At 35.7% G+C, this 144,179-nt stretch overlaps 4 protein-coding genes across 4 annotated transcripts in view; all 4 read right to left on the bottom strand.

The window, feature by feature from the left end:
• LOC123666015 (esterase FE4-like) overlaps positions 1-8,679 on the bottom strand; it is a 9,239-nt gene extending 560 nt beyond the window's left edge. Inside the window, exons 1-2 of the mRNA XM_045600229.1 lie at positions 8,503-8,679; positions 2,459-3,705 (exon numbers count right to left, since the gene is read on the bottom strand). Coding sequence (XP_045456185.1) covers positions 2,459-3,705; positions 8,503-8,679 — 1,424 coding nt within the window. The remainder of the gene's footprint in view (positions 1-2,458; positions 3,706-8,502) is intronic.
• Positions 8,680-47,434: 38,755 nt separating this feature from the next.
• On the bottom strand, positions 47,435-64,564 carry LOC123666014 (bile salt-activated lipase-like). The gene is made up of 3 exons (XM_045600227.1): positions 64,388-64,564; positions 48,655-49,901; positions 47,435-47,682 (listed from the first exon to the last, which is right to left on the bottom strand). Exons 1-3 carry the CDS (start codon positions 64,562-64,564, stop codon positions 47,493-47,495), a joined length of 1,614 nt encoding a protein of 537 aa, XP_045456183.1. The 3' UTR covers positions 47,435-47,492.
• A 12,057-nt stretch (positions 64,565-76,621) lies between these two features.
• On the bottom strand, positions 76,622-117,062 carry LOC123666273 (signal transducer and activator of transcription 5B-like). Its single transcript, XM_045600439.1, has 20 exons — positions 116,980-117,062; positions 116,548-116,624; positions 111,493-111,642; positions 109,980-110,100; positions 108,593-108,713; positions 107,613-107,722; positions 105,392-105,498; positions 104,208-104,412; positions 99,850-99,932; positions 99,107-99,176; positions 98,423-98,577; positions 96,177-96,300; positions 94,966-95,094; positions 92,769-92,875; positions 91,854-92,015; positions 90,389-90,513; positions 89,193-89,345; positions 88,106-88,235; positions 78,233-78,369; positions 76,622-76,764 (listed from the first exon to the last, which is right to left on the bottom strand). Exons 1-19 carry the CDS (start codon positions 117,028-117,030, stop codon positions 78,234-78,236), a joined length of 2,316 nt encoding a protein of 771 aa, XP_045456395.1. The 5' UTR covers positions 117,031-117,062; the 3' UTR covers positions 76,622-76,764; position 78,233.
• Positions 117,063-123,728: 6,666 nt separating this feature from the next.
• LOC123666013 lies at positions 123,729-128,774 on the bottom strand. Its single transcript, XM_045600226.1, has 3 exons — positions 128,512-128,774; positions 127,331-127,453; positions 123,729-124,949 (listed from the first exon to the last, which is right to left on the bottom strand). Exons 1-3 carry the CDS (start codon positions 128,647-128,649, stop codon positions 123,864-123,866), a joined length of 1,347 nt encoding a protein of 448 aa, XP_045456182.1. The 5' UTR covers positions 128,650-128,774; the 3' UTR covers positions 123,729-123,863.
• Positions 128,775-144,179: the final 15,405 nt, after the last annotated feature.

Raw genomic sequence — 144,179 nt, 5'->3', positions numbered from 1 at the left:
GAAAGTTATGCTGTATAATACAATGTAAGTCGACGAAAAAAGCGTCAAGTAAAAACGCATTATTAGATATAACTCGAAAAGTAGTTGTTAGATCTCAAATAAATTTAAATGGGACCAATTGACACACACCACCTTTCGATTAAAAAAAAATGTTGAAATCGGTCCACCCGCTCAAAAGTTCTGATGTAACATACATAAAAAAAATACAGTCAAATTGAGAACCTCCTCCTTTTTTGGAAGTCGGTTAAAAAATAAGGAATACAGTCAATCTGGTCAACTTTGACAGATCATTACTATATTTTTTTAGCTAACTTTGACAATGTTAAATACGTATGAGACACAAGAGTTCATTTAATATGTGCTCTCAGGTTGGTTTTCATACTCTCAAGTTATTTAACGTCTATAAAAATCATAATTTGTATCAAAAACCGGCAATTTTGTTGTGTGTCAAAGCTATAACCTCTTTATGGGTAACTTTGACACAAATGAGATTTTAAGATAGACATATTAAAGGTTCTTCTTCTTCTTCCTTAGGATTAATGGCTTTTAAAAGTGCCAAATGAGCACAGATGATTTCGACAATGTCACGTGGAAAATATTAAAGGTTGTATTATATTTTTACATACCTTGATAGTAGTAGATAGGCGCCGCGTTGGCGCAACGGTTACAGCCATGGATTATACCTGCTGAGCTGGCGGTTGCGGGTTCAGTCCCCGCACATGACAAACATTTGTATTGGCCATACAGGTGTTTGCCGTGGTCTGGGTGTTTGTGCAGTCCTTGTGGGTCTCCACCGTGCCTCGGAGAGTACGTTAAGCCGTCGGTCCCGGTTGTTATCATGTACACCTGATAGTGATCGTTACTCGTAGTAGGGAATATATCCGCCAACCCGCATTGGGGCAGCGTGGTGGATTAAGCTCTGATCCTTCTCCTACATGAGGAAAGAGGCCTAGGCCCAGCAGTGGGATATTACAGGCTGAAGCGTATACCTTAATAGTAGCGAAATTTCCGAGTTATTTAAAAAGTTTACGACTGAAAAAAATACAAAAATTGCGCGCGGAACTTTTAGCAAAGTTTTTGATATTAATTTCGTTGGAAAGCTTCTTTCACAGAGTTCATTTACGAAGTTTGTTAAGTAAACATTTAATTTTACTCGCTAAATGTGGACCACGTAAATAATTGTGTTTGCTCACAAACGAAAAAAAACCGACTTCAATTACATCGACAAGTAATACAACATAGATCGACGAAAAAATAGTCAAGCAACTACGCGTTATCAAATATTACTCAAAAAGTAGTTATCAGATCTCAATAAAATTTATATGTGACCAGATGATAAATATCAGCTTTCGATTAAATTAAAAATTATCAAAATCGGTACACCTAGTAAAAAGTTATTGCGGATTTTCGAGAGTTTCCCTCGATTTATCTGGAATCCCATCATCAGATCCTGGTTTCCTTATCATGGTTCCAAACCTGGGATATCCCCTTTCCAACAAAAAAAGAATTATCAAAATCGGTACATCCAGTAGAAAGTTATGCGGTATAATACAACGTAGGTCGACGAAAAAAGCGTCAAGTAAAAACGCATTATTATATATAACTCGAAAAGTAGTTGTTAGATCTCAAATAAATTTAAATGGGACCAATTGGCACACACCACCTTTCGATTAAAACAAAATTTGTCGAAATCGGTCTACCCGGTCAAAAGTTCTGAGGTAACATACATAAAAAAAAAAAAAAAAAAAAATACAGTCGAATTGAGAACCTCCTCCTTTTTTGGAAGTCGGTTAAAAACAAAAAATAATTTTGCGATTTGACTGTCAAAGTTACCTTGTCAATTAAAGTTACTCCGAGTGACCGTGACCTTTATTGTGAACTTACGTGAATAAAATAAAAGAACTTAAGGTCTTCAAATCAAGTCACTCTGTATTCATATGTACGCAAATTTCACAATCTATAGTTACTGATACGCTGGTGTAGTGGCGTTTGCATTTTTACCGCACCAATTAGTCGCCGATCCTTGGTTCAAACGCCGAAAGTTCTTACGTAGATCGTTTTCATATTTTATATTCTGAGTTGTTTCTTGTCGAATACATTAAATCAATATGAAGTACGAATGTTGTAAAGCAACCAGAGGTGGAGCCACCGACTGCATATGTGACATGAGTGACTGATCTACTCTAGTTAAATATAGAATATATATTATCTTTACTAACAAACGGAGAGCCAGGTGTCTTGCGAAAACTATTGAACCGATCGGAATAATACTTATAACATAAGATGCAGTGTGTTTCATGCTTCCTATCCCGCGGGTTGTGGGTTCGATTCCCGCCTTAATCTGGGTGTAATATTTGTATATATGTACTTATTTATTTTTTATTTCTATATATTGCAATGAAACCAAAATGCTTTAAATTCAACTTTGCTCACAATTATCGCAATTATAATAACTCACCCATATTTAACAAAGTTGGTCCAGAGCGTTGTAATCTGATCGATAATTCTTTGGTCGTCTTCTGAGGGTGTGTCTTTCTCAAAGTAATCAAAAAGATAACCAATTTCATCAGCATGAGACGCGCCATCTGATGTTATATTTAATTTATTCTTCACGAAATTTCTACCGCCACTGTATGAAAATACATATCGGAAAACAGCCTTAGCACCGTGTTCAATGAATTTCTTCATACTTTTCTCCATCGGGTAGTTAAAATAAATGTCTGAGCTAAAATCAATGATTTCCCATTTTAAGTTTTCGTTAACTTCCTCATCACCGATATAGAAATGACGAACGATGTCCTCCATTTCCCGAAATTCTTCATTGTAGTGGAAGGCTTCATTCAGTGAAGTGTTAAATCCGTTCCAAGTATTGTAGAAACTAGCAGGTTCATTTCCATACATAAATAGATATTCTTGAGTATTAAACCCGGCTAAAACTGGAACGTTGTTGATATTAGGAACATCCATATTGAGAGGGTGACCGGTCACAAAAGCTTCAACGCCTTCGAAATCCTGTTCAATACAGGGACCAAATTCTAATTCTAATTCTGAAGCAGCGTCAATTACTAATCTTGTATCGACACCTTTTAAGAAATTAAGTGCTTCAGAAGAATCGTCTGTTTGAAAACCGAGATGATGAGCTATCTGTAACGGCGCCGTTTCATCTGAACCTCTCATAGTCCACGAGCCTAAAATCGATCCGCTTTGTAAAATCACTTGGTTGTATAACTGCGGCTCACTGAAGTATACGTGGTATTCGACTGACGCTGCTCCAGCGCTCTCACCCATAATAGTAATTTTATTAGCATCACCATCGAACTCAGCAATGTTCTCTTTTATCCAACGCAACGCCAAAACTTGGTCCTTTAGACCTTGGTTTCCTGGGACTTCTGGTGTGTTTAGGCACATGAATCCATATGGACCTAGTCGGTAATTGAGAGTGACTAGTATAACGTTATGTTGGACCAAAAACTTAGGTCCATAGAGGTATCTATTGGAAAAACCATATGCAAATCCACCGCCGTGTATCCAGACGAGTACTGGTAGCCTGTTGCTGCTGCTGGCTAGGTGTGGGACGTATACGTTTAAGTGGAGGCAGTCCAATGTACCAACAATAGTATTATTGAATTCTTCGATTTGTGGACACATCGCTGATTCATCGTAGGCTGAAAAAACGCCTTCGAATGCTGGGTGAGGAACAGCAGCCTGTAACAAATATGTAATTGTTTTAGTCTCATACCACTGTGTAAGTCTTTTAGTTAATTAGTAAAGACCGTTTGGGTGACCCTAACTTTATCCTTGCTAAGAAAATTTTATGCCAATGATGTAAAATGGATTTTGCAAATTTTTGGTGTAGTTTTTTATGTGTTCTCACAAGGAACAAATAACACCAAAATATAGGAAACTTTTCTTAGACAATTCAAGTGACGGTAGTGTCTACATTAAGGTAATAGGACTACCAATATTCTAGGTTATCCTGCTATAGACTTTATTGATTATAATTATCTAGGTGAGAATTTAAAAGATTTTTGGAGATCGTTTTTTGTCAAAGATTTCTGAAATTATCGGACTTCTACGTAAATTTAGACGAGCCGCTCAACTTGTACGACTATTCAGATACACTATGAAAAATATGATATGAAAAATTATGCAATGACTAAAAATGATATCTAAAGTCTTTAAACGAGCAATTCTTGTATATATAAGTTGAATCTCGGAAACGGCTCCAACAATTTTCATGAAAGAAGTTTGGTATGCAGGGGGCTTAGGAGGCGATAAATCGATCTAGCTAAGATTCTTTTTTAACCGACTTCCAAAAAAGGAGGAGGTTTTCAATTCGACAGTATTTTTTTTTTTTTATGTATGTTACATCAGAACTTTTGACTGGGTGGAGCGATTTCGACAAATTTTCTTTTAATCGAAAGATAGTGTGTGCCAATTGGTCCCATTTAAATTTATTTGAGATCTAACAACTACTTTTCGAGCTATATCTAATAATGCGTTTTTACTTGACGCTGTTTTCATCGACCTACGTTGTATTATAATACATAACACACACAAAACTAACATAACCTTCACATAACTTTCTACTGGATATACCGATTTTGATAATTCTTTTTTTGTTGGAAAAGAAATATCCCAAGTTTAGTACCATGATAAGGAAACCAGGATCTGATGATGGGATCACAGAGAAATTAATGGAAATTCTTGAAAATCCACAATAACTTTTTACTGGGTGTACCGATTTTGATAATTCTTTTTTTTGTTGGAAAGGGGATATCCCTGGTGTGGTACCATGATAAGAAAACCAGGATCTGATGATGGGATCCTAGAGAAATCGAGGGAACTTCTTGAAAATCCGCAATAGCTTTTTACTCGGTGTACCGATTTTAAAAATTTTTAATTTAATCGAAAGCTGGTGTTTGTCATGTGGTCACATATAAATTTTATTGAGATCTGATAACTACTTTTTGAGTAATCTTTGATAACGCGCAGTTACTTGACTATTTTTTCGTCGATCTACGTTGTACTACTCGTCGATGTAATTGAAGTCGGTTTTTTTTTCGTTTGCGAGCAAACACAATTATTAGAAACTGTCGTTTGATCCGTGTTTTAAGGATATATGGAAAACTGTTATAATATCATTAAATACGAAGTACATTTCGCCACCATATTAAAGCTATTGCGCTAATGATTTTTTATGAAATAACGAGTGTATATTGTTTATAATAATATTGGCAAAATTGAAAAATATTATTCATATTTCATTACATAAAAATTAACAAAAAACACGATTTAGCAAAAAAAAAAACAGGCTAAGCTCGGTCATCAAATTGATTAAAATGATGTCTAAATGATTTCCGCTAAAATAAGCCTAAAAAAGTTAAAGCCCGGTAACGCGCATGCTAATCCTTCGATTTAGCGCGTGTCTATCGATGTTGCACTTACTACCAGGTAAGCCAACTGTCCGTTTGCCCCCTCTTATGTAATAAAAAAGCCGATAAAATAATGCTATCTAATCTTGTATCAATACGTCAAACGTTTGATATCTGCGTTAATGCTAATAGTAGGAGATCCGAACTGGAATCGAACTTCGCCCATCTACAAGTAGATGAATGAAAATTATTTGATATTTATTTTAGTGTATTAGAAAATAAATCGCGAAAGGGTTGGCTAAAAATTTTCTTTCCAAGCTAACCATATTTAATTTAAAAATAAAAACATTATTTACATGTAAAATACACTTACGAGTTTTAATAATAAATGTAATACCTACCGACAGTATAAAGTCTGTAGATAATGCAAACGTTGGGTTATCTTATTATTTTCCTGGCATAACTACTGGGTGGCAGGTATAAGCAGGCAGATTAATATAATTATATTGTTACTAGTTACTTTCACCTATATGGTTAATAAATAAATCTTACACCATAATGAGCACTGTTTCATTACGAATACGATGACATAGAGTTGTCTACTAAAAATATGGTTTGAATAGTGGTTGGTGAGTATAATATAGCCTGGCCAGGAATTTTCCAGCCAATTCTTTCACAATTTATCTTTAACATTATAAGCTAGATATAAAATTAATTTTATTCACTAAGCAGATGAGAGAAGTTCGGATCTCAGACTATAATAAACCGGTGATAATCTTAAAGAATCATCGAAAATATCTAAACAAAACACTCATACATGAGTACTTTGAATATCTTTGTAAATCTTTGTGTCAGAATACGTGTCAAGATGATAGAATTTGTTGATAAGATTTATAAATAATAATTAAATAAATAAGCCTTCATTTTTTCTCATTTTTAACCGAATTCAAAAAAAGGAGGAGATTACTCAATTCGACCGTACAAATATATGAAAAGGAGATATCCCTAGTTTCCGAAAATCGAGGGAAACTCTCGAAAATCCGCATAACTTTTTACTGGGTGTACCGATTTTGATGATTTTTAATTTAATCGAAAGCCGATGTTTATTATGTGGTCACATTTAAATTTCATCGAGATCTGATTACAACTTTTGGAGTAATCTTTGATAATGCGTATTTACTTGACTATTTTTTCGTCTACCTAGATTGTATTACTTGTCGATATAACTGGTCGGTTTTTCTTCTTTTGCCTGCAAACACTATTATCATGCAAAAACAAAGGTTAAATTTTAGAGTTATATAATTATTATTAGTTTTTATAAATTAATTTTCTTAAATATTTGTTATATTATATTTGTTATTTATATAGTTTTTTATCGTTTTGTTTCTAATTACAATATTTACTTAAGTAGTCGTTCAATTTTTATTTATTTTTTTATGAATACATTTCTATATTTTTATTTTCGATTTTCTATTTCCAAGTTTTTAAATGAGAACCCCTCTGCGGGTAAAGTCCTGATATAGTATTTTACACCAGCGATGCCCTTTTCGTCGTTGTGGGACGCTACGGGGTCACGTTAGCATGCAACCGCGACGCCTCGACGGATCGCTCACGGGCACCCAGAGCGCTCTATACTTTGTGATGTTGGGAAGGATGCTACGGTGACATCAGCGCATCCTCCTCCGCAGCTTTCCAACTTTGTCCATTGTTTTGTATCTTTTGCCTTTGTTTGCCACTCGTCTCCTGCTGTATCTTTGATGTCGTCTTCTTACATTGTATGTGCCGATGTGGAGATCGATTTTATTTTCTTATTCTTTAAACTGTTTTTCTGATATGTTGAAGGGTTGTAGTCAAGAGAAGAATACATTTCTTCCTTCTCCTCCACAGTGACCAGCCGTGTTGGGTTTTTGAATAGTAGAGGGGCCTCTTTTATTTGCTATGAGCTGAATTTATGAGTTATAGTTTTGGTGTAGAGTGTTCGGAATCTTTTTTTGGTCTTAAAAGTCTGTGATTTTATTCTTTTTGAGAGCTTGGTTTTCGAGGGTTGTTCCGTTTTGCTTTGGGAAAATTTCTAGATTATGTTTCTTTTATTGTTTTCTAATGTTTACGCGAATTTTACTCATTTAATGAAACAACTTTTTTCAGATTTTATCGCGGTTTATTAACTTTTGATTCCCGACGTTTCAGATACTTTACAGCAACCATGGTCACGGGAGGACTCATGAGGAGGATTATATTTCTTTGTTTGTAGCTGGCTAGCTGACTCGGCAAATCGGTCAAGCCGTTTCGGAGGAGTTTAACTACAAACACCGCGACACGAGAATTTTATATATTAGATTATTTTATCATATTTATCTAATTATTGCTATTTTGCCTTCTGCTTTACATTTTAATAGTTATGTTTACAGTTATTTTTTCTTCTCTAGGACACACCATTAAAAGATACAAACAAAAGTAGTACAACTGGAAGAAAATGTACAAAGGCGGTCTTATCGCTAAAAGAGCGATTTCTTCCAGACAACCTTTGGGTATACGACAGGGCATAGAAAAGCAGTTAGGAAGTGTACAAATAATTGTTATAAAGATTAGAATAAATTTCAATAGAATATTAAATTATACATATAATATAATCCTCTTTATAATATGTAGCACTATTTTTAATATTTTTCTTGTTTTGTAATAATGTAATTTATTTTCCCGTAGTTGTGAAGGTGACTGTAACTGGCCTAGCAACTTCCCTTTTCTTTCCTATTCGTTTTACTGATTCAATTTCGTTCCGCTCACAAGATATTAATTCCGTTAATAAATGTTGAAATTTTATTTACTAGCTCTTGATAGATTTTTGTTTTTGGAATCGAGGAACGGTGATAAGATTTATTGGACCCTTATTCTATTTTATTTTCAACTTTTATTGCCATCTTCGAAATGGTTTTTTATTTTTCTTAATTATTAATTTAGATAAGTTTCTACATGATTTAATTTTTTTGCGTGTTATTACCGACTTCATCCGCGCTATTTTGACACCATTATGGGTCATCCAAGTCACAAAAAAATCACATAACTTTTTGACCTAACTGTCCTTACCAAAGTAATACACTATTGCTAGGTATAACAAAGTTAGTCTTACCCCGAAAGGGTTGTTCTCGTCGACAATAGCGTACGGTATCCCCAAGAACATGGAGTACTCCCCATCGCTGGCGTTCTGACCTCGTATCAGACCCTGCTTAGTGTTCACGAGGGGATCCAGCCTCAGCTGACCCTGGGTCAGGCCAAAGACTAGGAAAATGATCCAACGTGTCCACATCCTAACGCCTTTAATACCAAAACTAGTCTGAATATCAATCTAAAAGAAGTTATCTGAAAATAGCTATTCTTTAAGATAATTTAATGATAAAGCTGCATTCGTAAATAAATATTTTATGACTAGCAATACCCGTGCGAATTATTCGCACTGAATAAGTAAAATATTTAGCGACCGACAATCATGTTGACGTTGTTTCAAAATTAAAGCCGTCATATATATAATTTTAATAATTAATTAATATAAAAAAACAAAAGCTATATAAATTTTTTAGTTGTTGATGCCGGTAGAGCAAACAATTATCTATAAAATGATATATAATTTATGTGGAGTGTGAGGTTTTTTCTAAAAGGGGAGGCAAACATCTTAACCTTAGCGTATTTAAAATAAATGATATGTACAGTCCGTTGATGCAGTTGGCAGTGACCCTTTCTACTCCAAGTTGTGGGATTCTTCCCGACTCGAATCTGTGTGTAATAGAAATATATCTGTTTCAACATTGTGTGGACACCGTTGTGTTTACGTATTACGTTACGTAGTAACTATTTAGGAATCTGTGGTTGTGTGTTCCTAAGCATTGACGACTCAATGTCAATATCATAAATAATAATATAATAAATGTACTCAATATATATATAATTCTCGTGTCACAATGTTAACTATCATACTCCTTTGAAACGGCTGGACCGACTTCTATGAAATTTCGTGTGCATATCGGGTAGGTCTGAGAATCGGCCAACATCTTTTTTTATACCCCTAAGTTATAGGTGGGGGGGGGAGAAGGAGTTAATGACACGTATGGCAAAACAACGTTTGCGGGGTCAGCTAGTATATATTGTATACTATATATCGATCTAGTTAGGATTCAATTATTAGAAAATATTGTTTTATCCGTGTTATCAGGCAATGAAAAACTGCTACATTATCATAGAATACGAAGGTCAATTTCGCCACCATCTACAAGGCTAATAGCTCAGGTGAGAAGTCGAGCGGTCACTAAATGAGAAGATCCAGGATCGAGTCCAGATCTCTTCAGCCTATTTTTTTCAAGTTCTTTCTTTTGTGAGAAAAACTATTATTGAGTCCTTTATCAAAAAAAAAGTTCATATTTCATGAGTACGTAAATGGTATTTAAATATGATTTCCAAAAATACAATTTACTAAAAAAAAACCGGCCAAGTGGGAGTCGGACTAGCGCACCGAGGGTTTCGTACAAACAAAGTTATTAAAAATATTTTAATTATATGAGGTAACTAAAAATTTATGCTTTTGGCAATTTTTCCTTTATCTGGGCTTTGCTTCGTATCGGACATTGCTTCGTACCAAACTTCAAGATTCTGAGTTCACGAGAAGTACCTTGTACTTTAGTATTTATCGGTTAGTTCTACAAAGTCCTAATAGATGGCGGTTTGGTATCTAAGTTGCACAGATATTCGCCGTATTTCTATTTCTAGATTATAAGATGGCGCGTTTGAATATAGAATTTACATATATTTTAATAAATTATAATTATTGAGCCACAGCAACGCGTGGCTGGATCAGCTAGTACATATATATATATATACGACTGTTATAGCTAATATTTTTTTTATAAATACACATAGAAATTAGACATACTTATATATAAATACATACACACACAGACTTAGATGGAAATTTCACACACCACCCGGGAGCACGACCACTACAAACTGCGTCAATACTTTTCAATTTAAACCAGCTGACTTAACGAACTTCGCACCGTTATAAATTTTTCGTCGACAAAAATTAAATTTTCATTTATACAAACCTTATCTTGAGAGGACAATAGGAGAATTCGGTTGGGCTGGGCGGCGTTTGGCAGGCTTCTTCGAGTCTGTACTCCAAAGATTCCGCAATGCTGCCTGTGTTGACATACAAAGCCGAGACGTGGACACTGACGAAGGGAGTGGTCAATAAGTTTAAAATCGCTCAACGTGCAATGGAACGGGCTATGCTTGGGGTTTCTCTCACAAATAGTATTAGAAATGAGACTATCCGTGAGAGAATGAAAGTAACAGACATGGCCCAAAGAATTAGCAAGTTAGTGAGTACAAAACTCGGCGGGACACAAATATAAAGAACCACACAGACTTAACTCTTTTTTTAATTTTATAACATACACACACGGTCGTCAGTTCTCATGTTAAGCAACTTAATGCTTGTGTTGCAGGTAACAGCCAACTGTTATAATGGTTATAACTAATTGTCTTAAACTCTGCACCTAAAATGTAGGTACGACGTATCAAGATGCAGTATTACGTAGTGTGTTATAGCAATTAAATAGCTATCAACCTTATCATTATGTATTCATTGGAATTCATAGCAAATAATATAAAAACAAATTAAATCAATTAATACACAACGTCATATTATACTGATGTCTTTCTATTTAACTGCAAAGTCAGACTCGATGTTACAACCTAAATATCAAATGTGGATATATGAGTTCTAAGGCCTTAATAAAAATAAAAAGACGACTAAACAATATGAGTAAGATTGCGCTTTTCTAAAACTGCAAGTAAGTGATGATAATAAATTATAGTTTAAAAAAACTAAAAAACAACGCTTTTATAGCTAATCGCTACGCTAATACGCTAACAAAAAATAAAAAGAAAATAATTAAAAACAATCAATCATAATTAATTACTTCAAAATAAAATTATAATAAAATTTAAGTTATTGAGAGAATAATTCAATTCAGAGTAAAAACGTGGGGTGCACTTTATTATATTTTCATAACTTTTACTTTGTTTTTGTAACTCTCCGCACATAGATAGTTCTATGGGCGGATGTGTTTTAATTTAATCGAAAGCTGATGTTTACCATGTCATGTTGATGTTACCATTACAAATTTTATCGAAATCTGATAACTACTTTTTGAGTAATCTTTGATAAAGCGTAGTTACTTGACTATTTTTTCGTCGATCTACGTTGTATTACTCGTCGATGTAATTGAAGTCGGTTCTTTTTTCGTTTGCGAGCAAACACAATTATTAAACAAAATATCGTCTACATTACGACAATATACATAAAGATTCTGGAAAATCACCGTTACCGTTGTGCACCTGGCCGCAGCTCTTCGCAGCCAGGTGTAAACGGGTACGATTTTGATACGTCCTTATCGAACATTTATGATTTGTAATTTTGTATATCAAATCAAAGCTAATATTTTTCTATTTATACTATTTTCTACATATGACTGCTTTATTAAATCTGGCAGCAAATAAGTGTTTCTGGCTGTTGAAAATGGTAAACATTTAAACGCGTATTTATGTAACGGTGCGTACGCGTCGTCGTAACGAGAGATGGCGTTATTTTCGGTTCGAACTATCGTACAACGTTGTGAGCTACCTGTATTATCCACTAAAGGGCAGTAGGAGGGATCTTGGGATCTCGTACCAAGTGATATTATACCATTTGTATTATAGCAGCACCAAGTACAAGTTGACTTCATTTTAATCATATTATCAATGCTTTCACAATTAGAAATCTTCACTTTAATGATCTTAGAGTAGGCCTTAAAAACAAAGCTTAGAGTGACAATACAACTAAAACATTAATACTATGATCCTTTGTGTTTGTTAGTCCGAATCTTTAATCAAAAAAATGTGTACTAAGTTTCGTTCTAATGCAATAATGAGACAGACATTGTTTTAAAAATACGTTAAAGGCTTGAAACGAAAAAAATCAACCAACGAATAAACATTTAATGAAGCAAAACTCTAAATCAATACATAAATGCAAGTGTCTTCAATTCACACCGAAAATCTTCACCTTGTCTTCATTGGCTTTATAGAATAAATCCCAAAACGCCATCCTGGCGTTGAATGGTCGCTTCTTCAATGCCAGTTCCTTGTCAATGTCCAGGTAGTTGTAGGTGTCCAGAGTCATCGGATTCCACTTCACGTAGAGTAATTCTGTTGTGTCTGGAGTTGGGTCTCTGGAATTTAAAAAATACATATTGATGTTCAAGTTAGACAACGTGCGTTTCTGTATTTTTGACTATTAAATTTACCAGTTGATATAATAACTTTAATTTTGAAGTATGTTTCCCAATACCTACCATGATTTGTGGGATTGATAATTTTAACGAACCCTGTTATCCTAACCGCTGCTCGTGGTGCGTGCTGTCGTGTCTAATTCTCAAAGGTTGTCTAGAAGAAATACCTCTCATAGCGATAAGATCGATATATTTGCGCCGCGTTGGCGCAACGGTTACAGCCATGGATTGTACTTGTTACCTAATAACTTCTAAGATCTTACAATTGCAATGCTTAAGAAAAAAATGTTTGATCTGCTGTTTGAGAAATAGTAAGTATTACGATGTTAATGACTTTTTATTGCACGGAATTAAGAAATATAAACATTTCAATGATTGTAATTTTAATTTTGCAGTAAGTATATCAAAAATGATTAATGTAACTAATTCAATGATTCGTTAATCATGTTAAAATTATTTTATTGTACTTCATTAATCTTTAATATGTGCACACCGTAAGGTAGAATATGTTTGGATTATACTAATGTTAACCTTGTACTACTAAAATACCATTTTCTGGCAAACATAGGAAAATTATTATTATTAAAAAGTAAGAAGTACTGTATATCTACTCTAACTAAATGTAGAATATATATTATCTTTACTAACAAATGGGGAGCCGGTTTTCTTGATGGGTTATACTGCGAAAACTATTGAACCGATCGGAATAATACTTATAACATAACATGCAGCGTCTTTCATGCTTTCTGTCCCGCGGGCTGTGGGTTTGATTCCCTAATAATCCTATAAATCTGGGTGTAATATTTGTATTTATATACTTATTTATTTATTATTCCTATATATTGTAATGAAACCAAAATGCTTTAAATTCAACTTTGCTCACAATTATCTCAATTATAATAACTCACCCATATTTAACAAAGTTAGTCCAGAGCGTTGTAATCTGATCGATAATTCTCTGGTCATCTTCCGAGGGCGTGTCTTTCTCAAAGTAATCAAAAAGGTAACCAATTTCATCAGCATGAGACGCGCCATCTGATGTTACATTTATTTTATTCTTCACGAAATTTCTACCGCCACTGTATGAAAATACATATCGGAAAACAGCCTTAGCACCGTGTTCAATGTATTTCTTCATACTTTGCTCCATCGGGTAGTTAAAATAAAAGTCTGAGCCAAAATCAATGATTTCCCATTTTAAGTTTTCGTTATCTTCCTCATCACCTATATAGAAATGACGAAAGATGTCCTCCATTTCCCGAAATTCTTCATCGTAGTGGAAGATTTCATTTAGTAAAGTGTTAAATCCGTTCCAGGTATTAAAGAAACTGGCAGGTTCATTTCCATACATAAATAGACATTCTTGAGTATTAAACCCGGCTAAAACTGGAACGTTGTTGATATTAGGAACATTCATATTGAGAGGGTGACCGGTCACAAAAGCTTCAACGCCTTCGAAATCCTGTTCAATACAGGCACCAAATTCTAATTCTAATTCTGAAACAGCGCCAATTACTAATCTTGTATCGACACCTTTTAAGAAATTAAGTGCTTCAGAAGAATCGTCTGTTTGAAAGCCGAGATGATGAGCTATCTGTAACGGTGCCGTTTCATCTGAACCTCTCACACTCCACGAGCCTAAAATCGATCCGCTTTGTAAAATTACTTGGTTGTACAACTGTGGGTCACTGAAGTATACGTGGTATTCGACTGACACTGCTCCAGCGCTTTCACCCATAATAGTAATTTTATTGGCATCACCACCGAACTCCGCAATGTTCTCTTTTATCCAACGCAACGCCAAAACTTGATCCTTTAGACCTTGGTTTCCTGGGACTTCTGGTGTGTTTAGGCACATGAATCCATATGGACCTAATCGGTAATTGAGAGTGACCAGTATAACGTTATGTTGGACCAAAAACTTAGGTCCATAGAGGTATCTATTAGAAAAGCCATATGCAAATGCACCGCCGTGTATCCAGACGAGTACTGGTAGCCTGTTGCTGCTGCTGGCTAGGTGTGGGACGTATACGTTTAAGTGGAGGCAGTCCAATGTACCAACAATAGTATTATTGAATTCTTCGATTTGTGGACACATCGCTGATTCATCGTAGGCTGAAAAAACGCCTTCGAATGCTGGGTGAGGAACAGCAGCCTGTAACAAATATGTAATTGTTTTAGTCTCATCCCACTGTGTGAGTCTTTTAGTTAATTACTAAAGTTGACTCTATCCTTTTTTAGAAAATTTTATGGAAATGATGCAAAATGGATTTTGCAAATTTTTAGGTGTAGTTTTTGATGTGTTGTCACAAGGAACAAATAACATCACAATGTAGGAAACTTTTCTTAGACAATCCAAGTGACGGTAGTGTCTACATTAAGGTAATAGGACTACCAATATTCTAGGTTATCCTGCTATAGACTTTATTGATTATAATTACCTGGGTGAGGATTTAAAAGATTTTTGGAGATCGTTTTTTGTCTGTAGTGGTGTAATCGTATATAAGATAGTATTCTAATACAATAAAGACAGTCTAATATCGAACGTCATTCGTTTCACTTGCCCCTCGTACCTCCGACACTACATGGCGACCCTGGCAGTGCAAGTGCCCGGCACGCGCTTGTTTTTCTGAGAAACTCTGTGACAAATATGGGGCGCACGCGCATATTTCAATGTAGCCGTATTTAAAAAAAAATAAAAAATAAATAAGCGCGGTCTGTGTGTCTATAAAAAAAAAATGCAATATGGGTAAGACTTATTCAAAAGAGGAAACAATCATCGCGCAGAAGGCCGCTGGAGACGGGAAAAATAGTGCATCTGCTGAAACCAACTACGCCACTGTTAGCACAACGAACATTTTGCTAACAATTATAGTCGTTGTCTTATTAGCAGCAACGGGCTATGCGTTTTGCCGTTATTATAAGAAAATGCACAACGAATGGATGAAGAGGCAAATGAACCTCTGCGACGCAGGGAGGCATCGACTTACTTTACCAAAGTGGCATCACCCAGGGAAGAACAAGTATAAGGTGAGGTGAAAATTTTTTTGACTAAATCGCATAGCGACTTGTGAAAAGTGCGTAAACAAAATAGTGCGTCGTAAGTCGTATCCAAAATGTGCGTGTGCGTCGTAAAATTTGCGAGTGCCTGTTAGTTTAATGTGTGTGTCGTTATTAAAAATAATTAGACGCTTAAGATAATAATTTCATTACATTTTAGTGAAGAGACAATTTAGAGACTTTAATACCTATGTTGTAAGTAATTTACTATTTTAATATCTTTTGATTTAATTACCTATATAAAAAGAAAATGTAAAATGTTTAATTTAAAAAAAAAATGTAAAAGATTTAATCTAAAAATAGCATAAGAATTCGTACTGTGTAGAATGTCAATAAGTTTTATTCATTACGTTTATAAATAATACTTGCATGAATCGGGCTCTACGACTCACCGAACATGATAGCTCTCGATTAATATGGTCATGTTTGGAATAGTTGTTCTGCATTTGTCACCCGTTAATAAAACAATCGGGTCGAAGTTCGATAATGTTATAAATACTTTTATTGTGTGCTTTGTGTTAAATAATTATTTATTGTAGTTACATATACTTATGGCTGAAAATTTTACCCAGATATATAATGAGTTATTGGTAATAAGAAAATATTTGATAAAGAAGGGTCAGAGTAGATATGCTGGTACTATCGCTTCGAATAAATTTAAAGAAGCTGAAATTTTGTATAACAAAGCGCATGTAACGTTATTTAAATTAAAAGAAGAAAAATCAAGCGTAGTTACATCGTTGTTTGCGATTTATGATAAAAGGACCCCGCACAATTTGTATGGAAAATGGCTCTCGGCTAAATTGGCTGAAATTTTGCATAGGGGTAGTTTTCAACATGCTGATTAAAAATCTCAAGGCACAAACCCCCAAGTTTAACCCACGACCCTCTACAACCCCCCCAAACCCCTCAAAATGCACTTTGCAATAATCGACTGCAGTTTTGCGAAGAGATAGGCACCAACATGCTCAACATAATTCTAAACTATACCCCCTCAAAATAAACCCCCGACCACCTACGGCTCGACCCCTCACTCCCACCAACCCCCACACACCCTCCCTTAATTCACTTTGCAATAATTAGCTTAAGTTTTTAAAAGAGATGTATATCAACATGCTGGTCGAAATTCTCAATCGACACCCCCCCCCCCAAATCAACCCCGACCAAAATGACCCCGCACTAACCTCCAACCACCCTAAAATCGAGTAAAGACTCGTGAATGTACCAACTGTAAAGCTATTCACAGAGAATACTGCTATTTTAAAAATAATTTTCTTAGGGTCCGCAGAATACGGTAATTCAGCAGTCCTTTTCAGGATAGTAGACCCGATCTTCATCACTTTTATTTCATCACTTTCATCACCTAAGAAAATTATTTTTAGAATAGCAGTATTCTCCGTGAATAACTTTACAATTGGTACATTCACGAGTCTTTACTCAATTTTAGGGTGGTTGGGGGTTTAAGTGGGGTTGTTGGTCGGGGTTGATTTTAGGGAGGGGGGGGGGGGTGTCGATCGAGAATTTCGACCACCATTTTGATATCCATCTCTTTTAAAAACTTAAGCTAATTCTTGCAAAGTGAATTAAGGGAGGGTGTGTGGGGGTTGGTGGAGTGGGGGTCGATCTGTAGGTAGTCGGGGGTCTATTTTGAGGGGGTATAGTTTAGAATTATGTTAAGCATGTTGGTGCCTATCTCTTCGCAAAACTGCAGTCGATTATTGCAAAGTGCATTTTGGGGGGTTTAGGGGGTTGTAGAGGGTCGTGGGTTGAACTTGGGAGTTTGTGCCCCTTGAGACTTTTGATCAGCATGTTGAAAACTACCCCTATGCAAAATTTCAGCCAATTTAGCCGAGAGCCATTTTTCATACAAATTGTGCGGGGTCCTTTATCAATTATTTTTAGAAATATCCCAGTTGTGTATAAAGAGCTCGAGTGAAACCTTTGAAACCAAAATGGATTTCGATATACGAACTGCTTGTAGTTTGATACCTCTTATGGATGGTAAAAAGGAGACCACGAAACAGTTGATTGATGCCGTGGATATGTATGCGGAAATGTTAGACGTTGCGGGAAAAAAATGTTTAATTAAATTCGTTTTAAAAGGTCGACTTTCCGAAAACGCAAAGTTGCGTTTGTCAGCTGGTTACAATACCGTTGACGGGCTTATTCAGGATTTGAGAAAACATTTATTAGTTAAAAAATCTTTTACCGCTATCCAGTCTGAGCTTTAGCGTACAAATCAGGGTTGGAGGTCTATTGATGAGTGCGGTTCTGAACTAGAAAAACTTTTTACTGACCTTACTATATCTCAGGCCGAAGGCGATGCGAGTACATTCGCTGTATTAAGACCTTTAAACGAAAAGATGGAGATTAAAAATTTTTCAGATGGGCTAAAGGATTCGAGATTGAGTACCATCGTAGCTGCGCGGAACTGCAATAGCCTCAAGGACGCGATACAGGTGGCCAAGGACGAAGATATATCAACTCCGTCAAGTTCAAGCAGGTCAGCTGATGTCTTGCAATTTACACGCAGAGTTCGAGGTAAGTACAGACCTTACTCGATAGCTAAACCACAAAGTCTTCGTGGAACTTTTTACAGTAACAATTACCATCCTCGTGGTTCCGTGAGACCTTTTCAAAATAATAATCGAGGTAGATTTAGCAGTGGTAGGTTTAATAATAACAATCATCGTAACGGTAACTGGCGTGGAGGTAATAGAAATGTTTTCACTGCTCAAGAAAATAAAAATTGTAACACGTCACAACATTCCGATGTTGAAAACACACTAGATGTAAATAAGCAGTTTTTTCGATCTTAAACAGCTTATGTTAACCTTCAATAGAAAATGTAAATTTGTATCATTTTACGTTAGCAATAGGAAATGTTTATTCTTATTAGATACTGGAGCTTCGATATCTGTTATTAAAAGAGATGAGGTACCAAAGTATATTCCTATATCCAATGATAATACCGTAATTAATGGCATAGGAGGACAGATTAGTTCTACAGGACAAGTGTCGCTTATACTCAAAATAAATAATAACGAATTGTTACATAAATTTCATGTATTTGAAAAATTGCCGTTAACAGTTAGTGGAATCATAGGATTAGATTTTCTCTCAAAACATTACTGTAACATTGATCTATCTCGTAATATTTTAACTATTAATTACAATAATAGCTTAGTTAATTTACCTCTTTTAGACAAACCAGACTTTAGCAATAATCTTGTTTTACCACCACGTAGTGAGTCAATTTATTATGTTTATTTAAATAAGGATGTGAAAGTTGATTGTATTGTAAGCGCGAGAGAGATGTATGATGATGTGTTTTTAGCAGGAACTATCGTGAAGCCCAAAGATGGTAGAATACCGGTTAGGATACTAAATATTAGGGAAGAAGAAGTTAGGCTAGATAATTTTATTCTAGAAATTAAGCTTTTAAGTGATTATAACACTTTTCCATTTTCGGAATCAAAATCTAATGTAACTAGAGCCGAGACTTTGCTTTCGTTTCTAAAATTAAACCACTTAAATATTGAAGAAAAGCAAGCGATTGAAGTTATTTGTTCTAAATATTCAGACGTTTTCTTTTTACCGGGAGATAAACTTAATACAACAAATGTATACGAACAATCTATAACACTTAAACCAAACGTTAGTCCAATTTATGTAAAACCATACCGTATACCTCAGTCATTGAAACCAGAAATCGACAAACAAATAAAACAAATGTTAAAAGATGACATAATAGAGGAATCGTCAAGTGAATGGTCCAGTCCAATACTATTAGTACCAAAAAAGTCAGAAGAATCAAGTAAATGGCGTTTGGTAGTAGACTATAGGAAATTAAATGATGTTATTGTGGATGATAAGTTTCCACTACCAAACATCACCGAAATTTTAGATTCGCTTTCAGGTTCTGTATACTACTCGCATTTAGATTTAAACCAAGGCTACTATCAAGTTAGTCTTAGTCCCGATAGCCGTAAATACACCGCATTCAATACTAGCACAGGTCATTATCATTTAAAATGACTACCGATGGGTCTTAAGACTTCATGTAATAATTTCAGTAGAGTAATGTCAATAGCAATGTCTGGTCTGACGTATGAAAAATGTTTTCTTTATATGGACGATTTGGTTGTCTTTGGACGAAACTTGGAAATTCACAATTCTAATTTAATTTCTGTACTTGAAAGGCTAAGAAAAGTCAATTTGAAACTCAACCCAGATAAGTGTCAGTTTTTGAAAAAAGAAATTTTGTATTTAGGACATCTTGTATCTGGTGATGGCATTTTGCCAGACCCTCAAAAGACTAAAGTTTTGCAAAATTACCCTATACCTAAAAATGTTGATGAAGTCAGACGATTTGTCGCCTTTTGCAACTACTATCGAAAGTTTGTACCGTCTTTTGCCGAAATAACATTACCTTTGAATAGATTGTGTAGAAAAAATGTAATTTTTTGTTGGAACGATGAATGTCAGAAATCATTTGAACTCTTGAAACAATTTTTATTGAATCCACCTATACTTCAATATCCAAACTTTTCAGAAACAAACGAATTTATAGTTCAGACTGACGCATCAGGTATAGCTATTGGTGCAGTATTATGTAACCAAAATTTGAGACCCGTGGCTTATGCTAGTAGGCCACTAAATAAAGCTGAGCTGAATTATCCTACAATTCAGAAAGAACTCACTGCTATAGTTTGGGCTGTAAAGTATTTTAGGCCGTATTTGTATGCGAGGAAATTTACAATAATGACTGACCATAAGCCCTTAGTTTATTTGTTTGGAATGAAGGATCCGTCTAATAGAATGTTAAAGTTCCGTTTACTTCTGGAAGAATATGACTTTAAGATAGTTTATCTGAAAGGTAAGGACAATGTAGTCACGGATGCATTGTCCAGGGTATGTATAACGTCTGATGAGCTAAAGAGTATGCATGAGGGAATCATGACATTGAATGTTTTGACTAGGGCACAAAAAAGAAAATTGGATGAGAACAGTAAGAATGTTTCGCCGATTCTTAGTAAAACCACTGACAAAAGGTCTGATCAACCAAGAGTTGTGGAGTTATTAAGAAAACCATGCGATATGGTAGAGATGATTTTAATGGAGAAATATAAGGTAGATAAATATAGGAAAAATTATTTAGTTACTATAGAAGAAGAGTGTTTCGTTTATATTCCTAGCAAGAATACGTTAGGTATAAATCTCAACTTTAGGGCGCAATTCTCGCGAGTCGAATTTGTGACTAAGTTAGAGAAATTTTGTAATAAAACGAACATTAAAGAAATTTTTATAATTAAAAATAAAGAAAATAAATAATGAGCTCAAATTATTAAAAGCATGGACCGGTCCGAGAGTATGTATACTTAGAGGAGTACAAAGAATAGATGACGAAAAAGTTAAGAAATTTATTTTACATGACTTTCATTTGCTCCCCACTAGTGGCCACGCTGGGGTACGCAGAATGACGAATAATATAAAGAGACAATTTTGTAAGCAAGTGTCCCAAATGTCAAAAGACAAAATATTGTAGGCACACAAAACAGCCTATGACAATTACGACAACAGCCTCAGTTGGTTTTCAAAAAATATATTTAGATTTAGTTGGTCCACTGGATAAAGACGAAGATGGTAACTGTTACATTCTCACGATCCAGTGTGAACTAACAAAGTTCATAGAGGCGTATCCAATTAAAAATAAGGAGACGGTGAGTGTGGCGAAAGCCTTTGTACATAATTTTATATTAAGGTTTGGTATACCAGAATCTATAGCAACAGATAGAGGTTCTGAATTTACCTCTTCAACTATGGCAGAAGTCTATAAGTTATTGGAAATAAACAAACTAACGTCAACAGCTTATCACCATCAATCGATTGGGTCTTTAGAAAATGCTCATAAGCATTTAAGTGCATTTTTGAGAACATATTGCAGTAATAGTACCTATTCATGGTCTCACTGGATACCTTTTTGGTGCTTTAGTTTTAATAATACAATTCATAGCGAAACTAAATATGCTCCTTTCGAATTAATTTTTGGAAGATCATGTAACATTCCAAAATCAATATCTCATCATATAGAACCTTTGTATAACCAAGATAATTTTTCTTTAGATTTAAAGTATAGATTAGAAATTGCTCTAAATGATGCAAGAAATAACTTAATACGTAGTAAAGAGACTAGAAAACATGTATATGATAAGAAATGTAACCCAATCACTTATAAAATAAATGACTTAGTTTTAATAAAAAATGAATGTACTAAAAAATTAGATAATATATTTGAAGGTCCCTATAACGTATTAGAAGATATGGGTTCTAATGTTAAAATAAATAAAAATAATAAAGTAGAATTAGTTCATAAAGACAGAACAAAACTGTTTATTAGTTGATAATTTTCTTAGTAATTAATAACGTAATATAACATGTTTATACTATTATACTTAGTTTTGGTTTATTAAACAAAAAAAAATCTAAATGTATGTAATTTGATTTTTTTTTCGATCACCCCCGGAGGTGTAGTGGTGTAATCGTATATAAGATAGTATTCTAATACAATAAAGACAGTCTAATATCGAACGTCATTCGTTTCACTTGCCCCTCGTACCTCCGACACTACATGTCTAAGATTCTTGAAATTATCGGACTTTTACGTAAATTTAGACAAACCGCTCAACTTGTACGACTATTCAGATACACTATGAAAAATATGATATGAAAAATTATGCAATGACTAAAAATGATATCTAAAGTCATTAAACGAGCAATTCTTGTGTATATAAATTGAATCTCGGAAACGGCTCCAACAATTTTCATGAAAGAAGTTTGGTATGCAGGGGACTTAGGAGGCGATAAATCGATCTAGCTAGGATTCTTTTCTAGAAACTGTCGTTAGATCCGTGTTTTAAGGCTATGAAAAACTGCTATGATATCATTAAAATACGAAGTACATTTCGCTACCATATTAAAGCTATTGCGCTAATGATTTTTTATTGAAATAACGAGTGTATATTGTTTATTATAATATTGGCAAAATCGAAAAATATTATTCATATTTCATTACATAAAAATTTCCAAATAACACGATTTACTAAAAAAAAACAGGCTAAGATCGGTCATCAAATTGATCAAAATGATGTCTAAATGATTTCCGCTAAAATAAGCTTAAAAAAGTTAAAGCCCGGTAACGCGCATGCTAATCCTTCGATTTAGCGCGTGTCTATCGATGTTGCGCTTACCACCAGGTAAGCCAACTGTCCGTTTGCCCCCTCTTATGTAATAAAAAAAACCGATAAAATAATGCTATCTAATCTTGTATCAATACGTCAAACGTTTGATATCTGCGTTAATGTTAATATAGTAGGAGATCCGAACTGGAATCGAACTTCACCCATCTATAAGTAGATGAATGAAAATTATTTGATATTTATTTTAGTGTATTAGAAAATAAATCGCGAAAGGGTTGACTAAAAATTTTCTTTCCAGGCTAACTATATTTAATTTAAAAATGAAAACATTATTTACGTGTAAAATACACTCACGAGTTTTAATAATAAATGTAATACCTACCGACAGTATAAAGTCTGTAGATAATGCAAACGTTGGGTTATCTTATTATTTTCCTGGCATAACTACTGGGTGGCAGGTATAAGCAGGCAGATTAATATAATTATATTGTTACTAGCTACTTTCACCTATATGGTTAATAAATAAATCTTACATCAAAATGAGCGCTGTTTCATTGCAAATACGATGACATAGAGTTGTCTACTAAAAATATGGTTTGAATAGTGGTTGGTGAGTATAATATAGCCTGGCCAGGACTTTTCCAGCCAACCTTTTCACAATGTATCTTTAACATTGTAAACTAGATATAAAATTAATTTTATTCTATATATTATACTATTGAGAGAAGTTCTGGTCTCAAACTATAATAAACCGCGATAATCTTAACGAATCATCGAAAATATCGAAACAAAACACTCATACATGAGTACTTTGAATATCTTTATAAATCTTTGTGTCAGAATACGTGTCAAGATGATAGAATTTGTTGATAAGATTTATAAATAATAAATAAATAAATAAGCCTTCAATTTTTTCTCATTTTTTTAACTGACTTCAAAAAAAGGAGGAGGTTACATAATTCGAACGTATATATATATATATATATATATATATATATATATATATATATATATATATATATATATATATATATATTATGTATGTTCGGGGATAAATCCGTCGTTTATGAACCGATTTTGATAATTCTTTTTTTGTTGAAAAGGAGATAAGGATATATAGTTTGGTACCATGATAAGGAAACCAGAATCTGATGATGGGATCCTAGAGAAATCGAGGGAAACTCTCGATAATCCGCATAACTTTTTACTGGATGTAGCGATTTTGATGATTTTTATTTTAATCGAAAGCCGATGTTTATCATGTGGTCACATTTAAATTTCATTGAGATCTGATTACAACTTTTGGAGTAATATTTGATAATGCGTATTTACTTGACTATTTTTTAACCGACTTCGAAAAAAGGACTCAATTCGACTGTATTTTTTTTTAATGTATGTTACATCAGAACTTTTGACTGGGTGGAGCGATTTCGACAAATTTTCTTTTAATCGAAAGGTGGTGTGTGCCAATTGGTCCCATTTAAATTTATTTGAGATCTATCAACTACTTTTCGAGCTATATCTAATAATTCGTTTTTACTTGACGCTTTTTTCGTCGACCTACGTTGTATTATACCACATAACTTTCTACTGGATGTACCGATTTTGATAATTATTTTTTTGTTGGAAAGGAGATATACCAAGTTTAGTACTAGTTTAGTTTTTTATTTTTCTTAAGATTTTTCCTGCTGTGCCCTTACCTTATTATTAATTTAGATAAGTTTCTACATTATTCAATTTTTTTGCGTGTTATTACCGACTTCATCCGCGCTATTTTAACATCATTATGGGTCATCCAAGCTAATAAATAAATAATAATTTAAGTAACTCTTATGTTGTTATTTGTATAAAACTAATGGCCTTCATCGCAAGTAAATTTCTGGTAGACTTAATCGCAGGGGGCAAAGCATAACTTCTAGGATTGGTTTTATCTTTAGTAATAAACTGCAATCTATGACTAGAAATACATAAGTATGTGACGCATAATGTAAGATCAAATACTTGACGACGCGTTGACGCAGAAGTCACAGCAGTAACGGTCGTGAGTTCGATCCCCACACATGACAAATATTTGTCTTGGTCATATATATGAAGTAAAAATAAGTGAGACTCGAAGAAGGAGGGGGGGGGGGCTATATTAAATTATCAGATGTATTTATTACTAACAAATTTTAACTAACAAATTTTCATCAGCAATTATAATTCAACTAGCCTTCGATTAAAACAAGAATCATCAAAATCGGTATACCCAGTAAAAAGTTATGCGCTGTAAGTACTTATTAGATCGCAATAAAATTTAAATGGGACCACATGAGACGCGCCACCTTTCGAGTAAAAAAGTCATCAAAATCGATCCAGCCAGTCACAAGTTCTGAGATAACAAACATAAAAATATACAATCGAATTGAGAACCTCGTCCTTATTTGGAAGTCGGTTACAAATAAACTTGATTTTCTGCATACATTAAGAAGTTTAATAATTGTGTGTGCTCGCAAACGAAAAAAAGCCGACATCAATTACATCGACAAATAATAAAAAATAAGTAGACGAAAAGTTAGTTGCGTAAATACGATACCAAAGATTACTCAAAAAATAGCTATCGGATCTCGATCAAATTTAAACGAAAATAAAAAAAGCATTATCTTTCTATTAAACCAAGATTCATCAAAATCGGTATACTCAGTGAAAAGTTGTGCGGTATAATACAACGTGAGTCGACGAAAAATCGTCAAGTAAATGCGCATTATTAAAAATTACCTACTTGTTTTACTTTACTTGCAATTAAGCGGACCATATGCACATGTGCACATGACACACTACCTTTTGATTAAAACAAAAATCATCGAAATCGGTGCACCCAGTCAAAATTTCTCAGGTAACATACATTTAAAAAAAAAAACAGTCGAATTGAGAACCTCCTTTTTTGGAAGTCAAAAATAATGGACGACTCCTAATCTATATTTGTCCACTAAATAAACGAATACAAATTTTGAAATCAAAAACATATGTATTTTGGTCCTAAATATTCTTTCCTAAGTAATAACAGTAGTGGTAGCTATAAGAATGTTAGTCTTACCCCGAAGGGGTTGTCCTCGTCGACAATAGCGTACGGTATCCCCAAGAACATGGAGTAGTCCCCATCGCTGGCGCTCTGACCTCGTATCAGACCCTGCTTAGTGTTCACGAGGGGATCCAACCTCAGCTGACCCTGGGTCAGGCCAAAGACTAGGAAAATGATCCAACGTGTCCACATCCTAACGCCTTTAATACCAAAACTAGTCTGAATATCAACCTGAAAGAAGTAATCTGAAAATAGCTTTCTTTAAGATAATTTAATGATAAAGCTGCGAATAATTCGCACTGAATATGTAAAAAATTTAGCGACCGACAATCATGTTGACGTTGTTTCAAAATTAAAGCCGTTATATATATAATTTTAGGTCACTAAATGAGAAGATCCAGGATCGAGTCCAGATCTCGTGCATCCTATATTTTTTTCAAGTCCTTTCTTTTGTGAGAAAAACTATCATTCAGAGTCCTTTATCAACGCATCTAATTCGTATCTAAGTATATTTAAAAAAAAACAGTTCATATTTCATTAGTACTCAAACTATATCTATAATATATACAGAGTGGGGATGACAATACGACAAAAATTGATAACACAGGTAATACTAGTTTATAGGTGTATTTCAAAACCATCAAAAAAGTTCTAACGTCAAAATCAAAAAAATGATTTTTTCAAACAAACTAAATAAGAATAATTGTGTTTGCTCACAAACGAAAAAAAACCGACTTCAATTACATCGACGAGTAATACAACGAGTTAAAAAGAAACACGACCGAAATTAAAATTTCTTTAAAAAAACTGTGCGTATTAAAATAAACTTAAGCTCATAGTCAATTGCGTACAAAATCCCATGAGCATATTCGAAAACAAAGATGCATCTATAGTACTTATAGCCATCTCTTTTTATCCTACGCGTAAGCGTATCTGCGTATTGTAATGATTAATATTAGTAACCTGTTACGTTATTAGGCAAAACGCTTGTGCGCCGGTCGTTGTGTCAAGTTTTTGATAAAACTGCGTACGCAAACAAACTGCGTACGTAAAATAATCGTTACATTCGTATCGGCGAAACTACGTATATGGTTATTAGCTTCTTAACTAGTTACTGAAACCAATTACGTTAAATAACGCCCACCGCTATCTAAAATAATTATCTTCTTATAATTTAATTCATTAATTTTGACATGATGTCGCCTTTAGTGGCCATATTTTTTAATTTACCGTAAAACATGGCAACTTTGCCCTTGAGCGTTGACTTTGCCCAGTTCGGTATTTTTTGAAAAACTCGACACAGAGCTAATTTGTCTGTAGTTTGAAGTATTTTTATGTCTGTGATAGAAACTTAATTATATTTCTGGCAACATTATGTGACGTAATATCACCGATGTCACTTCAGTTGCCTGTAAGAACTTGTACAAGTTGGTAGTGGTGTTTTTTCGTGGGCAAAAACCATTACAAAAACTTTGCCAAAAAGTAATAGTTGCAGTTACAGCAGGTAAATAATTTTTTTACCACCGTTAGTATATATGAAATGATTAATATACACTAAAATTATACACAATAAATCTTATGAAATCGTAAAATACGTTGGTGGGTAAAGCCACATGCACGATTTCGAAGCATTGTTGACGACATTGCCCACCAAATTTTTTCACGTAGGGTTGTCTCCTGTAACTAATTTTTAAAGAACGTGGAACAAAACGTACCCACCTTGTAGCAAATTTAAATTGGTACCATTAGAAAGGACTTTTAAAATATATATTTTTGTTGTATGGGAGCAATTTTGCGGGAAAAAAGATATTCGATTTTGAAAATACCAATAACCCTTAGTAAAATCCCCACGCAGATTTGTCGTTTGTGCGATTTTATCCGTTAGGTACTTCGAACTATTATGCGCTAGCATCGGTGTGTCCTTATAAGCATTTTATCATATGTGCGTGCACGCATCGAAACCCAAAAGACGTTGCTTTCACCATCAGTGAGGTGTACGATAGAATCTACAGCTCGAGCCCGATCATCCACTCCCTGCGCATGGAAGGATTCACCGGCTCCCGAACCCCAGCAGAACAGGACCGGACCCTGTACCTGACTTTCACTCAGGAGAAGAAGGCGTTGATGAGTCGGGGATACGGTACCGGGGAGGGGTCGAGAATTATGACAATCCACGAGGCGCAGGGACAGACGAGTGAAAAAGTCATCGTTGTCCAGACGAGGGCAGAGAGGCTCCGAATCCATGACAGTGTCTCGCAAGCGGTGGTTGCGATGACTAGATACACAAACACCTGTGTCTATTACACCGACGACAAGGATGACGCGATCGGTCACTTCGTCAAAAGGGCGGTGGAGGCAAACCGAAAATAGATCCTCGAGCACAGTCTCAAAATGGCGATATATAGTGATGCTTGCGTTATTGAGGATGTGCTCGCGAAGCTGGCAGCGGGTGCGGTTTAAGAAAAGTGAGTGGAGACGTTGACAATGCGATGAAGCGACATTAATAATATATTATATAGAAGCAGCATGTAGAAGTAATTAGAAGTAAAAATGTACAGAGCATGTAAGTGTATTATGTGGAATGAATAAATAATGATGTAATGTATAGTATATATAAAAAAAAAAAAAACAAAAAAAAACTATAGTTCGTATATACTTATTCTTAACCAATACGTATATGTACACTATCAGTTCTGGACTCACCATCGAATTATACATACGTCTTAGTTCAAGTAAGTTGAATTCTGCAGTGTTGACACACATACGCCAAACGGTTTCATAAATAAAATATAAATAAAAAAAGGCATGGCACTTAAGAGCCCATGGATGTTCATGTATTGTATAAAAAAAGCATTTAGTATGTATATAGCCACAATCATCGAATGAGTAGTACAGTAGAGCCGTTTTACACATAAGTGTGGGTGAACCAAATAGCGTGTAGTCGCCGACGCCGCGCCGCGCCGCCTCGATAGTTAGTACCTGTTTGGAACTGTCTTTGAGCGCGCGCATTTGTCATCTTAGTATCGACGGATGGATTGACGGCTCGATTGACAGATGGTTCGACGGATGGATCGACGGATCGATCGACGGATGGATCGACGAATCGATCGAAGGATGGATCGACGGATCGATCAACGGATTGATTGACGGTTCGATCGACGGATGGATCGACGGATCGATCGACGGATGGATCGACGGATGGATGGATGGATGGATCGGCGGATGGATGGATGGATGGATGGATCGACAGATCGATCGACCTGTAAGGGGATAAAGCGGGGGTCGGAAGTTTGTATGTTTTATAACATGTCTTATGTTTTTGAAGTAAGAGACTTGAAATTTAAAATATATGCTCTATAGATGGTGAGGAGTTGTCCAAATAATGAATCGTAATCTAAATATATATAAAAGAGAAAGGTCACTAACTCACTCATCACGAGAACTCAAAAACCGCTGGATGGTCTATCTATCCAAGTTAGACAAAGATAAAATTTGACAGGGAGGTAGATTATAGTTAGCAGACGTCCGCTAAGAACGGATTTTACGATATTCCACCTCTAAGGGGGTTTAATTGGGTTTGATAGTTTGTATGAAAAATATGCAGCCTGAAAATAAAACTAAAAATGTTGTGTATACAAAGGTTTTATAAAAATAACTATTAAATTATACTAAATTGTGCCCTTTAAAAAGTTACTCAGTTTGATAAGCATTTCAAGTGACTGAAATAAAAAAATAATTTGCGTTAAACATCTTAATAGTAATGCATATCTGCATAACCACGCAGACGTAATCGCGGACAACAGTTATTGTATTAGAAAACAAAGTCTCCAAAAGTGTATGTGATCGATTCGCTCAAAATCTACTGAACGGATTTTCATGCGGTTTCACCATCGGAGAGAGGGCTCCACCATTGGCAAGAGGAAGATTTACGGAACGGCTAAGCCGATTTTGATGAGAGTTTCACTGGAAGTTTCGGGAAAACTTTGTTACACACTAATTTCAACGCGGGCGAAGCCGCGGGCACAGCTAGTATATATATATATATATATATATATAATACATGTAATCTATAATAATATATATAAAAGCGAAAGGTCACTCACTCATCACGAAATCTCCGAAACTATAACACCTACAAACTTGAAATTTGGCAAGTAGGTTCCTTATAAGACGTAAGCATCCGCTAAGAACGGATTTTACGAAACTCGCCCCCTAAGGGGGTAAAATGGGGGATGGAAGTTTGTATGAAAGTGCTATGTTTTTGAAGTAAGAGACTTGAAATTTGAAATGTAAGCTCTATAGATGGTGAAAAGGTGTCCAAATAACATATCTTTAGAAATCAACCCCCTTTTGGGGTTAAAACGGGGGATGGTACGCTGACTCACTCATCACGAAACCTCCGAAACTATAACAGCTACAAACTTGAAATTTGGCAGGTAGTTTCCTTATGAGGTGTAAACATCTGCTAAGAACTAATTTTACGAAAATCGACCCCTAAGGGGATAGGGGGGGTCGGAAGTTTGAATGAAAGTCTTATGTTTTTGAAGTAAGCGACTTGAAATTTAAAATATATGCTCTATAGATGGTGAGGAGGTGTCCAAATAATGCATCGTAATCTATATATATAAAAGAGAAAGGTCAGTGATTCACACATCACGAGAACTCAAAAACCGTTGTATGGTCTATCCATCAAGGTTGGACAAAGATAAAGTTTGGCAGGGATGTATATATTATATAGTTAGCAGACGTCCGCTAAGAACGGATTTTACGATATTCCATCGCTAAGGGGGTTTAATTGGGGTTGATAGTTTGTATGAAACATATACAGCCTATACAGGTGAGATGTGGTGAGAGGTTTTATAAAAATAACTATTAAATTATACTAAATTGTGCCTTTTAAAAAGTTACTCAGTTTGATAAGCATTTCAAGTGACTGAAATAAAAAAATAATTTGCGTTAAACATCTTAATAGTAATACATATCTTCATAACCACGAGGACGTAATCGCGGGCAACAGTTAGTTATAAGTCCCCAAAAGTGTATGTAATCGATTCGCTCAAAATTTACTGAACGGATTTTCATGCGGTTTCAACATTGTAGAGAGGGCTCCACCATTGGCAAGAGGAAGGTTTACGGAACGGCTAAGCCGATTTTGATGTGATGTGAGAGTTTCACTGGAAGTTTGCCGGCAAAACTTTGTGACACACTAATTTCAACGCGGGCGAAGCCGCGGGCACCGCTAGTCTATAATAATATATATAAAAGCGAAAGGTCACTCACTCATCACGAAATCTCCGAAACTATAACACCTACAAACTTGAAATTTGGCAAGTAGGTTCCTTATAAGACGTAGGCATCCGCTAAGAACGGATTTTACGAAACTCGACCCCTAAGGGGGTAAAACGGGGGTTGGAAGTTTGTATGAAAGTCCTATGTTTTTGAAGTAAGAGACTTGAAATTTAAAATGTAAGCTCTATAGATGGTGAAAAGGTGTCCAAATAATATATCTTTAGAAATTAACTCCCTTTTGGGGTTAAAACGGGGGATGGTAGGCTGACTCACTTATCGCGAAATCTCCGCAACTATAATAGCTACAAACTTGAAATTTGGCAGGTAGGCTCTTTATAGGACATAACCATCCGGTAAGAACGGATTTTACGAAACTCGGCCCCTAAGGGGGTAAAACAGGGGTTGGAATTTTGTATGAAAGTCCTATATTTTTGAAGTAAGAGACTTGAAATTTAAAATGTATGCTCTATAGATGGTGAGAAGGTGTCCAAATAATGTATCCTTAGAAATCAACTCCCTTTTGGGGTTAAAACGGGGGATGGTACGCTGACTCACTCATCGCGAAATCTCCGAAACTATAATAGCTACAAACTTGAAATTTGGCAGGAAGACTCCTTATAGAGCGTAGACATCCGCTAAGAATGGATTTTACAAAATTCAACCCCTAAGGGGGTAAAATTGGGGTTGGAAGTTTGTATAAAAGTCCTATGTTTTTGATGTAAGAGACATGAAATTTAAAATGTATGCTCTATATATAGTGGGAAGGTGTCCAAATAATGTATCTTTAGAAATCAACTCCTTTTTGGGGTTAAAACGGGGGATGGTAGGTTGACTCACTCATCACGAAATCTCCGAAACTATAATAGCCAAAACTTGAAATTTGGCAGACAGACTCCTTATAAGACGTAAACATCCGTTAAGAACGGATTTTACGAAACTCGACCCCTAAAGGGGTAAAACGGGGGTTGGAAGTTTATATGAAAGTCCTATGTTTTTAAAGTAAGAGACTTGAAATTTAAAATGTGTCCTCTATAGATAGTGAGGAGGTGTCCAAATAACGTATCTTTAGAAATCAACTCCCTTTTGGGGTTAAAACGGGGGATGGTAGGTTGACTCACTCATCACGAAATCTCCGAAACTATAATAGCCACAAACTTGAAGTTTGGCAGGTAGGTTCCTTATAGAGTGTAAACATCTGTTAAGATCGGCTTTTACGAAACTTGACCCTTAAGGGGATAAAACGGGGGTTGGAAGTTTATATGAAAGTCCGATGTTTTTGAGTAAGAGACTTGAAATTTAAAATGTATGCTCAATGGATGGTGAGGAGGTGTCCAAATAATGTATCGTAATCTATATATAAAAGAGAAAGGTCACTGACTCACTCATCACGAGAACTCAAAAACCGCTGGGACCATCCAGCGGTTTTTAATCCATCCAGGATGGACAAAGATGAAATTTGGCAGGGAGGTAGATTATAGTAAGTAGACGTCCGCTAAGAACGGATTTTGCGATATTCCACCGCTAAGAGGGTTTAATTGGGGTTGATAGTTTGTACGAAACATAAACAGCAGCTATAAGTTCGCCTGATAGGTTATTTATACTGCAGCCTGAAAATAAAGCTAAAAATGTGGTGTATAGAGAGGTTTTATAAAAATAACTATTAAATTATACTAAATTGTGCCTTTTAAAAAGTTACTCAGTGTGATAAGCATTTCAAGTGCAACATCTTAATAGTAATGCATATCTTCATAACCACGCGAACGTAGTCGCGGGCAACAGTTAGTATAGTATAAAACAAAGTCCCCAAAAGTGTATGTGATCGATTCCCTTAAAATCTACTGAACCGATTTTCATGCGGTTTCACCAATGGAGAGAGGGCTTCAAGAGGAAGGTTTACGGAACGGCTAAGCAGATTTTGATGAGAGTTTTTCAGAAACACTGAATTCAACGCGGGCGAAGCCGCGGGCACCGCTAGTATATTATATATATATATATATATATATATACATATATATAATTCTCGTGTCACAATGTCAGCTATCATACTCCTTTGAAAAGGCTGGACCAAGAAATTTCGTGTGCATATCGGGTAGGTCTGAGAATCGGCCCACATCTATTTTCATACCCTTAAGTTATAGGGGGGGGGGGTTTAAGATGTAAATAACTTATATAGCAAAACAACGTTTGCGTGGTCAGCTAGTATATATTGTATACTATTTATCGATCTAGTTAGGATTCAATTATTAGAAGACGTTGTTTTACCCGTGTTTTCAGGTAATGAAAAACTGCTACATTATAATTAGAATACGAAGTTAAATTTCGCCACCATCTCCAAGGCTAATAGCTCAAGTGAGAAGTCGAGCGGTCACTAAATGAGAAGATCCAGGATCGAGTCCAGATCTCGTGAATCCTATTTTTTTCAAGTCCTTTCTTTTGTGAGAAAAACTATTATTCAGAGTCCTTTATCAACGCATCTAATTCGTATCTAAGTATATTTAAAAAAAAACAGTTCATATTTTATTAGTACGTAAATGGTATTTAAATATGATTCCCAAAAATACGATTTACTAAAAAAAAACGGCCAAGTGCGAATTGGACTAGCACACCGAGGGTTCCGTGTACAAAGAAAATAATTAAAATATTTCTATTATGTGATGTAACTAAAAATGTATGCTTTTCGCAATTTTTCCTTTATCCTAGTTTTGCTTCGTATCGGACGTTGCTTCGTACCAAACTTCAAGATTCTGAATTCACGGGAAGTACCTTGTACTTTAGTATTTATCGGTTAGTTCTATAAAATCCTAATAGATGGCGGTTTGGCATCTAAGTTGCACAGATATCCGGTAGAGGGCGCCGTTTCTATTTCTAGATTATAAGATGGCGCGTTTGAATATAGAATTTATATATATTTTCATAAATTATAATTATTGAGCCACAGCAACGTGTGGCTGGATCAGCTAGTACACACACATATATACATACATATATATATATATATATATATATATATATATATATATATATATATATATATATATATATATGATGAAAATTTATATATATATATATATATATATATAAATTTTCATATATGCAAACCTTATCTCGAGAGGACAATAGGAGAATTCGGTTGTGCTGGGCGGCGTTTGGCAGGCTTCTTCGAGTCTGCACTCCGAAGATTCCGCAATGCTGCCTGTTTTGACATACGAAGCCGAGACGTGGACACTCACGAAGGGACTAGTCAACAAGCTTAAAGTCGCTCAACGTGCAATGGAACGGGCTATACTTGGGGTTTCTCTCACAAATAGTATTAGAAATGAGGCTATCCGTGAGAGAATGAAAGTAACAGACGTGGCCCACAGAATTAGCAGGCTAGTGAGTACAAAACACGGCAGGACACAAATATAAAGAACCACACAGATTAAACTCTTTTTTTTAATCTCATAATATACACACACGGTCGTCAGTTCCCATGTTACCCACGGTTCGCTTAAACCGAAAATAAAATCATCATATCAAAAATTTCGATCTAGCGGGTACATCGTTCCATGGGTTAATTGACTAAAGCGCCGACACGATCCGTTGGGGACGCAGGTTCGATCCCCGCTGGAACGGTCAATTTTTGATATGATATTCAAAAATGTTTAGAATACCTAATGTGTGGGTAACACAAAAATAAAATCGTAGATATAAAAAGATAAGTTTAAATCTTCGAAATAGAGAACATTTGACTTTTTCAGAGTTATGAAGACTTTTTAGGAATAAATATTTCTACCAGGAATAAATATTTCTACCATAATATATTTCCAATTTTATTACAAAAGCGACTTTTAATTTTTATAACAATATGGTGTATATATTGTTACATTAATAAAGACACTATAAAGTATCGACAACGTATCGTTCGTTATCAATGGCCTCAAAGATGTCCTCGATAGGAAAGTAGGAAGAAAAACACCATTTATTAGTAGGTACGAATTCCGAAAAATAATTGGTCTAAGATCCCACTGCAAATTAGTGCATGCATCGACGTTTTGCTAAAAACCAAATTATTATTTATATTTATGATTAGGAGAATATAAATTGACCAGGTTGCCTATCAAAATGTGGCGGCTAGTATTTTAAATTAAATTTTTGTTGATTGATTTTTGTTAAAAAATTCCGTTTACTTGTTTTTCAAACAAAATATCGTCACATTACGGCAATATACATAAAGATTCTGGAAAATCACCGTTGCCGTTGTGCACCTGAGTGCCTAGTCTTCCCTAATATTACAATGTACTCTGTGACCTAGTGCGAGTTTTATTCACAGAGACATGTCAGAAACGTGTTTATACGTGAAAATTATTTTGTATGGGAATTTAAACAGTGCAGCCTAGACGATAATAAAATTGTGTTTGCTCGCAAATGAAAAAAAAACCGACTTCAATTACATCGACGAGTAATAAAACGTAGATCAACAAAAAAATAGTCAAGTAACTACGCGTTATCAAAGATTACTCAAAAAGTAGTTATAAGATCTCGATAAAATTTATATGTGACCACATGATAAACATCAGCTTTCGATTAAATTAAAAATTATTAAAATCGGTACACCCAGTAAAAAGTTATTGCGGATTTTCAAGGAGTTCCCTCGATTTCTCTGGGATCCCATCATCAGATCCTGGTTTCCTTATCATGATACTAAACTGGGGATATTTTCATTCCACCAAAAAAAGAATTATCAAAATCGGTACACCCAGTAAAAAGTTATTGCGGATTTTCGAGTTTCCCTCGATTTCTCTGGGATTCCATCATCAGATCCTGGTTTCCTTATCATGGTACCAAACTAGGGATATCCTCTTTCGAACAAAAAAAGAATTATCAAAATCGGTACATCCAAGTAGTCATAAGATCTCGATAAAATTTATATGTGACCACATGATAAACATCAGCTTTCGATTAAATCAAAAATTATCAAAATCGGTATACCCAGTAAAAAGTTATTGCGGATTTTCGAGTTTCCCTCGATTTCTCTGGGATCCCATCATCAGATCCTGGTTTCCTTATCATGGTACCAAACTAGGGATATCCTATTTCGAACAAAAAAAAAATTATCAAAATCGGTACATCCAGTAGAAAGTTATGCGGTATAATACAACGTAGGTCGACGAAAAAGGCGTCCAGTAAAAACGCATTATTAGATATAACTCGAAAAGTAGTTGTTAGATCTCAAATAAATTTAAATGGGACCAATTGACACACACCACCTTTCGATTAAAACAAAATTGTCGAAATCGGTCCACCCAGACAAAAGTTCTGATGTAACATACATAAAAAAAAATAAAAAAAATACAGTCGAATTGAGAACCTCTTCCATTTTTTTTTTTTTTTTAGTTATGTGATATATCCACAGGCTTATTATGCCCGTGCTTTTGTTATTCCATATATTGTTATTATTATTATTTTTTTTAACATGCATCGGTACTTCACCGCAACTTAGAATCTAGAAGCCTTAATAACTAGTCTTAAAATTTCAAATTTCTAAAAGTCGACGCGAGTCCACTGACCAAGACTATTCTACATATTGCTTATTTTATATTCTTATATACTAATTATTTTTATTATATTTACACTTATTTGCTAACTAAAATATATGTACACTTATTTTCTAACTACAATATATGTACACTTATTTGCTACTTACAATGTACACTTAACCTATGTTATTGTTAGTAGTTAGGTACTTTTTTTTTGTGGTTAGGAATCGTTTTGTCCATTTAAATTTAATTTTTTTTTTAATTTTTTTTTATTAATATATTATATGACTAATCCTATCTTATTAAGTAAATATATAAAGCTTTATCATTACAATTACATTATCCTATTCCTATACTATTACATTCAATTTTATTATTTATATTACTTACTTTACACTTTTATCTACGCATAATTTATACTTACAATACAATAATGTCCTCACACCTCTACATTTTTCAACATTTTGAGCACATTCTCAATGACGGCAGCATCTCTATGGTGAATGGCCATCTTGAGACTATGCTCAAGGATTTTCTTGTCCGTCATCTCCGCTGCCCTCGCCACAAAGCGACCAATTGCGTCGTCACGGTCGTCGGTGTAATAGACACAGGTGTTGGTGTGTCTAGTCACCGCGACTACAGCGTGCGAAACGCTGTCGTGGATCTTGAGCCTCCTTGTATTTGTCTGGAGGACGATGACGTCCTCATAGGTCTGGCCCTGCGCCTCATGAATGGTTAAGACGCGCGATCCCTCACCGGACCCGTATCCCTGGTCAGTCAGCAATCTCTTCTCCTCTTGCGTAAATAACAGGTACAGGGTTCGGTCCCTTCCTACAGGAATGCGCGCGCCTGTGAGACTCTCCACTCGCAAAGATCGGATCTTTGTGCTTGAGCTGTACACGGACTTGTAAACCTCACTGATGGCAAAGGCGACATCTTTGGGGTTACGATGCGTGCACGACAACTCGCACGAAATAGTCGTTATAAGGGTTGGTCTACAATACCGCATTTCGAACAGGTTATCCCTGTCGATGTACGGCAGTTGGTTTATGTCTCCGATGAGGACTACCTTCTCAGCTCCCGATAGTCGGGCGGCCATTACTATGGCTCCGAAATGGTTCATGAGGGCTTCGTCCACCGTTAGGCGGTTGATTTTTAAACCCTCACGGAAGCCATTTACCAGAACGGAGGCCATAGTACGTACCCTTTGCTTGACCTTGTTGCCATAGCGGTGCACCAGTTTTTCTTTTAGATCTTTAGCCGCCTCGACTGTGGTCGTAATCACGACTTCCGTGTTCCTCCTCCATTTTTGGAAGTCGGTTAAAAAATAGTATACGATATAATCGATACAGAGTCATCTAGCGGTAAACGCGAGAACTAGGTTGAAATCCCGAATTTCCCATACAAAAAGAAGTTAAAGTTTACGCCCGTTACTGCGAGACGGATTATACATAATTGTGTTTGCTCGCAAAGGAAAAAAAACCGACTTCAATTACATCGACAAGTAATACAACGTAGATCGACGTAAAAATAGTCAAGCAACTACGCGTTATCAAAGATTACTCAAAAAGTAGTTATCAGATCTCGATAAAATTTATATGTAACCACATGATAAACATCAGCTTTCGATTAAATTAAAAAATATCAAAATCGGTACTCCCAGTAAAAAGTTATTACGGATTTTCGAGAGTTTCCCTCGATTTCTCTGGGATCCTATCATCAGATCCTGGTTTCCTTATCGCGGTACTAAACTAGGGATATATCCTTTCCAACAAAAAAAGAATTATCAAAATCGGTACATCCAGTAGAAAGTTATGCGGTATAATACAACGTAGGTCGACGAAAAAAGCGTCAAGTAAAAACGCATTATTAGATATAACTCAAAAAGTAGTTGTTAGATCTCAAATAAATTTAAATGGGACCAATTGGCACACACCACCTTTCGATTAAAACAAAATTTGTCGAAATCGGTCCACACGGTCAAAAGTTCTGATGTAACATACATAAAAAAAAAAAAAAAAAAATACAGTCGAATTGAGAACCTCCTCCTTTTTTGGAAGTCGGTTAAAAACTCGCACTAGGCACTCTGGCCGCACCTCTTCGCAGCCAGGTGTAAACGGGTACGATATCGATACGCCCATAACGAACATTTATGATTTGTAATTTTGTATATCGAATTAAAGCTAAAAAATTTCTATTTATTATTACATATGACTGCCTAATTAAATCTGGCCACAAATAAGTGTTTCTGGCTGTTGAAAATGGTAAACATTTAAACGCGTATTTATGTAACGGTGCGTACGCGTCGTTGTCGTAACGAGAGATGGCGTTATTATCGGTTCGAACTATCGTACAACGTTGTGAGCTACCTGTATTATCCACTAGAGGGCAGTAGGAGGGATCTTGGGATCTCGTACCAAGTGATATTGTACCATTTGTACTATAACAGCACCGAGTCCAAGTTGACTTCATTTTAATCATATTATCAATGCTTTTAAAATAAGAAATCTTCACTTTACTGATCTTAGAGTAGGCCTTAAAAACAAAGCTTAGAGTGAGCAATACAACTAAAACTATATCCTATATATATATATATATATATATATATATATATATACTGCCGCGGGCACAGCTATATATATATATATATATATATATATAGCTGTGCCCGCGGCTTCGCCCGCGTTGAAATCAGTGTTTAAAAAAGTTTTACCGGCAAATTTCCATTGAAACTTTCATCAAAATCGGCTTAGTCATTGCGTAAACCTTCCTCTCGAAGCACTCTCTCCATTGGTGAAACCGCATGAAAATCCGTTCAGTAGATTTTGAGGGAATCGACCACATACGCTTTTTGGGGACTTTGTTTTATAATACACTAACTGTTGCCCGCGACTACGTTCGCGTGGTTATGAAGATATGCATTACTATTAAGATGTTTAACGCAAACTATTTTTTTATTTCAGTCACTCGAAATGCTTATCACACTGAGTAACTTTTTGAAAGGCACAATTTAGTATAATTTAATAGTTATTTTTATAAAACCTCTCTATACACCACATTTTTAGCTTTATTTTCAGGTTGCAGTATAAATAACCTATCAGGCGAACTTATAGCTGCTGTTTATGTTTCATACAAACTATCATCCCCACTTAAACCCTCTTAGCGGTGAAATATCGCAAAATCCGTTCTTAGCGGATGCCTACTTACTACAATCTACCTACCTACCAAATTTCATCTTTGTCCATCCTGGATGGATTAAAAACCACTGGATGGTCACAGCGGTTTTTGAGTTCTCGTGATGAGTGAGTCAGTGACCTTTCTCTTTTATATACATAGATTACGATACATTATTTGGACACCTCCTCACCATCTATAGAGCATACATTTTAAATTTTAAGTCTCTTACTCAAAAACATAGGACTTTCATATAAACTTCCAACCCCCGTTTTATCCCCTTGAGGGTCAAGTTTCGTAAAAGCTGGTTACACCCTATAAGGAACCTACCTGCCAAACTTTAAGTTTGTGGCTATTATAGTTTCGAAGATTTCATGATGAGTGAGTCAATCTACCATACCCCATATTAACCCCAAAAGGGAGTTGATTTCTAAAGATACGTTATTTGGACACTTACCCACTATCTATAGAGCACACATTTTAAATTTCAAGTTTATTACTTCAAAAACATAGGACTTTCGTATAAACTTGCAACCCCCGTTTTACCCCTTTAGGGATCGAGTTTCGTAAAATCCGTTCTTAACGAATGTTTACGTCTTATAAGGAGCCAACTTGCCAAATTTCAAGTTTGTGGCTATTATAGTTTCGGAGATTTCGTGATGAGTGAGTCAAAATACCATCCCCCGTTTTAACCCCAAAAGGGATTTGATTTCTAAAGATACATTATTTGGACACCTTCTCACCATCTATAGAGCGTACATTTTAAATTTCAAGCTTCTTACTTCAAAAACATAAAACTTTCTTACAAACGTCCAACTCCCGTTTTACCCCCTTAGGGGTCGAGTTTCGTAAAATCCGTTCTTAGCGGATGTATTGTATTGTATTGTATTGTAGTGGGCTCGGTTTTCCGCATTTAGACACAGAGGTGGTCCATTATGCGTGAAAAGTGGGATGACTAGTTCAGCCAGCCCAGCTCCTTCCAGAAGCTCAGAAGCCTCCTGGGGCGTTCACAGGCTTCTCGGAGCGTTCTTATTCCCTTAAGGATGGTAGCCCGGTGTGTGGCCACTCCCTCGCATTCCAGGATTACGTGGGCGGCTGTTTCTTCAGCAGCCAGACAGCCCCTGCAAAGAGGGCTGTCTGTTGCATTCATGATGAATAGTTGGTGATTAAGTGCCATATGGCCGGTAATCGTGCCAACAACTATTCGGATGTCTAAACGGTTAAGACTGAGCAGTCGGCACGCTAGTTGCGGTGATACCTCTGTGAGTATCAATTTAGACTGCCTACAGCCGGTTTGGTTTGCCCAAAGGGCATTGTGATTTGCACGTGTACGTTGCCTTACCCACGAGCGCAGTTGTCCAAAAGGTAGCGGCATTAAGATAGTTGGGCCGGCAACCTTTGTATTGGACCCCTGTCTTGCAAGCTCGTCGGCAGCGTCGTTACCGTGTGATCCACTATGTCCTTTTATCCACTGTAGTATTACCTCATTATGTGAGGCTAATACTTCCAGGGTTTGATGACATTCGTATATAAGACTAGAGTTGATCAAGTTGCTCTCTAGTGCTTTAAGTACAGCCATGCTGTCCGACAGAATACGGATTTTGTAATCCCTAATGCCTTTTGACAGGACGGCGGTGGCTGCATGGGTTATCGCAACACATTCACATTGAAAGATGGAACTGTGTTGGCCCAGCGTTAGTGATAAATTGATATTAAGGTCTTGTGAGTACACTCCAGCACCGGTACCAGACCCCATTTTGGAGCCGTCCGTGTAGATGCGGACCTCACGTATGCCGGACTGGTCTCTTACAGCCTCAAATGGTTGTATATGGTATTTCCTTTCAAAAATATGTTGTTTGGGAATCCTATCACATGGAGCAGCAAGTAGTGGCTCATAGCTCACAAGGTTGCTCCAAAGTTTGTTGTGTGGACCCTCCTGGTTGCACCACAGGCCCAAGTGTTTCAGCCTGATAGCTGACATAGCCGCCTCCTGTTGTATAAACAGATCAAGCGGTGCCAGGTCAAGCATAACCTCAAGAGCTGCTGTGGGAGCGGTACGCATGCAGCCAGTGATTGCAGAGCACGCTATTCTCTGAAACCGCTGGAGCTTATTTTTAACGGTTATAAGTTCTGTTCTCTGCCACCAGATAACCGCACCGTAGGTAATAATAGGCCTGACAATGGTTTTGTAAAGCCATAGAGTAATTTTAGGTGATATACCCCAGCTTTTGCCGAGGAGCCGTTTGCATTGGCAGAGGATTATGCTGGCTTTGTTGATTTTTGAGTCTAGATGCCTGTTCCAAAGAAGTTTACTATCCAGGATTACTCCAAGATATTTGACCTCCTTGGTTAGGGCAAGACTGGTGCCAAATAATTTAGGGAGTTTGAGGTTCCCTAAATTCCGTTTGTTAGTGAACATCACTAGTTCCGTCTTTGCGGGGTTCACTGTTAGTTCGTGGTCTACACACCACTGTTCAACGACTTTTAGTGCGGCCCTCATTTGGTCGCAGACTGTCCTCTCAGATGGTCCACTGACGAGTACAGTTAAGTCGTCTGCATAGCCAACTGTGAGAAATCTGCGGTCATTGAGCAAGGTGATCAGTTCGTCGATCACTATGTTCCACAGAAGTGGGGAAAGGACCCCCCCCTGCGGACACCCCCTCGCTACAACGCCTCTGGTTGTTTCATTCACAGTGAATTGGATGGCCCTGTACCTGAGCATGCTGTCAATCCACCCGGCAATTGTGTTATTGACCCCACGCTTAGTCAGGGCCCGGCTTATGCTGGTGAACTTAGTTTTATCAAAGGCCCCTTCAATATCGATAAAGGCGCCTAGGGTTGATATTTTGTGGTGGAGATTGCCCTCTATATAGGATATAACCTTATGTAGGGCAGAGTCCGTTGATTTGCCCATTGAATAGGCGTGCTGGTTGGGATTCAGAGGTTGCTCAACCAGAGTTGTGCTCCTCAGCTCCCGATCTATTAGCCTTTCCAGAACTTTCAATAGAAAGGAGGTAAGGCTAATAGGTCTAAATGATTTTGGTTGCGAGTAGTCTCCTTTGCCGGGTTTGGGTATGAAGACTACCTTAACCTCCCTCCATAACTTTGGAGTGTAGCAGTATGCTAAGCAACTCCTATATATAGAGACGAGGTGGTCGATTAGCTTCCTATCACTCCATCTTAGCAGACCTGGAAACACCTTATCCAGCCCTGCCGACTTATATGGAAGGAAACTGTTGATGGCCCAGATTACTTTGTCATGTGTGACAATTTTCTTGGCGGTGATCCAGTCCACCATTACAGGTGTCTTCTTTGGCTCTTCCTCCCATGCCACATTACTTTCGATTTGGCATCCTGGGAAGTGTGTAGTTATTAACAGTTCTGAGGTTTCCAGATCCGTTTTGGTATATGTTCCATCCGGTTTCTTCAGGCATCCCAGGCTGTGCACCGGCTCGCTGCACACTATATTCTTAACTCTGTTCGCCTGATTGTTCGTTTCAATGTTGGTACAAAAGCGCCTCCAGCACTCCTTCTTCCTCATTCTGATGCGCCTTTTGTAGTGATATTGGGCTTGCTTGTAGGCGTCCCAATGGTGTTCGAGACGAGTATTCTTTGCTCTGTTGAACAACTTCCTCACCCTGCGTCGTAGCTTCTCGAGCTCCGGTCCCCACCAGTGCCCCCTACGAAACTGTCGCGCGCTGGGCGATGAAAGTGGGCATGTTTGTTCGAAGCTGGTGATTAGGCAGTCGGTTAGCTGGTTGATATGGTTATCTATGTCTTCCGTGCCTTCATGGTTATCGGGTAGTACGACGCCTTTGAGTTTCTCCGCTGTCAGAAGCTCATACCTGCCGCGGTCCATCTTCCGAGGGTTACGGCGGGGTTTAGGTGCCGTCAGCGTGATTTCTAGGTTGTATTTGATCCACCGGTGATCGGAGCACGACACGTCGTCAGACACATGCCAATCTGAAATATATTCGGACACATGCTCTGTCGCCAGAGTTAGATCAATGATGGTTTGGGATCTCGAAGTTACAAAAGTTGGTTCAGATCCTTTATTTATAATGTTAAGGTTAGTTGCGATTAAAAAAGAAACAAAGTCCTCACCTCGCTGGTTGTTGTCCTTGCTGCCCCATAGCGCATGGTGCGCATTGGAGTCAGCGGATATAATGAGCTCCAGACCCTGGCGCTCGCAGTGCTCAGCAAGCGCGGCTAGCTCTGGGGTGGGGATGTCAGCATCACCCGGCAGGTAGGCAGATGCTATCACCACATCAGGTAAGCCTGAAGAGGGTTCTTTTTGGAGCCTGACGGTTGTAAGATCTCTGCTACAGAACTCGGTTATTAAGGTGATGTTCACGTCCTTGTGTGCATAGATACAAGTGCGTGGGTGGTGTACGTTATTATTTAGAAGTAACTTACCTCCAATGTTGCTTAGACCGCAGATCCTCCCCTTCCTAATCCACGGCTCTTGGATCAGGGCCACGGTCTTCGTTTTGCCCTCCAGCAATCTGCGTAAGTTGGCCGTCGCAGTCTGGCTATGCTGGAGGTTAGCTTGGGTGATTGTTAGTAGGCATTTAGGAGGAGCTGGCACCGCCATCATCGCTGGATTCCAGGATGGCGTCGTCAGGATCCCCTGGCTCGTCCTTGGAGAGATCACCCAGGTCTATTTGGGGACCCTCCTCGGACGAGCCGGTGTCGACGACAGGCTCCTTACTGGAGCCCGGCTGTCCCTCCACCATTTTGTTGTCTGCACTGCCTGGGTCACTAAGGACCTTCTCGTCCGCTCCGAGATTCGGCAGTGCGGTAGTGCGGTCATCGTGGAAGCGAGCGTAGATGTTACCAAACTTGTAGTAAACTCTACGCTCGCTTCCCCTCAGCTTTTCCGCGTCATCCTCTGGGATGCCAAGGAGGAGATACATGGATTTCTTCTCCTCCGTTGGCACCGCATTATAGAGCGCCCAGTTGGAGACGCGGAACTGCGGGTTCTGGCACATGATCCGCAGGCGGATCTTATCCAGAGTATCCTCCGGGTCCACCTGCGGGATCAAGAGCCCCACTTTGACACGCCGCGGGATTTCAGACTGCCTTTTGACAACCAGCCTGGTTCCCGCGCGTGGTGATGTGATCCTCCCTATGGAGCGACGAAGCCACTGAAGGGCAAAATCGTCCCTGCACCACATCTTAAGGGTGCCCTCACTATGGAAGGCTTTCCCCCTAAACTGCGGTGCAGCAACGGGTGTTGCGGAAGTGCTGGGCGAGAATATTTCTTCGTCCATCACCCCCTGCAACCGCCTCTCAATGGCCTCAGCCTGCTCCTTCGAGAGGTCATGGTAAGGCTCCATCATGATTGCGACACAGTAGTCATTAGACTTTAACGCGTCCGCGTATCTGATGGAGTCGGTGGTGTGGGTAGGTTTACGACGTTTGCCACTACCCTGAGGTGTAAGGGAGTCATCCGGTCGGTCCCGCTTCGCGGGTTTTGGCCGACTCGGATGCTCCCCGTGGCTAACCTTCGTCGTATTCTTGTTGCGGCGTCTGGCTCGCTTGGTTCTGGAGGCGCTGGCAGCAGCAGTTGCCACAACTTCAGAGGGTGCCCCCACAGGTGCAGCTGGCCCGGCTACGCCAGGGACCTGCGCAACACTGACAGGGGCAGCGTGGGTCCTTTCGGTCCCTTCGGCAGCTTCAAGCGGCCTACTCCCGTCGTCAGTCGGGCGTCGCGTTCGCCGCGCCTCCGCACGGACTGCAGCCCGCTTCCCCTTGCGAGCCGACACCTGGTCATGTTTTTTGACCTCTCTCCTCTTAACGGCCACCAGGTTCCAACAAGATTCTTCCTGCCAGGGTTGGGTGGCTGTCGGCATTGCTGCCTTCAGAGAAGTGAGGTCCATGGTACTAGTACCCGCTTCACTACTCAGGTGCTGCACCTGAGGTGCAGCCGGTAATTGGGTTGGCGCAACACTCAGGTTGTGAGCCCGAGGTGCAGCCGGTTTATCAGTTGGCGCAACACTCAGGTTAGAAACCTGAGGTGCAGCCGGTTGGTTGGTGGTAGGCGCTCCAGCAGGGTTGTTCGCCCCCGGTGCGGCCTTGGTGTTAGATTTTTTGAATTTATTTTTGTTTGCCATAATAGTGTTAGAAAAATTCATCCTGAGAGTGCTTCCACCCTCCTTCGAGCCCTCAAGTGGGGACGCTGTCAGCGCCAGAAGTCACCTCAGGATATAGAGCCCCACCCCGCCAGGAAGCAGGCCGAGCTGGGCGAGATGATTTTCACCGTCCCACCCGTCGTCCACCCCCAACGGGACAGAGCTCTCGCCTGACGGCCCTCTGACGGGACGTCGCAGCCGATTGACCGGAGGTGGCTAGTCTCCAGCCTCCCGTGTCAGGAGAAATCCAGACCAAAGTGGAGTGTTGCCTAGGAGACGTACAACAGCCGACGCTCTTTCGGCTCAGCCACCAGGATTCCTTCATCCCCCCTTACGGGTCCCCGCGCACGGCACAAACACGCAGGTGGTCAATTAAGGCCAACCCTCGCTTACTGTTGCGAGGGAAGGTCCGCAGGAACTTGACCACACCATCCCTGCAGAAGTGTTATGTTTGAACCTTGTTGTGGGTGTCTATTGAGTGTAGAAGGTGTGTAGGTGCATGTTTAGTATGTACGCTCTTGCGCGTGTGGGGGCCTGAGGGAGTGTATCTGTGTAGTATGAATGTGGTGTTCTAGGTGAGTATTTTATGTGTGTGTGTGTGTTACGGGAGTGCCCGCGCCAGCACTGCCCACGGTTGCTTGCGCAGGCACTCTCGGCTTGTTATTCATTTAGCACCACCCAGGGGGCACGTGTAGGGGCAAGTGGTTAGGTAGTACCTACGGACGCGAATAACTTTACCCCCCAAGCGGATGATTCTTAGCGGATGTTTACGCTCTATAAGAAATCTACCTGCCAAATTTCAAGTTTCTAGGTGTTATAGTTTCGGAGATTTCGTGATGAGTGGGTCAACCTACCATCCCCCGTTTTAACACAAAAGGGAGTTAATGTCTAAATATACATTATTTGAACACCTTATCATCATTTATAGAGCATACATTTTAAATATCAAGCATCTTACTTCAAAAACATAGAACTTTCATAGAAACTTCCAACAACCGTTTTACCCCCTTAGGGGTCGAGTTTCGTAAAATCCGTTCTTAACGGATGTCTACGCTCTATAAGAAACCTACCTGCCAAATTTCAAGTTTCTAGGTGTTATTGTTTCGGAGATTTCGTGATGAATGACCTTTCGCTTTTATATATATTATAGATTATATATAATGTCTAAATACTATGATCCTTTGAGTTTGTTAGTCCGAATCTTTAATCAAGCAAATGTGTACTAAGTTTCGTTCTAATGCCATAATAAGACAGACATTGTTTTAAAAATACGTTAAAGGCTTGAAACGAAAAAAATCAACCAACGAATAAGCATTTAATGAAGCAAAATTCTAAATCAATACATAAATGCAAGTGTCTTCACTCCACACCGAAAATCTTCACCTTGTCTTCATTGGCTTTATAGAATAAATTCCAAAACGCCATCCTGGCGTTGAATGGTCGCTTCTTCAAGGCCAGTTCCTTGTCAATGTCCAGATAGTTGTAGGTATCCAGGGTCATCGGATTCCACTTCACGTAGAGTAATTCTGTTGTGTCTGGAGTTGGGTCTCTGGAATTTAAAAAATACATATTGATGTTCAAGTTAGACAACGTGCGTTTCTGTGTTTTTGACTATTAAATTTACCAATTACCAGTTGATATAATAACTTTAATTTTGAAGTATGTTTCCCAATACCTACCATGATTTGTGGGATTGATAATTTTAACGAACCCTGTTATCCTAACTGCTACTCCTGCGTGCTGTCGTGTCTAATTCTCAAAGGTTGTCTAGAAGAAATACCTCTCATAGCGATAAGATCGATATATTTGCGCCGCGTTGGCGCAACGGTTACAGCCATGGATTGTACTTGTTACCTAATAAATAACTTCTAAGATCTTACAATTGCAATGCTTAAGAAAAAAATGTTTGATCTGCTGTTTGAGAAATAGTAAGTATTACGATGTTAATGACTTTTTATTGCACGGAATTAAGAAATATAAACATTTCAATGATTGTAATTTTAATTTTGCAGTAAGTATATCAAAAATGATTAATGTAACTAATTCAATGATTCGTTAATCATGTTAAAATTATTTTATTGTACTTCATTAATCTTTAATATGTGCACACCGTAAGGTAGAATATGTTTGGATTATACTAATGTTAACCTTGTATTACTAAAATACCATTTTCTGGCAAACATAGGAAAATTATTATTATTAAAAAGTAAGAAGTACTGTATATCTACTCTAACTAAATGTGGAATATATACATATTATCTTTACTAACAAATGGGGAGCCGGTTTTCTTGATGGGTTATACTGCGAAAACTATTGAACCGATCGGAATAATACTTATAACATAAAATGCAGCTTCTTTCATGCTTTCTATCCCGCGGGCTGTAGGTTTGATTCCCGCCTAAATCTGGGTGTAATAGTTGTATTTATGTACTTATTTATTTTTTATTTCTATATATTGCAATGAAACCAAAATGCTTTAAATTCAACTTTGCTCACAATTATCTCAATTATAATAACTCACCCATATTTAACAAAGTTAGTCCAGAGCGTTGTAATCTGATCGATAATTCTCTGGTCGTCTTCCGAGGGCGTGTCTTTCTTAAAGTAATCAAAAAGGTAACCAATTTCATCAGCATGAGCCGCGCCATCTGATGTTACATTTAAACTATTCTTCATGAGATTTCTACCGCCACTGTATGAAAATACATATCGGAAAACAGCCTTAGCACCATGTTCAATGTATTTCTTCATACTTTGCTCCATCGGGTAGTTAAAATAAAAGTCTGAGCCAAAATCAATGATTTCCCATTTTAAGTTTTCGTTATCTTCCTCATCACCGATATAGAAATGACGAAAGATGTCCTCCATTTCCCGAAATTCTTCATCGTAGTGGAAGATTTCATTCAGTAAAGTGTTAAATCCGTTCCAGGTAATAAAGAAACTGGCAGGTTCATTTCCATACATAAATAGACATTCTTGAGTATTAAACCCGGCTAAAACTGGAACGTTGTTGATATTAGGAACATCCATATTGAGAGGGTGACCGGTCACAAAAGCTTCAACGCCTTCGAAATCCTGTTCAATACAGGCACCAAATTCTAATTCTAATTCTGAAACAGCGCCAATTACTAATCTTGTATCGACACCTTTTAAGAAATTAAGTGCTTCAGAAGAATCGTCTGTTTGAAAACCGAGATGATGAGCTATCTGTAACGGTGCCGTTTCATCTGGTGCTCTCACACTCCACGAGCCTAAAATCGATCCGCTTTGTAAAATTATTTGGTTGTACAACTGCGGGTCACTGAAGTATACGTGGTATTCGACTGATACTGCTCCAGCGCTTTCACCCATAATAGTAATTTTATTGGCATCACCACCGAACTCCGCAATGTTCTCTTTTATCCAACGCAACGCCAAAACTTGATCCTTTAGACCTTGGTTTCCTGGGACTTCTGGTGTGTTTAGGCACATGAATCCATATGGACCTAGTCGGTAATTGAGAGTGACCAGTATAACGTTATGTTGGACCAAAAACTTAGGTCCATAGACGTATCTATTAGAAAAGCCATGTGCAAATGCACCGCCGTGTATCCAGACGAGTACTGGTAGCCTGTTGCTGCTGCTGGCTACGTGTGGAACGTATATGTTTAAGTGGAGGCAGTCCAATGTACCAACAATAGTATTATTGTATTCTTCGACTTGTGGACACATCGCTGATTCATCGTAGGCTGAAAAAACGCCTTCGAATGCTGGGTGAGGAACAGCAGCCTGTAACAAATATGTAATTGTTTTAGTCTCATCCCACTGTGTGAGTCTTTTAGTTAATTACTAAAGTTGACTCTATCCTTTTTACCCGACTGCCAAGGAAGGGTTATGTTTTTCGCGCGTATCTTGTATGTATGTATATTTGTATGTAATATTCTTTACTACCTCATATTTACAGAACCACTGAACGGATTTACATAATTGAGGTATCGTTTGGTTTGTCTTAGCTGCCCAAGTGTTCTTAGATAGGTGACATTAAAAAAAATCAAACATGGCGGCTGCACGAAGCCATTGTAGTTAATGAAAAAAAATTTTTTTTCTTGAATACTACAATATGGGTATCAAATTGAAGGGCACAATACAAAGATTTTAAAAAGGTATATCATGATTATTGTTACCGTAATACTAATAATAAAATACAATATTAAAGTTTAAGAAATGTGGACTTTGCTCTTTCCCACGCCTATACCATGCCAAACTCGCCTCCTAGGCGACGATCAACTTCGGGGTGTAGCCTTTCTAATAAAATACAATGGTTAAAAAAAACATACAATTAAAATTACAAATAAAAATTAATAAATGTCACACCAATTTACAATTACATTAATAAAATCAATAACAAATACATAATACCAAATACAAACAAATAATTTTAATAATAATTTCATTATATTAAAACTAATAGTTGTTGACTTAAGCAGTCACCTATTTGCTAAAGGTCAGGCTTACGTTGCTTTGAGCAAAGTGAGATCTTTCTCCGGGCTTGCTATCAGTTCTCTTGATCCTAAAAAATTACTTAATCAACCACATGATGTAAACTGTTTTAATGAATTGAACCGATCACGTAATTTGTCTGACTAAAAAGACATAAATAAAATAATAATTAAAAAAAAAAAACCAAAAAACCCGCCTGCGTGAAGAACGAGAAAGAGAATGATTTGACTTATCCTTCAATTTCATGCTTCCGACTGTATATTATCTACGACGTTGCATAAAGTTTCGAAGGACTACCGTGTTAATATATTTTAAATGTACAGCACAAAATGTTTGATATTGTTTCTATTTATTTCGCTGACTTTGTGTGCATATTGAATTTTTATCTTGTTCCAGCTTTTTCAATTGATTTTCTATTAGTTGTTCTTCACGCAGGTGGGTTTTTTGTTTTTTTTTAATTATTATTTTTTAGAAAATGTTATGGCAATGATGCAAAATGGATTTTGCAAATTTTTAGGTGTAGTTTTTGATGTGTTCTCACAAGGAACAAATGATGTAGGAAACTTTTCTTAGACAATCCATGTGACGGTAGTGTCTACATTAAGGTAGGACTACCAATATTCTATGCTATTCTGCTATAGACTTTATTGATTATAATTACCTGGATGAGAATATAAAAGATTTTTTGAGATCGTTTTTTGTCAAAGATTTCTGAAATTATCGGACTTTTACGTAAATTTGACGAGCCGCTCAACTTGTACGACTATTCAGATACACTATGAAAAATATGATATGAAAAATTATGCAATGACTAAAAATGATATCTAAAGTCTTTAAACGAGCAATTCTCGTGTATTTAAGTTGAATCTCGAAAACGGCTCCAACAATTTTCACGAAAGAAGTTTGGTATGCAGGGGGCTTAGGAGGCGATAAATCGATCTAGCTAAGATTATTTTTTAGAAACTGTCGTTTGATCCGTGTTTTAAGGATATATGGAAAACTGCTATAATATCATTAAAATACGAAGTACATTTCGCTACCGTATTAAAGCTATTGCGCTTGTAGTGTGTTAGCTCATTATAGCGTATTATATTATATTAGCGTATATACATATATGCTAAATCTAAGTATAAATTACGTGAGTAACATATTAATAAAGTAGTCTTACTAAAGCATTCGACATGGTTAATTTCCATCTCCCATTACAACCTTTATATGGCGACCGTGCCAGGATCCCTCTATGCCGTGTGTCGCATGTGTGAAAATGAAAATTTATATTATTGAACATTGGACTTTAGTTGTGAGTAGTTATGGAGTTAAATTATTTTTTAATATTTTCTTCTGCGAATGTGCCAATCCAAGGTTGAAAAATTAGATGTGTTCATCACTCAAATTCTGCTGGAGGTGTGATTTCTGCGAACGAGATCTTAAAATATCATTTATCGACAATAAGCGTCGTGCTGATAGTGATATGTACAATTTTATTTCTGGGAATTTGCTATTTTTTATACAAACAATACAAGAATTGCCACCAATCCTGGATTTGAGCGCAGATTTCACGAGATATTATCCGACGTTTCCTGAACAGAAGCAGAGCTCCGCAGAGTGAGATGTACGAGTGCAGCATCCGAGGCAATGATCCCAATAACACCAAATAATACCAGTACCAAGGGTTTGTAAATGAAGAGTGTTATGCGCGCATTCCTATGCACATTATATAACCACAAGTATATAGATTTAACTATGTTTACATTATTTTTATTATGCGGCAATATTTAGATTTTATGATTATTATTATTATATTTTATTGTTAGTGTTATTAAGACTTACGTTTAGGTCAAATATTTAATATGATATGACTGAATCTGATCTTAATCAATTGTATGTATACACAGTTAAAAGATATTAAGACGTATCTTATTAAAATAGGCCCAAGTAGAAGAAAAGATGAAATTGTTATTAAAAAAAATCTTCTTCTTCTTCTTCTTCTTCTAAAAATGGTTTTCAATAGTGCCAAATGAGCACAGATGATTTCGCCAATGTCACGTAGAATGGAATTAAAAAAATTAAAGAGGCCGATAATTTGGTCCATAGATTTAATTCAAATTTGGAATTATTAAATAAGTTGTCTGATAAATTTAAGGTCGATGAATGTTTAAGAATAGAGAAATTAAGTATATGTTTTTTTGAATTGTATGAATCTATCATAGATTTATGTAGTAGCTTGTCTTCCGAAAAAATAAACAAAAATATGGCTAAGTTTGATCTTAAGATTGCTACGAATTTATTACCGATTGCATCTGATGATGAGGTTAGTATCAAACAACTTATAGAATATTACACGCTAGAACTCGACGAATACTCAAAGAAAAATTTAATTCATTTTGTACTAAAAAATCGACTCTCACAAAAGGCAAAATTAAAATTAGAAATTAGTTATAATAATATTGAAAGTCTAATTCGGGCAATAAAATGTAATTTATTACCTAAAAAGTCCGCACCCTCTATCCAAGCTAAGTTAAATCAGTTTAAACAAAATAATTTGTCAATTGAAGAATATGGTAGGCAAATAACAAATATGTTTGTAGACTTGACGATATCTCAGTCGAAGGGAAAGAATCTGACTTTAAAGTTTTAAGACCGAGAAATAAAAAACAAGCTATTAAAATATTTGCTGACGGACTGAGAAACCGTCGTCTCGGAACTATTGTTACAGCTAGAAATTACTCGTCCTTGAACGACGCGGTGCAGGCGGCCCTAGACGAAGACTCCTCATCAGTTCGCTCCGGAGACGTTTTGATTATGCGTCATCAAAATTATAATCAATATTACAATTACAGAGGTCGTAGGAATTTTAACACAGGACAATTTAGAGGTCACCGTGGTCACGGCACGTACTTTCAACATCATTCCCAAAATCCATCTTTTAGAGGTCGAAACGCGGAACGAGGCTGGAGACGCGGCAATTTTCGAGGAACTTCAAGGCCAAATAATAATAAAAGTAAGTGGTATTATAATAATTACAATAAAAAGAATCAAGGGTCGAGCAGACAGCAAACCATGCATATTTTGACAAATTCGAATGATAAAAATTCTAATCCTGACAACCCTAATAATTTTTTTCGTGACTAAAAATATCATATTATCATCTAATAGTACTTGTTATGTAACTATAAATTCATCAAACAATTATTATTATAACTTATTACTTGACACTGGCTCCTCAATTTCAGCTGTTAATAATTATAAACATATCATTGCTCAGAACATTCCAATCCATAAAGAGAATCTTGTAGTCAGCGGTCTGGGAGGTAAAATCAACGCTATCGGATATGTTTGTCTAGATCTTTTGATTGGGTATTAAATTATAAATCATCAATTTTATATTTTTAATTCATTGCCATGTAGGCTAGTGGCGTACTTGGACATGATTTCTTTAATAAATATTACGCGATCTTGAACTTTAATACTTGTTCATTAACATTGTGGAATCAAGGTATTAAGATAAATTTACCTATAAACATGGGAAATAATTTGTTAAATATACCAGCGCGATCTGAATCTATACACTTTATTCACACTAATATGATTGAAGAATGTGTCTGATCTCTCCATCTGAAATTCAAAGTGGAATTTTTGTCGCTAGTACCTTAGTTAAACCGAGAGACGGACAAACACCTATACGTATCTTAAATACAACTGAACAAGATTTATAATTGAAAATCAATGATTTTAAACCCATTATTTTCTTAGCTAGTGATTCTCATATTTGATCTTTTGAAAAAACACCTAATAATTCTGAACGAGTTAAAAAGTTATTGTCAATCTTAAAACTAGATCACTTAAACAAAGAGGAGAAAAGTAGCATTTTATCCTTATGTGCTAAATACAATGATATTTTTTATATTCAAGGTGATAAATTAAACACAACGAAATTATATAAGCATTCTATTATTTTAAAACCTAATACAGTACCAGTGTATTCCAAGCCTTATCGACTTCCTCGTTCACAAAAGGAAGAAGTTAAAAAACAAATAGATAATTTATTAAAAGAAGGCATTATAGAGCCATGTAATAGTGAATGGAGTAGCCCTGTTCTTTAAGTACCCAAACGTTCTAACGGAGATAAAAAATGGCGTTTGGTAAATAGACTATCGAAAACTCAATAATTGTATTGTAGATGACAAGTTTCCACTCCCAAATATTAACGAAATTTTAGATTCACTCTCGGGGTGCATTTATTTTTCACATTTGGACTTAAATCAAGGGTTTTACAATATTGAGTTAGAAGAAAATAGTAGGAAATATACCGCATTCTCTTCTGGTCAATATCAAATGACTAGACTTCCTATGGGGCTCAAAACTAGCCCTAGTTCCTTTTCACGCATGATGACCATGGCAATGGCGGGACTCACATATGATAAATGCCTTTGCTATCTTGACGATCTAATAATTATGGGAAGAAATTTAGAAGATCATAATAAAAATTTAATTGAAGTCTTTGAATGGATTCGGAACTTTAATTTAAAATTAAACCCGTCTAAGTGCGATTTTCTTAAAAAGCAACTAGTTTATTTAGGGCACGTTGTTTCTAGTGAAGGTGTCCTACCCGATCCTGAAAAGATTAGTGTTATTAAAAATTACCCGGTTCCACATACTGTTGATGAGACTAGGAGGTTTGTAGCTTTGGCAAATTTTTATCGAAAATTCATACCAAAATTTGCAGAAATTGCATATCCTTTAAACGTGTTGTGTCGTAAAAATATTAAATTTAATTGGGACAAAAATTGTCAAAAATCGTTTGAAACTTTAAAATATCATATAATATCGCCTCGAATATTACAATATCCCGATTTTTCCGAGAAAAATCAATTTATAATCCAAACAGATGCCTCAGGCTATGCAGTTGGAGCTATTTTATCGAATTCAGATAATCGCCCTGTTGCTTTTGCCAGTAGAACCCTTAATAAAGCCGAAAAAAATCATCCGACCATTGAAAAGGAGTTATTAGCGGTGGTTTGGGCTGTTAAGTATTTTAGACCTTATTTGTACGGCCGAAGTTTCAAAATTATTAAAGATCACAAACCTTTAATTTTAGTATGAAAGATCCATCCAGTAGATTACTTAAATTTAGACTCGTGCTTGAAGAGTATGACTATGTTATTGAATATGTGACAGGCAAAGATAATGCAGCTGCAGATGCATTATCTCGTGCGACTGTGACTTCGAAAGAATTGAAAGAGATGAATGAAAGTATATTTGTGATGACGCGTGCTCAAAGACGAAGAATGAATGATATGAAAGCATTGAATTTAAATTCCCAAATAGATACTACGAATAGCGGCAACACTTGGCCTAATCAACCACGTGTCGTCGATATTCATAAAGAACCCAAAGATTCAGTACAATTATGCTTTATTGACATAACTTGAATATACTAAGGAATAAGAATAAAATATATTATGAAAATAGTATTTTTTCGTACGATAGCGCTCACTTTAATTTATTTATAAATCCAGTTTCTCAAGCACAAATTTCGCGAGCCGGATTTGCGAGAGAGCTGAGTAAGTTTTGTAAAAAAATGTCGATCGACGAAATATACATATTAAAAAATAAAAATAACTATATATTTGTATAAAAGCTAGTGACCGAAATAAAAAACAAAAGTTTATGTAATTTAAAAGATGTTGAGCGTATTGAAAATATTGACGATAGGAAAGTAATATTAAACGATTTTCATCTGTTGCCCACAAGTGGCCACGCGGACATCAGAAGAATGATAAATAATATTAAAAAATATTACTTTTGGCCTGGGGTTGAAAAAGATGTAACGAATTTCGTTAGTAAATGTTTTAAATGTCAAAAGCAAAAATATACAATTTCGCTGAAAGAGCCCATGTCAATTACTTCTACTGCAAATACTGCATTCGAAATAGTATTTTTAGATTTAGTAGGACCACTTGATAGAGATAGCAATACACACACACACACACACACACACACACACTTCAGCCTATCGCAGTCCACTGCTGGACATAGGCCTCCCCAAGTTCGCGCCACATATCCCGGTCTTCCGCAATCCTCATCCAGCCTACACCGGCAATCTTACGTAGATCGTCGGTCCAACGGGCCGGAGGACGTCCCACACTGCGTTTGCCAAGACAATAGCAATAATTACATGTATATTCTCACATTACAATGCGAGTTGTCAAAATATGTATGCGCAATGCCTCTCACGACAAAATCATCACTCGAGGTCGCCCGAGCCTTTGTTACAGATTTTATTCTTAGGTACGGTATACCGAAAGAGATAGCAACATACAGAGGTACAGAATTCATGGCGGATACTTTTAAAGAGGTCTGTAAACTTTTGAATATTTCTAAATTGAATTCCACAGCATATCATCACCAAAGTATTGGCGCACTATAAAATAGTCGCCAAAAGTCTAAATTCATTTTTAAGAATCAATACAGAACAAAGACCAGAAACATGGAGTTATTGGTTGCCGTTCTGGTGTTTTGCATATAATACAACTGTCCACACCTCTACCCAGTTTACGTCGTATGAACTAGTTTTTGGGAAAAAATGCAGCTTGCCAAGTAATCTTACAAAAATATTGAACCCTTATATAATCATGATAATTATCCCCTCGAACTTAAATACAGGTTACAAGTATCGCAAACGGAGGCACGTAACAATTTAATTAACAGTAAGATTAGTAGGAAAAAGCAATATAGATACTTATACAAATACTTTCCATAACAACCGAATGACATAATCCTTATTAAAAATGAGACTGGTAATAAATTAAAAACTCTATACTCAGGACCCTACAATGTAATTAGAGATTTATCACCAAATGTAGATAGAGGTCGAAATAAACGGAAAATTAGACATCATTCATAAAAATCGAGCTGTCTTATTATGAATAACAAAGAAACAATACTCGATATATGTTTGTATAACTTAAGTATAATTGTGACTCACTTATTTATTATTGCATGATATAATTAATATTGACTTGACACTGTTTTTTTGTATTATTGTTTGATAATATTAAATGATTAAAATGTGTCTTTAATAATTGTGTTTGCTTGCAAACGAAAAAAAAAACCGACTTCAATTACATCGACAAGTAATACAACGTAGATCGACGAAAACATAGTCAAGCAACTACGTGTTATCAAAGATTACTCAAAAAGTAATTATCAGATCTCGATAAAATTTATATTTGACCACATGATAAACATCAGCTTTCGATTAAATTAAAAATTATCAAAATCGGTACACCCAATATAAAGTTATTACGGATTTTCGAGAGTTTCCCTTGATTTCTCTGGGATTCCATCATCAGATCCTGGTTTCCTTATCATGGTACCAAACTAAGGATATCTCTTTTCCAACAAAAAAAAGAATTATCAAAATTGGTACATCCAGTAGAAAGTTATGCGGTATAATACAACGTAGATCGACGAAAAAAGCGTCAAGTAAAAACGCATTATTAGATATAACTCGAAAAGTAGTTGTTAGATCTCAAATAAATTTAAATGGGACCAATTGGCACACACCACCTTTCGATTAAAACAAAATTTGTCGAAATCGGTCCACCCAGTCAAAAGTTCTGATGTAACATACATAAAAAAAAAATACAGTCGAATTGAGAACCTCCTCCTTTTTTGGAAGTCGGTTAATAAAGTATAAAGAAATAATTGTGTTTGCTCGCAAACGAAAAAAACCCGACTTCAATTACATCGACGAGTAATACAACGTAAATCGACAATAAAATAGTCAAGTATCTACGCATTATCAAAGATTACTCAAAAAGTATTTATCAGATCTCAATAAAATTTATATGTGACCATATGACAAACATCAGCTTTCGATTAAATTAAAAATTAATAAAATCGGTACACCCAGTAAAAAGTTATTGCGGATTTTCAAGAGTTTCCATCGATTTCTCTGGGATTCCATCATCAGATCCTGATTTCCTTATCATTGTACTAAACTAGGGATATCTTCTTTCCAACACAAAAAGAATTATCAAAATCGGTACACCCAGTAAAAAGTTATTACGGATTTTCAAGAGTTTCCCTCGATTTCTTTGGGATACCATCATCAGATCCTGGTTTCCTTATCATGGTACTAAGCTTAAGGATATCTCCTTTCCAACAAAAAAAGAATTATCAAAATCGGAAGATCCAGTAGAAAGTTATGCGGTATAATACAACGTAGGTCGACGAAAAAAACGTCAAGTAATAACGCATTATTAGATATAACTCGAAAAGTAGTTGTTAGATCTCAAATAAATTTAAACGGGACCAATTGACTCACACCACCTTTCGATTAAAAAAAATTGTCGAAATCGGTCCACACGGTCAAAAGTTCTGATGTAACATACATAAAAATAAAATAAAATACAGTCGAATTGAGAACCTTCTCCTTTTTTGGAAGTCGGTTAAAAAAAAAAGAAAACTATTCTGACGTAAAATAGATTAAGCATATATGTATTGTTGTAACCTATTATAATTATAGTAAATATGACATTTATTCAGTTTTCATTTTAAAATGATATTGTAAACAATATGTAATATGTTATGTTAGCATATTTTTAACATATTTTATATCCAGGATACTCGTATGTTAGATTAGTTTTTAAGAAAACCAAAAAAAAATTGTACTGTTAATTTTTTTTTTGCTTCCGATGGGAGGTGTAGTGTATTAGCTCATTATAGCGTATTATATTATATTAGCATATTATAATGTTTTTTTGTTTATTTAGCATTACATATAATGTTTTATTTTATAATTATTCTTGTATATTATGAACAGTAAAACAATTGAAGTTGCTCTGAAAAGAAGAGTTTTTTATTTTAGCATATAAACTAATTTTACAAAATATTATTTATTATTAAATTATTTACAAACTAACCTGAAAAGAGAAACAACATTTAAAGCTATTGCTTCACCAGTTCTTAATAATAACTATTATTTAAATATTTACAATTACAATATAATTCTCACAATCGCTTAATATGAAAAAAACAGCTCCATAGCAACCAATTCGCAGTTCAAATATCCATCAAAGAACAATTACAAATTATACTAATAACTTAAATGAAGTGTCACGCACTTTGTTTACATACATATATCCTAAATCTAAGTAAAAATTACGTGAGTAATATATTAATAAAGTAGTCTTACTAAAGAATTCGACATGGTTTGATTTCCATCTCCCATTACAACCTTTATAATGATTTTTTATTGAAATAACGAGTGAATATTGTTTATTGTAATATTGGCAAAATAATTATTATTCATATTTCATTACATAAAAATTTCCAAAAACACGATTTACTAAAAAAAACGGGCTAAGCTCGGTCATCAAATTGATTAAAATGATGTCTAAATGATTTCCGCTAAAATAAGCCTAAAAAAGTTAAAGCCCGGTAACGTGCATGCTAATCCTTTGATGTAGCGGGTGTCTATCGATGTTGCACTTACTACCAGATAAGCCAACTGTCCGTTTGCCGCCTCTTATGTAATAAAAAAAGCCTATAAAATAATGCTATCTAATCTTCTATCAATACGTCAAACGTTTGATATCTGCGTTAATGCTAATAGTAGGAGATCCGAACTGGAATCGAACTTCGCCCATCTACAAGTAGATGAATGAAAATTATATGATATTTATTTTAGTGTATTAGAAAATAAATCGCGAAAGGGTTGACTAAAAATTTTCTTTCCAAGCTAACCATATTTAATTTAAAAATGAAAACATTATTTACATGTAAAATACACTTACGAGTTTTAATAATAAATTTAATACCTACCGACAGTATAATATCTGTAGATAATGCAAACGTTGGGTTATCTTATTATTTTCCTGGCATAACTACTGGGTGGCAGGTATAAGCAGGCAGATTAATATAATTATATTGTTACTAGCTACTTTCACCTATATGGTTAATAAATAAATCTTACACAACAATGAGCGCTGTTTCATTGCGAATACGATGACATAGAGTTGTCTACTGAAAATATGGTTTGAATGGTGGTTGGTGGGTATAAGCTAGCTATATTTTCCAGACAATCCTTTCACAATTTGTCTTTAACATTGTAAGCTAGATATAAAATTAATTTTATCCATTAAGCAGATGAGAGAAGTTCGGATCTCAGACTATAATAAACCGGCGATAATCTTAACGAACTATCGAAAATATGTAAACAAAACACTCATACGTGAGCACTTTGAATATCTCTGTAAATCTTCGTGTCAGAATATTTGTCAAGATAATTTGTTAATAAGATTGATGATGTGCCCTATCTTATGATTAGTTTAGATGAGTTTCTACATAACGAATTTTTTTTTGCCTCTTATTACCGACTTCATCCGCGTTATTTTGGAATTTTGGCGCATTATGGTTCATCCAAGTTAATGAATATATTTATTCATTAACTTGGACCCGTAATTACAATTTAACTAATTCTTAAAAAGAAGGAGGAAAAAAAATTAAAGGAGAAAGTTACTAATTCGACGGTCATATATATATTATGTGTATATATACATATATATGGTCGGGGTATATATATAGAGAAGTAGATATCTTAAGTGTGGTACCATGATAAGGAAAATAGGATCTGATGATGGGATCCTAGAAACATCGAGAGAAACACTCGAAAATCCGCATAACTTTTAACTCGATGTAACGATTTTGATGATTTTTGATTTAATCGAAAGCCGATGTTTATCATGTGGTCACATTTAAATTTCATTAAGATCTGAATACAACTTTTGGAGTAATCTTTGATAATGCGTATTTACTTGACTATTTTTTCGTCAACCTACGTTGTATTACTCGTCGATGTAATTGAAGTCGGTTTTTTTTTCGTTTTCCAGCAAACACAATTATTATAAAACTAAAGGCCTTCATCGCAAGTTGGTGTAGTTTCTCTCACGCGTAAATTTCTGGTAGACTTAATCGCAGGAGCCAAAGTATAGCTTCTAGGATTGCTTTAACCTTAACTATTTTTTTTTTTTACAAGTGATATACATCCACGGGCTTATGAACCCATGTCCTTTTTTATTCTAAAAACATGCAATTTTTATTTTTATTTTTTCCTATTTCAAGGTAGGCGTTACTCAGCAACATCGCTGTTTTAATGTCTCCAAAAGAAACGTGAGTCCACCGACCGGTTCTTAATCTAATGTATGGTACAATTTTTTTTTTGTATTATTATTATTTCCTTATAATACTATACTTATATCTAGCTTAATCTTACATTATTTACATGCGTAATCGTTTTCTTAAAAATATATTTTTTAATATTATCTATATTACCACCAACTTACTCCTCCCAAGCAAAGCAACCTATTCGAATTTTATTTTGACATCTCGAAAATACTCTCAACGACGGCGGTGTCTCTATTATGAATCGCCATCTTGAGACTATGCTCGAGGATGTCTTTTTCCGTAGCCTCCGCCGCCCTCCCGACGAAACGACAGATCGCGTCATCTCTGTGTAGTCGGTGTAGTAGACACAGGCCTTGGTGTGTCTAGTCACCGCGACTATCACGTGCGAAACCTTAACTATTAAACTACAACATGTTGGGACTAGAAATACATATGTGACGCATAATGTAACATCAAACACTTGGCGATGCGTTAGCGCAGAGGTCACAGCACTACCGGCCGCGGCGGGTTCGATCCTCGCACATGACAATTATTTGTCTTTGTCATATAGATGTTAGTCGTTGTCTGGACCTTATCGTTTGTACATTGTGTGTTTCCGGACCCCCGACACAGGAGGAAATCCTCCTGGCGTCCGTTGAATATAAAGCGTTTATTTATGTATTTTATTTAGCCTGCTGGATACCGTTATGGGCCAGTTAGCTTGAATAAAAACGGGTAAAACTGAATTCTGAATGGGTAACATACATTACCGATGTAATAAATGATGAAGTAAAAATAAGTGAGACTCGAAGTAGGAGGAGGAGTCCGGAAAAACATCACCAAATATCACAAGGAGAGGCGATATTAAAATATCACGTATTGATTTTTCGATGAACATATACAGGAACATATAAGACAGGGAGGTGTAATATCACCGAAATTGTTTACCACTACGCTGGAGGATGTCTATTAGACCTTAGATTGGAGGGAACGAGGCATCAACGTCAACGGCGAATGGATCTATCGCCTTCGTTTCGCCGACGATATCGTCATCTTTGCGGAGACGTTGGATGAGTTAGGCCAAATGATGGCCGGCCTAGACGAGTCCTCCCGAAGTGGCGCTCTCTGTATGAACTTGGACAAAACGAAAGTTATGTTAAACAACCATCAGTCATACCGAGACCAGTATCGATCGATGGTACCTTTCTCGAAGTTTTTCAGGATTATATTTACCTAGGCCATACTATCCAACAAGGCCACAACAATTTCGAGAACGAAACCGATAGGAGAATTCGGTTGGGCTGAGCGGCATTTGGCAAGCTTCGTCGAGTCTTCACTTCGAAGATTCCGCGATGCTTGAAGACAAAAGTCTTCGAGCAATGCGTCCTGCCTGTGTTAAAATACGGATCCGAAACGTGAACACTGACGAAGGAACTGGTCCACAAGTTTAAAGTCGCTCAACGTGCAATGGAACGTGCTATGCTTGGAGTTTCTCTCAAAGATATGATTAGAAATGAGACTATCTGCGAGAGAACGAAAGTAACCGATATAGCCCACAGAATTAGCAAGTTGAAGTGGTGGTGGGATGGTTATCTGTGTCGCAGGACCGATGGCCGTTGGAGCAGACGGGTCCTGAAGTGGAGAGTGCGTCTTGGAAAACGCAGTGTGGGAAGTGCTCCGGCCCGTTGAACCGACGATCTACGTAAGATTGCCGGTGTAGGCTGGATGAGGATTGCGGAAAACTGGGATGTCTGGCGCGAACTTGAGGAGGCCTATCTCCAGCACTGGACTGCAATACGCTGAACTGACTGACTGACTGAACACGCGATATCTAAGCTAATAAAACAACTAACAAACTGTCATCAGCAATTATATTTCAATCATAATCTTTCGATTCAAACAAGAATCATAAAAATCGGTATACCCAGTAAAAAGTTACGCGCTATATGCACTTGTTAGATCGCAATGAAATTTGACTCTTTTTCACCTTTCATTTAAAAATATCATCAAACCGATCCAGCCAGATAAAAATTCTAAAGTAAAAAACATAAAAATATACAATCGATTGAGAACCTCGTCCTTACTTGGAAGTTTGTTAAAAATACACTTGACTTTTGCATATGAGACTAGTAGTCTAAAACCTCTCCACGAAAAATCGTCAAGTAAATGCGCATTATTAAAAATTACTTGTTAGATCGCAATTAAATTTAAATGGGACCACATGACACACCACCTTTTGATTAAAACAAAAATCATCAAAATCGGTCCACCTAGTCAAAAGTTCTGAGGTATATACATAAAAAAATATAGTCGAATGAACCTCCTTTTTTGGAAGTCAAAAATAATGGACGACTCCTAATCTATATTTGTCAAAATTTTGAAATTAAAAAAACCACATAACTTTTGGTCCTAACTGTTCTTACCTATACCTTATAATGCATGCATGATAAACAAAGGCACGGGCATTTTGAGCCCGTGGATCAAAATTTATAAATAAAAAAAAAAAAAAAAAAAAAAAAAACTGTTCTTACCTAAGTAACCCTAACATACTACTAATACAGAAATAAGAACAGTATTGCTAGGTATAACAAAGTTAGTCTTACCCCGAAAGGGTTGTCCTCGTCGACAATAGCGTACGGTATCCCCAAGAACATGGAATAGTCCCCATCGCTGGCGCTCTGACCTCGTATCAGACCCTGCTTAGTGTTCACGAGGGGATCCAGCCTCAGCTGACCCTGGGTCAGGCCAAAGACTAGGAAAATGATCCAACGTGTCCACATCCTAACGCCTTTAATACCAAAACTAGTCTGAATATCAATCTAAAAGAAGTTATCTGAAAATAGCTATTCTTTAAGATAATTTAATGATAAAGCTGCATTCGTAAATAAATATTTTATGACTAGCAATACCCGTGCGAATTATTCGCACTGAATAAGTAAAATATTTAGCGACCGACAATCATGTTGACGTTGTTTCAAAATTAAAGCCGTCATATATATAATTTTAATAATTAATTAATATAAAAAAACAAAAGCTATATAAATTTTTTAGTTGTTGATGCCGGTAGAGCAAACAATTATCTATAAAATGATATATAATTTATGTGGAGTGTGAGGTTTTTTCTAAAAGGGGAGGCAAACATCTTAACCTTAGCGTATTTAAAATAAATGATATGTACAGTCCGTTGATGCAGTTGGCAGTGACCCTTTCTACTCCAAGTTGTGGGATTCTTCCCGACTCGAATCTGTGTGTAATAGAAATATATCTGTTTCAACATTGTGTGGACACCGTTGTGTTTACGTATTACGTTACGTAGTAACTATTTAGGAATCTGTGGTTGTGTGTTCCTAAGCATTGACGACTCAATGTCAATATCATAATAATAAAATAATAATTAAAAATAAACAAAAAACCCGCCTGCGTGAAGAATAACTAATAGAAAATCAACTGAAAAAGCTGGAACAAGATAAAAATTCAATATGCACACAAAGTCAGCGAAATAAATAGAAACAATATCAAACATTTTGCGCTGTACATTTAAAATATATTAATACGGTAGTCCTTCGAAACTTTATGCAACGTCGTACATAACATACTGTCGGAGACATGCACAAAGAGCCATTCATGCCTCCGACTGCATATTATCTGGCGTGGAAAAGAGCAAATTTCCACATTTTTTAAACTTTAATATTCTATTTCTGTATTAGTATTACGGTAATAATAATCATGATATACCTTTTTAAAATTCTTGTATTGTGCCCTTCAATTTGATACCCATATTGTAGTATTCGAGAAAAATAATTTTTTTTTCCTTAAATACAATGGCTTCGCGCAGCCGCCATGTTTGATTTTTTTTAATGTCACCTATCTAAGAACACTTGGGCAGCTAAGACGAACCTAACGATACCTCAATTATGTAAATCCGTTCAGTGGTTCTGGAAATATGAGGTAGTGAAGAATATTACATACATACATACAAGATACGCGCGAAAAACATAACCCTTCCTTGGCAGTCGGGTAATAATAAATGTACTCAATCTAATATATAAAATTCTCGTGTCATGGTGTTAAACATTTAACTCCTCCGAAACGGCTCGACCGATTTTAATAAAATTTTGTGGGCATATCGGATAGGTCTGAGAATCGGCCAACATTTATTTTAATATATTTAAATATATATAATTCTCGTGTCACAATGTTAACTATCATACTCCTTTGAAACGGCTGGACCGACTTTTATGAAATTTCGTGTGCATATCGAGTAGGTCTGAGAATCGGCCAACATCTCGGGGGGGGGGGGGGGGGGGGGTAAGGAGTTAATAACACATATGGCAAAACAACGTTTGCGGGGTCAGCTAGTATATATTGTATACTATATATCGATCTAGTTAGGATTCAATTATTAGATAATTGTGTTTGCTCGCAAACGAAAAAAAAACCGACTTCAATTACATCGACGAGTAATACAACGTAGATCGACGAAAAAATAGTCAAGTAACTACGCGTTATCAAAGATTACTCAAAAAGTAGTTATCGGATCTCGATAAAATTTATATGTGACCACATGATAAACATCAGCTTTTGATTAAATCAAAAATTATCAAAATCGGTATACCCAGTAAAAAGTTATTGCGGATTTTCGAGAGTTTCCCTCGATTTCTCTGGGATCCCATCATCAGATCTTGGTTTTCTTATCATGGTACTAAACTAGGGATATCCTCTTTCCAACAAAAAAAGAATTATCAAAATCGGTACATCTAGTAGAAAGTTATGCGGTATAATACAACGTAGGTCGACAAAAAAAGCGTCAAGTAAAAACGCATTATTAGGTATAACTCGAAAAGTAGTTGTTAGATCTCAAATAAATTTAAATGAGACCAATTGACACACACCACCTTTCGATTAAAACAAAATTTCTCGAAACCGGTCCACCCGGTCAAAGTTCTGATGTAACATATTTAAATAATTGTGTTTGCTCGCAAACGAAAAAAAAACCGACTTCAATTACATCGACAAGTAACACAACGTAGATCGACGAAAAAATAGTCAAGCAACTACGCGTTATTAAAGATTACTCAAAAAGTAGTTATCAGATCTCAATAAAATTTATATGTGACCACATGATAAACATCAGCTTTCGATTAAATTAAAAATTATCAAAATCGGTACACCCAGTAAAAAGTTATTACGGATTTTCGAGAGTTTCCCTCGATTCCTCTGGGATCCCATCATCAGATCCTAGTTTCCTTATCACGGTACCAAACTAGGGATATCTCCTTTCTAACAAAAAAAGAATTATCAAAATCGGTACATCCAGTAGAAAGTTATGCGGTATAATACAACGTAGGTCGACGAAAAAAGCGTCAAGTAAAAACACATTATTAGATATAACTCGAAAAGTAGTTGTTAGATCTCAAATAAATTTAAATGGGACCAATCGGCACACACCACCTTTCGATTAAAACAAAATTTGTCGAAATCGGTCCACACGGGCAAAAGTTCTGATGTAACATACATAAAAAAAAAAAAAAAATAATACAGTCGAATTGAGAACCTCCTCCTTTTTTGGAAGTCGGTTAAAAAAATACAGTCGAATTGAGAACCTCCTCCTTTTTTGGAAGTCGGTTAATAAAATACCAGCAATTTAAATTCTTCAAACAATATTCTTTCAAAATCACCGATACTTTATGTTCAAATTTAGATTTAGACGTTAATATGTATATCCTTAATTTTATCAATAAAATTCCAAATATGAAATTTTTGTTTTCTACTTTTCTCATGTTTGTTTGAGGGTTTTCTGTCGATAAATCTGAATCACTATTGTTAACTTATGAGATTTCTAATTCAATTTCTTCTTCTTGTAATTCTTTTTGTGCGTTTTCATGTGATTCTTCTTTTTTCTTTTTCAAACTTCTTTTAAATTGTTGTGAAATTGATTTGGTATCTATTATTATTTTTGGTTTTTATAATTATAAAAAAAAAATCGTCACAAAATAAGTGGCCCGTTTTGACATTTGACAAATATGTACCCTTGCACGTAACTTGGTATGAAACTGTAAGAAACAATAAAATAATTATTAATACCATAATGTTTTTAAAAAAAAATACGTAAATTTTTTAGGTGCGTTAAATAATATGATAGAATATAATGGCAGTATACATTTCGCGCTTACTTTATAGTTAGCATGCAATTTCTAATTATCTCAAAAACAGTTAGGTACGTTCTAAGTCTATTTTTTTAATAATAGTGCTGTAACTAAGTAATTACTGAGTTTCACCAGCTTCGTTCGATTTTAATCGTAATTAAATATTGTGTAGTGATCTTTACTGAGGTCACCAACCCGCCTGCCCAGCGTGGTGACTATGGGCAAAACACATGAGTTCACATTATTTTTGCCGTAAACTTATGGAAGCCTATGTCCAGCAGTGGACTGTATAGTCTGTAATGATGAATGATAATGATGATCTTTACTGATAAAATAAGACGTTGGCGCTCAAAGCCGTAAGTAAATTTTTGATTTGGCTAATAAACCGCGAAAAACCGTTTTTTTATCATTTCATTAATTTAACTCAATCTTTAGATAGACACTATGCCATATACTGAAGTCGAAGAGAATTATTATCTATTGAAATATTATACTGTACGTATCGTATGTAGGTATATGGTAGGTGTGTACTGCTGGTTTCCTATCTAAATAAATAAATAAATTATACATATTTAAAATTCAAAACTTTTGTTTAATGTATACTTACAATTTCTATATCGCCATTGCCACGACGATAGATGGCGTTATTTGATTCGTTTAATTTCCATTTGATATGCTAATAATCTTTTTCTTAGACTAGTAAACCTTTTTTTCGCCTTTTTTCGTGCATCTGAGCAGAGACACACTTTTTGTTATCGAACTCACGTTCTTCTATCTGCTGTAGTTACGGAAATATTGTTTGTACAGTTTTTTTTTTTTACGTCACTAGGTCGGCAAACAAGCGTACGGCTCACCTGATGGTAAGCGATTACCGTAGCTTATAGACACCTGCAACACCAGAAGCATCGCAAGCGCGTTGCCGACCCAATCCCCCCCAGGAGCTCTGGTCATCTTACTCACCAACAGGAACACAATACTGCTTGAAAACAGTATTATTTAATTTATTAAGTATCAATATTTGTTAAGTGTGGAGTACACATTGTCAGTAATAAGCACTGTTAGTGTTCAATCCTATTTTTCGTGCTTTGTGAACGTACCATTTATTTTTCAGTACATATTCGGTGAATACTGATGTAACTAGAGTTATATCCCTTTGAAACTAAAAATGTCATAGGCTGTTGAAATTCAGGTAAATTATGTGAATAGATGAGTGATAATTTAAGATAATAAATCTTTTTCATGTTTGAGGAACAATAGGATAATTAATCTACAGTTTACACAGACAAGTTATAGGTGTAACGTAATTTACCTAGACGAGTATCATGTATCACATAATGTTTACGATTCGAAAATTGATTGCGAGACTCCACAGTAACAGACAGACATACATTCATACATAAATAAATTGCAAATTGAATAAGTTTTAAAAATACACTTAGACACGAGTTGATAGTTTCGCTGCAATTGCGAAGGATCATCTTACTTGGGATTCGTTCGTATACCCTTCTCCGGCTACTGTATAGGCAGGAGGAAATAAAAGAAAATATTCAACAATCAATATTTATTATCATATTATTACATTACACATCGATAAGACAACGAAACGAAGCTTACACACAGGCGTAATCATTAATTTTCGTACACATATTCAAAATTATAAAACACGGCGTAAAACTGTAACATCCAATATAAATGAAGCACAATTCAAAATATTAAACATTAGACGATCAAAATTTTTTAAGACTTAAATTATTGCTTTTTTCGCCATCTTGTTCTAAAATGATTAAAAAATATAAATGCAGATAGAACTCAAAATTAATATAGTACGATTTTTTAAAAGTTGCCATAATTCTTAAAGAATACATTAAAAATAGTTACGGTGGAGAATTGGTTAAATATACAAAATTAAGTAAATAGTTGTCAAATCACGTTTATTACTTTTTTTATTTTTATAATTTTGTTATTTCATATTTTGTGAAAATTTCTTAACTATCTATGTATTAACAGTACTGTTCCAAACGTATGATGAAAGACATTAAAAGGTAGCCTTATTAATTTTAAGCGTTTTTTTATGACATTTAGGTAAGTTAGGTAACATTTTAAAAAATTGTAATCATAATAATTGGCAACTTCTAAATAGTCGTACTGCTGTCAATATCATTGCCCACTTAGGCTCCTGATAGTGCTCTATCAATAACCCTTTACATTGTACTATTAATTAAAAAATGTTGACAAAATTGTATCTATGTCCTTTATAAAAAACAATAAAAATAAAATAAACTCGATACAAGTAATCAACAAGAATAAAATCTACAAATGTAAGACGAGCGAAACATTATATTTTTTTTCATTTATATTTATTCTGTGCTAAAAACTTTTTATTTTCATTGTGCATCATTTGAAACTACATAAATGTTTTCTTAAATTTTACTTATTTTAAAGAACATTAAACTAAATTTTTAATTCCAAACATTAAAACTAGACACAATTTGGAAAATATTTAAAATGCTTATAAACTTGACAAGTGGTATAAATTTTAGGTTCTTAGTTTCGAACATTAAATTTATACCAGTATAACTAATTTTTATTTCATTTTAACCAACGTTAAAATTCAATAAAAATTTGCATTTACTAATAAATGTATTTACATTTGTAAAGTAATGATGACTATAATAAATGAAAAATATTTTCCAAAAAATAAAATATTCTAAAAATTTCAAGTGCACAATAATCATAAGAGTAAAATCCTAAAAAACATTAAATTTTAAACTTCATCGGACATAGGGTAAGGCATAGTAAGGCCACGTTTATCACAAATATTTTTTGTTGAAAAACAATTTTTTTTATTCATACATAAAAAAATACAATTTTGGAGCTGGCAAAAGCGCTTTTAATTTTTTTTTATATTTTGATATATTTTTTTTATAGAATTATTATAATTATTAAGCTGTTGCGACTGCCAGTTTTTTTAATCGCCATATTGACGGCGGAAAGTTTAAAAAAATATATGCTTTATACATATAAACCAAAGAAAACTGATAGCACTGGATTCGTTTTGTAGCGTATTATAAAATATTTTAACGAAATATTAAACGCTAAAGCCAGTACTTAGAACTAAGTTAAGAAGCCTCTTAATAACGGTACTTTTTAAAGGCGTACATTATACTCGTAAAATCACGTGATCGGTTAGAAGAAAAACAGAAGTTCCTATATACGACTATCCGTAATCGAATTACTATCACTTAAAACCTATTATATATTGCGAAAACGAGTCGTTTTTTACTACGAACCGTTTCTTGTATATAGGCACTGGCGTGAATAATAATCAATTTATTTCTGATTTCGTTAACTGAAAATAAAGCTATGTCAAAATTATATCCTTATAAAAGAAAATTAAACATTGGTAAATTATATGGACGGGGTGTCCGCACTATTTAATTAAGACATCGCAAGAAATCACTATGGTATATATTTCCATTTTTAATATATATTTTTTATATATCTATGGCACCTGAACATAACATAAATTGGTGAATTTTATTTGAAATAAATTCGTACATTAAAAAGAAAACAATACTCATTTAAGTATGCAAAATATATTTATCGACTGTATATACATTCTTTACAATGTATTTTAAAGCAAAGCTTCTAAATCTCACTAGACAAAGTTTTATCAATAATAAAACTGACCATTGTAAACATATGAAACCGCTAAATTTTCCACGTAAGTAATGTATGTTAGAAGCTTCGCTGTTGCATACAAAATCTCATAATATACGTATATTTAAAGATTCATAACTAAAAACTACGTAAACATGTTAGCATTCAATTAAAATGCTAAAGGTACAACGATATTGCTTACAAGTTTGTTACCCGTCCTTATCTCTTAAGAGCCATTTCACAAAAATCGGTAACAATCCGCGAAATTGTAATATTTTGACGTCGTTAATCTCAGTGTTGGATGCAATAATGTAATTTATATTCTTGAAATATAATAGAGCAACCTTTGTTGTAGTCCATAGTCAGATCAGAATTTTGATTTATATTATGTGTATAAAATTATTAACCTTTTCATCAGCCTCCTCCCTGGGTAAACGGTCGCAATGTATACTTTGAAGTCCTACTTTTCAATAACCTCTACGTTGAAACCATTTTAAAAAAATATCATAATATGTGGAATATAATTTTGTTGTCCACTATCATAGATTTTTATTCCATTTGTATCTCTATTAAACGATAAAAAAAATTTAAAGTTACGAATATTTTCCAAATAAGTACAATTTTAAAAGCGATATTTCTCTTAGAAAACTAAGAAATTTTAACGAACTATCTTCATCAAAGTAAACTTACATCATTAAGGAATACAAAAAAAATAATTAAAAGATGTAATTATTTTTAATACATTTTATATTAAATAATAATAATTGTGTTTGCTCGCAAACGAAAAAAAAAACCGACTTCAATTACATCGACAAGTAATACAACGTAGATCGACGAAAAAATAGTCAAGCAACTACGCGTTATTAAAGATTACTCAAAAAGTAGTTATCAGATCTCGATAAAATTTATATGTGACCACATGATAAACATCAGCTTTCGATTAAATTAAAAATTATCAAAATCGGTACACCCACTAAAAAGTTATTACGGATTTTCGAGAGTTTCCCTCGATTCCTCTGGGATCCCATCATCAGATCCTAGTTTCCTTATTACGGTACCAAACTAGGGATATCCCCTTTCCAACAAAAAAAGAATTATCAAAATCGGTACATCCAGTAGAAAGTTATGCGGTATAATACAACGTAGGTCGACGAAAAAAGCGTCAAGTAAAAACACATTATTAGATATAACTCGAAAAGTAGTTGTTAGATCTCAAATAAATTTAAATGGGACCAATTGGCACACACCACCTTTCGATTAAAACAAAATTTGTCGAAATCGGTCCACACGGGCAAAAGTTCTGATGTAACATACATAAAAAAAAAAAAAAAAAAAAATACAGTCGAATTGAGAACCTCCTCCTTTTTTGGAAGTCGGTTAAAAAGATAGTATATATTGCCACGCATCAAGCCCGGTAAATCAGTCGAGCGCTAGCGCTCTTAGAGGTAAGGTCCACGCCAAATTCTGCGCAGCCGTCTCTTTCGCTCACACGCGCCAAGCGCCTGTTTTTATAGCGGATAAAACGCATTTGATACTTTCATAATAAAATATAAATAAAATAAACATATTACGAAAATGACTGTAAAATAATATAATGATAATTTCTGTAAACAAATGGATAATTTAATTTTCTTTTCTCACACTATCAACACAAATAGGCATTTCAATCTGTTTGTCTTGTTATTTGTTAATTAATATGTTTGTCGGTGTCGATGTCATTAAATGCTTTTTTATTCATATCGTAAATATTAGATTCATTCGTAAACTGAAAAAACTAAATCAATTTAAAAAAATTGTTTCATAAAATTGATTTTTTAAATTTTATTTTAAATTTATTGACTGTTGTTATATAACATACTTGAAATTTTTAACAAATTAATTATGTAAAAAACATTTTATACCATAGTTATAATTTTTATTATACATCAGAAAATGATCACGATGGTCTTTTGGTTGTCACACTATACGTACTAGCACAAAGATCGAGCGGGTCGTACGACTCGCGCGATGCGACCAAATTTACCTCAACTTGCAGAGCGTAAAATTGTGAAATGGCTCTTAACGATTTCGGTTTTATTAAAAAACCGTTAACTTCGAACGGGACATGAAAACGAATAGTTTTTGGATATCCATTAATTACGTGAACTTTTTTTCGATCGGTTTAAGACTTCCCCCACGTGAGATTGACGCTAAAAATATTTTAAGCAAAACTTATTTTTATTATTCGGGAAAATAAATTGTTCAGGTATAATATAGTTAATTTATTTAAATTAAATAAAATTCAAAGCAAAAACTAAATTATTTTAATTGCCATGAGATTTATTTTACCGGGCAAAATGATAACTCGAAATATTTTTGTGACACTTTTCGTTGATCTGAGATTTTCGATTATGCCCCTCGGTTTGAATGAGATTTGTTGATATTTTATTGGACCCCTCTCCCCCCATTCTGAGCTCACGTAATTAACGGATGTCCCCTATAATGACCTAGTTTTATGGCATAAAGATTGTCAAACCATATTTATCTGACAAATTTGAAGTTAAAACGAAATGTCAAAGCGCCTTTGATAATTAATTGTATTTGAGGACAGAGGCGGCCCGATGACATTTTTTGGTAGGGGTTCACAAAAGATAAACGAAAAACTAGGCCTACGTAAATGGTAATATTTATTTTATTTGTACAGGAAATTCATTCCGTCCATGCACTTCGCGCTTGAACGTCGCTCCAGATTAGGGTAATTTCTCATACGAAATGTTTTGTTACACGCGTCGGCCGATGTTTCTCTTTCGCACTCATTGAATATTATGCTAGGATTTCTACCAAGCTTCGTTTCATAGGAGCGTAATCGCTGGCGCTCCGACAATAGGGAAAGAATTATTGACAAAAGCTAATATTATATTTAAATTTGCACATATCGTACCATAGACAAAATAAGAATTATCTACGAGTATCAATGTCATTTAGGACTGAGAAGACATTATGGTGTAATTGGTGCGGTCGAGATATCAATCTCAGTAAGATTTTACAGAGCAACGCATACCTTACTATAAATATTCGGTCGCTATACTTAGAAATCGAGTTGTTTTGCGTACTAACAGTTAAATTTCGAACATGTTCTAAATTTAAATACTTTTTAGCAAAACCAACCGTTTTCTATATTCAGCTATATCAACCGGTTTCGTTTACTATACACAAACATTGTCAGACTTTCGAAATAAATAATCCTTACTTCAACTATGGTAAGATTGTTAATAGATTGATGAAATAATTTTATTAGCTTTTCTCAAATATATCAAAAAGTATAGAGATAAGGGGCCATCTCGCATTGACATTATACTGAACATGTCTTCACATGAAAGAGGTAAGTAGTTCAATAGAAGATAAAAATACTATAAAACTCCTTAGAGTTTTGATGTTAAATTTAAAAAAAAAATATGCATAGGTAAGAATATTATTCTTAGACTGCAATAAAATTTGAAATATAAACTGCCAGTAATAAATGAATTATTTATTTAAACATTTAAGTTATTGATTTAGAAATTTTATAATATAGTATTAGGTAGTTGATTTTTTTTTCCTGCAAGACGAAATCTATATATACAAAAGGGAAAGATCACTGACTCACTCATCACGAGAACTCTGGAACCATAAGGCTTAGAGACTTGAAATTTGGTAGGAATATTCCTTTCGCCGAGCAGAGGTCAGCTAAGAACGAATTTTTATCAAGTTTTGTAAGCATCTGTAATCTGGTCCAACTTGGGATATAGGATAGTTCTTATCTCAATTGGACCCGATAAGTGGCGCTGCTATCGGTATGTAACTCCGAAATAACTGAACAAATTTTCATCAAATTTTGTAAGTATCTATAATTTGTTCCAACTTGGGAGATAGGGTAGTTTTTATCTCAATCGGACCCGGTAGGTGGCGCTGCTATCGGTATGTAACTCCGAAACTACTGAACCAATTATTATCAAATTTTGTAAGCATCTGTAATTTGGTCCAACTTGGGAGATAGGGTAGTTTTTGTCTCAATTGGACCGTCTAGGTGGAGCTGCTATCGGTATGTAAGCTATCAAATTTGGTAGCTATTTTCCCGTCAGGACAAAGTCTGCTGGGTCAGGTAGTAAAATATATAAGAAAGTATACAACGCAGTGTTTCTGCAAAACAAGAATATATTGTAGTACATTATTTTATATTAATGTTAATATAATTGTACTACTTTCTTGTTATTGTTTGACGCTTCAGCCTGTAATATCCCATTTACTGTACTATCAGGCATCGATGATAACAACCGGGACCGACAGCTTAACGTGGTCTCCGAGGCACGGTGGGGAGACCCACCAGGACTGCACTGTTTTGTGTTATTGTTTATTGTTAAAAAAAAAATCACATTTTTCCTTACTTCATCATTTTTAAGTGCCTCATTTAATTTGCACAGGTAGTTTTGTAATCAATGATGGGTTTACAAAACTCTACTATCTATGCTTTTACCCATATATGTATAATGGTACATTATTTGCCATTTTCATACAGAATGGCAAAAAAAAATGATTTCTGAATATTATATTTAATCCATTTGGCAGAATAAATATGGTTTAACCGATCTTTTGTTACTTTTCAAACATAAAATAGAAAATGAAATTTTAATTACAAAATAGATATTCATTTTCTTATAAAAACTGTACAGATTCAAAATGTAAAAATCATTTCGTTTAAATGTAGTTTGGCGAACAAAAGTTGAGTTAATAGGAATAAATAGGACTTACAATACAATGACTCTTCCTTTCATCGGTTGAAAATTGAATAATTTACCTAAGAGTTATGCCACTAAGATGGTATGGAAAAGGAATCAAATAAATTTAAATTTAAAATATTGTATATTCTGTACTGCACTACTTTTTGTACCTTTGCAATTAGGTAGACTTAATTTATAGCTGATAATTAAATTTTAAAATTCTGTTATTCTTTTGGACTCAACGTTTGTAAGTCAAACTGTAGGTTAAAACATTTTATCGAATTTCGTCAATATGTATTTTTTTTTTTATAATTTTGTCATGAGAAAGTAAGTAAATTTGTAAAATAAGCGATTCTATGGCACACGTAATGAAAAATTTACCTTACAACAATTGACTGGACTTACTCTTATATCTACTGGTTAGAATACCACCCGGACCTGAAATAGTACAAAATAAAAATTTTAAACAAACAAAAATGTGTGTTTGCAATTCACACACGGCAGAAGTGAAACTTCTGAAAAGTCGTAGCAATGTAGGCCGTTGAGATTTGTTCTATGGACGATGATCACGGTCTCGTGGAAAAGGTCGTAAGCGCCACACAAACTCGTCGCTTACGTGTTTTCAGAAGTAGCATATTCTATCTCATTTTCTCCTGTACATTTATGTATTTCTCTCTCTATCGTGACACATTTTCGTTTCATCGTGTTTTAAATGACAACGATTCTAAAATTTAACTTCATAAAGAAAATAATCAGCAAATGTTTTAAATTTCTACTGTTAGTTAAAACTGTCCTGTGTAAAGCTTGTTCAAATTGTCAATCTTCAATAAAATACTTTTGGCTCATTCGCTCGAACTCAAATACATTTTTAAGCTTGTGATAGATAACTCTTGATACGTTATAGTTTGTATTTGTGTTAACCTCAGTATATTGAGGTGGGCACAACAAGATATAACTTCCTTAAAATCTGGAACACTTTGTCTGGGGAAGTACCCAGACCTTACAGAAGACCAAGATAAATAACACTGTTCTCACTATTTGTAGTGTTGTGTTCCTGTCTGAGTAAGGTATAACGATACTTCTGATGTTGCAGGCGTCTATAAACTTTGGTAATCGCCTACCATTGGTATTATCTATCTATGTGTATAAAGATATCGTGTCAATGTTTGGTCCGAGCTAATCTCCGAACTACTGGGCCGATTTTAATGAAATTATGCACAGATATATAACTTTTCCAATTTAAAATACAGGCTATATTTCATTTATATCGTGAATATAATAATAATTATATATATAACACTGTACGAAGTTCGGTCAGCTAGTATCATATAAAAATTAAATTTTATATGGCTGAAAAATCTGTAGTGTGTACGGTGTCATCTGACATCAAAATTTAACGCTTACAAATGAGGTAAAACCCGTAACATTCTTTGAAAGAGATTGCTTCTTTGCGGTAAGGCTGCCTTATTGTATATTATTGTGAATTATTGTTAATGTGCTGTGCAATAAAGTACAGTAATAACAATACAACAACGTGTCAGCGGAGCTGTCACAGAGCTGGCTGTTGCACTGACGGCCGCGGGTGCGATCCCATTTATTGTAAACATTTGAAAAGTCACCAACCCGCCTGCCCAGCGTGATGACTATGGGCAACACACATGATTTCACGCCATTTTTAGGCCTACGTCCAGCAGAGGACTGCGATAGGCTGAAGTGATGATGATGATGATGATGATGATGATGAGTGATTTGAAAGGGCAATACAAATAATTGCCTTCGTTTAGACGTTTGTGCTTGTGTGTTTTTGGACCCTCGGAACAGGAGTTAATAAGAGGCTGTTGGGTCTGAGGCGTTTATAGAATGATATGAATGGACCTTATCCATGGTTGTGATTTTATATCCTTACCTTACTTCATGGCAGCGTTCCCTCCGTAGAAGTCGAAGTCATCGAAGCCATCTGGCTCGAAGGCCCGAATCTGCTCGAAAAGCTCGCTGTCCATAAAGCTACTCTCTGTCTGAGCTGGTGTCGCGGCACTGAAGTAGCTGTTGTTTTGTGTTGTTTCACGTTGTTTTTGTTGTTTTTGAGATTTTATGTTGTTATTATAAAATTTGTATGTGGTTGTAATCGTGTATTATTGTAGTGGAAAATTTGTAATTTGGTGATGAACATAAGTTATAGTTTGGTTAATTTTTAATTATATTTCGGTTTATGGGTAAGAAGTTTTTTTTTCGTGTAAGATATTTTTAATGGTCATAAAATATTGACATGTCGTTATTTGTATCAAATCAAAATGTATGATAGCAAAGATTTCATCAAATTGAATATTCAATTTTTCATAGTCGAAGAGATTGTATGGTGATTTAGTTTTTGCGAAAATTATAATGGAATGTGTCATATTGCAATTTTTTTTTTTGTTTATTTATTGTTAAATGTTTTGTGTACACATATTGTTAATTTTGTGTGTTTGTGTTGTCGGCAGCCAGCAGCGTTATCGGGAAAGGAAGAGAAAATGCAACACATTAGTCAACATTACAGACGGTCGTAAAAAGAACAGATAGAAAAAAAAACTAAAACTCGCATAAATGTCACCACAGACAATAAAAGTCAAAAAATTAAAATAGACAATAATTTTTTTTAGTTAAAAAAATAAAACTATCAAAATATTAGAATACGACCCGTCTGTGTTGCATTTTCGCGAGGACTATTAAAAAAAAATGGATTTTTCTAAATTTGAAAAATTGATAAACCAGATAAAATAAAAAATCCAGTTTTTTTTTTAATTAATAAAAAGATATATCGTATCTCACATATATTTGTAATATAAACACACAGAAACATACAACGAACATACATTGTCATGTATAGCATAATAATAATTCAAAATAAATCTGATATTATCGACCTCATGAAATGTCAAAACCAAAACTAAAAACTTACTTGGTGAATTTTAGAACATCGTCATTTTTATTCGTCAATTTTAGTCCGTAACGATCGTTAAATCTTACACCTTTGTAGTTTACCGTCATATATCTAACTCTTTAGATTTGTCAACAATAAAAGGTATTATAACAGAAATATTAGGACTTATCACTACATAGTATAATATAAAATCGCTTCCCGCTGCCTGTATGCTTAGATCTTAAAAACTACGCAATGGATTTTGATGCGATTTTCTTTAGTAAATAGTGATTCCAGAGGAAGGTTTATATGTATATATGCACAATATAGTAGAGGAACACTGATAGTTTTAGAGGTTTCTAACGTGATGTCGTAAATAAACAAAAATTTTTTTGCGCTTACATTGCATTTAGGGCGGGTCGCTAGTTAATAATAAAACTCTGCAACAATGATAAATGTTTTATCAACTACTGGAAAAAAATCGTGTTCAAATAACCTAAAAACGACATCACTGGATCAGTGGGTTGCCAAACTTGTCAAAATTTACTGATACTGATCTATGATATGACATGACAAACTTAAATATGACAAATGTATAATGATATGACAAACGTAATAGCAGACTTGCTCAATATCCTTGTCGCGATTAAAGTATCGAAGCTAATCAGATTTAGCTAAACTAAGCAGATTGTTTGTGGCGGAGGTCCTTGCCGAGACCTACTCATACGTCTCGGTGAGAACCCCACGTTGGACGGGGTTGGGCAAGAAGCATTAATGTGGAGGTGGGGGGGAGGACCTGGCGGAGCAGCCGTATGGCACACGCGTAACGGCTGCCTTGCGCCCGGTCCTTGAGCGGTGGATGCGCCGTAAGCGCAAGCCCCTCACCTTCCGTCTGACGCAAGTTCTCACCGGGCACGGCTGCTGTGAATACTTGTGTCGGATGGCTCAAAGGGAGCCGACGACTGGATGTCACGATTGTGTCGCGGCTGTGGACTCGACCCAGCACACCCTTTAGGAGTGCCCGAAATGGGCGACGCTGCGTTGCGATCTAACGACAGTCCTTGCAGGGGACTTGTCACTGCCGAGCGTCATGACCGCGATACTTGGCGAAGGTGAGTCCTAGAAGGAGATGGTCTCCTTCTGCGAGACAGTAATGTCCCAGAAGGAGAACAACGAGCGGATGCGAGAGGAGGCCGCCAACGAGGCCTCCGTCCGCAGGCGACGAACGGGGTTGCGTAGGAGGCGCTACTTAATGCGCCTCCAGTAACGCCCCTGTGCCCGTGTCGGGCCGGGATGGGAACCGAGGTGGGGATCGTTCAGAAGTGAGCCGGACAGTCCCCGTGGAGGAGAAGTCTGGCCTTTTCGCCAAGGCCAGCCTGTCGCTCGAGGGATCCTATTGCCTGCAGATCCGGGACCCTCCAATTAAAGCGGCTGAAGGCTCCCGCAGGGGTTTCGGCCGGTATTGCACCCCCAAGTGCTGAAGCCGACATACGGTCTAGGAATGCCTACCAGGGCATTCGTTAATGGGTTCCCCGGCGATACCAAAAAAAAACGCAGGTTGTTTGACATTAAATACACGCAATTATACAAACTGTAATTTTGATTAAAGAGACAATAACGTGAAAGTTCCTTTTATAATTTAGCACTTAATTGCGTTTTATCAACATTTAGAACAAATTCTTACAAAATCATAATATATATATGATAACTTTGATAATATTTATATATTATCAATATTAAATGAAATATACTAATTAAAATTAACTATATAACGATACAATCGTTTCATTAATGAAATATAACATCAGCTGATTTGATAGAAACAAGCGGGAGACGTAAATTTAAACCATATGAACTACATACAATTTACAGATTATAATTAGACAGAAAAACAGTCAAAAATATAAGTACAAATTCACTTGTAAAGCTGTCTCGTGCCTAAGTCACTGCTTATGTATCACTAATTTATTGTATATAGCTTATAAATGGTCTGTACACTTACTACACTTGGGTCAATTTAATGCCCCTCATCTGTATAGCTTAGAAATTCGAAATAAATGACAGTCTTAATTTTTTTTTTTTTTTTGTAAGTTATGACATTTCATGATACGATCAAAGATTGCGCTTTTTGAGCCTTTTCAACTTTTTTTGTTTACTTATTCTACCTTATCCTAAGAGTTTACTAGTCACATCCAAAACTTGTCGTCCAGATTACCAAACAATATTATGCTTCCGTTTCCGCTTACACCAATTTCATTTCTTTTTTTTTTATATTTTTTTTCATCGTTTTTATTACAACCTTAAATATTTAAGTTTTTAACAAAAACTACTATATAAAGATAAAAGTAAACTTAAGACGAGTTTATTTAATCCTTTTTTTCTCAACGAATCAGATTAAAAATTTCGAAAGTGATTCTTTTTAGCGTTTTTTACAAAGTTGATATGTCAACATAATTATCACAAAATTCACAATGATTTTAATTGATAAAACCGTTTTGTATACATATTTTTCAACAAGCTTGTAATATTTCGTCATACATATTCCATGCATTTGTAAAAAGATAATATGGCAGCGCCTTGATAAAATTTAAAATTTAGGTGACGCCATCAGCTGTTTCTATTACATTATTATTGACAGTACATAATTATGTGTATTTTGACATTTTTGTTATTATATTAATTAAGTGTAACCCATAGTGACAGAATAACAGAGCTAGTGCACAACTTAATTAGTAAATTACCAAAACTGTCAAAGTCAATCCTTGAGTAGATGGACGTTCGTCAAATTGCAAATAAAAACAAATATTAGGTAAAAAAATACAATAATATAAATTTTTACTATCATTAAAAGTAGAGGAGAAAAATGTTATTTATAATTACTTAGCCTATTATGTTAAAATCAGCCAATAACATAACTTATTTCAACGCTTTTCTTAAGAATATATATTTTATTATTTTGACGATAAATTTAACAATATAAATAAAATTTTACCGTTATTTAATATTTTAAAAATGCATTGTGGACCCTAGAATCAGTTAAAATACAAAAATTAATATAACAAACCTCCATACTTTGTTCATATACGGTTATTTTAAAAAAAGAAAATTAAAAAAAAAATCTCAAAATCATTTTCATTCATTCATTTTGCATTGCAAATAAGAACTCTTTACAGAACGACTACTTTAGTAAATTTCACTTAACGTTGTCTTTCGCTTTACATATATATAAAGTGTTCGACTGTTAACCGCGGTCCTTCAAATGGTGTTGTAGGTGTTGTAGATCACGTTCCACGAAAATAATATAAAAAAGTGCGTGCGTACAAAGTACACGTGTCAAAGGTGAAACTTCTTTGGAAAACTAATTTTTAAGTCTCGTTTATATTTATACAAATTTAAAGTTTTAAATTTCCGTTCCATCGCCATCGAATTTTACCCTCATTTTACCCCCAAAGAAGTGTCACTTCAAAAACTAGCCCTTATATCAATTTATTGTACGGCTCATCTGATGGTAAGCGATTACCGTAGCTTGTAGACGCCTGCAACACCAGTATCCGTTGCCGACCCACCGACTCTGTCTAGAAGCTTTGGTCACCTTACTCACCACAGGAACACAACACTGCTTGAAAGCAGTATTATTTAACTGAGGTACGGTGTGTAATATCTCGACTGTGGAAGTATCCACAGTCGGGCAGCTCCAGATTTTGAGCGGGATATCTTTGCTTTGTATCAATATACGACCTGCTCTTGCAAGGCAGTTCTGAATAAAACGTCCCTCCATTACAAATTACAGCCTTTCCCACGCGTTTATTTGACGTAAGTATTAAGACGCAACAGTGGAACACCTTATATACACATACAGATTTAAAATTTGTTAGTAAGCACGTATACATTTGACGTATAAAGGAAAATTTTACACGTTCTATGTTCAAAATATCAATGGTTTTGATTCAGTAAGTCGCGTTCCAAATTTAACTGTTCTTACACAAAATGATAAATATTTGAAGTATAGAAAAATCAAGTTTAAATTAAACGGTTGAAATGTAAACTTAAATTTGAATTGTTTTTTATATTTATAATTTTCAAGAAAAGTTCTAATTTCCTATAAGTATAGTTGTATAATTTTTTTTTAAATGATATATTCGTATATTTTCCTATTTTTAATTGGTCATTAAAGTTTCAAAATTCGTTATGTTAACTGTATACTTATGTTCTTTTTTTAAAATTAGTATATTCGGACGTCCATATTTATTTCCTATTATTGTTATTGTGTATCAGTATTATCAATAGTATAAAACATAGTCGCTTCCCGCTATCTGTATGCTTATCTGTAAATCTTTAAAACTACGCAACGGAGTTGGATGCGGTTTTCTTTAATAAATAGAGTGATTCAAGAGGAAGGTTTATATATGCAATACATACATAATATAGTAGAGGAACACTGATAGTTTTTGCAACCGTGCGAAGCCGGGGCGGGTCGCTAGTTGTGTAATAAACGGATAAATCCTTTTTTAAATATAATATTTTCCTATATGACAGTATGAAATTTTAAATTCGTTGGAAACCCTGATATATTCGATAATTGTAAAAATAATATATTCCGATAATTGTATACGGGTTAAAATCGATAAATTGACATTTATAATTACATTCCAAACACCTAAAGCCACGTTTTATGATATGACTTAAATGTTACAATTTATAGATTTAATATGAAACGAACAACCCAAATTGCAAATAATACTGATTGAGAAAAGAAATTGTTTTCTAATCTTTTTACGCGAATTTTCAACTTTTTCGAATTTTCTCGCGGTTTCGGATTTCGTTTCGGATATTATTTTATTAATAGTTTTTGTCAGTGATGTCGCTCCAAGCGAGTGACAATGAGGGGTCACTGAAAATCAGCGTCTCACCATTGATGCAATGGTGTGGCGAGTGCTGAGTATTGTTATGATTTTTATTATTGTGAACAATAAAATATTTTTCTTTCTTTCTTTCTTTCTAAATGGACGTTTTAATAAACCGCGACGAAATCCGAAAGTTTTTTCATTGTAAAATAACAATTGACCCTTCAATATGCCTAATACTGGCTTCGATAAAATTCCTATTAATGCTTTAACTCCTATCTATCTTTGATGATAACATTTTTATCAAATGCATTTTTTTAGTAAACGTATAATATTATAATAATAATAAAATAAAAACGCCAATAATGAAATGCGCAAGTAAGTACACGAGTTAAGGCGGTCTCTATATCCAAAAACAATTCGTCAACAGACCTTTAACTTCCAACTTGTAGTCGTATGCAAAACGAATCGTTTTATGAATATAGGAACCGACTTGAAGTTTTTTTTTTTTTTTTTTTAATAAAGGACAACCTACACGTACCTAATTTTACAACAACCACAAACAATTATTATATTTTTAACATCAACAGACAAAATTACAAATTACCGAATTTTAACATTAGCCTCAAAAAGCGAAGCGAAGAAGGACTTTGTGTTCAAATGTACAGCGTACATAACGTACATGTGTATACATGGCCAGCATTGTTAGACTGTGTGTACAATAGAGCACAAGGTCCGTACAAGGCTTAAAATTTAAAAAAAAAAAATTCGCGCCGAGTCGCTTATAGTTGTAGAATATTTGTGCCGCAACTAATAAAAAGAAATATTTTAATTAGTTTCAACTAGAAATATATGTATATCCAGTAATAACAAAAATTACGATTCAGATGACGTCAATAAATTCAAAATCACATTAAAAATATTTTTGTCGTGGTAATTTATAAGCCTCAGACACACAAAAAAAAAGTTAAGACAGACATTTAAAAATAAATCGTCATAGTCGTAGAATAATGTGTTTAAAATAAATACGAAATTCAATTTTACAATATATATATAAAGAAAAAGATTAATACCATATCAAATGGTAAATAAACGAATCAAATAACGCCATCTATCGGAACCCTATTGAGTTCCGTTAACAAAATCATCAAATATCCGTACCATACGACTATGACGAAACGATTAAAAATACAATTTAATTGAGATACTCAAATTATTAACAATATTAATACAGCTAATTACAATTTTAGCAATCAGAAGATGTGAAGTCAAAGTACGTATAATTCCTTTCCCCCCTTTTTCTCACGTTTTCCCAATTTTATACCCCTTTATCACCAACGTATACCGCTATTTAGATACGACTGTTTATAATAACTGTAAGTGATTTTAAAGCTTAGTAATAACATATAAAAATAAGTTCAATTTAAGTAATATTTTTATATTGTATTACAGAAATAATAATTATAAAAAATAATTTACGATAAAAAAAAGTCAAAATTCTGAGTTTTACGAGAAATAAAACTTCGGTTTTTAAAAATGGGGCGGACAAAAACAATACCCGGATATAAATCTCACATTTTGTTCGAATTAAAAAAATACATAATGTCGTATTCACTCCTTACTCTAAATTCTCGTATTTCTATCTACTTCAAGTCTAAATTACCTAATACTATCTTAAAAAAAAAATACTTTTTCCACTTTCACTATGATTGGGACAGTTTTAAATCAATTTTTAAAAAACACACACACACAGACACACATCAGCCTATCACAGTCCACTGCTGGACATAGGCATCCAAAAGTTCGCGCCAAAAATGGCATGAACTCATGTGTTTTGCCCATAGTCACCACGCTGGGCTGGCGGGTTGGTGACCGCAGTACTGGCTTTGTCGCACCGAAGACGCTGCTGCCCGTCTTCAACCTGTGTGTTTCAAAGCCAGCAGTTGGGATGGTTATCCCGCCATCGGTCGGCTATTTTTAAAAGAATTAGACGTCAATGGAATTTACAATAAATTTCCCTACCTACCCCCAGTATCCCTAATAATAAATTCTTAGATTCTAAAATACTATTTCAATACCTAAAGTATTCTCAAAAAAAAAATGAAGATCATGAAAATAACTTAAAATATACTAAAAATCAAGAAACTTAACTAAAATATTGCTGGTTAAAATTATAATTGTATAAAATTACTGAGATTTTTTTTTCAATCAAGGAAGCACGAAATTACATATCCAATAAAAAATACAAAAAATAAAAAATTAAAAAAAAATGGATGTGACTGTAAACAATATTAAACATAAAAATGAAAAAAAAAACTTAATTAAAAATAAATGTGTATAAAACACTCCTTCACTTTAGTTTTCAGAACTCAATCATGTACCTAGAAGGAAAGAGGTAGAAAACAATTACTGCAAAAGAAAAAAACAAAAAGTGTCAGAAAGAAAATATTTAGCCTTATAATATCTATATAATATCTGTGAATATTTTTATGCGAGTTTTATATATACTATATGATTATATAAGTGTATGAAGGACCAGAGGGAAAAATGGGTCAAATCAGGTTTTTTTTTTTTGAAAAATCTGTTATATTTCTTGAGTAAACTATCAAGCGGCACTAGTATTTTCTTGAATCAACTGATTTCAAAGTAGTGGCAAAGAGACTTTTTCCCTATTTACATTGATAGTGTGTTTAAATAATAACTCAGCCTGTAACATACCACTGCTGGGCATTGGCCTTTAAACTGAGGTAGGGCACAGCGGGAATTTCCTGCTCAAAATATGGAGCAGCCCGACTGGGGTAGTACCTCCACCTTACAGAAGATCACAGCTAAATAATACTGTTTTCAAGCAGTATTGTGTTCCCGTTTGGTGAGTAAGGTAACCAGAGCTCCTGGGTTGGGCTCATTGGGGATTGGGTCGGCAACGCGCTTGCGATGCTTCTGGTGTTGCAGGTGCCTATAAGCTACGGTAATCGCTTACCATCAGGTGAGCCGTACGCTTGTTTGCCGACCGAGTGACATAAAAAAAAAAATAAAAAAAAATAGGCCTCTTGCTCCATGTAGGAGAAGGATCAAAGTTCAATTCCCCACGCTGCTGTACTGCGGGTATATTCCCTGCAGTGAGTGGTATTTATGATAACAACCGGAAACGACAACTTGGTATGTTCTCCAAGGCATGGCGGAGAGACATCCAAATCGGAAACAAACATTTGTACAAATACTGTATATCCATAAAATATCCATCCCGAGCGGGAGCCGAACCCGCAAACCGCCGGTGTTTAGGCGTCACCACGCACCACTACACCAGTACGGCTGTTGTAGTTGAGTAGACTTAATAGTTAAATATTGATCTTTTTAACACAGAACAGTAAATTATATTCATAAATAAACAAATATATGCCACAGAAATAATAATGGCGAACTATTTTGTTGTTAAATATGTTTATTATTTTTTTATTATAACTTTTTTTTGTTGTTTACTTTATATTTACAAAAATGTTGAACCTTAAAATGGCTCTCCTGAAAATTTTCATTAAAGTGACTTGACCCTCTTTCCCTCTGGCCTTATTGGTTATATTAAAGGGGTGACGAGAAGGTAATAAAATAATAATTAAAAAAATATTATTCGTTGATAGACAATTCTACATATATACGAGAATAACTTATTTATAGGATATTAGTATTCGCCATTGTGAATTTTATTATTGTAATTTATCGATTGTGATGAAACGGGCCCAAGTGGCTTGTTCTACCTTCAGCTAATGAAACAGTAACTTTTGTACTAAGTAAACTTTATCAATATACCTACAGTATAAAGAAAACTACACTGATTATCTGTTTGTATGTCTGTGTGATTCAGAATTGTACAATTAATCATTTCCACTACTAATATATACCTAAATACTTTACACCTCAAAAAAATAGCGAATGATAATTTTTGATAAAATTTTTGATGTTACGTAATAAACCGGTCCATTTTGGATGTTAATAACTTAATATATATATATATATGTATGTATATGCAAGGGTTGGCTACCTGCTGTGCACGCTGGGCGTGTTCCGGTGCGAGTCGGGCGAGTGCGCGTAGGCGGGCGACGAGGACATGTAGGGCGGCAGCGTCGTCACCAGCACCGGCTTCACGTAGCCGTTCTTGAGCATCTCGTTCTCTGCGCCCACCAGGTATCGTTACTACTGCGAGCTCGCACACACGCACGCAAGCACACACGCACGCACGCACGCACGCACGCACACACGCACGCACGCACGCACGCACGCACGCAAGCACGCATGCACTCACATGCAACACGCACAATTTCAATTTCTGTGCGCCCATCAATTTATACTGACAGATAAATACTACATGTTCTTACAAGAAAAGTTCGAAAAACCATTTTGAATATAGAAACAAGGCTAAATATTATTTTTAACTAAATTTTTTTACAGACTTTATTTATATATTTTTAACCTGTTTATTTCAATTTTTATTATATGTTTAATTGTAATTCGTTGCGTTTTTGGGATTTGCATTTATATTTAACTAGCTTCTGCACGCGACATCGTCCGCGTGGACTCCGTTTCTATTGATCTTAGCAGAGGATATAATTATATCCTTCCTCAATAAATGAGCTGTTTAATAGTGAACGAATCTTTCAAATTCAACCAATAGTTCCTGAGATAAGCGCGTAAAAACAAACAAACAAACTTTATAATATAATATGGACTAGCTTTGCCACGCAGTTTTATCCTCGTTAATTTTAAGATGAAACATACTAGGTAATCATATTTTGGAACCGTTACTGTTCAACCCGGGCGACATACAGAGTTAATTTGATTTTACATTATCTCCTAAATTATATGTCTAAATTAAAAGCACTAACAGACTACTTTGTATGTTCATAAAATTGTCTCGTCAATAAAGTTATTTTCATTCGTAAGTATTCATATGTCTGCCTAATAATAATGCGATAACCTTTTCATTTTTCGTGACCATCAATTTGTTGTAGTTACTTGAAAACTATTATATTTGCTATAGTATTAGTTGAAATCAAATTTAAATTAATTACGGTCGAATGTCGATCACTGGGCGACCACTGTAATGAATAAATAAGATAAGTTCCACTGACCAGGCTTAGTGTAGTACTTGGAGAAAACGTCATCCTTCGCCACGTTGGGGTAGAGGAACTGCAGCTGTGCCAGATCTAGGATACGATCTGCCAGGGAGCGCAGCATCAAGTCCCTGGAGGTGAAGGGCTGCAGGCTGAACACTTCGTTGCCCTCTGCGGAATATATGTTTATAAGTGACTGGGCTTGGGTTGAGTTTCCAATAATAGCTCTTTGTCTTTTAGGGTTCTGTACCCAAATTCTGTTACGCAATTGCTACAATTGGCGCTCAAGTGAACAGTTCTAAATGGACAGCCCATAACATACTGAGGTATTTTGTGTAATATTTTAAGACCCCTCACTGGCCTACCTTTCACCCCATCTAAAGTGTATGTGAAATTTACACATGGCAAAAGTGACACTTCTGAAAAGTCATAGGAATAATAATAATAAATTCTTTTTATTGTACACCACAAAGAAACATTACAAAAAAAAGTGATACATGCAAAGAAAGATGTACAAAGTCGGTCTTATCGCAAAGCAGATTTCTTCCAGATAAACTTTGGGCACAGGACACGATATAGTAGTGACGGATAGGAAGTGTACAATATTCTTAAGGATAAATAAAAATAATATATGATAGATTCATTAAATCATACGCATACACATATACAAATATCCATACATAAATAATCAAGATAGTATAATATACATGTCAAATAGATATTGATATAAAATATGTATGTTTAAATTCTGAATATTATTATATGTTAAGGGACATATAATCCTTTTTTAGACGTTGCTTAAAACAGGCTGGAGTAGAAGCACGTCTTATCGAACAACCTTTGGGCATAGGACATAGCGTAGAAAAAGAGAAGCGGTAGGCAAGTGTACAAACAGTTGATAAAGAATTGGCATATAGTTGACAAGCAATATGATATTAGGAGAAGTAAATATACATACATATACATATAAACATACATATATACATACATATATAGGAAGGTAGGTCATTGCTATGTTCTATCAACTATGACCACGGTCTCGTGAAAAATGTCGTAAGCGCCACGCAAAACGCGTCTCTTACACGTTTTGAGCAGTAATGTATTCAGTCTGATTCTCTCATATTGTGTTTTGTTTCTTTATCGTAACGAATTTTCGTTTTATCGAGTTTCAAATCACAACGATTGTAAAGAAGTTTAGCTATAAAAATACTCACCTCCAACCCAAGCGATGGTGATGCCACCGAGCTCAGAATCAGAAAATCTCAGGAGGAAAGTTCCCGGGGGACACTTGGACAACATCTCTTCGGCTTGTTTCTTCTGGATGAAACCCATGATCAGACTGCGGAAGATATAATACAGATATATATAATGAGAGAAAAATATATATTTAAATCAATTGCTGTTTGTTAGTCTCACTAAAACTCAAGAAAACTCGTACTTAATAAATAAATTTCGACTGTCCCTACGTATAATATCGTAATAGAAAAAAAGCACTTTACATTTTTTCATCATTATCATCATCATTACAGCCTATACAGTCCACTGCTGGACATAGGCCTCCACAAGTTTACGCCAAAAATAACGTGAACTCATGTGTTTTGCCCATAGTCACCACGCTGGGCAGGCGGGTTGGTGAGCGCAGTACTGGCTTTGTCGCACCGAAGACGCTGCTGCCCGTCTTCGGCCTGTGTATTTCAAAGCCAGCAGTTGGATGGTTATCCCGCCATCGGTCGGCTTCTTAAGTTCCGAGGTGATAGTGGAACTGTGTTATCCTTTAGTCGCCTCTTACGACACCGTAGCCACACAGCACATACATTTTTTTACATTTTTTACGCTGAATGATTTGTTGAGTATCGATATTGAGTATAAATTCATGAAAAATGTTATTTTATGTGTATTTTATAGCATTTTCTCTTTTCTCTTTGCAAAATATACATAAAAAGTAGTTTTTTCATGCAATAAAAAATAGAAAATTTTCAGTTTCGATACTGTACGTAGGGACAGTCGAAATAATCCATACTTGATAATTTTACCGATTACATATGTCATGTTACGGGACATACATTAATTATGTGAGCTATTTTTCGATCAGCTTAGACCCCTTCCCCCTTAGGTGAGATTTGCTTGGACCCTCCCCCTTACCTTACGTGAGATTGACGCTGATAAGAGAGTGACGGAAAAAATAAGCTATTTTTCGATTAGTTTAGACCGCTCCCCCTTCTTAGGTGAGATTTAGTAAGATTTGCTTGGACCCCCCCCCCCCTCCCCATACGTGAGATTGACGCTGAATATAATATAGATAGCTAATTTATTTAAATAAAATTAAAGCAAAAACTAAATGATTCTAATAGCCATGAAATTTACTTTAGCGGGCAAAATGAAAACTCAAAATATTTTTTTTTTTTTTGTAATATTTGTAATATTTTATATTTTTTTAAGGTGATGTGATATTTTCAATGATCGGATCCCTCGGTATAAATGAGATTTGGTGAGGATTTCATTGGACCCCTCCCCCCATTCTGAGCTGACGTAATTAATGTATGTCCCCTTACTTGTCAATTGTATTTTAAGCATTTTTAAACTTTCCATCGAGACATTGTTCTAGTAACCAAATTTGAAAAGGAGGAGGTTCTCAAATAGACTGTACTTATTCGTGTTAATAATCCAAGTAAAACTCACCGGTCGCACCACAGAGTCCTCAAATAGTCCCTAGTCACCTTGACCACCATGTAGAACCATTCCCAGAAGGTGAAGCTCCTCTCCGGCAGGGCGTCCTTGCAGAATTGCGTCCAGCTCACCGTCATGCTGTTCAGCTCCATGTTGCTCAGTGGCAGGCTGCTCCTGGGGGGTGAGGGGGGTCACTTGCGAAGTGTACGGTATAGCGTGGGATAGATGAGATTTTTTTAACAGACTTCAAATAAGGAGGCTCTTAATTCGACTATTTTTTTAATGTCAGCTTTTTTAAATATGTTATTTCATAGCTTTTTCGTGGTGAATAATCGAAAGCTAGTGCTGGTCATGTGGTTCCGTTTAAATTTGATTAAGACCTGACGAGTATTTTCGAGTTATATCTAATAATACGTATTTACTTGACTATTTTGTCGTCTACCTACGTTGTATTATTTGCCGATGTAATTGGAGTCCCTTTTATTCACTTTGAACAACTACATGGGCAAACAAACGCACGGCTCACCTGCTGATATGCGGTTACTGTAACTTATAGTTGCCTAATAATTCACATTGAACGATTAACTGGATTTTCTGTTCAGATTTACATTTCCTTTCGAAAGTGGTTTAATTATTTTACATCTGATTCTTATTATATCACTGAAAAGATACCACATATATTGATAACATATATTGACGCGTTGGTGCAGCGGTCAAAGTGCTGGCTTATAGCGATTGCGCTGGGGGTCGCGGGTTCGAGCCCCGCACATGGCATACATTTGTATTTGCCATACAGATGTTTGCCTTAGTCTGGGCGTTTGTGCTTGTGTATTGTGTTCCAGGCCCCCAACACAAGATTAAATCTCATCGGGGGCCGTTGATTGTGAGGCTATTTATTTATTTATAGCGAACAAGTTCACAAGTTACCTGAATATCTTCTCGGCAAGGAATCGTAGATTATCTTCGGAAAGATCGCCTCCGGTTGCGGAGCAGAATTTGATGCGTAAAGTCTCAGCCAATTGTCCCCAAGATACCTGAAAAAAAAAATAAAGCTTATGTGTCATCAGACTTCAAATTTAATACCATTAATACTTGGTATAATGTGTTTGCGAGCAAACGAAAAAAGTACTTGTGAATACGCAATTAAAAGTTCTAAGATAACATACATAAAACAAATATATATATATATATATATATATATATATATATATATAATACGCATAACGTTGTTTCTCCGCGATGCAAGCCTAAACTACTTAGGCGGTTTTAATAAAATTTGCACACCGTGTGCAGTTTGATCCAACTTGAAAAATATGACCGACCGATTTTAATAAAATTTGGCACAGATATGTAACTTTTCCAACTTAAAATACAGGCTATATTTTATTTCGATATATATTATATTCAAGAAAAAAAAAAATAAGGCGCTGGGAATTCGCGAGGTCGGCTAGTATAATCGAAATGAAAACCTCCTATTTTGGAAATCGGGTAAAAATATGATGTGTCTGCTCGAAATCTAAAATAACTTCTCAAATAGGTTTCAAAAGCACCTTCGAATCGTTATTTTACAAACTAAAATTTTAATTATTGCTCAAAGTGTGTCCATTAGTGTTACCATCGATTCGGAATGCAGATTCTGTAGAAAAGAATTGGAGAGAAACTCCGTGGTTTTACTCTTTAAAAAAACTGTTGAGATACAGCGTCACTAAATCCAAAAATATTTATCATTAGTATAATCCTGCACCGCAGCTGCTACATTCTATAATGTCATAACGTGATGCTTTATAGCCTACACAGGTCTTTAATAGAATTTCGGAATCCAGTTTTAAATACTCTAACGGATATGAAAACATTTCGTAATTTAGTTTCGGTAAGTCCTGTTACGGAGATCCATTAAAACAATCAAACGTTAACATATACATATCAGACCACAGTAAACATCTGTATGGCCAGTACAAATGTTTGTCATGTGCGGGGATCGAATCCGCAACCGCTAACGCAACGGGCACAAACCAGTGCCGTCACCGTTACGCCAACGCGGCGTCATTAACGTCACGTCAACATCTACACATATATAATTATTTCAGTACACAACTACATGCAAACTTGCGTAAAACAATTTTTCTCACATTTTTGTTATACTTTTAAAGTAGCATACGTCACTTATATCGAATTAATCTTTCGACAATTAAAGGATTAAAAATTACAATAAAAATACTGATTATTTTTCACAAGGAGTCACGGTCGCACGGAGTCAGTCATTAATCATGTGAGACTCGAAAGGAGAGGGGATGTATCGGAAATAAATTACGAAATATCACAATGTGGGTCTCCTGTCGGTCCCGGTTATTATCATATACACCTGAAGCAATATCCGCCATCCCGGAGTTATGTAGCGTGACGGAATAAACTCCGATCCTTCTCCTACAAAGGAGAAAGAAGCATATGACCAGCAGTGGGATGTTACAAGCTAAATTGTATTATTATTTTTTTTATTTAGGTATATGTATAGTCACCTTGCTCAGAGACACTGGAGACAAAAGGAACAAGGGATGTGTCCCTGTGGACCCCTCGATTTCACACCAGAAGAAAGAGAGGAAGACAAAGGAAGCGATGGTCAGACGAGATCAGAAGGGTTGCAGGCCCATTATGGCAGAGGGCTGCTTTGTCCCGAGAGAAGTGGAAGAAGTTGGAGGAGACCTTTGTGTCCCAAAGACACGCAGATATACGTTAGCATGTACCCTTTTTGTAATATTGTCGATCAACATAAATTGTAAGAAACATTGTTAACTATATCTATAATATAAAAATGAGTCGCTGAATGTGTTGCTAAGCGCAAAACTCGAGAACGGTTGGACCGATTTCGCTAATTCTTTTTTTAAAATATTCCTTGAAGTACGAGGATGGTTCTTACGGAGAGAAAAATTCAAAAAAAAAATTAAAATTTTCTGAAAAAGTCTAAAAACAACACTTTTCTATACTCCCATAAAAAAGATTTGTGATGATACTTAAAAGTCAATTTGAACTTTAATACCATACGATAAAGTTTGTGTTAGGCGATACGAAGTTCGCCGGGTCAGCTAGTCCGCAATAAAGGTTTAACAATAATAATAATAATAGTTACCTTATCGGGCACCGCGAAGGGGACCCTGCCTGGCGGGCTGAACGCGTTATCCCACGTGACGGTAGCCCAGCCGTGGGGCTCCTGGTTGCCGTGTACAATCACTACCACGGGCAGCGACAGGGTCCACACCTGGAAACCAACACTGTCCTTAGCTACCTGTCTTTAGCATAAGTATAAAAACTGCTTTTATCTATCTACATGTCACACACGCAGGTGCAAATTTAGGAGATCCAAGGCTATAGCGTAACGGACTGAGGTAGGGCACAGCAGGAATTTCCTGTTCAAAATCAGGAGCAGCCCGACTGGGGTAGTACCTCGACCTTACAGAAGATCACAGCTAAATAATACTGTTTTCAAGCAGTATTGTGTTCCTGTTGGTGAGTAAGGTGACCAGAGCTCCTGGGGGGATTGGGGATTGGGTCGGCAACGCGCTTGCGATGCTTCTGGTGTTGCAGGCGTCTATAAGCTACGATAATCGCTTACCATCAGGTGAGCCGTACGCTTGTTTGCCGACCTAGTGACATAAAAAAAATAGAAAATAAGAGCGGCCCCCACAGTAGATATCTCTACTATCTATATAGTAAACAACTTATTCTCTGACATTTTTTTCCGCTGTTTTATCTTCACCTGTAGCACTTTGTACAAACATGATTATAGTGTTCTTAAATATATATTTAAAAACATCGGCGATAAAAAGTTATTCATTTTATTTTTGAAGATAGCTGGGAACTCCAGCGACAAGCGTACTGTTCACCTGATGCTGAGCGATTACCGTAGCCTATAGACGCCTGCATCATCAGTAGCATCTCAAACGCGTTTTCGACTCTACCCCGACCCTGTCCTACCCTATCTACCCTACTTACAAGAACACAACACTAGTTAAAAGCAGTATTATTTAGCTGTGATCTGTGAGGTGGAGTTTCTTCCCCAGTCGGGCTGCTCAAGATTTTAAGCAGGATATATTTTGCTAGGCCGAAGACGGGCAGCAGCGTCATCGGTGCGACAAAGCCAGCCCTGCGGTCACCAACCCGGCTGCCCAGCGTGGTGACTATGGGCAACACACATGAGTTCACGTTATTTTTGGCGTAAACTTGTGGAGGCCTATGTCCAGCAGTGGACTGTATAGGCTGTAATGATGATGATGATATTTTGCTATGCCATAGTTGGCCATTTTCTTTTCCATCTTCCTATCTTTCTTTCTTCTGACTCACCTGGAAAACCAACTCTCCTCCACCAACATTGAACTCGGATTGGAAGAGCAGGGTTAACTTCTCGTCCATGACACTCTCAGTGCCCTTCTTCTCAGCGCGTTTTATTTTTCTCAGTTGCATATTTCTGTTGACAAAATAATAATAATTACTAAGTAAACAGCTAAATAAACATCGTTTTTATGAACTTATTCTTTGAATAGTAAATGTTATAATCAAATTCGTATGATCAATAATTCAGCCTGTGACATTCAAATGTTGGGTTAAGGCCTTTCTTTCCAAGTAGGAAGGCCCCACTGTGGGTTAGCAAATATATTTTCCTCCTTTTGAGTTACAATCGTTATCAAGTGAGTTGTCATACATTGGATAACAATATTAGACTTTCTTACACCTAAATGAATGTTTGTCTGTATGTCCTTTATATAATCGTAAATTATGCATTTGATCATGATATTCAGCAAAGTGTTGTGTATGAGCCCACAAAGGTTTCTGAGTTGGAACGACCAAAAGAAAAAAAAGCGTAGCAAATTGCGCAGGTACAGCTAGTATTTAATATTCTGTAAAATTGTGAACCTTACATTAACTTTTAAATATTGTTTAAGAAGTGTTAGAAGTTCTCTGTTATAGGTAAATATACAAATTTATTATTAGTTCAAATAATATTCTCAATTTCAATTATATTAAGGTTTTTTTAAATGTGAAATGTATATATTAAATAACCTGTTTTGAGTTCTGATGCTGAGATGCCGTTATCTAAGTAGTTCAGATAAAAGGTAAACTTCAATTTTAAATAAATTTCTTTGTCCCACCTCAATTGTAAAAGTATTTAATTTACCTATTTATTTGTAATCAACAAAATACGTTTTTTAAGCGCTGAAGTAACCAGAACTAAACCATATTTTTAATAAAAAAAAAACTTGTGCGTCTTGGGATGGTCGACAGAAGCGATAAGTTAAACGCTGCGGGTTAGTGAGAGGAGGAGCGGGTCTTTTTTTATGTGGGGAAAATCCATGATGGATACCCTGCAGCGCGGGGGTACCAGAGGGGTTATGTCAGACTCCAGCTGACTAAAGACCACCACGTGTGAGCAGTCGTCCGCCTGGGTGGGGCGAGGTGGGGTCGCGCTAGCATTCGCCACGCTACCGCAGCCGTGCGCGAGAGAGAGAGAGAGGAGCGGCCCCGCAGGGAGCGCGACAGAGACAGACGGCGGTACCGGAAGCTGACGCTGAGCTGGCGGCTGGTGGGCTGGTACTCCATGCAGCCGCTGTTGTTGAGGATGTCGCCGCACTCCGCCGGCCCGCTGCGGGTGAGAGAGAGAGGAGCGGCCCCGCAGGGAGCGCGACAGAGACAGACGGCGGTACCGGAAGCTGACGCTGAGCTGGCGGCTGGTGGGCTGGTACTCCATGCAGCCGCTGTTGTTGAGGATGTCGCCGCACTCCGCCGGCCCGCTGCGGGTGAGAGAGAGAGGAGCGGCCCCGCAGGGAGCGCGACAGAGACAGACGGCGGTACCGGAAGCTGACGCTGAGCTGGCGGCTGGTGGGCTGGTACTCCATGCAGCCGCTGTTGTTGAGGATGTCGCCGCACTCCGCCGGCCCACTGCGGGTGAGAGAGAGAGGAGCGGCCCCGCAGGGAGCGCGACAGAGACAGACGGCGGTACCGGAAGCTGACGCTGAGCTGGCGGCTGGTGGGCTGGTACTCCATGCAGCCGCTGTTGTTGAGGATGTCGCCGCACTCCGCCGGCCCGCTGCGGGTGAGAGAGAGAGGAGCGGCCCCGCAGGGAGCGCGACAGAGACAGACGGCGGTACCGGAAGCTGACGCTGAGCTGGCGGCTGGTGGGCTGGTACTCCATGCAGCCGCTGTTGTTGAGGATGTCGCCGCACTCCGCCGGCCCGCTGCGGGTGAGAGAGAGAGGAGCGGCCCCGCAGGGAGCGCGACAGAGACAGACGGCGGTACCGGAAGCTGACGCTGAGCTGGCGGCTGGTGGGCTGGTACTCCATGCAGCCGCTGTTGTTGAGGATGTCGCCGCACTCCGCCGGCCCGCTGCGGGTGAGAGAGAGAGGAGCGGCCCCGCAGGGAGCGCGACAGAGACAGACGGCGGTACCGGAAGCTGACGCTGAGCTGGCGGCTGGTGGGCTGGTACTCCATGCAGCCGCTGTTGTTGAGGATGTCGCCGCACTCCGCCGGCCCGCTGCGGGTGAGAGAGAGAGGAGCGGCCCCGCAGGGAGCGCGACAGAGACAGACGGCGGTACCGGAAGCTGACGCTGAGCTGGCGGCTGGTGGGCTGGTACTCCATGCAGCCGCTGTTGTTGAGGATGTCGCCGCACTCCGCCGGCGCCTTGCCGCGCCCGCTCGCCGCCTCGCTCTTCAGCAGCTGCTGCGCCTGCTGCTCCGAGATGATCACCACCTGCACAGCACTCACTGTCACCACCAAACACTAGCGCGCCCTTACACTAACTAACCGCTTATTACTACCAACTATTTCATACATTATATTCACGATTAAGATAAATGGATTTAGCGGCGCTGTATTTACTGTAGGATTCCAATAACTTCATAATTAAACACATTTTTATAAAGAGTAACTGCGTAGTATCTTGCTGGTTCATCTCTTCACAATCTACATTCCGAATCGGTGGTCGCTTCTCTTTTACTACAGTAAATACTTAACTAAAACAAATATAATGTTATTTTCTAAAATGACATTTCCAAAACACTTTTAAAACCTACTTAAATAAATCAATTTTTAACTGACTCCAAAAAATGAGTAGGATATTAGTTAGACTGTAATTTTTTATGTGTCACCTCAAACTTTTATAGTAAGAGGACCGGTTTTGGAAATTCTTTTTTAACCAAAAGGTGTTGCTTGTGTGTTGTTGTGCTTGTGTTAGCAAAACAAACCGTTTTCTAAATAGAGAAACCGGTCGATAACGTACCGTCACTCTGGGCGGAGTCATGTGCACGTTGAGTTGCCCACCCACCAGAAGACGAACCGTAGCCGTGAACCTGTAACATATATATGTCGGTACTTGCATTCATTACATATATATATATACACACACAATAACACACTCTTCCTAAGGTCTGGGTATAATACACTTATTTATCCATACAAATAAATAAAATTGGATTAACCGCAGCTCAAGCGACTTAACCCACTATTTTACTGTCAAAACCGGACCCTGTTTCCGGACTTCAATACATATTCAGTACTTGTCATTGGCAAAATCATCGGCGAAAAGCTGATGGAGCCATAGTCTTTAAAGAAGAAGAAGAATAAAATAAGGAGTGTCTGTTTGTAATACTAAAATAACCGCTTTTTGCTAAATGCATATGGATGAATACACAGTACATAATTATAAAAAAATAACATTTTTTACAATTTTTGTCTGTCTGGCGGTTTATTCCGGCTAATCTCTGGAAAACAATAATAATTAAATTCCACGCGGACGAAGTCGCGAGCACAGCTAGTTTATACGTAAATTTGTAAAAAAGGTAAAACTTACGAAATCTAACTCTCGTTCTATCTTCACTAACTTACATCTCCCTCTCAACTTCTGTTCGCCTCACCCGATCACACTTTTTGTAGCGATCTCGTTTCGCATTCACCAGCTTACTCCTTAAGTCAAGCATGCGTAAAAAAGTTTTACTTCAAAAGTACAGTTAACTGTTTGCTCACCGAGTATTCGTTTTCATAACTTGCGGAGGCTGCTTCTCAATTACGAACGTAGATGTCACCAGCGTCGACAATAAGCTTGTTATCTGGAACAAGGAATTACTTCTCCAATTAGCTATTTACTAAATTTCGTCTTAACCACCTAACTTGGCACCAGGAGTCCCAATAACGAGTCAAGTATCATTTTGTAATGGTAATAACACTTAAAAAATTAAATCTCGTCAAAAATATAACACGAGAACCATGTTCGATACTGAATAATGCGTTGTTCTCGACTTCACCGCAAAAAACCGAATTCAATTACATCGTTACATAATACAACGTAGGTAGACAAAAATTGTCAAGTAAATACACATTATTAGAAATAATTAATAAATAAATACTCTTTATTGTACACCACAAAGAAACATTACAACAAAAGTGATACATGAAAAGAAAGATGTACAAAGGCGATCTTATCGCTAAGAGCGATTTCTTCCAGACAACCTTTGGGCATAGGACATAGCGAAGAAAAAGAGAAGCGGTAGGGAAGTGTACAAACAGTTGATAAAGAATTGGTATATAGTTAACAAGCAGTATGATATTAACAGAAGTAAATATACATATACACATACATATACACACAATATACATACACATACATATATACAAATAAATATATACAAATTAATATATATATATATATATACTACATAAACAAATACTACATAATATATATATTTATGGAGCTGATAATGATAATTATGAAGTATTTAGTGACAAAAAATGCGCCTTTAGATATTTTTTAAAACAGGCAAGAGATTGAGCTTTTCTTATAGAGAGAGGAAGAGAGTTCCAAAGTTGTACAGCTTTAACAGAAAAGGAGTTTGAATAAAAGGAAGTAGTATGAGAAGGAGTTTTGAGTGTTAAGGTTGAAGATGACCTGAGGGAACGTTCATGAGTGTCACAGAGAAACTCAAAGCGATTTTTTAGATAACGCGGTGTATCTGGATGGAAAAGTACACAATATAGTAAAGAAAGGATGTGAGTATTCCTGCGAAGGCGGATAGGGAGCCACTTGAGTTGATTACGAAAATCGGAGACATGGTCATATTTGCGAAGACCAAATATGAACCGTATGCAGAGATTCTGGAGGCGCTCAAGCTTATTTAACTGCTCCTCTTTAAGGTCTAGGTAACAAATATCAGCATAGTCAAGAATCGGTAGTAGGAGTGACTGTGCTAACGCAATTTTGGTAGGCATAGGAAGAAAATATTGAAGCCGGCGGAGGGATCTGATAGCTGCGAATAATTTGCGACTTAACTCACTCAGTTGATGCGTCCACGAGAGGTGACTGTCAAAAATTATACCGAGGTTTTTTACTTTATCGCTGTAATTAATAACAGTGTTATTAAAAATGACGGGAGGTATAAGTGACCAGTCAATTCGAGACACTAGTTTTGAACTACCGATGATAATGACTTGACACTTAGAAGGATTGACGTTTAAACCGTATGATTTACTCCAACTATGAATGTTGTCCAATTCATTATTCAACTCAATTATAGAGGTCGGTAAGTCCACTAATTTTGCATGAGAGTAAATTTGGAGATCGTCTGCATACAGGTGATAGGGAGAAGTTATATGAGGACCGAGAGAGTTTATGAAGATCGAAAAAAGAAGAGGAGACAACACGCCACCTTGTGGAACGCCGGCAATTACGTTTAACCAGTCTGAAAATGAATTTTCGACACGCAGACGCTGCCGCCGTCCGCACAAGTAACTATGAAACCAGCCAATTGCCGATGGAGATATGCCAAGAGAACACAAGATAGCCAGTAGAATATCAAAATCGACAGTATTAAACGCATTGCTAAAGTCTAGCAGGGTCAATACCGTGAGATTCTGTCCGTCCATAGCTAATCGCCTAATAATAATAATAATAATTTTAGAAATAATTCGAAAAATATTCGTCAGATCTCAATCAAATTTTAATCAGACTGGACTACAAGCACCACGTATTAAAAAGAGACTCATCACAATCGGTACAACCAGTAAGAAATTATGAGGTAACACAGATTTAAAAAAAAAACCGTTGAATTGAGAATTACTAATTGTCAATTATTTGAAATGCTGTCAAGTTAGGAGGTGGGAGGACCCACTGGAAGGAATTGGAGGAGGCCTATGCCAAAAGGCACTCCGAACTTAACTTCTTGTAACCCTATGTTCAGGAATAAAAGGGCTATTAATTCATTCAATTATTTTGAAGTAGATTAAAAAGTATTAAGATCTATTAGTTATCTATACGAGACTTGGTGTCCAAGTTAGGCCTGAATATATTGGAAGTCGGCTTGTTGAATCAGATCTTGTCTGAACCAACTTCCCAATGTGCCAAATGTATACTAGAGTTTGTAATTAGTAGTATTAAGTTAAGATCTAGTAATAATTTAGTATTATAATTTAGTTTATTTAAAAATGTTAAAATTGTTAGTTTTATAATAGATAAGTTTAGTATAGGACTGTCATGTACATATGTATAAAAGTCCCTAATAAAGATAATAAAAAAAAAAAAATATTAGTTATCTATATAGTATATCTATTAGTTATCAAGTTCTGTGTTCTCAACTATTTTTACCTACAAACCAAATATACCATAGTAGTAATGATTGTGTTTGCAGGCAAACGAAGAAAAACCGACTTCAATTATATCGACAAGTAATACAATGTAGGTAGACGAAAAAATAGTTAAGTAAATACGCATTATTAAGGTTACTCCAAAAGTTGTAATCGGATCTCGATGAAATTTAAATGTGACCACATGATAAACATCGGCTTTCGATTAAATTAAAAATCATTAAAATCGGTACACCCAGTAAAAAGTTATGCGGATTTTCGAGAGTTTCCCTCGATTTCTCTGGGATCCCATCATCAGATCCTGGTTTCCTTATCATGGTACCAAACTAGGGATATCTCCTTTCCAACAAAAAAAGAATTATCAACATCGGTTCATAAGCGACGGAGTTATCCCCGAACATACATAAAACTACATAGTATAAAACAAAGTCGCTTTCTCTGTCCCTGCACATGTATGTACGCTTAGATCTTTAAAACTGCGCAACGGATTTTGATGCGGTTTTTTTTAATAGAGATTGATTCAAGAGGAAGGTTTATATGTATAATAACATCCATTAAATAGTAGAGAAATACTGTTATTTTTGAGTTTTCTAATGTTATGTCGTAAATAATAATTTTTTTTTCGCTTAAATTGCAAACGCAAGCTGAACCCTACGAGATTTATAAAAAATGTACTAAGTATTGTACACATTGAAAAGGTCTACAGAAAACTCCGCGATGGTATATACCTATCTCTTATGGATATCCCACAATAACATTTTTTTGTCATTTACTTTTTACGACAAATAATGGCTAATTTTCGAAGCGATTTTAACCAATACAGCATTAATCCTTATCCAATTAAATACCTTAAATATATTTTTTATTTAATATAGATCTATATGGCCCTTTACAGCATATGATTTAAATGAATATTTTCGAAGATATTACAGATTTAAAAATCGCGGTACGTAGCGTTTGCGGCGGTTCCGGCCGGCTTTTACTCTAAGTTAACGCGTGCGGGCCACGGGCAGTAATGAATAAATCAAAACTACTGGATCGATTTTAATCATTTTTTCAGTGAATGACATAGGCTATAATTATATTTTATACCCGTGCGAAGCCGGAGCGGGTCGCTAGTAAAATATATATATATATATATATATATTATACGGTCGAATTGAGTAACCTCCTCCTTTTTTTGAAGTCGGTTAAAAATTTCAGTACAAAAAGAAAATGGACTAACTTGCAAATATAGCATTACTTATACAAAAGATAATACCCTCCGGAGCCCTGGCTAACTTACACAGGACCACAACACTACTTGTTTAACTGTGATCTGTAGGGTACTTACAGTTGGGATGCTCTGGATTTCAAGCAAGACGTTTCCCATTATGCCCTAATACTAGAGGTTGAAATTGTAAAGATGGGTTGGGAGGGTTACATTTGTAGGATACACACAGCTCTACACCAAAAACTGTTGTCGTGGTAGGACTTAGTTGGCCCTGTGGCGCAACGGATAACGCGTCTGACTACGTGGTAGGACTTTGAGAGTTTTTTTTAAAGATTTTTCTAATGTCTGCTGTTTTCATAAATGCCTGATAGCGATATTTACTCATAGTAAAGACCATATCCGCCAAACCACAGTGGAGCAGCGTGGTGAATTAATTTCCAATCCTTCTCCTACATGAAGAAAGAGGCCTATACCCAGCAGTGGGTCGTTACAGGCTTAATGCGTATGCCCTACATCTAAGGTAGTGAATACCGACCTGCTTGCTCATGTCATCCAGCATCTCGGCGAGGTGAGGCTGCCTCAGCTCGGCCAGCGTTTTGCCGTTGATGCGACTCACGTTGCCCACTTGTTGGCGCGTGCTCCAGATGAGATCAGCCAGCATCTCGCACCACTCTTGGATCGTGTTTAGATTAGACTGCATCGGTACCCCGTTGCCACTCAGCTGTTGTTCTCGCTTCCATCTAGGAGAAAAATGTGAAAAATTTATGATTTATTGACTATTCATTTATGTTGAATTATCTTAAGCTTTTTCTTTCGGTCGTATATCCTTCGGACATGCAATAACTCGAGAACCACTTTACTGATTTCCTTCATCTTTTTATAGATAAGTTTTCTAATACTCTGTAGATTTGTAGAGGGTACTTACGAAATGAAAATTTAAGAAAATTGCGCGAAAAAAATTGGAAAGTTACAAGACAATTTTAGTTTACGTTGAAAGCACGGTTCATGGCGCACTAAATTAAACCCTTTGTTTTATATAATTAGATCGACAAACAAGCGTACGGCTCAGCTGATGGTCGCTTACCATATTACCGTAGCTTATAAACGTCTACAACACCAAAAGCATCGCAAACGCGATGCCAACCCCATCCACAATTCCCCCAGGAGTTCTGGTCACCTTACTCACTCAGCATTAACTGAGGAAGGGCACAGCAGGAATTTCCTGCTCAAAATCTGGAGCAGCCCGACTGGGGTAGTAATACTGTTTTCAAGCAGTATCGTTTCCTGTTGGTTCCTGGGAATTGGGGATTGCGTCGGCAACGTGCTTGCGATACTTCTGGTGTTGCAGGCGTCTATAAGCTACGGTAATCGCTTACCATCAGGCGAGCCGTACGCTTGTTGGCCGACCTAGTGATACTGCTTAAAAACACTATTATTTAGCTGTGATCTTCTGTAAGGTCGAGGTACTACCCCAGTCGGGCTGCTACATATTTTGAACAAGTAATTTCCTGCTGTACCTAACTTCCGTTAATTACTACCTACCAACCCTTATTTATTTACTTTATTAATTAATAAAAGTTGTCTGGACGCGATTTCTTAGACAACCTATCAGATGTATTATCTTTCATGTGTACTGGTTCATTATCGCTAAACACATGAAGGTATAAATTCCTTAAGGCCGATTTTGTACTAAGTAGAAAGACTAGTAACATAACTAACTTGATCAGCTCCTCATCTAACACTTGGCTCTGAAGCTGGCGAAGGTTGGTGATGTTCTCCTTCATGTGGTCGACCAGCTCCATCTGCGACTGGTTTATCTGCGCCACCTGGAATATTTATTTCATAATAAATATATATTTATGTTTTACTTTAAATTCGACTGCCTAAAGACAATAAATACTTTTTTGTTAAGGCAAAATTCTTTATGGTATCTGTAAAAAAAAATTCTAACATTGTGTGTATATCAAATAGTTTTTAGAAATCAGCAATTATATCGGATTACAGGTAATAGATGTTATCAATTGAATACTTTTAGGCCTATTTTATTGATTTCTGATTTCGAGTTTTGTGCTTAGCGGCAAATATCTTGATTCATTTATATTCATAACAGCTGACATGGCGAACCAAAATATTTGTTTTTAAATTTGCAATAATAAGGTGGACAAAGTTACATATCTGAGGAAAACTTCATTTAAATCGATCCAGTAGTTTCAAAGATTAGCCTGGATAAACATTGTGACAAGATTATAAAGGTAGATAAATAAGGTTTATGATATATTCTATGCTAAGGTGATGTATTCTAATTTCTATAACAATTATTTGTACACTTCCTAACCGCTTTTCTATGCGCTGTCCTATACCCAAAGGTTGTCTGGAAGAAATCGCTCTTTTAGCGATAAGACCGCCTTTGTACATCTTCCTCTAATTGTACTGCTTTTATTTGTATCTTTTAATATTGTGCAATAAAGAATATTATTATTATTATTATGTTTATGCGATCAAACTCTACTTTTAGTGGCAGTTAAATTATTATATTTGTACCGTGTGGCTACGGTACTAAAGAATATGGCCATCCCCTCTCTTCCCGTGGGTGTCGTAAGAGGCGACTGAGGGATAACACGGTTCCGCTACCACCTTGGAACTTAAGAAGCCGACCGGTGGCGGGATAACCATCCAACTGCTGGCTTTGAAATACACAGGCCGAAGACGGGCAGTAACGTCTTCGGTGTGACAAAGCCAGCCCTGCGGTCACCAACCCGCCTGCCCAGCGTGGTGACTATGGGCAACACACATGAGTTCACGCATTTTTGGCGCGAACTTGTGGAGGCCTATGTCCAGCAGTGGACTGTATAGGCTGTAATGATTGAATTAATTATATTTGTAAACTAGCCGAGATGTCTTGGGGGCAAACAAAAGCAAGCAATTTGTTTCTTAACATTATTCTTGTTATATTTTACAGATAATAATAGTAACAACTTCTCTTGGGACCAATTTTTTTTGCTTTAATGCCCAAATAAAGACATTCTTTATGCAAATCTCTAGAGGCCTTTGAGGGACAATGCACAGTTTGAAAGACCATACTGAGCCTTTCAACCAAAAATTTTGGACATAAGATTAAATTTGGGCGGTTTATGATTGTTATAAGACATTGGATCATAGTATAAATGCATTAAGCGTGTAATTGAGGTAGATATTTTTTTTAGCGAAATTTCGACTTTGCAACTCTCGACTCTCGACTCTCGACTTGCTTGAATAGTATTACTGTTACAAATGAAAAGGACTTAGTGAATTTTTTGGACGACGAACACAACAGCACTTAATAGCGGTATTGTTTAGTTGGATTTTCGTAAGGACGGGGTATTTACATATTGAAGTTGTGCGAACAATTAATAATAAATCAAGTAAAAAAACTAAAAAAAAGGCTCATATTTAAATATTTTGAAAATAATAGAATAAAACTTTTCCTTTAAAACTTTAGATATCAATATATAACGTCTTTACACAACTTATATGATATAAGTTTGTCACGAGGTTTTGTAACTCGATTAATTTCGTGACTCGTTAAATACAATACGATAAGTTTGAAAATTTTTTAAAATTAAAATCAATTAGATCAAAATTATATGTAACGACTTGTTTATCGACATAAGTAAATATTATAATAAATAATAAAAAACTTAGTCCACAGTCTTTAAGAGTTCGCCATACTGGATTTAGGGATTTTATTTAATACCAATATAGGAGGAGTGAATTAAAAATAATCAGTCCTACATCTTGGATGTGCCGCCATGTTGGATTTAGAATGACGTCACACAGCTAACTATGCATTGTCATCACAACTAAGCGTGTATACGATATTCAGTTCAATCGTTTGAAAATATACGTTTCGAAATTGAGTTGCAAGATTATAAACGAAAGCTTTTAATAAATAAATACTCACCAGTGCATTAAGCTTCCTTTCCATTTCATCGATCTGTACTCTAAGACACGCCTCTAGTTCCCGACGCTCCGCTGTCATTGGGCCCGACTGTTGCAGGTAGTTAATGTGACCTGCACGGGACAGAACCTTATGTACCTCTGTTCATAGCCACAGTGGGCAAGATGGGGCATTTAACCCACCCTGACACGAAGCTAATAATCGACATTTTAGATTTTAATAAGGAAATTGTAATTAGATTTAGCTAAAACCTCCGTAACGACTTACTGACTTTTTACATTTATTTGTGTTGCTCCATATTTACAAAACTCTGGGTAGGTCTCGGTTCTACAAACTTTTCGAATATAAACGTTAGCACAGCGGTCACAGCGCTGGATTGTGGCTGTTGCGCTAGCGATCGCGGGTTCAATTCCCGCACATGGCATACATTTGTATTGGCCATACAGGTGTTTGGGGTGGTCTGGGCGTTTGTGCTCGTGTATTGTTTTCCGGACCCCCGATACAGGAATAAAATCTTATTCAATTCGTTGAGTGGGGGGCGTTTGTGTTATTATTTATGATATGCGAGTAATGTTACGTATAGATCGTTGCTTTAGCGCCATGGCCGTCTCTTGAACCTCTCTTTTTTATATATATAAATATCCTTTATGGTAACAATAGTGTTATAACGATAATATGCGACCACTTTTAACATAAAAAAAAAAAAACAAAAAGAAGATTAGGTTAGGAAGTAAGAAAAAGGTTAGGATTAACGTTCCCAAATGTATGTTACCTCGTCACATTTTACTGGGCGTACAAAAACTTAAATGGGAAGATCACACGACAAGCGCAAGCTTTGGAATAAGGAATCATCAAAATCGGTACATACAGTAAAATATTTTGGAAACGCACATAAAAATACAAAAAAAAAACTCCTTATTTTGAGTCGATTAATGGTCATATATGTTGCAGTAAAATTTAATAGTATAAAAATATGATCTAACCTTTGTTCTTAAGACATTCGTGGTACTGCAGAGAGAAAGACTCTATATTGGCCTGGAGGCCGCGTATTTCCTCAGCGGCCATGTTGACTTTCTGCCGGACCGTCTGCAGTCCTGTTATTAACTGAAACAATATAAGTAATAAAACTTTAGAATCGATCGATTCCTGTCCACTGCTGGGTTTGGTGGATATAATCCCTGCTACGAGTAACGATCGCTATCAGGTATTTATGATAACAACCAGGACCGACAGCTTTACTCACTCTCTGGGGCACAGTGGGGAGATGTTTAAGGGCCTATACCGAGACTTGACAAATATTTAAGCAAATACAATCTGCCCCGAGTGGGAATCGAGCCCGCGACCACTGGCGATTTGGGCGACTTCAAGCGCCGAGACACGGAAATGATTGTAGATCGATATAAATAAATAAATATCTTTAACATACACACACAGTCCTCTGTTCCTAAGATTGGCAATTAGACTCCTGTGTTCTAAACAACTGCTGACTGATTTACACTTTTTTTTTAATATTTATCTTCACACAACAACAACAATTTTCTTCATTTTTCATTCTGCAACTTAAAAACATTAAGATGTCCGTAAGTGTGTGTTAGTAGATTTATTTTTATACTAGCTGTGCTTTGCGGTTTCACTAACGTAATTTCCGATCCCGTGGAAATATCGGGATAAAAGTTCATCTATTAGTTTCATTACAATCCCTTCATTAGTCTTCGCGGGAAACGCTAACAAACATACATTCATCCATCCTCTAAGAGCTAAATAATACTCTCAAATAGTGTTTTGTTCCTGTGGTGAGTAAGGTATAATAATATTATTATGTGTTACTACATAGGTAAATGTTATAATAAAATATAAAAAACTTAGTCCACCATCTTTAGACGTTGGCCATACTGGATTTACGACTTTTATTGAATACCAATATAGTACGAGTGCATTAAATATTAACATCTAGTCTTACATCTTGGATGTGCCGCCATGTTGGATTTAGAATGACGTCACACAGCTAACTCTTAAATAGTGTTTTGTTCCTATGGTGAGTAAGGTAGCTAGACCTGGGAAAGGAGGTAGGGTCGACAACGCGCTTTCAATGCTTCTTCTATTGCGCTTTATTTTTATTTTATTTAAAGATCTGCCGTTAGAACCAGATGTCGCTATGCACCATATTTTTACTATGTTACACAGTACATACATTATATAAACTAAATAACTGACATTTATAAAGAAACCATCGAATAGTCGTCATAGGCTGTAATAAATACTAATCGCTTACCGTCATATAGGAATTAAGCTTTTGCCATCCTAGTCGTATATAAAAAGGCCTCGCAGACTTTCGATTATAACATAAGTAGGTTCTATAGATATACAAACCTCGCTATATTTCCGCTCCGTCTGCGGCTGTATATACGACGTCCCCATCGCGTTCTGGATGACCTCCATCTCGAGAGCCAAGCAACGCCGCATGTAGGTGTATAGCTCGTGCGGAGCGTGACTGAACACAAGAATACGCTTAGAGTTACATTAACGCTAACTTGATCGTGGATTTGACACTAAAGGCCTGTTTTCGGCGGGGATATCCACAAGGACAGACATCCAAGCCGGAAATAAATATTTGTACAAATACAAATATTAATCCCGAGCGGGAATCAAACCCGCAAGCCGTCGGTTTTTTAAGTGAGTAATCGCACCACTACACTGGAGCAGTTGTTGTTGATTAATATATGCGAACAAAAATACCTATAATGATTAATGTAATAATTATGGTAAAAAAGAATAATTAATCAAAAACTTTAACTGTCGGATACCGTCATCCGTCAAATAGCGTTATCCACAACCTGTGAAACATAAGGGCCTGTAAAACAGTATCCATCAGATAAGATTATGATATATAATTCGTTTTTACCATCGAATTCCAATACATTTGTGAGATATTCCTATTTACTGTTAGTTTATTCGTAACTTATGTGCAGGACAAACTATCCACAATCAGTAAAACCAGACTTTATAATCAGATGATAAACATCGGCTTTCGATTAAATTAAAAATCATCAAAATCGTTACACCCAGTAAAAAGTTATGCGGCTTTTCGAGAGTTTCCCTCGATTTCTCTGGAATCCCATCATCAGATCCTGGTTTCCTTATCATGGTACCAAACTAAGGATATCTCCTTTCCAACGAAACAAGAATTATCAAAATCGGTTCATAAATGACAGAGTTATCCCCGAACATACACAAAAGAGATATATATATATATATATATATATATATATATATATATATATATATATATATCTCTTTCTCCTCCTTTTTTTGAAGTCGGTTAAAAATTACATTAAAGCTTATTTGAGAATAGTTTTAAAAAATTTAAAATTAAAACTTACAAATACAATACTGGCAAACTTCCCTAAGGACTTTCGAGTTTAGTCGATTGTGTCTAGAAACACCAGACACAAACACGGACAACAAACGCGTACAAGCACAAGACAATACAATGAACTTGACAATATTGACGCACTACTGTCTCGTACCGCCGTCAGAGAAAAACTGAGCATCAGGTTATGAGGTATGAACACAATTGTTTGTTAAGCGTTTTGACCAAAGCTAAGTGCAATAGACCCTTCATTGTCATTCTTTCTCTTTCCCTCTTATGATTTCAGCTATATTTTGTCTCGCTCATGCCGTTTCATTGTATAGCTCAGGTTTACAATGGCAAACAGTTGACCATACATTATTTAAAACAACTTGAAAAACTTTTGCATTGTTTTATTTATAACGATTTGGCGCTAAAATCATTATTAATAATTATTAATCGTTATTATTATCATTAATAAATCAGCATGTGACGAATCATAAATGAAAAGCTTACCTAGACGTAGGTACTTACCTATATTGCATGCGGAATTGCTTAGCGGCTTCTAGAAGCTTCATCTTCGTTACGAACATATCTGGGGACAGCATCAGCTCTGCATGGGTGGTGATCTCCTGGACCAGTTCCTCGACGAAATAACGCTGTTGCTCCTCTGGCTCTGGAGTCCTGGGAAAGGAGAGAGGAACATAACTTGATGATACCCACCGCTCTGCTTAGTTGATTTTTTTATACAACTAGATCAGCGAATAAGCGAATGGCTCACCTGATGTTAGGCGGTTACTGTAAGCCTGCAACAACAGAAGTATCGCAAGCGCGTTGCCTACCCTACCCCTTACGCGCGTCATGAGCTCTGGTCGCTTTATATATAGGCTATGTTAACCGCATAAGGTGAGCCGAACGCTTGTATGCCCACTTAGTCGTATAATAATTGTTTGTGTTTGCTGGCAAACGAAAAAAAACCGACTTCAATTACATCGACAAGTAATACAACGTAGGTAGACGAAAAAATAGTCAAGTAAATACGCATTATCAAAGATTACAACAACTACTAACAACAGCTCAACACTACCTACTATCTTTTATAATGGTATTAGTCTGCCTTACTGTGCCACCGTAAGGGACCTTGGTATACAACTCGATCGGACTTTGTCGTGGTCAGAACAATTAAAAGAAGTCAGAAGAAAAACCTTCGCTGCGCTGAGCTCCCTACGGCGCCTCAAGTCTTTTTTACCAATTCCTACCAAAATTATGTTGGCGAATTCTCTCCTCCTATCGATTCTCAACTATGCAGATGTAAGCTATATTAATCTAACAGAGGACCAACTTAATAGGCTTGAGCGTCTTCAAAATTTTGCTATACGGTTTATATTCTGCCTTCGCAAATATGACCATGTTTCTGAATTTCGTTCCAAGCTCAAGTGGCTTCCAATACGTTCTCGCCGAAACCTGCATACTTTATCTCTTCTGTACTGTGCGTTGTTTGATCCTAAGGCTCCGTCTTATTTAAAAGATAAGTTCGAATTTCTCGGGGACCCTTCTTCCCTAAGATCTTCGAGAAGACTAATGTTAAAAATGCCTGTTCATAAAACAACATTTTTCAGTCAGTCTTTCACCATTCGGGCAATTAAACTATGGAATGATTTACCATTATGTATCAAAGAAGCCAAATCACTCCCATCGTTCAAAAGATTAGTTAAAATACATTACCTTAATACTGAGAGCGATTCCAATTAAATTTATTTATTTATTAATTTTTATTATTTTTTATTTATTTATGGCGAAATTGATTGTAACTGCTATGAGATACTGTTGTTATATTTATTAGTTTATTTTATTATATTAATCAAATGTATATATATATGTATTGCTTGTAAGTATTGATGTGTACATATTTGTATGTAAGTTTATTACAATATAACTGCACCACCTACCCGATCCTCAAATAAATAGTATTCAATCCTATTTCGGGTTGTCTGGAAGAAATGGCTAACTAGCCATAAGACCGCCTCTTGTACTACACATTCTTAAGTTGTCTGTATTATTATTATTTTGTATTTGCATATTGTGGTGTACAATAAAGAGTAAATAAATAAATAAATAAATAAAAATTACTACAAAAGTTGTAATCAGATCTCGATGAAATTTAAATGTGACTACAAGATAAATATCGGCTTTCGATTAAATTAAAAATTATATAAATCGGTACACCCAGTAAAAAGTTATGCGGATTTTCAAGGGTTTCCCCTTGATTTCTCTGGGCTCCCATCATTAGATCCTGGTTTTCTTATCATGGTACCACACCTGGGATATCTACTTTCCAACAAAAAAAGAATTATCAAAATCGGTTCATAAGCGACGAAGTTATCCCCGAACATACATTAGAATATATATACGGACGAAGTGAGTAACCTCGTCCTTTTTTGGAGTCGGTTAAAAAATAAAAATTAAAATGATTGTGTTTGCTCGCAAACGAAAAAAAAACCGACTTCAATTACATCGACAAGTAATACAACGCAGATCGACGAAAAAATAGTCAAGCAACTACGCGTTATCAAAGATTACTCAAAAAGTAGTTATCAGATCTCGATAAAATTTATATGTGACCACGTCATTATAAATACCAGCTTTCGATTGAATTAAAAATTATCAAACTCGGTACACCCAGTAAAAAGTTATTGCGGATTTTCGAGAGTTTCCCTCGATTTCTCTAGGATCCCATCATCAGATCCTGGTTTCCTTATCACGGTACTAAACTTAGGATATCCCCTTTCCAACAAAAAAAGAATTATCAAAATCGGTACATCCAGTAGAAAGTTATGCGGTATAATACAACGTAGGTCGACGAAAAAAGCGTCAAGTAAAAACGCATTATTAGATATAACTCGAAAAGTAGTTGTTAGATCTCAAATAAATTTAAATGGGACCAATTGGCACACACCACCTTTCGATTAAAACAAAATTTGTCGAAATCGGTCTACCCGGTCAAAAGTTCTGATGTAACATACATAAAAAAAAATAAAAATACAGTCGAATTGAGAAGTCCTCCTCCTCCTTTTTTGGAAGTCGGGTAAAAATAATACTATACGGCTGTCATTCCGTTCACTTTTCTCACCTAAACTTTTTTGTTAATGAGCTTTTTGTGTGTATGACTCGCTTCCGGGCCCGCGGATTGGAATAGATTTAGGTGATTAATATTTCGAAAGGTTTTCATCACATTTCATTTACACATAACTAATTTTAATTATTTATTGACTTAAAAAAAAATACAATTAATTAATATTAAAACGAATATAGCTCTTGTTTCCGTTTACCTAGTTGCGTCATGTTATCGATAATTTGTCTGTTGACAGATAAGAGTTTATGTAGATATCACTATCAGTGATAAGAATCGCTATGTACTTTTTTTAAAGTTGTAATATTGTTGTTTTCTTTTACGTGATTTCAAAGGTGCAATAAAGCTTTAAGAGAATATCAATTAATACAATTATAACAGGTGTCAGATTAACTCATATTAGTTGTTTCTATAACAATAAGAGTGGTCGATTCAACCTGAAACATACTACGGGTGGCCTAGACCTCTTTCTTTGTGTAGGAATAGGGTCGGAACTTAATCCACCACGCTGCTCCACTGCGCTTGGCGGATATATTCCCTACTATGGGGAACGATCGCTATTAGGTGTACATGATAACAACCGGGACCGACGGCTTAACGTGCTCTCCGAGGCACGGTGGGGAGACCCACAAGGACTGCACAAACACCCAGACCACGGCAAACACCTGTACGGCCAATACAAATGTTTGTCATATACGGGGATCGAACCCGCAACCGCCAGTGCAACAGGCACAATCCATAGTTGTGAACGTTGCGCCAACGCGGCGTCTTCTTATGGAAGGGTAATCACCGCAATGTATATGCACGCATAACTTATAGCGACTTGGACATGAAATTGGATATTTTGAAGTGATAACTTCTTATGGAAGGCTAAACCGCTTCGTCACGTAACGTCTTACGGCGCCAGTCTGTCTGGCTTCCCTTTCTCTCACGCATAGGGCAGCGGTAAATAGGCTCCCTCTCACTCTAACCCATAGGGTTTAAGTTATTGCTCCTGTCGGGCGTCCCGAGACGCACACGTTTTAATTTATGCATAGTTATTGTTCGTCTAACAATTGTTGCTTTGTTATAAATAAAAAAAATCGACTTCAATTAACATCGACTAGAAATAAAAGAGAACAAAGTAGTCGAATGGACAAGACACAAAAAATAAGCATTGTTAGGGATAGCTCAATAGTTACTGTCAGTTCTCGACCAAATCGTACCACATGATAAGCACAAGTTATCGATTAAAAGTATCATCAAAATCTGTACACCCAATAAAAAGCTATGACTTAACAAACATCATTATATATAATAAAACTAATTTGATAAAATGTGCGTGCCGATAAAACTTAAAAAGGAGTACCGGCACGTTAAACGGACTTATAGAGTGTGATAGCCCTTTAAGAAAGTTCCCGTTTTAACCTAAAGAGCGTGGTTTTAAAGATATAAGGGCTTTTCAAACCCTTCAACATGGAAATTAAGTTTAGTGTTGCCATCTGTTATCGAGTATTTGAACTTCATTCAGATCAACGATTATTTGGATTGCATTTCGAAAGGCGCTGCGAGCAACTGCAGCATGTGTAGTAATGGCGCGAAATTTAAAATTCCATTTCAATAAAGTCTTAAATTACATTTGTTACTATAATCAAGTTATTAAATTTTATGTATTCATACAGCAGTAGCTAACTTATATTTTGGAGTTAAAGCGACATAATTTTAGTTATTCAAATTAATTCTGAAAATATTTTTAAATTTAAGTTTTTAAATTTCACATTTTCACATTCTGCAGAACTTATTTTTACGGCGTACGATAATGTCGAGAACATTCTAGAAAGGTGGAATAGAAGGTGTGAGAAAAAAAATATTCTCAAACTTTCTCGAATATCCTAGAGCCTAGCTCTCTGAACATATAAGAGCCCGATGTCGCCCGCCAGAGTTAGTTCGATTTGAACAGCGTTACGTGAAGCAAAAACTTTGTAGGTACCTCTTTTTAGAAAAATTGCGCGGACGGAGGAGTATGACATTTCGTACACTAATCGAGTTTATATAGAAAAGGAGTGCAGAATGCTAATATTTTTTTTTAAGGTTCTTTATTTTCATTATTTGTTTTTTTTTTTTTTTAATTTAAATTATTAAATATGGTCGAATATCGACCTCTGGGCGACCACAAGTATAATTAATACGCTAAAGTGTTTGCCTCCCTTTTTAAAATAAACCACACAATTACTCCATAGATAACCGCTTGCTATACCGGCATCAACAACTAAAAATTATTTTTGCTTTAGTTTTTGTATATTAATTAATTATTAAAATTTTATATATGACGGCGTTAATTTTGACACCATGTCGACATGATTGACGGTCGGTAAATTTTTTACTTATTATTCGCACGGTTACTGCTAGTTTTATTATAAATCCATAAGATATAGTTTGTAAACAGTTATTTATATGAAATGTTATGATGTAACACTCACCATATTCTGGTTTCGATCCAGCTCGCAAGGCAATGGCGAACCTCGATGGGGAAATGTTCCCCGTAAACAGCGCGCACCTGTTAAATAACATTAATAGAGTATTCATGTGATTTCTATAGGAAATGTTAAATACAGTCCACAAATATGGTTTTTTTATGAATAAAGCGCATTTAATAATTAATGAAATGTCTTTTTTCCTTAATATAGTTGTTTGTTATCAAAAAAAAAGTTACTACTTCGACTTCAATTAACATTTAAATAAAATATGAATATTGTTCATTAACGTGGGTAGTATAAAATAGTCAACTAAACACGCATTAGTAGAAACAACTAAACAAGTACTCGTCAGGTCACTCAGGTCTCACTTAGACTTTAAATGGGACCACGTGACAAGCACCAACTTTCGAAGCAAGAGTCTTTCATAAAGCTTACCTTTTGAAGGCTCTCAGGCGGTAACTGCTGTGCTCTTGACCACAGCGACATTTTTTATCTACAAAAAAAATTGGTTATAGGTATAATTAAAATAAATCGTTACAAAACAAACAAAAAAAGCGTGTGTACTTATGTACGCACGTAACAGTTATACTTCATTGGCTAGCTAACTTCACGTTGCTAACGTCTTCGTTGATTAACTAACTTCAGGGTGCCGGTTTTTTTTTTTTTTTTTCGTGAAGGCGTGCGCGCTCATTGTAAAAAGCCCATTGTAAAAATTTACTCTCATCAAAAGAAGTATAACTTCAAAAAAGGAATAAAACTTACATTTTTTATACCCTGGGTTTATATCTTTCACTTTAATATCTGTAACAAAATAAAATATTTAGAATATAATTTAGTATTTTCAAGTTAGCAATCTTGAGTAGAAACATCTGGTAGACATTGATCAAAAGGTTAAAGTTTTGAAACAACTTGTGAAAACTACTTTCTAATCTAAATTTTTGTCAGTAAATTAAACTTTATAATTGTGTTTGCTCACAAATGAAAAAAAAAAACCGACTTCAATTACATATTTAGTATACAGTGCTTTGAAAGCTTGTTTGAATAGTTGTTTTTGATTTTGTCCGCTCCGACGCACGACTGGAGTTTACTCTTTCAGATTGACTGTCTAAATAGGAGGCATAAAAAAAGGCTTACTAGTCTAAGAAAAAGATTAATACCATATCAAATGGTAAATAAACGAATCAAATAACGGCATCTATCGGAACCCTATTGAGTTCCGTTAGATGGCGTTAACAAAAACGTAACGAGGTCATTCGTTCAGTAGATTTTACTCCTCATATTATTTTTATACCGGAGGCCTTTTATGAAAATCTATTCTTAAGGAGTCCAAAAAAACAATTAAGTATATTAAAAGATTTATAAAATTATTACTCGCGTTATAAATGATTACTCGAAAAGTAGTAATTAGATCTCGATCAAAGTTAAATGAGACTACATGACAAGCTTAAGCTTTCGATTCAAGTAAGAATCATCAAAAATCGGTTAGCCCAGTAAAAAGTTATGCGGTTACAACGTAGGTCGACGAAATAATAGTCAAGTAAATACGCATTACGTCAAAAGTTCTGAGGTAAAAATTAAAAAATTAAAAAAATAAAAATTAAGAACATCCTCCAAAAGTATCCAAGTATTAGATTGAACTTATTTATAGTTTAATTCAGTATTCTATACTATTAAAACAAAAACTTAATATTTCTTTTATTAGTAATACTTTGGTTTTTGATTTGCAAGTTAAGATTTTTTTTATGTATAATACAAAATATGTATACAATCAAAAATCAATCAATTTTTTGCTCAACGTGCAATGGAACGGGCTATGCTTGGGGTCTCTCTCAAAGACAGGATTAAAAATGAGACTATCCGCGAGAGAACGAAAGTAACCGACATAGCCCACAGAATTAGCAAGTTGAAGTGTCAGTGGGCTGGTCATCTGTGTCGCAGGACCGATGGCCGTTGGAGTAGACGGGTCCTAGAGTGGAGACCGCGTCTTGGCAAACGCAGTGTGGGACGTCCTCCGGCCCGTTGGACCGACGATCTACGTAAGATTGCCGGTGTAGGCTGGATGAGGATTGCGGAAGACCGGGATGTGTGGCGCGAACTTGGGGAGGCCTATGTCCAGCAGTGGACTGCGATAGGCTGAAGTGATAGTGAGTGATGTATACAATCGAATTGATAACCTTCTCTTTTTTTGGAAGTTGATTATAATGAATTTATTTATACTTTTTTTCAGTATATATATTTTTTTCAGTATTCTCTGCTATTTAAACAAAAAAATAATATTTATTTTATTAATATACGTTAATTGGTATTGTTTTTTGCATGTAAGTTAAGAATTTTTTTGTCAAATTTAATAAGATAATTAATAGTTATACTTTTAATGGCCTATTTTCCATGGTTGTGGCTATAGCTATTTGAAGGATCGCTTCAGCCTGTAATATCCCACAGCTGGGCATAGGCCTTTTTCCCCGTGTAGGAGAAGGATCAGAGCTTAATCCACCACACTGCTCCAGTATAATTATCGTGTGCCTGCTTAGACACTGCTCCAATGCGGGTTGACCGATACATTCCCTACTATGTGTAACAATCTCTAATACATGATAACATCCTGACTAAGTACTGCAACTTATTATGAATAACTAAGTATGCGCTATTTTTACCCAAAAGAATTTGTATTCCACGACCAAACATACATTTTCATAAACGGTCTTTCATTACTAAGCTTAAGAATCACTGATTGATATATTAAAATAAGTAAAATGTAATGACTATTTATCACACACCTCTTTACAGTTATAATTTTTATATTCTTTGTATGTAACATTTTATAAATGTAAAAAAATAAAATAATAATAATTACACTTTTTTGTACACCAAGCGAAAAATAAAATAATTGTGTTTTCAGGCAAATGAAGAAAAACCGACTTCAATTATATTGACAAGTAATACAATGTAGGTAGACGAAAAAATAGTCAAGTAAATATGCATTATCAAGGTTACTCCAAAAGTTGTAATCAGATCTCGATGAAATTTAAATTTGACCACATGATAAACATTGGCTTTCGATTAAATCAAAAATCATTAAAATCGGTACACCCAGTATAAAATTATGCAGATTTTTGAGTTTTCCTAGATATCTCTGGGATCGCATCATCAGATCCTGGTTTCCTTATCATAGTACCACACCAGAGGGGAGAGGGATATCCCCTTTCCAACAAAAAAAAGAATTATCAAAATCAGTTCATAAACGAAGGAGTTATCCACGAACATGCATAAAATATATATATATATATATATATATATACACATATAGTCGAATTGAGTAACCTCCTCCTTTTTTTGAAGTCGGTTAAATAAATAAGCAACATTAACAATAATTAGTAAAAAAACATACAAAAGGCGGCCTCTGCCTTATTGCTAAAAAGAAATCTCTTACAGGCAACCTTAGGGCAGAGATGATATATTGAAGTACAGTTTCATCTTATAGAAAATAATGTGCAACAACTCAATAAATAGACATACATAGATATATAGATAGTTTACATACATTAATAGCTTAAAAGCATAATTTAAAAAAAAAATTATTTTGTATATTTCCAGTCTCATTAGACATCCATTATTATTAGCAAAGGGAATACTGAAACCAGAAACCTTGTACTTTTTATATTAATTGTTGTACGTATGTTTTTTTTTTTTTTGTAATAATTACAAGTAAATCCAAATGTTAAGATATTATGATAAGTAATTATGTCGATTGAAATCATATCCTGATTGTACCTCAAATTACATAGAAAATCAATTATATTTGCTTTAACTGCAACGTTAATAAATTACTAAACTACGTATATAACTGCAATAAAGGTTATTTCAAAAAAGAACTTACTTTTTTCTATCCCCGACCCTGCCAAGTCGAGCCTGGGAAATCGAAGCTCTGCCCAGGACGAAAGATTAAAAACTATTTTACATGTATTGAACGAAGCGTGTACGTCCGCAACAAAATTCATTCCAGCCAGATTCCGAGAATTTTGACGTTTACACAGTAAACACACACAATTACACAGACGCAACACATGCAAGGAATAATAATTTTAGATCGTCAACACACCTTATAGCTATATATGACTATTACCTGTTGTTCAAAACAATCGGCGCTACAGGTTGGAAAATCACATTATACTGCGTAGAGATGAAACGATGTTAGATATTGTTCCAAAATTATATCAGGCTTCGTTAAAATAATGACCTATGACAAAAATCACTTATCTAGTCAATGTAAAAATTACAGACTGTTTAATAGAATAGAAGGCACGGCGTCATGACTCATGGCGATTTGAAATCGATTAATTGAATAATCGATTTCTCGGACCAAATAAATCGATATGTTGTACTGAGAGACTGAATAGAGTGAATAGGACTGTTGATAAAAGATCGATATATCGAAATATCGATATTATAATTCAGAATTATCGATATCTATTACTAATTTTTTTTGACGATATATCGATAGTTCGATATTGAAATTCAAATATCGACTCATTCGATCATTCGATCTCACTCGATATTTTGAAGTAAAACTTCTTTACAAAAGCTTGTCTTGGGGAGTAAACTGGGAAATACGTGATGAGAGTGTAACGAAAAGTGTGATCGATCGAGGCGAACGGAAGTTGAGAGGGACACATAAGGTAGTGAAAGTAGAAAGAGAGAGACTTATGTTTCGTAACGCTTCAGTCGTAGTATAAAGCTTACTCGTTTTTCTAACCGACTTCCAAAAAAGGAGGAGGTTCTTAATTCGCCTGTATTTTTTTAAAGTATGTTACATCAGAACTTTTGACTGGGTGGACCGATTTCGACATATTTTCAACCGACTTCCAAAAAAGGAGGAGGTTCTCAATTCGACTGTATTTTTTTTTTCTTTTTTTTTATGTATGTTACATCAGAACTTTTGACCGTGTGGACCGATTTCGACAAATGTTTTTTTAATCGAAAGGTGGTGTGTATCATTTGGTCCCACTTAAATTTATTTGAAATCTAACAACTACTTTTCGAGCTATATCTAATAATGCGTTTTACTTGATTATTTTTTCGTCGACCTACGTTGTATTATACCGCATAACTTTTTACTGCGATAACTTTGTCTGCTTCTCATTTCATTCGTAAATGGCATCATATTCATTTACTTTCTTAATCCAACTATCAATAATTTGAGATTTACTAGCCGGACCGAATACCAGCATGACAATTATACTATAACGATTATTACTTATATTTATATTACCTTATTTGACGTATTTTTATTTTCTTGTAGGGAATTAAATAGTTGCAGTACCTCTTTTGTGGTCCAGTTGCTAGTTTGTTTTAACTGACCTGTCGTCACTCGAATATTCACTGCTGAACGCGGATGGGCTGGGCGCCAGTCCGCGTCTCTAATCGGAATCTCGCTATCTCGGATCTCACCTTAGTTCCGGTGCTGCGGGAAGTGCACTCATGCCCGGTTCGGCAACGTTCACACATTATTTTCGAATAGGAGTATGTAAAAACGAGCTCACTTGGCTCGCTAGGTACACATGACCTCTATCGATAAGCACACTTGGCTTCTAAATAACAAGAGCTCACTTGGCTCGCTAGGTACATATGACCTCTGTCGGCAAGCACACTTGGCTTCTAAATAACTAGAGCTCACTTGGCTCGCTATATACACATGACCTCTATCGATAAGCACCTTTCGATTTAAAAAAAAATATCGAAAGGTAAATATCGAAATAGTTCCATCCAGTCAATAGTTTTGAGGTAACAGATATAAATAAAAAGATACAGTAGAAGTCAGGGCCACCTCCTTTTTTAAGTCAGTTAAAAATAAAACAATGTGTTAAATTATTCTTTATTTTATTAAAAAAAGTGGTTAAAATAATTCGAAATAACTGTGTTACTATGTCAAATTGTGCTTTTAAATCTATAATATAAAAATGAGTCGCTGAATGTGTTGCTAAGCGCAAAACTCGAGAACGGTTGGACCGATTTCGCTAATTCTTTTTTTAAAATATTCCTTGAAGTACGAGGATGGTTCTTACGGAGAGAAAAATTCTAAAAAAAAAAAAATTTTAAAATTTTCTGAAAAAGTTTAAAAACAACACTTTTCTATACTCCCAAACAAAAGATTTTTGATAATACTTAAAAGTCACTGTTAGGCGATACGAAGTTCGCCGGGTCAGCTAGTGTTGTAATAAATGAGATCTCATTTCAGTGATAATAATTTCTCAAAGAGAACAAATGTTGTTGGACCTTATTATGTAACCTGTGATATCAAAAATTATAGCTGCCCGTAGACATCGTACTGTCAATAGTTTATAGTAAAAATTAAAAAAATGTACAAACTTTAATTTATTTATTTCTTATTTAGTATTAAAACCTTCCGTGGTCTTGAGGAACATGCAATAAAATAAATTATCCGAATTGGTCGAGCCATTCTCGAGTTATGCGCTTAGCACCAATCATGTTTACATAAATAGATTAATTCATCATAGAGGCCTGAGAGTTTATTTTACCTCCTATTAAAGCCAAAAAGTAACTTATGTGTTAGATAATCTTTATTAGCCACCAGTAAAACAGGCCTATAATCTATATAAGATTCATATCCGGTATAATGTGTAAATAAATTGTGCGCTTTCTTTTTTTAAACAAAAAGGCGCCAATTGAAATGACAATTCTTGTTAACAAACAAGACACATTCATTCATGCCTGGTAGACGCTTCAGTTTCACAGATAATATATTATATATGTATATAATAATAATACTAATAAATACTCTTTATTGTACACTAAAAAGAAACATTACAAAAAAAGTGATATATACAAAAAAATTGTACAAAGGCGGTCTTATCGCTAAGAGCGATTTCTTCTTGACAATCTTTGGATATCACAGGGCGTAGAAAAAGAGTATTAAGTAACATAATAAGTAAAATTTCTGTAGGATATTATACACTTCCAGCAGTGGACTGCGATAGGCTTATGTGATGGTGATGATGATGATGATAATGATGATGATGATGATGATGATGATGATGATGATGATGATGATGACGATGATGATAATATATGTGAACTCTATTTACTGTAAATTCTATACATAATTAAATTAGTTAAAGATGGCCTCTAAATATTTAATTTTCATTGTTCACCAAGAAGACACATGATTTCTCTATATTTATATTTTTACAATATAATATATATCGTAGTAGTAAATATATGTATATTTTTGGTTTACGCGAGGCAAAATATAGGCCAAATAAAACCTCTTTACATAATTTAAAAAAAAATTAAAACCAATATCAAAAATCTTTACTCGAGTCATCTTCAAAGCAAGTCTGAGTTTCAGCCGATGAAAAGCTTAGTAAGTCATTTTCGAGTGACAGAGTCTGAGTTTCAGTCGTACAGAGTGAGCCACTCGCCATCAAGTCCCCGCATTTAAAATTAGACTTAAGTGAGTCATACAAACAGAGGCAAGTCTGAGTTTCCTTTATACTCAAATCTGGTGACTGAGTTTCTGACGTTATTGTTTCTTTATTCGACCGACTCAAGCCAAACTCGAGCGGTACTGTTTGAGTTTGTATGTCAGAAAGCGAAACCGTACCCGAGTAGAATATCGAGTCGTCTTCACTCGTTTGAGATTTGAGGGACAGTAAGTCGAATACTGTTTGAGTTGAGATTTCATCTTTTTTAGTATCATCTGCTTTTTCCTGCCATGACAGTAAAGTAACATCGTTTTTTATGTGTCGCAATTCTGATGTTTGTGTCGCAAACGATCTTTTCGGACTATCGACGAATTCTAGAACTTTCTCTTCAGTTTTAGTTTTCTCATCGGACTCTGGATGAATCTTCCTTTTCCCCGCTCTACGTTCCATTTTATACTTTTTGTGTAGCTCTGGATGCTTCCTTAAGAAGTGGACCAGCAATCTTTCATTTGTTTTAAAGTCTTTATCGCAAACATCGCACTTGTACACCAAATTACACTTATCCAAGTGATGTTCATAGTTATTACGATTCGGGAAATTCACCAAACAATTACTACAGGTAATTTTTTCTCTGTGCACTTTACACATGTGTTGATTCAAATATTTCCTTCCGACGAAATGTCTCCTCGCATCGGAATCGATGTTGTAATGACAGTCTGGTATCGAGCAGTAATATTCCACGTCAACAACAAAATTTTCGTCGACGTTGTGTTGTTTTATAATATGTTGCAACAAATCGTTCTTTTTTTTAAAACGTTCTGGACACTTCCGCGTGCAACGGTATGTGATTTTCGCTTCTCTATTTGGTGCTAATACTTTAATGGTCAACTTTTTGTCATTTAATACATAGGTTATTTTGTTTTGTAAAATTTTCTCCTCAAATGTTTCGTCCTTTGATTGTTTCTGAAACGTTAATGAAAATATTATTTATACATCTATAGGTACATATAAATAAAATTGGAGTGTCTGTTTGTAATATTTAAAAAAAAAAACCGCTTTTTACTAAATGCATATGGACGTATACACGGTACCGGTACATATACCAAAATAACATTTTTTTTACAATTTTTGTCTGTCTGTCTGTTTGTTCCGGCTGGACTCGGAAGGGGCTGGACCAGTTTTGGCGGGACTTCTGAGAGATAGCTGATGTAGTAAGGAGTAACTTAGGCTACTTTTATTTTAGATTTTTTTTAAATTATTTTATAACTCTACGAACTGAACAATAACTTTTCGTCGTCAGAAGTAGTCGCGGGCACGTTAGTCTATACATATAAATAAAATTGAACTTTCTGTCTGTGATTTCAAAATAACTATGATTTTTCAAGGGCATATAGTTATTTAAATGATACTGAAACACAAACAAACGATTTTAAAATTTTGTCCGCCTGTTTATCCATCAGATTCTATCGGACTTTCACTAGAAGATAGAGGGGGCTGTGGAGCAACATATAGACTACTCCTATCCCGGGATTCCCACGAAATCGGGATTTACGCGGGAAATTCCGTGTTTAACGCGCCCGAGTACCTACCGCCCAGATAGATATGAAATATGCCAAACTTTTTCTTTTAAATACGAAACTGCGAGAAAATCGCAGTAGGCGCTTAAACACCGGCGGTTTGCGGGTTCGATTCAATCTCCGGATGGATATTTGTATTTGCACAAACATTTCTAGGTCTGGTTATGTATCCTTGTGGGTATCCCCACCGTGCCTCGGAGAGCACGTTAAGTTAAAAAAAGGTGTTCCTATCTGGTTGTTATACTCTTTGTGGGTCTCCCCACCGTGCCTCAGAAAGTACGTTGTGGTCGGTCCAGATTGTTAGCATAAATATCTGACAGAGACCGTTACTAGAGAATATATCTGCTAACCCGCGGTGGTGGAGCATCCGACCATGGACTATCTGACCTTCTCCTAGATAGAGACAGAAGTTTCATAATATTTGTACACTTCTAACCGCTGCTACTGTTTTGTGTCCTATGCCCAAAGATCGTCTGGAAGAAATCGCTCTTTAAGCATTAAGATCACCTTCGTACACTTTTTTCTGTCTTTATTATTTATCGTATATGATTGTATTATACTAAACAATCGAAAGTTATTATTATTATTATTAAAACAAAGGAATACATAAAAAATATACTTCTACTATGACTAATCTGTTGGTGGAGTTCTTAGGATCCCTACTTTCTAGTTGATCGCTCTTTCAGCGATAAAACTAAACCGCCTTTGTATATCTTTCATTTTATGTTATTATTTTCTTGTTTCTTTTAATGGTTGTACAATAAAGGGTATTACTGGAACGAAGTTCCTTACGACAGGCATTGGCTGGACATTTGGCTGGGTGACCGAACTGTACTAAATACTGATACTAAAACCATAAGAAAAATATATAACGGAAGTGTCGTAATATGAGTCACACGACTGTATAATATGGCGTTTGTTAAACTAAAATATTACTAGTAAACTTTTTTTTAAATTATTTATATAATTTTATACTGTCGACAAAAATAAATAAAGACAATGTTTATTTTATTTCACTTCATAGTTTGAATTATTATTAGTATTTTGTTTGATTTATTTTATTTTACGGTGTTTGTTATTTTCTAAAATACTAATTTTCCTAAATACTTTTATGTAATTAATTAAAAACCAATCAACAAAATTAAAAAAAATCAAGAACTAGAAAATACATAAAAAATTCAACACTTTTTCCGAAGGAACTTCGTTCCTACCTGGTGTCCCATGACACCACATAATTTTTTTTATTTTATATTATTTCTACTCTGGAATCGGTGAGTTAGATTGCCGGCCTGTGTCTTGGTGTATATTTATTGATTTATTTCTATTTTTATAGAAAAACAAATGTGAAAGTCGGTCGCTACCTACAACACAAGCATTAAGTTGCCTAACTTAGAAACAGATGACCGTGTGTGTACGTTGGTTTCGGTTTGTTTATTCATTATAATAAATTAAACTGGAGAGTAGTCATAATACAAGTAAACATTTTTTAAGTCACTATTAGTATAGACGGCGCCACGGTCGTTTAGACCGAATATAAAATCATCATATCCAGAATTGCGCTCTAGCGAGTGCATCGTTCCATAGCTTTATTGGCTAGAGCACCAACACGGTCAGTCGGAGATGCAGGTTCGATCCGCGCTGGAACGGTCGATTTTTGATATGATGTTAAAAAATGTTTAGAATTTCCTAATGTGTGGGTAACACAAAATAAAATCATACAAAATAATACAAGTAACTTAAATAATGAATCGTCATTTGAAATCATACCTTCACAGCAATATTCAAAATGAAATCGGACTGTGTGCACTGTTTATGAAAATTTCGACATCTCGTGATAACCTCCTCACATTCTGTACAAAGTAACTTTGAAAAATCATCTACTTTGCTAACCTGAAATAAAAAAAAAATTAAAATAAATATTAACAATAGTAATAATAAGTCCATTTCTATTATTTTAAATTGTAACTGGCAAAAAACTCAGTAGTTGTAACAAATTATTAAAAAGTACTGGATCCATTTTAAGAATTTTTTCACCAAGACACTGTTTTTAGTGAGTTGTCACTCAGTAATTTTTATTTTACGAAAGTAACCGACATAGCGCACAGAATTAGCAAGTTGAAGTGGCAGTGGGCTGGACATCTCTGTCGCAGGACCGATGACCATTGGAGCAGATGAGTCCTGGAGTAGAGACAGCGTCTTGGCAAATACAGTGTGGGACGTGCTTCGGCCCGTTGGACCGACGATCATGTAAAATTGCCAGTGTAGCCTGGATGCGGATTGCGGAAAACTGGGATGTCTGGCGTGAACTTGGGGAGGCCTATGTCTAGCAATGGACTGCAATAGGCTGAATTGACTGACTGAAGTTTTATTTTAACGGTAGAAAACTATTAAAATAGACTTGATTTTGTCTGCTCTGACGCTAGACTGATGTAAAATATAATAAATTTGGATATGTTTTTTGTAATAACAACATATTTAATTACCATCATCATTTATCATCACAATAGCATCTCCTCTGCTCCTAGGTTGCCCGGAAGAGATTGCTATTCAGCGATAAGGCCGCCCTTTGTACCTTATGATACTTTGTTAAAATCAATCTGATATGTATTTTTTCTGTTTTGGTGTACAATAAAGAGTATTGTTATGTTTATTTATTTATTTACTTTATTTAAATTCTTTATAAGCCAACCTTGGTATGTGCAAGACAGTGTGTGGGTGTACAATAAAAAATAATACAAATAATATAATATAACATTACATATCATAACATAATAGTAATAATATAATATAATAATACAATAACATATTGGGTGGAGGTCTCCTTCATCTAATAGGGGTTTTTCAGTATATAATGTTTCTAAATTAACAAAAACATGAGTAATATTAACCTACACTTATGTATGCTAAAAACTTTTATTCAACTTTATTAAAATAAAGATTTTTAATACCTTTATATTCGTTAATTTATAAAAATCCCCATCTAAGTTATGATCAAACATATTTTTCATTTCACATGATGACTTCAGACAACCACGGCAGACTGTTGAGATATCTTTTATTATAATATTCATATCCTGAGCCGACATTATTGTTTTGCTTAATGGTAATGATTAAAGTAAACGAGTGGTACATGAGTGGTACCTACTTAACTAGGTATTGTTGTTGTTATTTGGAACGTCAAAATAGTCAACAATCAATGGGTACATTCCACTAAAGGAACGCAAAGCCATCGACCACGACCGTTGAAATTTCCGTTCCGTTAACGTAAAAAATGCCGCGAGCGTTATAGGACGTTAGTGGACGATATACATCGATGTATTAAAAACACTCGATGTACATACAGTAAATATGCATCGAATCAAACCGATGTATTGTTAATATTTCAACATAGACTATACATCGATATTTTTTTATTTGATGCATCGAAGAAGCAAACAAACCTACAAAAATTATTCTTTAATTGATGGATTGTCTCTCTACGGTTAATAGGTAACTATTTTTGTCTCTTTTATTACTTAATTCATTCATTAGCACTCACACGGTATTTAGTCTATCTAATAACTCCTATTGGAAAACTTAACGATAATCCACTGGAAATTTGGGAAGATTACAAAATACAGTTTCCAATATTACATAAAATCGCCTTTAACTATTTAACAATGGTAGCCATATCGGTCCCATCTAAAACACTATTTTCACAAGCGGCGCAGAACTCAATAAAGAAATAGATTGAAGGGCAAAAGATTGGGCAAACTTTTGTTTTTACAAAGCATTGCTAAGAAGTATTGGGATATTTAAAGTTCTTATTGTTTCATCAAATTTTTTTTTGTCTTCTAAATTTTTCTCAGATTTTAAAATGTAAACGTATGTAATATATTTTTTAATAGATGTCTGTTTTTTATATCTAAACCACATAAATATCTAACTTATAGAAAAACAGTTAATGTATGGAAAACATCGATGTACTTTTTGATATATCGATATTACATCGATGCCACTATCCGATGTATTGAATCAAAAAAAAATACCGATGTATTTTTACAATTTTCATCACTTCTTCTTCTTCTTTTTTAAAGACTATGGCTCCATCAGCTTTTCGCCGATGATTTTGCCAATGACAAGTACCTACTGAAAGTGTATAAGTCCGGAATTTTCATCCCTATTGTAGGCGAATTTTATAGGTGGAACACATATTTGAACGCTGTTAGGTGTCAGCTGTGTGCTCGCTAAATAGTAACATGGTGAAAACGTGCAGCTGTGGTGTTTGTAAGTATATGGAGTGGAGTAAAACTTAATTCAACATGGATTTCCGGGAATTTAACGCTGCCTTTTTCGCCGAAGCAAATGAGAGATATATTTGCAGTTTGACATTGACAGTTGTTTTTTCAAATTCCCGCTACGTTTTGCTGAAAGCCAACCTTGACCCGTCTATATTTTGTGGGGAAGTGGGTGCGATGTGGTCGTGAACAGTGACGTCATCTATGACGTCGAGCGATCGCTCGCGACGACTACAAGCTTTAGGTGGAACGATAGAATGGCCATTGCAGGCGTTGCGGTCGCTTAGTGGAACGCACCTAATATTTTAACAATCTATTTTTAAAAATTACCATCATTATTATTATATTACTAGCGGACCCGGCAGACGTTGTCCTGCCCGGAAAACAGCTACCAAATTTGATAGCTTACATACCGATAGCAGCGCCACCTACCGGGTCCATTTGAGATAACTACCCTATCTCCCAAGTTAGACCAAATTACAGATGCTTACAAAATTTGATAAAAATTGATTCAGTAGTTTCGGAGCTACATACAGATAGCAGCGCCACCTACCGGGTCCTATTGAGATAAAAACTACCATATCTTCCAAGTTAGACAAAATTACAGATGCTTACAAAACTTGATAAAAATTGGTTTTGTAGTTTCGGAGTTACAGACCGATAGCAGCGCCACCTACCGGGTCCGATTGAGATAAAAACTCCTCTTTCTCCCAAGTTGGACCGAATTATAGATGCGTACAAAATTTGATAAAAATTGATTCAGTAGTTTCGGAGCTACATACAGATAGCAGCGCTACCTACCGGGTCCAATTGAGATAAAAACTACCATATCTTCCAAGTCAGACAAAATTACAGATGCTTACAAAACTTGATAAAAATTGTTTTTGTAGTTTCGGAGCTACATACAGATAGCAGCGCCACCTACCGGGTCCAATTGAGATAAAAACTACCATATCTTCCAAGTCAGACAAAATTACAGATGCTTACAAAACTTGATAAAAATTGTTTTTGTAGTTTCGGAGCTACATACAGATAGCAGCGCCACCTACCGGGTCCAATTGAGATAAAAACTACCATATCTTCCAAGTGAGACAAAATTACAGATGCTTACAAAACTTGATAAAAATTGGTTTTGTAGTTTCGGAGTTACATACAGATAGCAGCGCCACCTACCGGGTCCAATTGAGATAAAAACTACCATATCTTCCAAGTCAGACAAAATTACAGATGCTTACAAAACTTGATAAAAATTGATTTTGTAGTTTCGGAGCTACATACAGATAGCAGCGCCACCTACCAGGTCCGATTGAGATAAAAACTAACCTATCTCCCAAGTTGGACCAAATTATACATGCGTACAAAATTTGATAAAAATTGGTTCAGTAGTTTCGGAGTTACATACCAATAGCAGCGCCACCTATCGGGTCCAATTGAGATAAAAACTACTCTATCTCCCAAGTTGGACCAAATTACATATGCTTAAAAAATTTGATAAAAATTTGTTCAGTTGTTTCGGAGTTACATACATTTAAAAATTTTATTGTTAACGCTCACCCGCGCAATCCTTATTGGGGATGAGTTATCCTAAAATTCGCTCATTGATCATTTCTACATCACATAAAGGAAATTCGTACCAAATTTGGAGTCGATAGTTTAAAAACGGGAATTTTCCATAGTTAACAAGAACTTTATAAGTAATGTGAAATAGCTAGTTAATATCATTTTTACTGTATGTAAAATTAAATTAAAATGCGGTCTACAATTAAGATCAATTTAATCATTAATAACTTACGTAAAATGCGCCCTAATATATTACTTAACATGAACTTTATTGAATAGCAATAAAGTTCAAATTGACTCTATATTTTAGTTAGAATACGTTTTTGTGGGAAAAGAAAAGGCATGTTTTTAGGGTTTTCCTGGAAATTATTCGAATTTTTCTCGCCGTAAAAACCATTCTTGGACTTCAATGAACATTTAAAAGAAAGAATTGGTAAAATTAGTCTAGGCGTTGTTGAGTTATGCGCTTACCAACACATTCATTTTTATATATAAGAGAAGATATATATAGTTATTATATATTTAGTTCAAATTGACTTTTAAGTATTATCACAAATCTTTTGTATGGGAGTATAGAAAAGTGTTGTTTTTAGACTTTTTCAGGAAATATAATTTTTTTTTTTTTTAGAATTTTTCTCTCCGTAAGAACCATCCTCGTACTTCAAGGAACATTTTAAAAAAAGAATTAGCGAAATCGGTCCAACTGTTCTCGAGTTTTGCGCTTAGCAACACATTTTGCGATTCATTTTTATGTATAAGATTACTAGCTGTGCCCGCGGCTTCGCCCGCGTTGAAATCAGTGTGTCACAAAGTTTTCCCGGCAAACTTCCAGTGAAACTCTCATCAAAATCGGCTTTGCCGTTCCGTAAACCTTCCTGTTGAAGCCCTCTATCCATTTGTGAAACCGCATGAAAATCCGTTAAGTAGATTTTGAGGGAATCGGTCACATACGCTTTTTGGAACTTTGTTTTATAATACACTAACTGTTGCCCGCGACTACGTCCGCGTGGTTATGAAGATATGCATTACTATTAAGATGCTTAACGCAAATTATTTTTTTATTTCAGTCACTTGAAATGCTTATCACTCTGAGTAACTTTTTCAAAGGCACAATTTAGTATAATTTAATAGTTATTTTTATAAAACCTCTCTATACACCACATTTTTAGTTTTATTTTCAGGCTGCAGTATGAATAACCTATCAGGCGAACTTGTTGCTACTGTATATGTTTCATACAAACTATCAACCCCAATAAAACCCCCTTAGCGATGGAATATCGCAAAATCCGTTCTTAGCGGACGTCTACTAACTATAATCTACCTCCCTGCCAAATTTCATCTTTGTCCATCTTGGATGGATGGACCATCCAGCGGTTTTTGAGTTCTCGTGATGTAAACCAGTGACCTTTCTCTTTTATATATATATAGATTACGATGTATTATTTGGACACTTCCTCGCCATCTATAGAGCATACATTTTAAATTTCAAGTCTCTTACCTTAATAACATATGACTTTCATATAAACTTCCAACCCCCGTTTTATCCCCTTATGGATCGAGTTTCGTAAAATCCGTTCTCAGCGGATGTTTACGCCCTATAAGCAGAGCTGGGCACCGTTAATCAAATGGTTAGCTTCGTTAATCGCTATTCCGCTAATACAAAAATTAGTTTCGTTAAACGTTAAAACGCTACATTTTAGAAGATTTAACGCAAGTTAAAGTTAATCGTTAATCGTTAACATATGACTAAAAAAGCTGCTTATTGCTGCTTATTTAATACCAATAAAGAATGAAGTATAAAAGCAAATTTTTTAATTTGCTTAATGGAAGTTCTCTTATTTATTAATTATTTTTATAAAACAATAAAATACAAAATGCAAATTTAATTAAATCAATTGATTGATTTAACTAAATTTGCATTCTGTATTTGCAGTTGAACGTCTTTTTTCAACTAAATTTAGCTGTCCGGCACTATGTGCATGTTCCCTTTCATGAACAATCAACATATTAAAATTTTCATCAGAAAGAGATGCTCTTTTCGGTGCTAAAATATCTTTTCCCGTTGAAAAAAGACGTTCAACTGCTGCGCTTGAAGGTATTGCCGTGTTATATTTGATAAAAAGATTAATCAAAATCTGGTCTCCAAAGAATGCAGCGTCGTCAAGTGAGTCCTTGGATGGTGTATCTAGCCACATTTTGACTATGCTTTGAGCTTTTGTCTTCAAAGAGTTCTGCCTCGTTGGCCTTTCCTTGCACTGGGTAGTTACCGACTTAAAAAACCAGTTGTTACGTGTTAGGGTTCGAAGGATTTGGAGAGAAAGACCTGCTGACTCTTTTCAAGACTTTATTCACAAGCACTAGATCCAACACAAAGCACTAGGTTCAAACACTAAGCACTAAGTTCAAACACTAAGCACTCACAATGTCCTCAGTCGTAGCCAATGTCGTAGGTTTCGCTGGTATCACTCTTGATCACTAGTTTTCACTCTTGAAGTCGCCTCGAAGATCGCTCAAACTGAACTCGCTCGCCGCAGGTGCGGCTATTTATATCGGCCGACACGAGGCCCAGACCATTCTGGAAAGTTCGCGCACTTTTGTTAATGTCCTCTTGACACCTAGATGACCTCCTGATACGCCATCATGTATTTCACGGAGAACATCTGGTACTCTCGTTCTTGGGACAATTATCTGAAGGTGGAACTCTCTGCTGTTAATCTTCTCCCATTTCCGGTAGAGTATTCCGTTTTGAAGTATCAGACTGTCCCATTGAACCCAGTACGCCTTAGTGACAGCGCCAGTGGGTGCAACCTCACTCCAGATTGGTTTTACGTCACCCCGTTTCTTCCATGTGATGATGTGCCGAAGGTCGTCATCTCTTTCTTGAGCTTCCCTCATAGCATCATTCTCCCAGATACCCAAAGGACTTGTTCTTGTTAGCTTTAATGTTACTTCATTAGATTCTTGCTTAACACAATGTTTGCAGTCTTCCGAACACGGCCTTCGTGAGAGTGCGTCGGCATTCCCATGCATCTTTCCGCTGCGGTGTTCCGCCTTGATCGCCTTTATCAACATATCAAATGTTTCGCTTTCGACAACATGTAACGGAATCATGTTAGAAATAAAAAAGTTTACTATACATTTGCCCACTTTGGTTTGAGGTACACCACTACCGGTAGATGCAATACCGAAAGATTCTCCAATGCTCCTCTGACGTATTTTTTTACCTGGATTACTGGTACTTGCAGCGCTATCATCGTCATTTTAATTTTCAGCTTCAACGATTTTCCTCTTAGGCTTGCCCCGATTAGATCCCGCCCTGATAATCTCTTCAAACCGTATGTATTGGGACTCGTGAACTCTCCTCATGTGTTGTTTTAAATTGTTGAGGCTCGATGCATGAACTTTTATTTTTGTTTCTTTAGGCAAGCATCTTTTACACACAAAGAGTATTTGTTGTCCCGATTTGGATACAAAATCAACATACTCACTCAAATGTGGCCATGGATTTTCTTCAGTCTCACTGGAATCTGAGTCCATGATATTTTTTTAATGATCACACACTTTATTTATAAACTTACACCACACCAACTGCACTGCTCATATAAATACGCAATTTCGCAGGAAAAGACAAGAAAACAAAACAAACGCTCGTTAGCTCTTGATCGTAACCGCCGATAATAAGTAATGAAACCAAAACAAAAACAATGTGAAGTGAATTTCATACAGTGCAGTTTTCCCGCTCGCACGCGCCACACCTAAGCTATATTTGTTTCACTCACACCGCGGCACGCGCTCCGCGCTGCAAGTACCGGCGCGCTCGACCAAACTTGTCGAAACCTGTTTTTCCCGCCGCGCGCGGTGCGTACTTCCATTGGGTTAACTGTTAACGGGTCCGTTAACCATTTTATAAGTTAGCTTAAAAGTTAATCCGTTACTCGAAGTGTTAACTTCGTTAATTAACTGTTAACGGATTAACGAGTTAATGCCCAGCTCTGCCTATAAGGAACCTATCTGCAAAATTTCAAGTTTGTAGCTGTTATAGTTTCAGAGATTTCGCGATGAGTGAGTCAACCTACCATACCCCATTTTAACCCCAAAAGGGAGTTGATTTCTAAAGATACATTTTTTGAACACCTTCTCAACATCTATAGAGCATACATTTTAAATTTCAAATCTCTTACTTCAAAAACATAGGACTTTCATACAAACTTCCAACCCCCGTTTTATCACCTTAGGGGTCGAGTTTCATAAAATTCGTTCTTAGCAAATGTATATGCCCTATAAGGAACCTACTTGCCAATTTGCAAATTTGTAGCTGTTATAGTTTCGGAGATTTCGTGATGAGTAAGTAAACCTACCATCCCCCGTTTTAACCCGAAAAGGGAGTTGATTTCACAAGATTCATTATTTGAACACCTTCTCATCATCTATAAGGTATACATTTTAAATTTCAAGTCTCTTACTCTTGTACTTACGTCTTGATACATTCCCTACTATGAGTAACGATAGCTATCAGGTGTATAGAATAACAACCGGGACCTACTGTTTGATGTACTCTCCGAGGCACCATGGGGAGACCCCTCGTGGAAGAAGTCTCGTGCATTCACGTCACCGACATGATTGATGTTGATAATTTTTATTCAAACAATTTCAATTTTTTTTTTACTAAATTTCAAATTTTAATAATAAAAACTCTAAATGTTAGCTTTTAAATTTGTAATTCTAACAATTATTTATTTATTTATTCAAGGCTCATCAACGCAAGGTACACAGTAAACCAACTAGCGTACGTACATTTTTAACCGACTTCCAAAAAAGGAGGAGGTTCTCAATTCGACTGTTTTTTTTTTATGAATGTTACTTCAGAACTTTTGACTGAATGGAGCGATTTCGACAATTTTTCTTTTGATCAAAAGGTAGTGTGTCATTTGGTCCCATTTAAATTTAATTGAGATCTAACAACTACTTATCGAGTTATATCTAATAATGCGTTTTTAATTGACGCTTTTTTCGTCGACCGACGTTGTATTTATACTGCATAACTTTCTACTGAGTGTTTCGATTTTGATAATTTTTAATTTAATCGAAAGCTGATGTTTAATCATGTGGTTACATATAAATTTTATCGAGATCTGATAAGTACTTTTTGTGTAATCTTTGATAACGCGTAGTTACTTGACTATTTTTTCGTCGACCTACGTTGTAATACTCGTCGATGTAATTGAAGTCGGTTTTTTTTTCGTTTGTCGAGCTCTTTAATGAAATCAAATTAGTAGCACACAGCGAAAGATCATTTTCTAAACTAAAAATAATTAAAAATTATCTTAGATCGACATTGTCGCAAAGTACATTGACAAATTTATCGTCAATAAGTATTGAACATGAAAACAAAATTGAAGTCAGTGACATTATTATTCCGTTTGAAACTCGGCTTTGAAAATATAACTGTAAGTATTCCATTTTGACCCCGCGCCTACTAGATGGCGCCAGGGGCAGGGTAGGGGCAGGGTTGCACACTCTTCTCCTTTTAATACCCCTTATAACTTAGGGGTATGAAAAATAGATGTTGTTCGATTCTCAGACTTACCCAATACGCACAGAAAATTTTATAAGAATCGGTCAAGCCGTTTCGGAGGAGTTTAACTACAAACACTGCGACACGAGAATTTAATATATTAGATCAGATGATAATTATATTGTATTGCAAGTGCCAAATGAAAACTTTTATCCATAACAGTAGATAGTAGAGAGATATGCAAAATTTACGTATTATACTGTATTGAAAATAAGAACTTTTATCGATAGTTAGTAAGGAGGTTAAATAAATCCAGTGGGGCGGGGGCAGCTGCAAGCTGCAGCTGCAGCTGCCCCTCTTTGCCCCTCCTAGGTACGCCCATTGCCGCATCTATCTATATTCCATATACTATCACTGAGTGACTATCACTGAGCCTAACGGGACAATAAGCGTGAACGCAATGAGTCATCCTTTTTGTGTATGCTGCCGACGTTAATCGATTGTTGCGTTGTCACGTCAAAAAAAAAAGTTAAATAGAGACCTACCTATCTTAAAAACGTTCAAAAATATTGAAGTAAATATTTAATACACAAAAATTAAATTTTGTAAGTAATTATTTCAAGACTACTAAATATTTTTATTTAATTATAAATTAGTGCTCGGCTAAGCTTTCGAACGACTGACAGTAACGTGACAATCAACTGGCAACATTTTTTTTTGACATTATTAATTGTTATTGATAAACAAATCTTATTTTCTTAAAAAAACATTAATTTTTATGAAACTATCTCTTATAGGAATTAAAGTTGTCACTAAAATGTAATTGTGAAATGTTTAAATATAAATCGGAACACTTCAAACATCGTATGAATTATAACCGGCATAATTCCAATATGAGTATTAATTTTTTATCGATTAATTAAACATAAGCATTATGAATATTGATAGTACACAATTAAAAATAAATATGAATTAAAAAAAAAACATGGAGAACAGTAAATGTTATACGAATGTATGCAGACTGTGCTTAAAAAAAGATTTACAGTTATATTCCATTAAGAATACGTATTTACAAGATGTTTACGAAAGAATAACTAGTATTGAAGTAAGTCTAACAACTTTTTTAACTACAAATTTTCATTAAAAAAATATCTAATGCGTGTTTGTCATGGACTTGCGTGTTTAATCACCTTTTTTGAGTTTTTTTGGCATATAGTTCATATGAGAATAATGGCAAAGCATTTCATGAAGTAATTTACAAAAGTAGTCGTCTACTTTTTAATTGCACTTGAGACAGTATTAACTTGTCTGTAATAGACTTTTTATTACAATAGGAATATACATCAAATTACTTTTTAGAACTAAATTGTATTTGACTTAATTACAAGTAAATTAAATTGGTAACATCCTTAGTAGAAACATCTGAAAAATTTTCTCAATTTTTTTTTAATTGGTGATTATTACTTTTAAACGCTTCAGCCTGTAATATCCCTCTGCTGCACGGACATAGGCTTCTTTTCCCATGTAGGAGAAGGATCAGAGCTTAATCCACCACGCTGCTCCAATGCGGGTTAGCAGACTACTTACTTTTAAAATTATCACATAATTACTTTGCATCTCAAGCTGCATAATTACTTCTTATATCTATTGAAGTAGGGCACGGTAGGAAATATAGTGCTCAAAGTGTTGAGCAATGTAGTGTAAGTACCTTACAGAAGATCTCAACTAAATAACATACCCTCAAGTGGTGTCATGTTCATGTGTAAGTTAATACCTGGGAAGAGTAAATGGTTAGAGTCGGCAATATGCTTGCTAGCCGTTGCAGATGTCTATAGGCTATAGTATTCACTTACCACATGGATCTTACGCTTGTTTGCCATCACAATAGTATAAGAATGTAAAAAAGTGTGTGTCTGACGCATGACTGGATTTTACTCCTTCAGATCGACTGTCTAAATAGGCACAAAAAAGGCTTACTAGTCCAAGAAAAAGATACATATATCGAATGGTAAACGAATCAAATAAAGCCATCTATAGGTTGGTGACGTTATTTCATACAGGGGTCTTATATGAAAATCGATACTCAAGAACTAAACTCCAAAAAATGACTTGATCAATGTCGGTAAATTATATTTGACCCAAAGTAAATTTTTTAACCGACTTCTAAAAAGCTACCGACCTACGTTGTATTATCCGCATAACTTTCTACTGGATGTACCGATTTTATTTCTTTTTTTGTTGGAAAGGAGATATCTTTAGTTAAGTACCATGATAAAGAAACCAGGATCTGATGATGGGGTCCCAGAGAAATCGAGGGAAACTCTCAAAAATCCGCAATAACTTTTTACTGGGTGTACCGATTTTGATAATTTTTAATTTTATTTAAAGGGGATGTTTATCATGTGGTCACATTTAAATTTTATCGAGATCTGATAATAAATTTTTGAGTAATCTTTGATAACGCGTAGTTACTTGACCATTTTTTCGTTGATCTACGTTGTATTACTCGTCAATGTAATTGAAGTCGGTTTTTTTTTCGTTTGCGAGCAAACACAATTATTTGTAAAAAAAATGTTTATTTTTCAGCTTAACTCCACCTACATCCAGTCTCTGTGTTATATATGCGTGAAACGATTGAAACATTGCCACAAATTAATTGAACAAGCAGTTGAAACAGACAAGTTATTAAGAGATGCTCTCAGATGCGGAGTTGAGGTAAATGTTCGGGTGCAACTTTTATTTATTCTCAAGATTAGAAAACTTACACCAAGCCATTTACAACCTGTTTAAGCTGTTGCTAATATATATGATAATAATATTCACGTCAACGTTCACTATTTATTTTTATCATCCGTATATTAGTAAAGAAATGAAGTTAAAACATTTAAGGTGTCAAAATTACCCAAAAAAATTATAAAGAGTCATGATAGCTAAATCAATTAACAATTTAAAAAATTGCTATATAATTGTTACATTTTAACAAAAGGTACATCAAATACTTAGATAACATACCTAGTGTTATGCAGTAATTCAATCAAATCAATCAAATTAAAATAATTTCACAATCACTTCTGAATGCTCATTTTACAAATTAAAATTTTAAAAGTGAAGCTACCACCGATTCGTAATGTGGATTCTGCAGAGAAGAATCTGCAAGAAACTCCACAGTTACTCTTTTTAAAAATAATATATAAACTGTTTTTAACCGACTTCAAAAAAGGAGGAGGTTCCTCAATGCGACCGTATATATATTTTTTTTAATGTATATGCTTCAGCCTGTAATAATCCCACTACTAGGCATAGGCCTCTTTCCCCATGTAGGAGAAGGATGGATGTGTGGAAGGATAGATAGGATGTATGTTCGGGAATAACTTCGTCGTTTATGAACCGATTTTGATATTCTTTTTTTGTTGAAAAGGAGACATCTCTGGTGTAGTACCATGATAAGGAAACCAGGTTCTGATGATGGGATCCCAGAGAAATCGAAGGAAACTCGAAAATCCGCATAACTTTTATGTACCGATTGTGGGGTGTACCGATTTTGATCATTTTTAATTTAATCGAAAGCCGATGTTTATCATGTGGTCACATTTAAATTTCATCGAGATCTGATTACAACTTTTGGAGTAATCTTTGATTATGCGTATTTACTTGACTATTTTTTCGTCTACCTACGTTGTATTACTTGTCGATATAATTGAAGTCGGTTTTTTTTTCGTTTGCCTGCAAACACAATTATTTAATACAAAATTAGTAATATATTGCATGAAATACAGCATCACTACATGCCCACAGCCCATACATGTTTATCATCTATGTAATCCTGCACTGTATTTGTGTAATTTCTTTTTCACACTTAACCCTAAGACTAATAGTTGACAGTTTGTAGTGACCGTGCTTTCTGCTCCAGGGGTGTGGAATTTATTCCCACCCCGGGTCTGGGTGTAATATATATATTTATTTATATATTTATTTATATATTTATTTATATATTTATATATTATGTACTAGTCGACCTCGTACCCACTTCGTTAATTATTATTTTTGTGATGCAAAGCCACTAGCATTTCTCTGACTTGATTTACATATACTATGGTTTTTTACTGAATTTTTTGTTCAATAACAATAAAATATAGCTCCTGAAATTCCTGAATAGTGTAGCTTTCTGTTAGTGAAAGAATTTTTATGATCAGATGAGTATTTGCGAAGATTACCCCCTGCATACAAAAAAAGTTATAAACTTTACCTCTTTATAATAATAGTATTTATAAGTATGTTAATCGAAAAAAAAATGTAGCTATAGGTACCAGTCGGTTACCTTTAACATAACAGCATTAAGTTGCTTACTTTAGGAACAGACGACCATGTGTGTATTGTGTAGATATTTATATATTTATTGAAACAAAGTTTAATTAATTACTCCTATCTCCATTGTCTCGGTAGACATCACCCTTGTATTGTCATTCATTACAGCCTATACAGTCCACTGCTGGACATAGGCCTCCACAAGTTTACGCCAAAAATAACGCGAACTCATGTGTTTTGCCCATAGTCACCACGCTAGGCAGGCGGGTTGGTGACCGCAGGGTTGGCTTTGTCGCACCGAAGACGCTGCTGCCCGTCTTCGGCCTGTGTATTTCAAAGCCAGCAGTTGGATGGTTATCCCGCCACCGGTCGGCTTTTTAAGTTCCAAGGTGGTAGCTGTGGAACTGTGTTATCCCTTAGTCGCCTCTTACGACACCCACGGGAAGAGAGGGGGTGGCTATATTCTTTAGTACCGTAGCCACACAGTACCCGTAGCCACACAGTACCCGTAGCCACACAGTACTATGTCTATGTATTGTCATTGGCTTAGTGAAATTTTTCATGAAAATAATTTAATCAATCAATTAATATTTCCAGATTGATAATATAGAATGTATACATACATTCAAGCTGTCTGTATCATCGACTATTAACGTATCTCTTAATCCTGTGGAAAATAATATAAAGGAAGAGCCCGCTGATATAAAAGAAGAATTAGAAGACAATAGGGATACCAGGAAAAAAACTCTCTCCGATCATATTGGTATGTATTACTTTTATTATTAAACTACTTTTTACTTACTTTTATTATTAAACTTAGTTTTATTATTATAGTTTATTATTAAACAAACTAGTTGTCGCCCAGAGGTCGAAATTCGACCATAATTAAAAATTAGATTTAAAAAAATGAAAATAAAGAAGCTTTTATTTTATTTTTATTTGAATACAGATTTTGACAACAAAAGATTATGATATGTGTGTGTGTGTGTGTGTGTGTGTCAAATACATGGGAGTGTGTGTAATGTCGTTTTTATTGGTTTAGTATATTTTTTTGCATAATTTAAAAAAAAATATTGTCATATTGTCATACTCCTTCAACGTGCAACTATAGTAAAAATGGGTCTTTTGTAGAGCTAGAAGCTTGAAACTTATTTTTAGGCTGTTATTCTGTATTCGATATAAATAAATATTTAAAGTTTGTAAAAGTTTTCCCCTAAAGGATGTAAAATAACAATAGAGAATAGAGGGTGAAAGTTTGTATGGAAATATGTGAGGTTTATGTGAATGTTTTATAAGTTTGCGACAAGTGAGAGAGTATTAGAGCTATTCTGATGTCCTAAATAAACCAAAAGATGTATCCAAAAAATGCTGTCTAAAGTCCTATACCTATATTATATTACTTGTCGATGTAACTGAAGTCGTTTTTTTTTTCGTTGTGGGTAAACAATTATTCGATACGAGTAGGTCTTACGTTACGACCTTTAGGTGTACAAGTAAGACCTCAATAACAGTATCAAAGTCAATAAAAGAATTGTTAAATTCTTGAAATTAATATCTTATCTCTTATTATGTCAATAAATCACTAAAACACAATCACATAAATTCTGTTTTAAATCAGTTGACAAATAATCAAATTATTTTTTCAGAAGAGGATCAAATAGACCGAAATATTTCAACGGGGCCAAAAGAAACATACTCTATAGACGGATCAAGGTCAGATGAAGATGTCAAAGATAAATCGGATTCAGATGATGATGTGCCTCTTAAGAATATAAGCTTGAAGATACATTCGGAGATGAAGGATAATGTGAAAAATAAGAAATGTAGGAAGTTCAATAGAGGTATTAATAGTAGCACCTGTCTATCAAGTCTTACAAATTATTGCGTGTATCATATTCGTCACTTCAGCCTATCGCAGTCCACCACCACCACAGTACTGTTAAACTGTTTTGATAATAGATGGCGCCGGTCGCTTAGAACTGAATATAAAATCATCATAATAAAAATTTCGACCTCAGTACATCGTTCCATAGCTTAATTGGCTAAAGCAACGACACGGTCAGTCGGAGATGCAGGTTCGATCTCCGATTGAACGGATTTTTGATATGATATTAAAAAATGTCTTGATAAAATCGTCTTTATATATAAGTTGAGTCAAATCAGCAACATATTTTTATTAAGATCAGTTTTTACAAATGCTCTGTGGTTACGGCATTAAAGAATATTGCCACCCCCTCTCTTCCCGTGGGTGTCGTAAGAGGCGACTAAGAGATAACAGAGTTCCAATACTACCATGGAACTTAAAAAGCCGACCAATGGCGGGATAACCATCCAACTGCTGGCTTTGAAACACACAGGCCGAAGACAGGCAGCAGCGTCTTCGGTGCGACAAAGCCAGCCCTGCGGTCACCAACCCGCCTGCCCAGCGTGGTGACTATGGGCAAAACGCATGACTTCACGCCATTTTTGGCGCGAACTTGTGGAGGCCTATGTCCAGTAGTGGACTGCGAAAGGCTGATGTGATGATGATGATGTGATTTTACAAAAGTAATTTTGCCAACGTATTGTTATACTATATGTTGAACGTATATTTAATTATTATTAGTTCATAGAATGAAACACAGATGGCGTTGTTCGTAGTTAGATCTACTATACTATATATTATTTTCCAGATACAAAAGTGGACGCTCAAGAAATAATTCTAGATGAAGAGCAACAATTAGTTGAGATGCTGGAACGAGCCAAGTCCCTCAATTATCTTAATTCTCCGTACAAGTGTGACCTTTGCTACAAGGGCTTTCTGGACCCCACCGCCTTTGACAAACACAAGGAAAAGCATGACGAGGTACGTTATATATATATATATATATATATTTTAATTAATAAATAAACGCCTTACATTCAACGGCCCACATTAGAATGTACTCATGTGTCGGTGGTCCGGATATACACAAAATGA

This window comes from Melitaea cinxia, chromosome 25, assembly GCF_905220565.1.
Source record: "Melitaea cinxia chromosome 25, ilMelCinx1.1, whole genome shotgun sequence".
In the NCBI taxonomy this organism is placed as follows: Eukaryota; Metazoa; Arthropoda; class Insecta; order Lepidoptera; family Nymphalidae; genus Melitaea; species Melitaea cinxia.
Note: the sequence above shows the minus strand (reverse complement) of the source record. Positions and strands in the feature narration are given on the sequence as shown.

What these genes read in the sequence shown, in the direction of transcription:
- LOC123666014 (XM_045600227.1), bottom strand. Translation starts at nt 64,564, where the DNA reads ATGTGGACACGTTGGATCATTTTCCTAGTCTTTGGCCTGACCCAGGGT. An exon ending in ACGAGGACAACCCTTTCGGG is followed by an intron (nt 49,902 to 64,387) that starts GTAAGACTAACT and finishes TATTTGTTACAG; the next exon opens with GCTGCTGTTCCTCACCCAGC. An exon ending in ACTAACTTTGTTAAATATGG is followed by an intron (nt 47,683 to 48,654) that starts GTGAGTTATTAT and finishes TTTAAATTCCAG; the next exon opens with AGACCCAACTCCAGACACAA.
- LOC123666013 (XM_045600226.1), bottom strand. Translation starts at nt 128,649, where the DNA reads ATGTCGGCTCAGGATATGAATATTATAATAAAAGATATCTCAACAGTC. An exon ending in ATAAATTAACGAATATAAAG is followed by an intron (nt 127,454 to 128,511) that starts GTATTAAAAATC and finishes TTTTTATTTCAG; the next exon opens with GTTAGCAAAGTAGATGATTT. An exon ending in TTTTGAATATTGCTGTGAAG is followed by an intron (nt 124,950 to 127,330) that starts GTATGATTTCAA and finishes TTAACGTTTCAG; the next exon opens with AAACAATCAAAGGACGAAAC.
- LOC123666273 (XM_045600439.1), bottom strand. Translation starts at nt 117,030, where the DNA reads ATGTCGCTGTGGTCAAGAGCACAGCAGTTACCGCCTGAGAGCCTTCAA. An exon ending in CAGCTCAGCGTCAGCTTCCG is followed by an intron (nt 96,301 to 98,422) that starts GTACCGCCGTCT and finishes TTTTGTCAACAG; the next exon opens with AAATATGCAACTGAGAAAAA. An exon ending in CTTGCCGAGAAGATATTCAG is followed by an intron (nt 92,016 to 92,768) that starts GTAACTTGTGAA and finishes CTCACCCCCCAG; the next exon opens with GAGCAGCCTGCCACTGAGCA.